Raw genomic sequence first — 144179 nt, 5'->3', positions numbered from 1 at the left:
TTGTTGATAATCTAACATTGTTTAACATCGGCTTTTTTTTAATATGTACTTTTTTGTGTTGTTATTAATTAATAGTTAACTTTTTTCCTTTCTACAAAATATTACTGTTCTTTTATGCAATTTTATTAATTATTATTTCAATTAGTTTAATAAAAAATAAATAAATTTTTAATTCTTTGAAAAAATAAGATGAAGAATTAAATAAAATTTATCGTTGTAATAAAAATGACATATTTATGAATATTTTATGTACATTATCAAGAATTTTTTTTAGATAGAAATGCTTCCAGTACCAAAATTGGTAGTATCTGTAATTGTGTTGATGAACTGTCGTAGATAAAAAAGTATCATTTCTTATAATGACTCTCCTGAAGATAAGGAAGGAATATTAATAACTAAAAACACCATCATCATTAACGCTATGTCAACAGTTATTTGAACCATCGATTTCTCCATACCTCTCTGTATTAATCTTTCACTTTAACTCATATGTTCTATTTATTTCCATCTGGTTCATTTATCATTCAGATTCTTATTTTTCATTTATATTATTTTGATAAATTTATCCTTTCTAGGATATAACTAAATTTTATATTTTTTCATTTAATTTATGAAACAACTCTTTGCTCACGATGCAACTGCCGCATGACTGTGCACCACATTCTCGTGGACTACATATGTTATGCGGCGTTGCGTCGTGAGTTTAATCTACCTAGAAACATCCGTGATATCTTGTACAATAATAACGAAATTTTGGACCGAATGTTTCTCTTTTTGCATAGTACCAGGTTACTGCAAAAAATGTAATATTATCATATATATTTTTATGCTAGAAGAGTTTTTTTAATAATTTTTAACCTTTACTTTCAATTTTGGTTTTTTGGTTCTAAGTATTTAATTTTACTGTCCGGGGAGGGAACCTTTTCCACAACCCATCGGAATTAGGTAAGTTTTATATAGTTTCTTTATTCGATTATTTTAACATTTATATTTTAAAGATTTTGTAGTTTTATTTTGCCTTCTTGATTTGTTTTAATAAATTTTTATTATACGATTAATATTACTTTTACACCTCATAAGCTTTATTATTTTGGAGTTATTTTACCCTTTTATTAATAAAATTCCGGGCGATGATAACGCCTAGGCATTTTTCGCCCACAAAAAAAAAACCTCTTTATAAAATTTAATGTTCTTAAAATTGTGTTTCTCAATCATCTCATTAAAAAAATAAAGTCACTTATTGAAAATTGAAATGAACTTAAAACAGTTAAGTGAAGTTTATAAACAACAACTGTGTTAAACATCCCAATGTGCCTTGTTATTCGATCACCATAACGTTCAACAAAACTTCAGTAAGCCTTGAAAAAATAAAAAATAAGTTTTTTCAAAAATTATTTAAACTGAGTTCTTATCAGTAGATATAACAGCTAAAACTATTGTTCTCAATAAGAAATACAAAACTGGATATGATACAATTATAGTAAACATGTTAAGATATAATAATTAACAATTAGCTAAAATAAATAGATTTGGTATGAAAGCGGTATTTTAAAAACATTGTTTTTATGATATTTTTGATTAGATATTTAAACATAACAACTCGTCATAAGTTTTTAACAACTCATTTTTTGATTATGCTTGTTGTTAGTCAGCAATTTAAAAATGTGGAATATTATTGCATATTTTTGTCTTCAATTATTTTATAATTTTACTTTTTTACAACGTCTACTAGTTTTTTTAATATATATAAGAGGGTAAGTCAATTATTATCCGCAATAAATTTTATTGCAATACAAAAAGGAAACTTACATGAACATAATTTTTCAACACAGTCCCCTTGTATTTCAATGAACTTGGTCCATCGTTGCACAAGCTTCCTGACGCTCTCATAAAAAAAGGTTTTCGATTAAACTGCGAGCCAGGAATGTACTGCTTCTTTCACTGTTTCGTCCGAGGTAAATCGACACCCCCTTAATACCTCTCTTTGGACCAAACAAGTGGTAGTCAGAAGGGGAAAGATCAGGATTATTCGGAGGATGACTTCAAAGTTGAGTTTCTGGAGCGTTTCAGCAGTGTGGGCAGTAGTATGTGGACGGGCATTGTCGTGTAACAACACAACACCTTTCGACAGCAGTCCTCGGCTTTTGCTTCGAATTGCAGGCTTCAGCTTGGCAGTAAGCATCTCACTGTACCGCGCACTATTATTGTCGTGTCCTTTTCCTCATAATGTTTCAGTACCGGGCCTTGTGAGTCCCAAAAAACCGTAAACATCAGTTTTCCTGCGGTTGGTTGGTTCTTGAACTTTTTTTTTGCAGGGCGAATTTGGATGTTTCCATTCCATACTCTACCGTTTACTCTCCGGCTCGTAATGATGGATCCATGTTTCGTCACCAGTGATGATTCTGTCTAAGAAGATGTCCCGTTTGTTACCATAGCGATCCAAATGTTTTTAGCAGATGTCTAAGCGCGTTTGTTTAAGCAACTGTGTAAGTTGTTTTGGGAACCATCTTGCACAGACTTTATGAAACCCAAGTCTGTTGTGGATGATTTCGTAGGCAGAACCGTGACTAATTTGCAGGCGATGTGTCACTTTATCAACTTATAGTTACTTATAGTAACTTTATAGTTACTCGTCTATCTAAGAAAACCATGTCACGTGCACACTCAATGTTTTCCTCATGTGTGGCGGTAAACGGTCGTCCGGCTCGTTCGTCGTGCGTAACAATTGTGCGACCATTTTTGAATGTTTCAGTCCATTCGTAGACACTCCGTTACAACAACATCCTGTCTCCGTACTGTATCGAAAGTCTTCGATGAATTTCGGCCCCTGACACACCTTCCGACCATAAAAAAGGGATCACTGAACGTTGCTCTTCTATGGTGCAAACAGAAGGCGGAGCAGCCACGGTTAACGGCAGGGCAGCGATAATGGAAGCAACCTAGCAGCATCAAACCTGCACAGACAACAACAATTAAACCACGCATGCATCATCTACGGAACACGACAGTACTACCAACATAAACAAAAATATAACTAAATGGCGGATAATAATTGACTTATCCTCGTGTTATACAGGACGTTTCATAATGATCTTAGGCGTTACAAAAATTCAGTACAAAAAAAGTATTTCACTTACCTAAATGAAAGTTATACGAGGTGATCCAGAGACTCAAACAATTTTTGTTAAAATCTATAAATGTTCAATATGTGCTCCTCTGGTGACACGGCACACATCAACACTGGTTACTGTCGTTTCCACAAAAATGAACGGCCCATACACTGCCTAACGAGAGATCGCACAAAAAACGTTTACGTCCGGAGAATCCCAAATGTGTTCCACATAAGCGTGTGGGTTTTCAGTTCCCCAAACTCGCACGTTATGACGGTTTACTTTATCGCTAATATGGAAAGTAGCTTCATCGCTGAAAATTATCTTGTTTAGAAAACCTTCATCTAACAACATCTTTTCCTGTAACTGTAAACAAAAATCGAGCCTATGTGTTTTATCTCCATCAGAAAGACGCTGGATTAATTGAAGATGGTACGGTTTGCATAATAAACGTTTACGGAGAACTCTCCACACTGTTGTTTTCGGAATTCCTAATTCTCTGCCTGCAGCCGCAGTCGATTTTGACGGGCTGCGAATGAAACTTGCACTCACAGGTTCGACATTGACTTCTGAGGTTGATGGACGACCACTTGATTTCCGCACAAGCAACCAGTTTCACTGAATTGTTTATACCATGCACGAATTGAATTTTCACTTGATGGCTCCTTATGAAATTTCAACCGAAACGCACGTTGCACAGAAATTACTAACTTTGACAAGTGAAATTCTAACACACAAAACGACTTCTCGCTTCGCGTGGCAGCCATTTTCTCTACTACGACGCCTAGCGAGCAAATGGTTTACTAACTGCCTAGTGTATGTGGATAAAAACTAGTTGAAGTACTCATTCGTACAGTACTTGTTTTATTCTTATTAGTGAAATAGTTTTTTTGATAATAAATTTTCGAAACTCCAAAGAGCATTATGAAACGCTCTGTATATTATATACAGGAAAAACCAGAAAACGTTATAAAAAGGTTTGATTGTATATAACTCGCCGAGTCTATTTAAATGGGTAATTTTAGGTTGATTTCATAAGAAAACTACCTATTGTAATGGGTACCATGATTCGACTTCCGGAAAATTTCCACATATTTTTTCGTTTCACGTCCTCAAGGCCCCAAAACCAACGTCAGTTCAAAAGTTTATATATATATATATATATATATATTTTTCACTTTCTTGGAGACATGATAACTGCCGTAATTTTGTGCTAATCGCTTTCAAATTGATAGATAAAATATAACGACCTAAAATCTCGGTCGAGTTTTTTAATGAGCAAAATCGGACCATGGAAGTGGTAATGGAAGGGCTTTTTCGAAAAACAAATATCGCTATAACTTTCTTATCAAGTAAAATATTGAATTCGTTTAAACATCCTACTATTCTTTGGATAAGGGCCTAAAACTTATTAAGTAGAGGTTTTTGGTATCACCAACCACAGACCCAGGGGGGTGGAAAAAATGGGATTTCAAAGACAAAAAATCATTCTTCCCTTAATAGGCATAGTATCGAATCGGTTTAAACTGGTCGTTAGTCCTCTTAACATTACCTAAATCTTTTGTCTGGAATAATTTTTGATATGACCAACCCTTACGGTAAGGGATGATAAAAATTTTGCTGGAATTGTAAGAAGATGGGGCCTACTTAGCACCTGCGAAATCTACGTCTGCCTTCCGGCATTTTGCAAGCCGGAAGGCAGACGTACTTAAAGTTAAATGCATGCGAATGTTAAAGGGATTTTTAACATTCACCAATTTTTCTGATATGATTATAGAACATTTGTTTTTACTTTTTTCAAGTGTTTATAAAAAAATGTGAGTTATGCATTGATAATAATGTAAGTACGCCGGCCTCCGTGGCGCAAGTGGTAGCGTCTCGATCTTTTCATCCGTAGGAGGTCGTGGGTTCGAATCCCGGTCAGGCATGGAATTTTCACACGCTACAAAATTTGTCATTACCTCATCGTGCGAAGCAATACCTAACGGTGTTTGCGGATGCTAAATTAAGTACATTTTTTATTAATCTGGGAATAGTATTTTTTATACAAGTAAATGAAAGAAAAATACTTAAAGTAAATTAGGCTGAGAATAATGGGCCTTCTCCACCACAATGTAAATGAGAGCTCCAGGAGAAATAAAGTTTAAATAAATCTAAAGATTTATTTAAACATTATTTCATGTAATGGTCTTTTCCTTTACACATACAGTAATTTATTATTAGATATAATTATAGAATAACTCAACTGATTTAAAGAATTGTTACGTTTTATTTTATTTTACATCATTTAACTGTTTGATAAATTTCATAAGCATTTGATAATTTCATAAAAATAAAATATATTTACATTATTGCGTTATATCTTAGTAACAATTTATACTGTTACAAAATTTCAGTCTAGCGATGGGTGAGGTTCAAGGAGCTGGGGTAGTAGGACCCATCTCCAAAAACATTTTTATGACAAATAACAGTTATATTTTTCAGAAATAACTAAAAAAAACTGAATTTAAATTCTAAACAAACAAAATAAAATTATGTTGTGTTTTGAAATAATAAGTCAAGTTCAATGTAACTATTTTACATAAACTTGTATCTGACTTTGCAGCTGACAAAAATAAATTCCTTGTAGTAAATAACTAATTTCAAGGAATCAAAACTATACAAGATATAAAGATAAGATCTATGTCACCAGTGCTTTTAGAATTGGGGTCATAAATCTTCTTAAATATGGGATTATTTCAGAAGATTTATGTCAGTACTATAGGTTGTATTAATTTATAAAGTGCGGTGCATTATTTAGAACACAAATTATTATTTTTAAATTCATCTATGATCTTATTTATATGAACAATTATTTAGATCTTTACAGAGTGGCTTATTTTAATAACTGTGAACAAATTAATGATTTTGTAATTGAGAAGGGAAAGACTAAGAGTTTTTAATGAAGGTAGAAAACCAATCAGCAAAGTATCGAAACAACAAAACAGCTAAATAAACTGATTTGTCTGAATCCAATCTTCAACTTTGGTAAAAGATAAAAAAACCTAAATTAGTTATTAAAAATCAGCTGGCTTTAATCGAACAAAAGGAATCCATTTTAAACGGGAAGAATATAATTTTTATCTAGCAATTAGAAGTAAAAAGCAAAAGTAATTGCACGATAAAAATAAACAAATTTTGAATTTTGAAGCAACAGTAGTATTTTCTTCAACAAAACTCTAAAAACTGATTTGATATAATTCAGGTTTTAAGTTTTTTCTACTTCTTACAAAGTATTTTTATTCTTGAAATATCCATTGCCTCTTAATCATCAAATATCTATAAATACAATTCTTATATTCACTCTCCATCATCTTCCTGGTGATGCAAGTAATCAGTTTTAGATATCCTTTTAGTGCTCTAATAACCTAGTTCTTCAGATGTGATTTTATTTACGCAAAAAAATCAGTCAAAATGGGTTAATTAACTGTATAAATAAAAACGTTTTCCTTCATTCTTTTATTCCCGTCACTAAATTAATGAAACCCTTTTCAAAAAAAGTAATTTCAGTTGTTGAGAATTTAGTGTTTCATACTTTGACGTTAGCTACATTTCTCTTGCAAGTTGGTTTTAAATAGTCTCATGCTATTAGCGAAATAATAAGTTCAATTCACCCGTAAAGACCAAACTCCATCGTTAACTTAGGCTTTCTAATCCGTTCAAAGTAAATATGTTTTTAACAAATTAAAGTTTATATTAAAATTTATTTTAAACATTCATTTAATAAATAAATTTCTGTTTTGAAGAAGAGTTTGTTTGCTTACAGATCTGCTAATTTTCCTTACAGATCCTTTTCCTTTTATTCGTCTAGTAACTTTATCTGAACAACAGAACAAACTCAACCAACGATAATGCACTAAAATATTAAAGCTTTTAATATGCTCATTTTATAGCTTTAATTATTTATCTCGCCTTGTTACCTAACTGTTGCACAAAATTATTTTCTAATTGAACTGAGATCCGTAAAATAAATTCATATTACTCAAAAATCATTTTCACTCGATAGATATAAATTATAAAAAAAATGATGTAAATATCATTAATATCAGTAATATTATTACATCATCATCATCATCATTTATTTCGTTTTATATTAACTTTTTTTAATTTAAATGATTTCTGCTGATCAAGATTAAGTTCCTTAAGGACAGAATTTATACAAAATAAATATATTGTTAAATAAATAAAAGTAAAATAAATGATGTCATGAAGAGTACTTAGAATGAAAAACATTTCTTTGTATGAACTTTCCTTCTTGGTAAGCAATTTACTTCGTCATTAATTATTTAAGTCAGAAAAACTTCTGTACTTACTTTAACAAGAAAGAATGATCGTGAAATGTAAGAATTTTTTTTCTCTTAAAGTCATATAGTTTCTTTTTAATAACTTTATTTTATTATTATTTTCTATTTTTATATAAAAGAGTATGTGAAAACGGTAATAAAATATAATTCAGATTTATTTAAAAATTTCTTTGCCATTGGAAATTAAAATTAAATCTCGTAAAATCTATACATCTGTCAATATCTGAAAATTAAATTATGATAATTGAATTTGTACTCAAAGAATTACTTTTTCTTAAATGATGGATGCTTTTTAAACAAAATAAAAAAAACAGCCATAGCTAAATAAAAAAATTGTAACATTTTTTATGACATTACATTGTTGTATAAATATGGTGTACAAACTCTGCTGTGTCTTAACTAACATTTAGGCCTCAGTCTTTAGAGTTTACAGAAAAGATGATATTTATCATCTCTTTAAATTTTCTCTCTTTATATTCATCATCCTCTCTTAATCTTTTTATTCTCTCCTTGGTCTTAACATTTTCTTCCTCTTTATATTTATTATTTTCTCTTAATTTATTTTATTCTTCCCTCGTTCTTAACATTTTCTTCTTCATATTCATCTTCTTGTTGTTTTTTTGGGATATATTTCTTCGTGGTATGTTTCTTTTTCCTGTATGATTTTTTTTTTTTTTAATTTTTGATTATTCACCAAATAATCCAATAAAAACTAAGTATTTTACACCGTAAGATCAAAATTAACATTTGTTACCAGTATGTAGGAGTTCACTAAACGGGATAGTTTAATTATTTGTTATTAACTTTTATTTATATGACATCAGAAATCTGAAACTTTTGTAAATCAGCAACTCACGAAGATACGAATAATACTGATCAAGTAGTATGAGTAATAAAGGGACTTTTACTCTATCCTAATATTTCATGTAAGATTGTTGAATTAATAATTGCATAAATATTTGATGTTAATAAAAATTAATACTTCAGAAATTGTGCAACTGTCCACTTTATTAAAGAATTGGAAGATCTTATCTCACTTTCAAATGAAATAAGTTTAAATGAAGTGCAGCAAAAAATGTGGATATGTAATTTAATATTAGGTAATTTAATACAATTTATTACAAGGAAGTTATGTGGTGTCCACATCATATTTTTTTAACAAATTTTAGGTTTTAAAAAATTGTAAAACATGTACAGATTCTAAAAACAATTTTGGAAATCTTCATAACATAAAGAATTAATTAAAAAATTTATTACTTATAATCTACTTAAATTTTTTGAATTTAGTTAGTAACTGGAATTTTAATTTTAATCTTTAATTCGTAATTTTAATTTTTAGTAACGAATTGTAATCAATATCAATCCAAAATAATTTTACTCGATTACGTACATAATTACATTTCAGTCAGTAGAGATTCTTAAACATTCTCGAAACGAACGAAACAACGGTTTTTATATTATTTTATTATTTAATAACTTTATTTATAGATGCATCAACAACTAAAGTTATTAGGGACTTTTCAATATACTGTAACTTTACAGGTAAAATGTGTATTCTTGAACAAACTAATACCAACCATTCCTGATTTACGACGACGAGTTTACCACTAGATCAACCCGGTGGATTAATTTTATTTTTGTTAAGCTAATTATTCTCAAGAAATTTTCTTAGTGATTCAAAGTACAAGGCAGTTTACAGACCTGTAGAAATGATTGGGTGTAAAAAAAGTAATAAAAATAATTTATTTAATTTCTAATAATTATTTCAGTAATTATGGCAAAAATCAGGTTTAATTAGGAATATAATTTACACACTAAATTTACTATTAACATTCAAAGATGTTGATTATTCACAGAACAGTAATAAATATTTATGATAAATCAGAACGAAAAGATAGATTTAAGAAGAATAAACAAAATATCTAAGTAAAATAATAATAATAATAATAATAATAATGTTCTATAAAGGAAATAGGAAAAGTGAGCAACTTCATACTTGCTCTGTATTTGGATTTCCAGTGCACTTTGTGTGTGTGTGCGAGCGCGTGTGTGTGTCAGAGTACTTCCTTTTTTTTTAGTTATATATAAAGAGAAACATAAACCATTAAGAGAAAGTATTCAAAAGGAGATAAATAGTGTTTATAGAGAAATATTGAATAGGTTGAATGGAAATATTGAATAAATATTGAAAAGGATAACTAAAAAAGGAAGAGAATTGTTTAAAAACTAATTAAAAACATAAGTGTTTTCAATATTAAAAACATTAGAATTTAAGAAAAAAAATAAGAAGTCATAGAAAATTCCACGTAGTAGATGGCATTAGGGTTGAAGGAAAGTGAGAAAGAGGACAAAAACGTTGCGGAAGATGAAGTAGCATGGATACTGGCAATTTGCTAAAGCCTGCTTGGATGACTAATGACTATAGTAATAATGATATTCTAAGTAATATAAGTTAAGAATTTCAAGAAATACTTTATAGCGCTGTAGTATTCATGCAAATGAAGTATATATATATTTGTACACACATATATATATATATATATATATATATATATACAAAGATGAGACTATTCTTGGTCAAATGGACCTCATTCAACATCAAATAACATAAATAAAATAGAAATGTAAATAAGATAAAAAAGTACGCATGACAAAAGGACAATATGGGACTTAAAAGAAGTAAAAAAACACTTAAATATCGAAAAATTTAATGTGGAAAGAGATAAAAAGTTAGAGTAAACTTTTATTGTGGTAGTTAATGAAAATAATTATAATTATTATTTTAATATATTACTTCACACACTTCCACTATGTATAGTTTGCAGAGGGACACAAGATTGCTGACTGTCGTAGAAAAGACCGAAATATTTAAAAAATTATATTAATCATTATTACCATTAAACTCCGGTCAACCGTTAGGTATTGCTTCAGAAGATTAGATGAATGATTTGTAGCGCGCTTGAAAATGCAGTATCTGACCGGGATTTGTACCCAGGACCTCCGGATGTGTATAAAACCCTGCTCTTGATTTAAGTTTTTTTTTTTTTTTTTTTTTGAGTGTTTATATATATATAATATTTATTTATTATAAACGATTGTGTTTGGTTTGTAATGACGCTGTATTAATATTAATTTTGATATTATTTTTCAATATTATTATTAAAAATCTATTATTGTTTAATTTTATTTTTAATAATATTATTATTTTTTTGTTATTAGGATTTTAGTTTTAGTGAGTTAGTGGGTTACACACACAACTATCTAAACATAGACGTAGACCAGCTGCCCCCTGATCTATTTTACGCCAATGAAAATACGACTTGTGACAATAACTCGTTATCTGGTAGAAAATGAGGTTCTTTAACAACTTCGGTTAGAAAGTCTAGTAAGTTATCCGGGTGTAAACTCACTCGAGATAATATTGCTAGCAATCTGAATGACTCGGATAGAGAAAGTACCGTTGATGACTTAGATTCCCATTCCGGATTTACATCATGGCAAAAGATTCCGGTACTGGGTAAGTCGACTATCAGAGTGATTGCAAACAACTTACCTATGTTGAACAGTTATGAGGACTTACCGATGGAAAAAAACCAATCATGAAATATACCGGAAAGATGTCATTAAACCACCTCCGTTTGTCCTCTACGAAATCACAGATCAGTAGCGTCTCTACGAACTGATTACTCTTTACGAACAACTACTCTATAGAAATTGTTAGTACTACCCTGTTAAGTGTGATGTCAAAAAGAAATCTATAAAAAAAAAATAGAGTAAGTCCTTAAGCACACGCTTAACGTACAGATGTTCATGATGCAGGCGTTCAGGGAAGGAAGCGAGTGTTAACCGATGATCTCGTTGAGCGAGTGGATGAGGCAATTCGAGAAAATTGTCGGTTCACAATCTCTGTATTGAGTGATTCGTTTCCTGAAATTTCAATGTCAGCTCTCTACACCATTGTGAGTGCGAGACTTCAGTACCGCAAACTGTGTGCGAGATGAGTTCCCAAGATGTTGTCCGACCATCACAAAACAATGAGAATGGACGCCTCCCTAACGTATCTCCAGCGCTACCACAATGAAGGAGAAGATTTTTTGAACAAAATTATCACAGGGGACGAGATATGGGTCCATTTCGAAACTGAAGAAACAAAAGAACAATCCAAACAATGGATGCATTCTCATTCTCCCAGTAAACTAAAGATGTTCAAGCTAATCTTCTCCAACAGAAAGTGTATGGCTACTGTGTTCTGGGACCGGAATGGAGTTCTCTTGGTGGAATTCATGGAACATGGCACGACTATCACTGCAGCTTCATACTGCGTGACTCTTCCACGTCTACGAGGGGCAATTCAGAATAAACAGAGAGGAATGTTGTCATCAGTCATTGTCTTTCTCCATGTCAATGCTCGGCCGCAAACTGCAGCTGTAACAAAGAAGCAGCGTTTTCGTTGAGAAGTGTTTGATAACCCACCATACAGCCCGGAGTTGGCTCCACCCGATTTTCACCTCTTTGCTCACATGAAACGCTGGCTAGGAGGACAACATTTTGGCACAGACATCGAGCTGCAGACCAGCGTAGAAATATGGCTAAAAACACAGCCGGCTCCGTTCTATGACGAGGGTATTGGAAAGTTGGTACCACGCTACAGCAAATGTCTAAATCGGAGTGGCGTCTATGTTTAGAAATAGCGTAACTATATAAGTACTTGTTACAAATAATAATTTTTTATTTTCACTGAGGTTTTAATTTCGTGACCGATCGGACCTTGAAAAAAAATAACCGTCGTATAATAATTGTATGACCTTTCCAATGTGTGAAGTGTGCAGGAGGACACAGGACGTTTGACTGTGGTAGCAAAGAACTAGAAAAATTCTCGCTCCTGCTGTTTGTGCACTTCAGATAATCCAAAAATTATAGAGATTGTAGGGTCTAGGGGTCGATTTCATTTAATTTAGGCAACACAAATTTCCTTTTTTTAGATCAAGAGAGAATTAGGGATCTAATCACCCAATCAGAAAGTAATCTTGGATCTTATTCCGCAGTTGTGGGACAGAATACCTGGGTGGATCCCGACAACAGATTACAGAAATCAACCTCAAAAACAGTTTTGTAGTACAACAAATTGAAAGTCTGAGAGGCTTATTTTTTTTTTAAACTCCGGGGCCACCGTTAGGTATTGCTTCAAAGAATGAGATGAATTATTTGTAGCATGTGTGAAAATTCGCTGCCTGACCGGGATTCAAACCCGGAACCTCCGGATGAAAGGCCGAGGCCCCACCACTCGCCGCCAAGGAGGCTTGCCAGAGAAGCTTACTCTGTAAGTTGACAGCCAAAATCTGTTAATGGTCAGATTTCTTTCAGTAACTACGTTAATGGTCATGCCTGCAGATAGAAGAAACTATCTTCATCTTAGGGTTTACTCTATACATAGAGTATATATATATATATATATATATAACTTATAACCATTCGAATGGAAGATGCATGAGGGCAGTCTGTTGCTTATAAGGAAAAGAATAAGATGCCATCTTATTTTAGCAGTAATCGTATTGAGGCGACCTCAATTGAAATTTTGATCTGGCTCGGGTCTGTCAAACTATCAGCGCGGCAGTTTACTGTCTTACTAGGTACATGAACTCAAATGAATTATTCTCTGAACTCTTGCAACACTGGGTCCACTTTCATTGCAGGAAGGACTTTCATCCCAAGGATGAAAGTTCAAGGATTTTATCCCCAATGAAAATGCTAAACATCTTCATTGGGGATTATGACTAACAGCAACCCGTGGAAGAGCTTTAACAGGTTGTATTATGAACATGCAAATTGATTTAATCTCCAGCTGTTAACCTGAACAGCTGTTAACCTTCCTTTTCCAGCTGAACTATTCCTTTTCTTCCAGGTTCATTCAACTACCGAGAATGGATATTCATTTTTAATTGAATCAATCATTTAAGATTTTAAGAAAAAATGACTTCTTTCTATTTCTCAGCTTTTGATTATTCTACTCATTTATCAAAAGAACTCAATTCAATTACATATAAGACAAATATCAATATGTGTTGTATAGAATTCATTTTTGAAGTGGCCTATCTCCAGGAATGAAACCATATCAAACAAAACTGAACTTGCTTGCCATCTGGTGGTAGTTTTTTGAATCTGTACAATGGACAAATGATTGTACTATACTAATAAAAGAAGCCTGTTGGAGATGTTAATGTTTATTTAGAAATTATGGAACAAAAAATTTAATTCTAAATCGTGAAAGTAAAAGTCTGAAATTATTAAAAAAAGGAGAATGAATAATACATATGAATATATATAAATATATATATATTATATTAAATTTATATATAATATATATATAAATTTTTGAATATACATATGATTCTGGAATGTTAATTACAGGAAGAATCATAGAAGGTAACTCAGATAACCTGTTAACCTTTAATTTATTTATCATTAGTTGTAATTGAGTCAAAAGATAAGCTTTTATTTTTTGTTTAGACTCTGTACATGAATTAATATTTAAATAGTTCAATAAATGTAATTCAGTTGTAATTATTTAAACATATAACTATAACGTATTTATAATTTAATAGATTCCATTCTAATAAAAATGTAAAGTATGTACTCCTAACATAAACTTTACCCAAAAATAATTTGAAATTGATTGTTAGGAATATAGGAGGACTGTTCAAAAGTTTATTTGTGAAGTTAGTTGTAAATATGAGTTTATTTCTGACATGTCATTTCATAAGTCTGTTTTTGTTGTTTCATGTGCAAATACGAGTGTTACCCAAAATTATCAGATTTTGAAAACTGCTAGCTTCACAATAAAATTAAATGTCTGAATACAACAAAAGAGCAAGTCATATTTTCACATCTAATTATACTTAAGGCAGGCAAATAGAAACTGCAAGCCTACTATTTTAAGTATTCTGTTTAGCCGAATAGTAAACCATGAATGAAAGTATGAAAAAGAGCATTCGTTAACATCTTTGTTCTTCCAGACAAACAAGTCAGGAAATTAACAACAATGCTATTGCATGGGAAGTTGATTTGAAAAAATAGGGAACAAAAATAAGTTGCTACCTGAAACCAATCCTAAGTTCATTCATAACCACATTACTTCGTTTCCTATTAAATGTAGCTACTAATCTTCTTGGGAGTATCACTATCATGATTATTGACTGGAAGTAAAGTTAATGGAGAATATATTTAAAGAAAAGTATCCGATTATAAAAATTAATATGAATTATTTTCAGAACAATTTTGATTTAAATTTTAGGCAACCTCAAATAGACACATATGTAACTTGTAAACAATAAAAAAAGAAGCCAAAATGAGAAAGCTAAAAAGAGTGGCTGATGCTGAACTAATGGCATAGGGCCAAGTGATCTTTTACTAGCACACAGCACAGCAAAGAGATGTGCCAGAAAAACGAAATGTAATCTCACTCTGTTCTGGTTTTATACAAAATTTACCTTTCTACAGATACCTGTACGAGATATGTTTTACTTGATATTATGGGTCAATGTTTTCAATATTCACAATCTTGTTTCTTAAAAGTCCATTATGTTTCTGGGAGGTTTAACAAAAAATGGCGCCAATGGTGAATGCTTTTTTTATTTTACATCTATTTTTTATTTACTTTTATTGAAATTATGTATTTGATAACATAAAAGAAATTCACTTACATTCCAATGGATGCGTTGGACAAACCGTAATTCCTTTATAAGAGTTTGTGCTATATTAGTTGAAACTGGTAGGTTTGAAACTGTACGTCATTTTTCTATATTAGAAGACATTCCTTCCATGCTTGTGATAGAGAAAAATCATTTGAAAGTAGGGTAGGATATATAATGTAAAAGAGTATATCTCAATCATTATATCAGCTGCTGAAAGTAACAGATTTATTATTGCATTGGTAGATAGTGATAATGTTGTTGATGTTGTTAAATGGTGGCCTAACTCTTATAAGAAAACAGAAAATAAAGACAACAATGAATTCTGTTTCATCTTACCTTTTATATTCAATATAAATACTCTGCAAGAACCCCTGGATAGGTATCAACCTGAAAATTTATTGGTGGTTTTTCTAACTGCACATTTGATCTAAGAAAACAGTCAAGCAGATTTAATTCAACTTCCAATTTCTAAAGCATATATTGATAAAGTTATTATCAGTTAACAAAAATTATCTGTTAACAAAAAGATGGAAGATTTAAAAAAATTCATGTGTTACATTCCAAAATAACACAGGTATTTTTATGAAGTAATTCTTAACTGGCCAACATGTGCAGAAACTAATGATGAACTGTAATCACTCCATAAAAAAGGATAGTGTGTGGGTTTATTTGTTTGTTTGTTGTATGTACTCACATTTTTATTTTAGTTGATATTGGTGCAGAACAAACCAATGGTGGTGAACCAGGAAGCTGCGCACAGTGCACAAACGATTCAATTGTTCGAACGATTTATACTTCTTGATATGAAAGATTTATCTAAATTTATATTTGTGCTTTAAGGAAACGATTATTGTTAGAACTGTGTTAAAAAATTACAAATCAAGAAACAACTGTAAACGTTCAGATTTTTAAGCTTCCGTTCTAAAAGCTTTTGTTGTTGTTAGTGCGATAAATTCATCAATTTCACTTAGTTACAATTGGCAAAAATATTTAACAAAATTATGTGCAATGAAACATAAACCATGTTAGATTTTCGGGGCATCTTTTTTCTAGTAACCATTAGCCTATTTGATATTGCTTTCTATATTGAGTTATGTATTTAATAAAATAATAATTTTTGCTTTCATTATAGACTGGCGTCATAACTAATTTTTAACCTTAAAATGAAAATTACACAGGTCAACACTGGAAAAGTAGTTTAAAAATTAATAACTGATTCTTATACATTTTTGTGTGCTGGTTTCAGAAAAAATAGTCAAAAAATTCCATCATGTACAATTTTTTCATAAATCAATTTTTTTTAATATTCTCAAAATTAATAATCAATATATTTTATGTACAAAACGTTGAATAAAAAAATCTGACATTCTTCCTTGTTCGCCTATTAAATTACATATATTTTTTATTTCATTTTTTTCACCTTTTTTCCTTGTTATTATTGAACTATTATTTATTGTAAACATTTGTTTTCAACTACAGGTTAATCATAATTAATAAATCAATATATTTAAATTAAAAAAAAAAAAATTAAAAAGTCGGATTCTCACCGACGTGCCTTCCACATGTGAGAACCAAATATTTCATTAATTAGAATTTTACTGGGCTATAACTGAGTGACCAATGAAAATAAGTACCACTTATTTTCCATATGATATATCTTGAAAACCTCTCAATGAGGACTTATTACTGCAGTTAATAAAAAGTTCAAAATCCAAACTTTTTGGATTTTTGGCTTTTTTTGGACACTTTTCGTTCAGCCGATTGCAATCAAAAGAAGAGGTGCAAAAGTAGATGTTACAACTGTCCTAAATTCAAAATTTCAACATTCTACGGCTTTTAAGTTGCGGCTTTTGAATTATGCGAGATATACGCACATACGTACGTACGTACTTACAGACGTCACGTCGAAACTAGTCAAAATGGATTCAGGGATAGTCAAAATGGATATTTCCCCGTTGAAATCTGAAAACCATAATTTTTCGCGTTTACAATACTTTCTTGTACTTCGTACAAGGAACCATTCATTCCTATTTCGCTTCACTCTACTGAAATAAAAATAAATCATTTGTAATTAGGACATTGTGGTGAAAGTTTGTGCTAGTGTTAAATATTTTTCTAAAACTTCTACAGTGTTTTAGTTTTTGAAGTTTTAGTTTTTTGAAGTTATTTTATTTTTGCTGTTCTTGTGTTTTTTTATATTTCGAAGTGGTTTCAAGGGGTTTTGTTAATTCACCTAATAACTTCTGTTACATTTGCTGGAAGTTCGTGGTGAAGAAATAGCAAAGAAATATACAGACTTAGCTAAAAAAAGTATACTTCGCCTATTTTTGGATAAAACTTGGTGACCAAGATAAAACGTGGGCGCCTCATACAGTATATTCTACTTGTGTGGAAGAGCTACGCAAATGGACAAAACGTAAGAAAAAGTATTTTCGGTTTGGAGTACCAATGATCTGGAGAGAACCGAAAAATCACATTGATGATTGCTTTTTTTGTGTTTGTAATATAGAAAACAGTTCATTCAAAAAAATAAGAAAGAAATTGTGTATTCAAATGTTATTCGTCAATACGCCCTGTACCTCTTGGTCCTGGTGCACTTGTATCTTCAGTTTCAGAAAACCTAGAAGATATATAAAAAAAAACAACTCCAAAAACAACTCCAAAACAGAGTTTTGAACAACTCCAAAACAGAGTCGCAGGATAAAGACTATGGTTATGATGATATTGATTTTATTTCTGATAGTTCAAAATCACAAATTTTTTCGCAGTGTGAACTGAATGACTTGGTCAGAGATTTAAGTCTTTCTAAAAATTAAATTAAAGTCTTTCTAAAATACATATACAATATGCCTTTTTCTCCATTATTTTTTTATTGTATTGTGAAAAATTGATAGAAAAAACAGTGGCCATATTTGAAATCAGCGCACAAAATAGCATAAAAGTATCATATTACTAACAACTTTCTAATTATTTAATTTTGTTGATCTGCATCACTATGTTATGTATTTGTTGATATGCATCACATAGCGATGCAAATATGAAGATTTTAAGCAATTAGCAACTTAAATTCTTTTAACAGAATATAAAAATACTATAACGTAAAATATACGTCTTAAAATTGAAAATAATTAGTTTTTCTCTTTCCTGAAAAATTTATTTTCGGGTCATTGAGCCCTTTCTTAAATGACTGATTCTATTGTCTTTAGAGAGTATAAATTTTCATAGTAAATCTTTCTGGTTATGTGTACCTTTTTTGAATTTAAATTAGCAAACAATGCTAAACAATGAAGGGAATTAACATACATTAAATAGTTCAGTTACTAATTTAGTACAATATGATGTTAATCATACTGTAATTAACAGAGGAAACTTCAATGATTTACTACGGCAAGAATTTGAACTAGTATGTCGTAATTATCCTAATAATTCTTGTTCTGACAATTATGAACTATATCTGTACATTATGTACCTACATGTTATAATATCAGTATTTGAATAAAATTTTATAAAAATGAATAACTGGAAATTAATAAAATTTTTGATAACAATTTTACTAAATCTTCTAATAAATTAATTTTTTTAATGCTTTTATTTAGAGTCCCATCAACAATTACAGTCATTAGCGACTAAAAAAACACTATCATGTAGTGTTACATAAAACAACAAAAATCATGAACAATAAAGAAACAGGAATAATAAAGAATAAACATAAAGTACTACAACAAACACAAATTAAAACACAAAATGAGACAAAAATCACTAAATCGTATTCTTCAACCACTGTAGGAGAGGAACCGCAACAGACGTTTTATACTTTCTGTTTAATCAAAATTTCATATCATTTAAAATTAATTTTAAAATGTACTATATACTTTGCACCACTGAATTAAAAACCAAATAAATGGCTTAATTCTGAAAAACCATCTCAAATGCAGGCATATTACAAGAAAGGAGTGATGAAATGTGTCTTCCTTAAAAACAAATAAATAATAAGTAATTATTAGGGATATAGCGTTCCACAAACACTAAGCTAACCCCAACACAAATTCTGAGAAAGGTGGTGTGAAAGAAATTGACTGTAAAGTATGAGTTACACAAAAAATTAATTTATTTAAAATTTCTTTCATCCGTTCTGGATTTTTATTTTCAGAAAAGTTCTTATATTATTTCATAATCAGGTTTCTATCATCAAAAAACCGATACTATAAATAATTGAAAATCAGCATACTACAGCTTAATAAAACATTAAAATAAATGTAAAAGAATATACTGAAAAAGTAAAATTTAAAAATTTTATAAATGAAATTATCTTTAGACATTTTTCTCTTAGAAATTACAACCGAAATTTTTCTATTGGTGATTAATTCATCAGTAATCATTAACATGTGAGAGGGAATATTTAATGGAAAATATTTATTTATTTCCATATTGGAATTTCAGGCAATGAACTAATAACAATGAACTGATAATGTGGCAAAAGAGGATTACTTCCAGCCTCCTTTCACTAACCGTGTCGTCTTTTGTCCAGAAAAAACAAAAAAAAAATGTTTCCAATGACCTTGTGCAGTTATAGTGAATAATTTTTCATTTAAGTTGAAATTTTTTGTTTGATTTTTGTGTTTTATTGTGATTGGGTTACATCCGGCTCACGATTGTTTCAAACGATTTACGAATTTTTTTTTTTTTTTTTGGGATTTAATTAATTTTATTTGCGATTTTTGGTCCTAGTCTAGGGTTGCTAGGGCTTAATTTAAGTAACCAAGTGCCCTGCACATCAATTGTTTACATTTTGTTTTTGTTGGGTTTCTTGGGATTTCTGCTATGTCGGAAAACAGCGAGAAGAGTGGAGGGTACGATAGGGATTTTCCGGCGCATTTAGACAAATCCGGTGATCAAATTGGTCCAGGACCATCGGCGAGGCAGCCTTCTGGAAAGCGTAGATTACGTCACTTTCCGTCTGTCATGTCAGCTTCCAATGGACGAATGGGAATGATGATCTCCAGGCAAGAGAAGCGCTTCGAGCTGAATTGGTCCTGAAAAATGACTGTATTTCGGACGTGCGTTCGTTCGTACGCCAGAATCCGAATACTAAAACTGAAATAAAGAATTTTTTCGAATGAACTGGGTGAGATTTCGCGGAGAATACGCAGACAGAGATGTCTGGAGTTTCGAGCCACCGGTGCGGGTGGAGATGGCCACTCAGACACGACGGAAAACTGTTAGGGACTTTATGAATGTGGCTACTCAGACTGCATGTGATAGTCCTTCTTGGCCTGTGGTTTGATCGGGTGCTGACCACCGGCGGACGGTCTAGGAAGGAGTTGCTGATGGCGATGCTGTGGAGAGTCTGTTTCTGAGGAGCTGGTAGGAAGAGATTTTGCAATCGACTGCAATCGTCTGGAACGTGAAGGTATGCTACCGGTGTGGGATAGCCCCGTCCGGGAGGGGTGGAATGCTCCGGTGTCCACCATCGATGTTCGGGCGGAGGCTCCTCTGCTGTGGCATCAGGGAGACACCAGGGAGAAATTTAAGACTGTAGTCCCGGTGAGGTATCACCTCCGGGTACCTCGCTTGTGGCGAGGCACTGAAAGACCAGAGTTTCGGTGAGTGGATCCCTTATTAAAGGCGAGGCACAGAAGACCGAGTCCCGGTTGTCGCCGGGCCTTCGTTTATTACTAAGGCAGTTTGAGGCGATGGCACCTCTTGGAGCTGTGTTTATACTTAGTTGCGGGTTCGGCTCCAGGAGGCGGGGAAAAGAAAAAAGTAATAAATTCAGTAATTATTACTTGTCGTCATGTTGTTATTTTAATATGTAAAATGTTTTAATGTGGACAATATGTAAAATTACCAGTATATTAAATAAATTTCTATATGTTTATTAAATTCTGGAGGCAATCAATCAAATTTACCGGTAATTATGCATAATCACCGGTTTAATCAAATTTACCGTAATATATATTTACGTTGCTACTGAATTTACTGAATCTATTTCAATTTGCACAAACAAATTGTACAAAGTGTATTATTAGAAATAAGAAAACCTTGTTAATAAGTAGGTTTTCTTGTGTACGTGTCGTCATGTGCCTATTCGCGTTGTGAGTTTGGAACTAAGCTAGTCTTTTCCCCTTCAATTACGAAGATCACATTACAATTTTTTCATAAATATATTTTTACTGTTTGCATATTATTTTTAATGTAGCTATTAATCTAAATTTATTTAACCACTGTTAAATATACTGAATACAAATGTAAAAAAAAATTCGTAACATTAGGGGAGTAAATAGAATAAAATTCAACAAATGCACTAAAATTAACATATCAGAATGCTTAACGATAACCGTAGTATTATAAATATCTAATGTTTATGTTTGTGTTAATGTTAGCTGATTCAGCTTTTTTTATAGAGACTGCCAATTTCAGAGAAAAAATACAGGATCATCATAAAAGAATGGTAGAGTTTAACTATAAATTAAAGAAAAAAAGATACTTTCATTAACGTGTGTTTTTTGACCCTTCTTCATCTCAGATAATTCTGTAGATAATCAATAAATTTTTGTATGTGCACCGTTCGACGATCGACAAATATCCAATCGATATAGTCTCTGCCCATATACGATGTAATACAGCTTTAACAGTTGTGATTGTTCATAGTTCTTTCCTTCAGTGATTATGATCACTCATAAATTTTTTTGCGAGTAAACAGTATTTTGAATGAACAACCCACAAGTAAGCACAAGGAGTTAAGACCGAACTTCTTGGAGAACAGGATATAGTGCTTTGTTAGTTCTATGTGCAAATTTTTCATCGAAAGCCTGGTTATCGAATACAATGAAGTGCGAGAGTACACTAAAACGTCTTGGATATAAATTCAATATACTTCGTTTTCGAGTTCATCAGGTTGAAGAAAGTAATAGTCATTTAATACGGGGGTGGTAAAAATGTAATGCACACTGGATCGTAAAGAGAGAACAAAATATCACAGAAAGTGACACAGGTGCTACCATCTTGTAGTTTTTGTCTACTGCAACAAGTTGATCCACACTCTCATTTTCTGTCACTCATCATTGTTATGCAACCAAGTAACCCTGCTACATCAATCCTTCTGAAACTGTGTGAAGTGATTGAATTTTAATAACAGAAAACTAGTGACATTCATCACAGTCTACAAACCATTTATTATGATGAAAATGTACAGAGTACGAAAGCAATAAAGGTTTTGGAACAGAAACTGGTAAAGCAAATGTTGATGAGGTACCTCGCATTGTCAATATTCTGGAATTTCAAACACGTGTACATGATTGAATGTCTGGAAGCCGGGTCGACTGTAAATTCAATGTGACACATAAAGACATTAACTCCTCCTAGGAGACATGTATTGTGTTCAACAATCCACACAGCTGATATCCGATTACCAAGATAATGCTGGGCGATACACATCGCATGCAATCATGAAGGCTCTAGTGAAGTAGAATTTGAATGTATATCATATCTTTATAGTCACCAGATTTGGCGCTCTGAGATTTTCAGTTTTTTCTGCAATTACAGAGGGATATTAAGGACATTCATTTCAACATCGATAATTAATTGAATAATGCAGTAAGGGAATCAAGAAAAAACCACCAACATTCTTCATTGACGGAATGAGAAAACTAGTTCACCGTTAGGAGAAATGTGTAGCTGTACATAGTGTCTATGTGGAAAAATACGAGGAAATATAATTTTTCGTAGCAAAAAAAGAAACCTTTATGACACATTTGTTTCATTTGACTACTATCTTTTTTATTTACGATTCATGAGTGACTATGCATTAATTTCAGCTTCCCTTCATATAACAAGATAAACATTTCCAGCAATAGTTTTTTCAGCAAAAAGAAAGAGTAATTGCAACATTTTTTATTACACCACTCTACATATTAATTTTACATAGTTCACGTGCTTTCTTAAAATTTATACGTATAGAAAACTAATCTCCAAAATCTAGAATTTTGTTTATTAGCGCATAAATTAAAGTACTAAAGAATAATTATTTTTTTTAAAAAACCGTGTTCCAGACCGTGTAATGTGATGCATGTTTATAAATTATAAGTTTCCTACTGCTCCTACTAACGCTGTGTATTATAAGATATATTGGGTCTGAAAGGTTTAAGAAGAGATATCTCTATTTTTACGATTTTATTAACGGCACTACATATCGTATGCTGAAACTTACACTACCGTTTTTTTTTTTTTAATCTCTGGGTGCGTAATCAAGCTTTTTTCCGCAGAGGTTGAGATGAATATATTGTAACGTGTGTGAAAATGCCATGTCTGACCGGGATTCGAACCCAGGACCTCCAGGTGAAAGGCCAAGACGCCACCACTCACGCCACGGAGGCTGGCGAAACTCACACTACCTGCATTACAGAAGACGATATAACATCGTCTAACGTGACGTGTACATATAGAATATCAGGATTCCCTCTGTTCCTACCTACCCGCCGAACGGCGAAAATTTTTTTTTGTCATTTTTCAGATAATTTTTTTGTCTAAAACGTTTTTTCAACATTATGGTGTAACCACGTGAAGACAGCTGGGTTGATTACAACAAAATTTATTTCAATCGGATTTATAGGAAGAAAGTTATACACGAACAAACATAACATAAAAAAAATATATACGAGTCAAATACATAACCTCCTTTTTTGAAGTCGGTTAAAAAGAAGCTTCATCATTAAAGATTACATGTATTTAAATTTTTTTTTTATTCTGATGAAATTGTAATTTCGAAATAAACTTTTTAATAACAATAATAAAATGTAATTAATTATCTGTGTCAACCGAACTCGTGTCAGGCTGGAGTCGTCTAAATAAAAGTGCTTTTTCATCAAGACAATACTCCAACTCACACTTCAGTCATTACATTGACCAAAATCAACGAATAACGGTTCGAATTGCTTCAACACTTTACATATTCACCTGATCTGGCTCCCAGTCATTACCACTTGTTTCTTAACCTAAAGAAATGGCTTGAAGGGAAGATTTTTTTTTGAGAAATAATGAAGTTATTGCCACCATAGATGATTATTTCAGAAGTTGGATAAATCGACGTACCGAACTGGTAAAAGAGCTCTTGTGGAACGCCGGCTAAGTGTATAGACGTTAGTGGTGACTATATTAAGAAATAAATCATAATATACCTAGAAAAATATAGTTTTCTTACCCAGGCCCGTTACCTTTCGCCCAAAAATAACAAATAAGAAAAATAAAATAAAATACAACAAATCCTTTGCTAAGCTCAAATTAATTTAACGGGGCTGTCCTATTAAAGAATATTTAAGGAATTATTCCCTCGGCTTAAAAATTGAATATCATGATGACTTAATAAAGTAAATGATAAGATAGAATAATTAAACTTCGGAATTGATGGTTAGCTTAAGCATAAAGTACAAATAATTAACTTCTTTTAATATCTCAAGTTACAAAAAATAATTATTAGCTGCTGTTTAGTACTTATACTTAAGGAAGTTTTTTAATTAGTAGAATTTATTAATAACGTTTACATAGATGCGTAGTTTAATTTGCTGGCATAAACTGACTTATGTTCGTCGTTATATGCTGAGAGTATTCTTAAAATGGTAAAGGTAAAGGTTCAATAAATCATCTTTTTTATGATATACTTCATTTTAAAAAATGATAATTTTCAACTGATTCACACTTAGGTATCGTCTCTGCTTCATTAATTAAAAACCCCCTTTATTGTGCTGGTTAATTTTCTTTTCTTTCTCTTACTTAAAATAACTATAAAAAGTTTATTTCAAAACGTTTAATTTAAATTTGTGTAGCTAATTATGTCATGGTAGCAAGAAAATAAAATTAATTTAAACGTAGAAAAGCAAGTTTATGAGATAAGATCTTTAATTATGTATCTATTGAGTTAAGTAATAAAGTTATCATATAACAATTTTCATTTATATGAAAATACATACGAGTAATAATATTATAATTAAAATAAAAGAAAGAATAAATAAAATAATAATAAAATGAAACTTCTTTGGAGATCTCAATGGGAGTCAAAATTCGGTTACTATACAAATACGTAAATTTTTCACTATTGAACGTCAACAGTGTATATATAGCACTGTCCTCTATTATTCTGTTGTTTTAATACCATTTTCTCAGTAAATTTTATGGTCTTAATTCGTGTAGAGCATTTCTGATACAAATGACAATAATCAAAGTTGTTTTAAATTAGTGTAGGATGTTCATACAGTTATGTCTAATGATGAATAGAGTAAACGTCTATTACAACAGCTTGTGTTCAATCAATTGTCACGTGTTTTTCCCTGATTACAATGCTGCTATGGAACATATTTTTAATTTAATGAATACGGTAAAGGAAGACCAGTTTTTAATTTCTCTTGCATTTGTAACATACATACATACATTCAATCGACATAGCCTACATTTATCACAGATTCTTCTCATTTATATTTATGTTTGACTTATTCAGTGAAATTTCTGTTTAATTTTCTACAACTGCCTTAAGAATGAAGCGACTTACACGACAGGTAGACTTATATTTCGGAATTTAATTGTTTTTTTTTTTTTTGGAAAAAGAGAATTTTAAATAATATCAATGTGATTATCACATCACCAAGTTAAATATCGTCAAAGTTGCGGTTTCACAAATTCACAAACTTGAAACTTGATTAAACTTGTTTATTTAGTACAAAGGTTTCCATTACATTTCAAAATCTAATAGCGTAGTTACTTGCTATTCTGAGTTGAATGAATGAATTGTAATTTTGCATGTTGATTCCAACTCCTACAAGTGCTCAAATCGTACGTAAACAAATCTGCTGAAGGAAATTTTAGAGCATTCCATCTCGCTTAATTACAAACTATTGTTTTTATAAAAAGATTTAGTGAGACATTACAAAATTTATCCAGTAATTATCCTTTTATTAGTTACCAGTATTTAATTATCTTTTTTTAAATTAATTTGTACTGAAGATTCATTATTAATAATTTATATGATAAATCAATCATAAAGTATTATATTATGAAGTTACTTTATTGTTAGTCCACAAAATTTATTTGTGGGTTAACAATAAAGTAAGTACCATTGATCTTTCTTAAATTACTGGACCTAAAAAACGTTTGTTTTTTTTTTAGTTTTTTTTCAGTGTGTAATTAACCAAAGTAGTTGTTTACTCAATCATTAAAAGAAAAAAAAACTCACTACTGAAAAACTAGAAAAATTTACTTTATTTTTTTTAGTATAAGTATGCAAAAGAATTTAAGAAATAAACGTGGATTTAAAGCTATACTGGAAAAATATTAGAAATAAATTTGGAAATAAATACAAGAAAAAAATATGTTAAATTGATAAAACCATAATATATCTCTTTACAAGAGTAATCTTTTTATTAAGAATTATTTTTTCATTACTGATAGCAATTTTTATAACTCAAAATTTATGCTTTTACAGTGAGTACTAAATCAGTTTATATCCTTGTTGAAGATTTCTGCCGCCTGTTGTATATTAAACGAGTTGTGACAGTTTGGTGGGCGTCCTGATCGGTCTGCATGCCTTTCTCTCTAACAAATTTCTTTTATTTCTTGGAAAATATGAAATTCAGATGGGCTAGATTCAGACTATATAACAGTCTTTAGTACCTCCCACAGAAACATTTACAGCTGTTCTTCCGTGGTTGTTTGAGAAACATATGGACGGGTTTTATTGTAGCATAGATATGCTGTTGGTTTTTGTAATTTACTATAACAGTTTTTAAGGTTTCGTTTACTTTTTTACAATTCATTTCCTTCTGTACGGTAAACATCTAGATATACCCAAGAAGCAGCTGTTTTCTTCTGTTTGTTATTTTTGGTTTCAGCAGTCTTTGAAACCACATTGTACAAATATTTTTTTTTTAAATGTTAATTGACAACAAAAACAGATCGAGAAAATTTGGAAAGTAGCATGAAACAATTTTGGATATCCTGTTTTTATCGATTGTGTGTATCAACAGCGTTTTCAATTCTTCCGTTATCAGGCAGTTGAAGATCTTAATCTCTCTTCGTCGAATACATTGTTTTTACTTAACTGAATAACCGATATTGATATTCGATATTTCCGCATATTTGTACATTCATCACACCTTGTCCACACACTTCAACGAGCTTTTAATTAACTTCATTTGAACAAGCGTTTTTTTGTTTTTTTTTTTATTTGATAAACCGAATTATTAATCCATCTCCCATTTTACAAACGACTGATGGTAGACAAAACCACTGACGATATTCCTTCAACCGTCGAATACAGTGAATACAGTCTGTCTACAGAGTATACACTTGTCATTTTTTGTGTTTCAATTATTATACAAGAAAGACAAAAAATAACACGTCTTATTTATATCAAATTCGTTTTGAAAGAGAAGCAGGCCTAACAGTAGCATCATAAGATACATACAGCATCATAATACTTACTGTCGAATTCTTGTTTATTTTCTCATTGAAAACTGGAATATTATTATTAAAAAACGTACTTGAAATCCAATGTAGAGGAGTTGTATAATTGACATAGCTTTCGCTACATCAATTAAAATGTATAATTGAACTGTATTCCCTAGTTGAGAGTAGGCATATTCCCTACTACTACTATGCGTATTCCCTTAGAGGAATACACATTAGATACTACACAAAAATGATTTACTCCATCTTTAAGCATAACGATTGTTTCTTAAACCATTCTAATACAAGTGTATTGTATACGGTAGGCGATATTTTAAGAACGTTATTAAATACATTCATCTTAATTCTTTTTCGATAAATTTATATTTTTTTCCTTTCCGTTAGTCAATGATATCCAGCATTCCTTAAAACAGTGCTAAAGTTATTGATAATACATTAACATTACTATTGCCACTTGCTAAATTTTCAAACTAAATTACGACAAAAAATTATGTTAGGGAACACGCATTCTCCGGGATTAGCAGGAGGGGGATTACTCTTAAGGGACGAACGTCATATTATCATGATTTTGCTTCCTCATTGCTTTTACAATTTTTTCGCAGTCGTGAAGTTCTTCTGTAAGTCATTTCTTGATTTTTTTCTCAATCTTTTGAATTGTCTTATACATCAGGTTCATCATTTTAATGAAATACTACTGAAAAATAGCGTTTTATGCACTCAAGACCTTGGAGAAATTTGTGTACCAGACAAGTTAAGGTGTATTCCTGGTCAGGTAATTTGAATTTTTGATATTTTCGAACAATTTGTACTGAAATTAAAATTACTCCTCTTTACATCCACAGTAATATTGGAATTTTTTTTTTTTATATTTTAAAATTTGTTTACATAATTTCCAAAAATTTAAATGTGAATGATTATATCTTCGAAAAAATGCCGTAAAATGTATACACCATGAAGATGAGTAAGAAAATCTTATACAAATGGTATTGACAGTATTATATTGCGTTGGAGTATCACTAGATATCATCACAAAACCATTTTTTATGATGCCTCCAAAACATAAATGACAAAAAATGACTTCACAGAATTTAACTCCCTTTTTCAATGTCTGTGATAAAACACTACATTAAATACTTCTGCTACACATCTTTTAAAAATATTTTCACAAAGAACTTAATATAACGTAAGATAAATTCATCTTAATCATTGAGAATGCGTTTGTTGTTTTATGTCTACTTTAATTTTTGAAAGGGTCAATTAGATTATGTATAAAATTTCCATTATTTATTATATTTTAAATAATAGAAAATTATGAATAAATATTTAATTTTACAAGTGGGTTTTAGTGGTTTTAAAAAATATTGCGTTGCTTATTAAATTTCAATGAAAAGACTTTCCACTTATGGAACTCTTTAAAAGGAAGCACGTAGCGAACAGCAATATTTTACTATTAAATGTTTAGGAATTACTAAAGTTTATTTCTTTAGGAATTATTTAAATAATTGTCTTATCTTTTTAAACAATTTTTATGATTTATCCTTTTAAAATATTGCTGATAATAAGATAATAAAATTATACGTTTCTCAATAAAATAAACTGTAATGATCTGGCTTAAACCATATGTAGTTTCCAGTAAAACCTATGTAAGCATACAATTCAGCGTATACGCTAAAAGCAAGAGAACTGTAGACACAAAATAAAAATAATTTATACCAAATAATTTAAAAAAAAGGAACTGTTAAAAGAAACTTGTAAAAAAGGAACTTAAACTCGTTTTTTTTACAGATGTATAAATATTACATACTTGACTTCACGTTGGTTTTATGATAAGGTATTATCATTCAGTCGGAACACCATAAAAAATAATTGGCTTAAGTTTTAAAATACATAATTTTAAATTAAATCTTTAATATTATGAATATCGTAAATTAATAATTTTTTACTATCTGACAATTTTGTTTGTGTATTTGTGGTTTGCCGATTTGCTGGGGCTATGAAACGCGAATGAGTGTTGTCTCAATTGAAAGTCGAGGAGCAATCAAGTGCTTTGGTTGTACGATCTACTGGCTCCCCGTCTAGTCCGGAAGTAGGGCAGTAACCACCCCGCCACGTGGATTGCTGTTGACCTCAACCTCCTCACATTTCTGTCTAACTTACGAGATGGGAAATATTTTTGTTAAATCCATAAAAAGGAAGGAATATTATTTTTAAAATATAATAATAAAGCAATCATTTTCATCATTTTCGAAAAATATAAATCTGGGAAATAAGTAATGCTTCTGAAAATTTGCAACTCCTTAAGGAAAGACACCTGTTAATAAATTAATTTTGTATAATTCAGGTATGTTATAATTACAAATAAAAATATTTTTATAATTATTTTAATATAAAGATAAATCAGAATGGCTTGAGTCGGATACTGATACATTAAGTAGTATAAAGAGATGAATAAAACATAACGTTTTAGGTGATCGAAATAAATAAACGGATGAGGAAGGAGATGAAATCAAGAATTTTATTAATTTTAATATGAGATAAGTAACACAGAAAATAATTTAATTTTTTTTTTTAGGTTGGTTGTTTCAATAGATCTAAGTTACTGTTAATTTTAAAAGGTAAAAAAATACGTAAAAGCGACTCATACCACCTCCAGTAGAATTCATCGGGTCATGTGCCGAGTACTACGACCTTTTTTCAACATCTTTATCACCTTACTAAATTTGATATATTAGCATCAACAATCTTTTGGTGAACCACAAGGCAATTTTCTGCTAACTAAATATTGTCCTGGACCGTAGAACGAGGTTCAGTAATATTCTCCGATTAGATTTCAACTACATAGAAAGTTCAGCGTGCAATCCCAAGAAATGCGGAAATTAATTCTGCTGGCTTTCAGTGGTAATGCGTAAAAATCGATTGATTTTTTAGGAAATCTGATCTGTAGTTCAATATCAGTTTGAATACTCCAACATTATTACACTTCAAATGTCCTGTTCTAATCGACTCATCACTTAAACACAGCAGCTCAACTTTACCTATGACTATCAACCCAGGAGACTGATATTATCTGGGCCTTCTTGCTTTCACACTTTTCAAACCTGGCTCTGGCCTGATGTTTGGCCATACATCTGATGTTGGCTCTGGAAGATGTTTGGTCTACTCGGCCAAACAGTTTCTTTCTAGGAAGATGTTGAAATCTTGTTTGATCTGTCTGCTTAGGCCCAGAACTCCCTCTGTGAATCCAGTTCTCAATCGACTAACTCTTTGAGATTAGCTACATATCACTTAGGAATACCGTGGTTAGATACTCCAGCTGGTCATCTAATCAGCGGTGTATAGAAGACATACATACTTCACAAATTTAGGTCTATGTCTATCCTAAGTGAACACGTCTGAAACCAAACTGATGGTAAAGAATAATACACCCTTCCTCCAAAATAAACTATAGCCTGTGAAGAAGTAATCTTTCAAACGCTTCGACAGAATAGATAACAGGCTTATCGCCTTGTATGAAGCTACATCATGGTTCGGCTTATCATTGGCCATTACCCAAAACCATTATCATCTGCGACACCTTGCGTTCCGTCGGGAGGCTTCTATTGGGAAGTATGCCATTAAAAAGATGGAAGCATAAAAAGCATTTTATTAATTATCAATTCCTACTCGGGAAATTTCTCGGGAACTTTCTTGATTACTCCTCTGTTGATTATTCGCAGAACCTCTGTTGTCGAAATCGGTTTCTTAGGAAGACTAATAAGAATTAAGTCAAGAATTCATTAGTCTCATTAGAAAGACTCAGGAATTCTATTATTTCTTTCTCACCACCCCCTCGTATGTCTAAAAGTTGAAAGACCTTCTCAAAGCTTTGAGAATTCATCAGCTTTCTCACTGTTGCTTCGAAATTACGACCCATCCAACGTTTTCGAAGGTGGAAACGATGGTGGTGGTTAATTTAAGTCCTCTGGGGCCTTCCGCAGTAATTATCCTTTTGCAAAGGGAAGAGATTCTCAAGGAAGTTCCTAACCTCAGCAGCCGTTTTAACTACGAGCAGCTCTGTTGAAAAATGTTCCTTAGGCCTTATCTAATATTGCCACCTCCTTCTTATACTTCCCTTGGTAGAAATAAGATCCACATCGTTCCTCGGGTTGGTAGTATCTCCTTATCCCCCATATCTTCCTCTCCTGCTGTCGACCGTGAAGCTGCCTCCTGCAGGATTACAGTCAAGTAATGCATCGTATTATTCGCATTATCTATATCAGCACCATTTTTCAACGGAACAGGCATATTTAGCTTGTCCTCAACCAACTCTGATAGGAGCCCCACTTAGTGCTGTTACTGTGAATAACATATTTATTTTATTTTATCGCTACCGTGTTAAACATAAGAATTACGGCTGAATGATCAGAGGTCCAATCAAAACATTTTCTAACTTCAGTGCACGTCGGTGAAGTTGTTGAGAAGAAAAATGGTGTAAATCAATATCTTGCTAATTTAAAAGGATATGTATTATAGAATTGTTTTTTGACGCTTAATAAGGCTTACTTTTAGTCAGTCTTTTTTTCGATTGTGCGGGTTAACAACTATCTTTCATTCGCGGGTACGATCGTATATCAGTTATCAGTAGTACAAGGCGATAAAACTGAGACTTCCAGTGGTGGTAATTTCTTGTCTCACAGGCAGCGTGAAAGCGTCGGACAGGGAATCCAGAAATCTTTCTCACCAAAAACTAATCAGGGATGGTTTAACGTTCGATGTGGGTGAAATATCTGAAAGCGAAACCAATTCTGAGATTGCTGATTCTCAAATTGCCCTCTGCCGTGGCAAACAATACTAGAACTGCGTACTTCAAACTCGCGATGTCCAAAAGACGCTGCAAATGATTTTGTCTCTGTCTAATTAATAGGAAAATCTCCTGATGGAGGATTACATTGTTGAAAATAGTCAGGAGAACTGTGTTAAGTCCCCACCGATTATGCTGTACAGTAAAACAAATACAATGAGGCTTTAAGAGATGCTTGAAACGGTCGTTTCCAAGAGTGACTACTGCATAAGAGTAATTAATGACAAGCAACTATGAGTTGTCTCGAAAGGTGTTCACGTTTACAAAGAGACTATTATTAAGGTTCGTGTGCAAGGAATGTATTGAACATACATGAAATGCCAGCAGTATGGACACACGAAAAATAATTTTATGCAGCTTTATAGCCGGATTTTTATTGCGGGAGGTAATTAAAATGCAAAGCATTCTCTCTGGGGCTCCCGGCTATGGACCACTCGGAGCAGAGCTTTAAAGAATTGCATTACCAGCCTTGCACCTGAATGGCATCTCTGGTATTCAACCTACGTATTGCCCGTCGGAGTATAAAATTGGTCGGATATTTGTACGTAACTGTTAAGATGTTGAAAGCAGTAGTTAATAGTTCGGATTTGTATTCAAGTCTTGTGAATTTTTAACTATCAGAGTCGTTGCCAATAATTATATTGATAACTAAAGAAATTACATTATTTTTAAATTTTTATGAGAATTTATAAAAAAAATGTAAAAAAGAATCAAGGTAACAATTTTTTGATGTAAAATAAGGATTTACTCATAAATTTACAACATAAGTCCAAATATCTTGACAAATAATTACAATCTTAAAGTTCAATCCTTTAAAGTTTAATAAACGTTTGTAATCAGTTTGTAAAAAGTTACATCATTCACTAATTATTCTCTGATAAAAGAGTGATATAAAAAAGTTGAAGAAAAATTTGATTAAATTTATTTCATATTGTCTTCCCAACTGATTAGGTACGTGAAGTATGAAACGCTGCCTCTTAATCATCAACGAATTATATTAGTAGTTCGTGAAAAGTATACCTAGCTTATCTTATATTGAGTTATTGAACTGAGTTCAGCTTAAAAAAACTGAGCTCTATATGAACTGGTTCAGTACAATGAAAAATTAAAATAAATAATAAAACATAATTGCTTATCATAATTTAGTTTGAAAGTTTAGCAAGTGGAAAAATCTTAATGTATTATCTATAAATTTAGCACTGTTTTAAGGAATGCAGGATATCATTGACTATCGGAAAGGAAACAAATATAAATTTATCGAAAAACAATTAAGATGAGTATTTAATGACGTTCTTAAAATATCGCCTGCTCTATACAATATTACACTTGTACGAGAATGGTATAAGAGACAATCGTTATGTTTAAAGATGCAATAAATCATTATTGAGTGAAGTATCTAATATGTATTCCCTGAGACACAACTGGAAAGTGGGTGACGTCAATATCAGGTTCTATCAATAGGGGGTTGTGGAATATTTTTATGCTGCTACGATAATTTCTATTACTCTTGATATTTTTTAGAAAATTATTATCAGGACTATAATTATTATTATTATTATTATTACATTTATTAATATCATAAACTACTATTTTTTTTGCTTATGTCATTTTTTGACAAGGAAACTATCGAAATTTAGTTTTATGCAGCAGTAAAAGTTCTGACCCCTGCAGGGAATCGACCCAGAAACCTTTGATTTAACAGTCAGTTATACAGAGTGTCCCGGGAGGTTTGGATAGACTTAAGGGATTGATTCAGGACATCAAAATAAACCAATAAGTTTATGTAGACGAATCCCCTACCTCGCTATTTATTCCCTCTGTCCATCATTTTGAGTTTTTTCAATAAAATCTATATCTTAAGAACGGATTAAGATATTTTAATGAAACTTGGTGTACATTTGTCTTGTAACTTTTACAAAATAAATGAATATTTTATCTAAGAAAGTTTCAAAATGGCGGCCATTTATATTTTTTAGTCGTTAATAGCTTTGTAAATATTAATTTTATCGAATTATGTTTTATTCGAAATTATGTTTATTTTAACGAACTAAAATAGATAAAAATTAGCATTAACATATGCTGTGTAAATTTTTAACATCGACATTCTAGACGGTTAAGACATATACTAGCACATTCACGCCATAACAATCCAGTACTAAAAAATGGTAGAAAACAAGTAAAATTTCTATAAGTCGTCATCATGCCCTTGTAGTTTATCATTAACAAAAATGTTTCATTGATGGTATCTGGAAATAACAGTGGATCACAAAAGGAAATTTCTCACAAAATATAAATTGATTTTAAGTTAATACCATTTAGTATCGACTAAGGCTTAAAGAAATGTTTTAAAATACATATGCTTCAATTGTCACTCTATTTTGAATTCCGTTAAAAATATTATTAGTTTTTCAAATAAAGGTTAATGTAATTAATTAATTAATTAATAAAATTTTATTGTTGATATTTTCAGTAAAAAACCCGAAAAAAGCCTGCTTAAATTAATCAGGTAAATTTAAATTCTATTTTTAAAAAAATATAAAAATTACTTTAAATAATTTTTTTGTTTTTCTCGATTTAATTTATAGTTTTGATTTATTTAACATTCAGTGAATCAATACGATCACGTCTAATTCTGTAAAAGAATGATATCTACAAGCTTAACTTAATTCTTAAAATGTTTTCTAAGAGAGCAAATTTTTTCCTGAAATTTTTTTCCATTAAATCGTAATGAATTTGTACGGTATTAGCGATGATTTAAAACTTTTATATGGCTGAATTAGTGACATATAATGCGAACATAAATCTGCTGCTATACACTAAATGATATTACTCTATCTGCAATAAACTTTATTCTGATCTTAGAAAATTTGTGTGTGTTTAGATGCCGTAAACTATCAGTAGCAGAAGCTACTGACATAAGAAATAAATCCCAAAAACAGATTTCCGTTCTCAAGAATAGTAAGCATCTCACATAAGGCTTCCAAGGGAAAAGAATAGAGAGGGTTTCCTGTTGCCTTCTTCACTGAGCTTTTGCATACCAGCATGCCTATCCTCCCAAAATTCCAGTGATATTCTGCCATAGAAGTAACACATTCACGCCATTTACCGTAGGATTTGCTGTAGAAAGAATATTATTACTCTCAGAGAAACACTAGTCAGATCCATCTGTTTTTTCAGTTGGTATACGGGCGTACATGTGTGTTAACAATTAATCAAGACTCGCTTTCTACAGCTCAAAGGTATCCATTGCTTAGGTAAAAGAATAGTACAAACAACGACTATAATAAGCAACTATACTTCGAAAAATATCTTTTTTATATAAGTCTACTTTAAAACAGAAATATCAAGGATATATATGAGTAACATACATTGATAGTAGCCAGACAAATCATTCTAACAATAAGCCGTATACTTTTGTACCAATGTAACATAAACTGAAGCTGTGACTTTATACAAACAAGTGAACGCTTTGTTTGGAAAGAAAAACATAATTTTTTTTTAAATTGCAATAAATTCTCCTCCCTGAAAAAATTATACTAAATAATATTATAGTAAAAAATAAATTTTATTTTGTGGCATTCTGTATTACTTTACAGCATTCTAAAACATAGAACATGGCATTATTTTATCAGTTAGTGCCAAAGCTAGAATTTCAATAGTTTTACAAAGAAACACTGAAAAAACCGCATATTATTAAGTCTTATCCTTCAAATTTCTTGATAGAATTTCTCACTAGAAACCACAAATCATTGTCCATCTTGTTAATAGTGAAAAGAAGCCATCTAATCAAATAACTTAAAATTATTTTGTATTACGTAATGCATTATATTACGTGATATATAAATATTTTAAGTAGGATATTAAGTTTATAATAATGATATTTATTTTATAACGAAAATCTATTGTTGTCATGATAACTGCTATTTTTTTAAATAAAAAAAAATAACTAAAACCCATTTTGCAAACTAAAAGCATATTTTTTTTTTTAAATTTAAAAAGTAAAAATGATTCTCCATATCGATCTGATGAAAATAATATTCATTATTTTATTGTATACAAATTTATAATTTTATATAAATAAATCCAATCTAAGAAATTATATATTATTTTAGAAAGAATTACAAATTCAGCACAGGATAAGTTTTGCTCAAGCCACCGGATCCCAAGGCAGGCTATAGGACAATTCAATCAAACTACTCTAACACTAAAGAAAAATTCACAGAAGTCCTCGTATCTATAAACACAAATCAAATTGGCGTTTATAAAAAAAAGTTACGAAGTAAAGGCTCAATCACAAGTAGAAGGGGTATGTGGTGATAAGGTCGATATATCTCTGTTCTCTGAGTGATTCCTAGAAAACATAAAACAACCCAAAGAAGTACATCAAGGCCGCTTTCAGACATTGGTTATTTATCTCTCCCACAACGTCTCAGAAATTATTATCTTCAGTTAGGATGGGAATATGAGATTACTGATTAGCAAAATTAGATTGATAGGCAAGCTTAAATGTTAAAACATGTTTTTGTTAAATTTTTTATGTTGTGTAAGAAAAGTATTTGTTTTTTAGAGTAATCTCGAGAATTACTGAACCAGTATAAAAATTCCTACCATTCTTTTAAAGGTTCCTCCATCAAAAATGGCAAAGGCCATATTATAACTTCTCAAATAGCATCTAAATTCACCATTTGGTGAATTTCATGATAATATAATTAATTGTATGTAGATAAAAAATAAATTTTATTATGAGAAAACTATTTATTCCACAACAGCAAAATTTTTGAATCTGATTTTACGGAAACACAAGAGTAATATCACTAAAATTGAAAATATTTTATTCCTGTAACCTCCTAGAAACCTCCATCACCAATATACTCATAAATATTTTAAATACTGGAGTATATTCTAAAATGGGTTTTACTTCCAAAACCAAGAAAATACAACTTAGAAATTAACAGAACTTTATATATTGTAATAATCATCCTTTTCTTCAAAATATACGCTACTTTAAAAAAAAAATACAATTTGACAATTACATAAAAGCAAAACAAATTCACACTTTCTTGTTACAAAGGTCGCAGTTAACAGAATTTGAAATATCATGATAGTAATTTTTTTGTTTGTTGGATAATGTGAAAAATAAAGAAAAATATAATATTATCCAAAAGGTTCAGTTTTCCTTATCTTTAGCAGCTTTCAAACTTCCTTTAATTCAAAAATAAAGATTCGGAAATTCAACCCTTTTTTTCAAAGTAATATGACCCTTGGAGAGCAGTAAAAACTTTATAATATCAATCGTTTCACCTCTGTCACCTTTTCAAGTTCAGATGTTTTTTATATGTCTTATTCCTGCTAGTATAATATAATTAGAATGATCATTGCAACCTGTGTTAATGGACAAACAAAGGTTGTTTACTTGTGATTAATGAATTGTACATTTTAGTAATAGGTAAAAATATACTTATTTTGAATCTATTCGTAATTTGAATCGATGGAAAGATTTTAAATTTTCTGATGAAAATTTTTTAAATAGTAAGTCGATTTTACTTTTAGTTGTGAATGAGCTACAAAAAATCGTTTATTTAAAATTATTATTGCTGTTATTTTTTGTATATAATTTTTATGTAATTGGAGTAATGAAAAAAATTATTCTATTAACACAAACTTTTATTATTCATTATCTAAGTTTAAATTTCATTATTCATATTAACATTCGTGATCCTAACTTTTTTCTCTTTTTTTTAACTAAAACTTACTCAATTTTATTATTTTATAACAATATAATGTAATGCAATTAAACAAAGAAAATTAGTTTCCTTCATTTTTATAATATTCAAATGCGTTAACATTTGAAGTTTAAGTGTTAGTCTAAGATAATTTCTTAATGAAATTCTACACGTAGGACTTAAGTTCATTGTTTCAAAAGGAAAAGAAGTTTAGTTGTTTGTAGAAAAGTTAAGAGACGTGCCAACTGGAGTGCGATGTGAACTTGTTATCTTCGATCAGACTATTACTAAAGAGGTTTTCTCTTTTAAATAGAGATTAACCAAATGCTTATCTCAATTTATTGAAAAATTAATGTCCCGCAGATGAAATTCTGATTATTAGCCTACTGCTGGAATGATTATTAAATAAATGCAATTCGGTTTTTCTTAAAATAGAATAAGTCAAGTGTAAATACGATTTAAATATGACTACGACTTTTTTAATGCTGATAAAAAAAATTCGTATTTTTTTTATTAAACCACTTTTTGTCGTTAAGAAAAAGAGAAAATCTATAATTTTGTAATTATTATATTTATTCTTTTTTCTGTTTCTATTACTTCTACAACTTATGACGAAAATAAAATGTCTTTATGTCCACAACTAAGAAGTTAACAAATCTTTAAGTTAACATTATTTTTTTACACACAAGTCCCAAGCATACAACCTCTAGTATTGTCTGAGTGCGTGAGTATTTACATTTGAAAGCTTTAAATATATAGTGAGGCTTAACTTTTTATTCACATTAAGGCCACCACTTAAAAGCTCTGAAGAGCATTTATTTTGATTTTCATTCTAAAACAAATAGAAAACAAAACAACTTCCAATTCCCTTTAAAACGTATTTTTACCTCGTTGGAAAAGTGTAAGATTAAATCATATTATTAATTTAAATAAAAGGGTGAAAATAAAACAGTATTATTTTCAGAAGTAACTTTGCTGAACTAAAAAATTAAATGAAAATTAAGAAAAACATTATAATTTCTTTATAAATATACATTTTTTTATACATATCTTTTTCAGCCATGTTACTATTAATTACTGCTAAATTGAATTTCATGTACTCGTAATATAATTAAAAAGTACTATGCGGGTAAGATCTAATTTCCCAAACCAAAATATGTAGGTATAATGTATAATTAACAAAAAGATTTGAAAAACACGATTATTATTAACTGCTATAAACGCTTCATATTGTAGGAAAATAATAATAATTTTGTTCAGGTTCGATACCCCTCGAGAGAAAGTGACAAACTAAATAATATTATTAACCCCGCTTAAATTACTCTCGGGCCAAGTCGGTCTCAGCTGTCGTTTCTACAATAATCTACTTACAGACAATTGAATAGCCGCGTATAAACAACCACAAAATTAACTCAGCTTCCCCACAGATTAATACTTATTCTTCTAGATAAAATAATCACGGTACAGTAGATTATATTTAATTTAAAAGTTTGTAATATAAAAATTTAAAACTCCTAATTGCTTAATCTTATCATCCGTCATTTACCCTATTGTTATAATGTAGTTTCTATCGCAATCTACTTATAGATTTAAAATTCTAGTTGATTAATCTTATTATGATTTAATTATTTCCAATTTATTTGTTTACAAAACCATCATCGTTCTGGCTTAATATATGTTAGACTAAATTTCTACATTTTATTAGTCTTATTACAGCGTTTTTTCGTTACGACCACTACCGATCACCTTTGCATAGTTTTGACTTTTTTTTCTTTTCCCAAAAGGTTCTCATATTTTTCCTCTGTTGTTGTCGCCTTTCCTCCTTCCATCTATTTAAGTTTATTATCCATCTTTTTTCTTCTGTCTGAAAAATTAGATTTTCGAATCAATTTTCTAAATTTGTCTTTACACAGATCCTTAGAAATGTTTTATGTTTTTAGATGTGTTTCTATCTCTTTAAACCACTTGGTTTTTGCGGCTCTGTTTATGTAGAAATTAAATATTTGTTTTGTTAGTCTTTGGTTGTTCATTCTGTATAAATTTTTATAAAACTAAAACTGTAATCTTCTTTTCGGATTAAGATTCCTATTTTTTCTGCACATATGTAAATTTTTAAATTCAATCTTCATATTTTGGTCCATAAATTTTCCTTAAAATTCTTTTTTCTATTTTTGCTATTTCTTGTTTTGAAAAGCATTACAGACATTCTGTCCCAAACAGTGCTTCTTGCTACAAGAAGCACTGTTATCTGCACTGTTAATATAAAGTATATTATCTCACGAATATTTTCGTGAGATAATATGTGGTTTCCAATTTTCGTACTCTATTCTTCATCCCATTTTTTTTTTCAGTTATATTTGGTATTAAGATTTCTCCCAAATATTTAAATTTTTGAAATCTATTTATTTTGTTTTCAGAAATTTTAAGGGCTTAAGTTCTGTTCTCTTTGTCATTGGACAGCCAGTTAGTTTTTTCATAAGAAATTTGAAGACCAATTTAGCTTGCACTTCCCTTAGTTTTTAAATTTTAATATTAGCCCAGTCTACATCTCTTGCGAAAACTGCAGTATCGTTTCCGAAGGCCGGAATGTTTGTATTTATGTATTTAGTTTTATTGCTGCGTTTATGAAATGCATAAATATAAAAAAAATTAGCTTTAGGCCTTTGTCTTCAAGTTTATTTTAAAGTTTACATAAATTTATTAAAAATTTATATCCTTCATTTAAAATAATTAATTTTATTAACTGCATTATTTAAATTTTAATCACGTTGGTAAAAAAATAAATATCTTTATATTGAACAATCTGTGCTTTATTATTTTTTTAAAGAAAAAAATTACATAGGGTAATCAGACTTGCAATCTCAAATATCCTACCAAATTTTATTATATAAATAATATATATTTTTTTTTTTTATAATTTATACAGTCGAAACAATGTAACTTGGAGAAAATATTTCACAAATAGAATTCCTATAAGTTCAGAAGTTTGACCATGTTACTGTTTGAGTAAGTTATAACCACATAAATGTTATAAAATATAACACGTAAGTTATTGAGATTAAAACATAAAAAATATCTATCTTTGATAAATTGACTTTTTATAGTTCTTGTTAAAAGAAATCTAGGCGTATAGTATATAATATCACATACACAATTATGTGATATATTTATGAGTTTCATTTTATTCTGGTACAGACAATGTGAACCGACAGTGCGTGACAAGTCAACATTATTTTCAAGCATTGTGCTAAAATATTGCTGACATTGGAAGTTGTTATAATATATAGTTAAAAAACCGTTGTCTCTGAGAATAGCACAGAGTTAGTTTAGCCTATTTTATCATTGTTTACGTTTTTATTTATTTATTACGTTTCATGATGTAACAAAAATCTTGTAACTTTATATCCAATTTTTTGTTAATTCTTACACATTATCATTACTAGATTAATTTTTATTTATGGTAATCTATTTAATTCTTGTACATAAAAGTGGTAAATTGATACTGATGTATGTCATTATTTTTATGGTTAAAAAATTATATTATGAATAAAACTTACAATATGTAAAATAGTATGTTATATTTGAATGAGTTAGATAAACATACATTAGTAATTGATGTTTAAAATTTAAAATGTCTAGTGACCTGAACAGAAATATTGACTGTTACTGAACGTGTTAAAGTACAAGTTTCAGTACACATGTATTATTTATCACACCTAAATGAACAAACATAGAGATTCTTGAACGTTTTCAATAAATTTTAATGTTTGATGGTTTAAAAAGTATATTTTTGCTTACTTTGCTGTACAAAAATTCAAAGCAGTGAACTGTGTTTACTCGTATCGGTTATTTTTATTTATTGATGATAATACATATATGGTGAAGTCTAAAAAAAAAGTGTTTTAATAAGTTAAAACAGTGAAATACATCATGAAATCTATGTGTTACAGCTCCTTATGTAGTTTTGTCGAGTTAACCATGCCTGTACAATTCTATTATTTTTATTCCTTCTTTATAATTTTTATTGTTGTCATTTATTTCTTTTTTCCGTTCGGAAATAAATTAACATAAATTGTATTTGATAAGGAAAAGGAAGATATCTTGATTAGGGCGTATCCTATATGGAAAGTGTCATCAGGTAATAATCAAAGAAGGTGAAGTTAAAGAAATATAAAGAAAAGGAATAGCTGAAGGAAATTAAGGAAGATGTTCAAAACCGTAAAATAAGAAGGGCGTTCAGTTGAAACTTTCCTAAGACAGCTTTAGAAATAAAACAGAAGATACAAAAAATAGATCAATTTCGACACGTTAAAAAATTCAACCTGAGCTGTATTCATTAGAGTATTAGATGAAATCTAACCGGTGATAATATGAAAATTCTGTTAATCAATCCTCTTCAGATTCTGCTAAGCACAATATAGTATGACCTACTGCTGTTTCTTAATTTTGATTTAACTGGTATTTGATAATATAAGCTTTTGGAATACTTTGCTGGTAGTTGATCGTGGTTGGAAAAGACCTTAAGGAGGGCGATGGTAGGTTTTGTAAATAAACTGATGGAAATGTCTGCCCAGGCATTTGCATCGGTGGCATTCTGACAGAGGCCAAACTGATGACTGTGTTGTGTTATCAAATTCAGAGGGTCAAAAAGATGATCTCCGCCACACCAACTCACCGTTCCTACCCCTATGGGCTAGGAACGGTGTGTTGGTGTGGCGACCGGGATCGTCACAAGGCGAATGTCTTCCCCTACGAGGGTTCAGGATGGCTACGATTGCAAAAGAACCGCGGTCGGAAAAAAAGACTGATCCACGTATGATCCAGTGAAGCCTTCTTAAATTTTGATAAGATGTATAGAGGATTCTGAAATGAAACATACTCGAAAGTATAAAATATGGCCTTCACAACCTCAAAAAACATACCCAAGTTCCCTACTGGTTTGTACTTAACAGATTCCAACATTCCAACCTCCGATTAAGTAATCGGTTGAAGCCCCTGAAAGAAGTCCCAGAGAAATTTCATAAAAGCTGTAATCGTAAAATCTGTGTTGTTGCCATTTTAATTTTAGCCTCGTCCATATCTCTTGCGAAAACTGCAGTATCGTTTACAAAGGCCGGAATGTTTGTATTTTGAATTTAGTTTTAGTGCCCGTAAAATTTAAACAGTTTTATTGCTGCGTTTATTCAATGCCTAAATATAAATAAAATTTTAGCTTTCAATTATACGCCTTTCTCTTCACAAATATTTTAAAGTTTTACATAAATTTATCAAAAATTTATATCTTTCATTTAAAATAATTAATTTCATTAACTGCATTATTTAAATTTCAGTTACGTTGGTAAAAAAATATATCTTTATATTAAACAGTCTGTTCTTTATTTTTTTTTTTTAAAGGAAAATGTTACATAGAGATATCAGACTTGAAATCGGCAATCTCAAACATCTTACCAAATTTTTTATAACTTTTTTTTTTTTTTATAATTTATATGTGAAATTTATTCATGGAGATAATATTTCGTAAATAGGATTCCTACAAGATCAGAAAATATGATATAAATATACTATATACAAATCCTATAGTATAAAATATATTAAAGAATAATGTTTGAAACCAAGTGCAAGTTTTTGCAAGTGATGAGGATTATAAGAATGAATAAGATAATTTACTTGATTGTATGTATGACGTTGAAATCATTATCACTAGTATAATGCCAATGGACACCGATAGATCAAATATGAACTTATTTTACCTGATGTTACCGATGACGGTCCGATACCTATTTATCAGGTAAAGCACAAAACAGCTCCTCCCATCATCGTTATGAGAGAACAAAGGACAGAGGAATTGGCATAGGTCAAATTGTTTCCAGATGATAGGAATGGGTTCAGAGAATACTAGTCAGTGACCCTCCATTACTTCCAGTTAAGGATATGAGTAACGAGAGATTAAAAACCAACGAGTACGTGTTTTACGCCAACTCAACTGCAGAGTTACATAAAGTTTAGCAAAATGTTTCTGTTTGTGGTCGTTTATGATAAAATGGAGGTAAATCTAATAATGTTGTTCATCAAAATGTTCATCTTGTGATGTATAACATTCAAGGGTCTCAGTCATATTGGTATAAAGCCTTCACGGATCTAATGCTAATGGTCCGAAGTTTAGTGAGGCTTCGCACTTCTATATTATACTTCATATAATGATATGCACTGGCCGGACTTTTTTTTCTTTTTTTTTGGCTATCGTGTTTTTGTAATTTTTAACAGATTTAAAACTTGTTGTATTTTCCCTCTAATTACAAATTAAAATAGTAAACCTAAACTGGATGTTCTAATTTTACATAAATGTAATTAGGCTGTAAAATCAGATCATCCAATTCAGTAAATTAGCAAGAAAGTCGAGTACGTCATAATTTTCCTTTTTTAAAAAAATAATCTAGTTCTATTTACCGTAACTAGAAACGGTATTTGGTTACTTCTAATCTATGTTAAGAGTTATAAATTCATCTCTATAGATGAATTTATGCTATCATAAGATTATTATCGAGAGATTATTTTAGTTAAACCTGTGAAAATTAAAAATCTAAAGAAATTATCTCCTGTTTAAAAATTTAATTGTCCCTGTAAATTCATTAAAATATCCATGTTTATAAATCTACTTAAATAACTGTTAAGAAGGAAATGTTGAATTGGGAGTTATATCCGAAATAATAGTTTAAATATATTAATAATAATTTCTATATTCAAGTAAATACCGATATATACAGCTTGATTTCTCAACTAATTATTAAGCAAAAATCAAAAACCCAATTTTTGTAATCAAAATTATGTAGAAAAAAATTGTTTGAAAATTATCTTTAGAAATACTCGTATATATAAAATTTGGTATAGAAATGCATACACATTTAATGATCACTATTTGCTACTCCAAATTAATGATATTCGGATATAATTTGTAAAAATGAAAATTTTCAAAACTAGAAATGACAGAAAAAATAGGACATACTCGTATATTTATATCATGTAACTTTAAAATATTAGTGAAGAATTTTGTGTATATCCGTGTTTTAGGGTATTCTTAAAGAATTACGGAAAAATATATTAGGGAAATATATTTCTTGATCTGTCATGAAAGGAATTATCTGATTCATATAGGCAATTAATTAATAATTTTGTAGATCTAACATTATATTTTACTATATAAAACTTTATTCAATGCCACTTTTTGTTCTACACTTTATGTCAAAATCGATTTAAAAATAGAAAAAATCAAGCAAAGATGAATTTAAAAGATCTATCTAAAATAAGGAATAATTAAACAAATATTATCTGTGGAGAGGGAAGAAGAAGGTAGTCTTCTTATTTATCTCTAATTTATTATTCTAAGAGTTAAAAAACATGCCCGATTATCTAACTGCATTATTTTCCTCAATTCCTGAATTCCTTTTTCTTGAAATTATGTTACTTTTCTTTAGCAAGAATGCTGATCAGTGTATTTCTGACACTATTGACACTTTTTAATATTTTTCAGTTAAGATAGCAGCAGTTCTGTGAAAAAGAATTCTTTTTCAGAAAAACTACACTACATAAAAACTACATGCACTTCTATTTGTTTAATTTCGTATACAGAAGTAATACATTTAAACCCATTTATGTTTGATAACGAATTTTGAATACCATCAACTACCTAAAAGGGATTTACGGTACCCTCGTAACACTACTGTTTCATTCATTGCATCTGTTGCCTCGAAGGGATGATATAAAAACCACTTAACAATTCTGCAATGTGGGATGAATCTAACGCGCTTTTTAGGAGCTACAGGATTAGACTGTAAATGAATGTATTGCTAGTTGTATTTAAAATTTAAATGAGGTAAAGAAAATGCAAAATACCAGTGTACGATTGTAAATATTTTGTGATTAATAAATTACTTTAAATATGAAATACATATTTTACATATATTGTTATCATGGTTTATGTTTTATAGGTTATTAAAATATTTAGCGTTGGTTAAATATACAGCTTCGCAGCAATGGTGATTCACATATAAATAAAATACAAAAAAGTACTTATTTGAATCCCACTTCGGTGGGAGACCTGTTTTTTACATGATTTTATTTTTAAATTTCATGTAAAATAATAGAGGAATCAATTTTTAAAATACTTTTATGATTTTAGAAAATTTCATCGATTTTTATATCGAGCTTTGCGTTTTTCTTTACTGTGTTTTGTACACAACATTCTTTGGTGCTCTAAATAGTGTAGAATATATTTTTAAGTTTTTTTGACATGTATTACTTCTTTGCTTTTTTAATATATCACACATATTTATTTATTAAACTCCAAAAATTATTTAAATTATAAATACATATATTTATTAATAGTACACTTTCCATAAGTTTACCATTTGTGATGGCTACTGGGAGATGGTAGCAAGCCAATCCTGATTGGAAAAAATTACCTCACGAATGCAGTAAATAAAGTTTACAAAATAAATCTTAAAAAAAATTAAGAAACAGAATTTGAGAAATTTAAGTAGGAAAATCTATGAAAGTTTAATCTATTTAAGTAGTTTATGAAAGTTTTAATAAAAAATATTCATAAAAAGGACGCTCATTAAATAACTTATTATCAATTTCAAACACATAGAAAAATTGCTTAAAAATGAAATAAGTTTATAAAATAAACGATCAAAAATTACAACCCGAAGTTTTTTAAATTTAGCCATGAATTCTATGAAAATTTTATCAAAAAGAAAAGAGAATACATTAAAAGATTGTATATACCTTTCATAATGTGTTACTTAATTCTTCATTTAATGTGTTACTATTATTTAAAACACTTTTTTACAATTTAAAAACAGCATAAAAATTAAAACAGGGCGATTCTCTAGAATACACTACTGGCCAGTAAATTTTAAAAATTAACTTCAGAATGGTGGAATGTACATACATTTTTTATACTGTAACATATTCCAGATTCTTTATGACATACAGAAGAAATTAGATATTTATTAAAACGTAATACTTTCTTTTATTGTTTGAAATAATTAAAATCGACTGTGTATTACACTTAGTTTTGTATACATTGTTTCTTGCATAAAACAAATTATGTGATTGCAATGGATGGACCAAAACTGTCCAAAAAACCTAAAATAAAAGAAAGGGATTTTGGACTTTTTCTTAACTGCAGTAATAAACCCTCATTGAGTGCTTTTCCACGATTATCATATCTGGTATTTATTTTCATTGGTTACAAAGTTATAGCCAAATAAAATTTTAATTACTGAAATATTTGGATCTTAAAAGAAGTCACATCGGTTCGAATTCGACTTCATCTCCTTTAAATATATTGATTTATTAATAATTATTAGCCTCTGATTGTAAAGAAAAGTTTTACTATAAATAATAATCAATAATAACAATAAAATCAAACATGAAAAAATATCAGATTTTATTAATGAAATCAAATTTTATATACTTTTCATTTAAAAAAAATGTGTATATGTAATTTAGTAGGCGTGAAAGGAAGTCATATGATGTCCACATCAAATTGTTTAATGTACTGATAGAAAAATAATGTAGTTATAGAGCATAACTACATAATCTTCAGCTATGAATAGTGTCTCTTTGTCGGATCATTTATTACCATTCCAGTTAAGGCATAAAGCAAAAATATTAGATATTTACAAGTGTTACAAATAGATATAAATATAATATATATATATAAATATATATATATATATATATATATATATTTTCAAGTATTACAAAATGCATTTTATGCATTAAAAACACTAACAATAATTGAATGAATTTTGAGTTCCACCTTATGCCTTCAAGGTGTTGGCATAAACATTGCAATACTGTACTACAAGTAGCATCAAACACTTTGAAGGAGTCAAAACAAGAAATAAAGCAATGTATTGCAAGTAACATTCGTCGCCTTGAAGGAATTTATATAAATTAATAATAAATTTAAATTAACCATTCCGATTACAGAGCATGTGGAGATAATGCGGTTATGGTTAGAGACGTCATAAAAAACCGTCAACTGCTGGAGTGCAGAACAGATCACATTCAGGCGAGCTCAATGGAGATCCGGGATTTGCTTATACCGCTTAGAGTGTCCATAGTATACTGTCGTTAACGACATTTGACAACTGTTACTTCTTTCTCTGATTTCGTTTCTACTCTTGGTTCACGTTTTATTGTGGGTGGCGATTAGAATGTTAAGCATCCTCTATGGGGATCTTAACTAATTTCACATAAAGGCAGGGCTCTGAAGGACTGTGTTATTATCATGTATCTGAATGTGATCTCCGGAATGCAACCTGTCTACTGGCCGTTGAATCTTAATAAGATCCCTCACTGGTTGGACTTATTCGTACGCTGTAGAATTTCACGGCTATGCACCAAATTTGACAACTTCGATTTGATATCTGACCACTCAACTGTTTTGCTCATTGTCAGTACAGTAGTAATTAAGAAAGCGTTGTGACCAATACTCCACAAAAAGAGGACAAACGGGATTCATATCATAGCTGCATTGAGGATAATTTTGTATTACATGTTCGGTTAAGATCCTCCAATTATATCAATAACGTGACGCCACAGTTGAACTCAGTCTCCCAGGAGGCTGCTTGACGATCGACACCGGAGACGTGAGAGTTGAATACAGGCCACCCGATGGAAGTTGTAAATCTAATTGCTATGAAAGGAGGTTCAGGAGAAGATGGCAACGATACAGAAGAGTCGAGGATAAGGTACCTCTAAACAGGACCGCTCGTAATTTGAAATGGCTATTACAAAAAAGTCAAAGAATTATACATTTCAAGTATTATCTTGAAAGCCTATCGCCTATTTGTAGAAACGATTACTCTTTATGGAGGGCCACGAGGAGCTTTTGTCAACCTCCATCATCACATACTCCTTTGAATTCATCTGATGGTCTTGTACTAAGAGTGGCAGGGAGAAGACCGAAATATTTGGCACTTATTTAAGCGATGTCTTTCGTTAGTTTCTTGATGAAATCGTTGGTTTCTTAAATAGCCCTATCACAATGGGTTTTCCCATTAAACCTTTCTCTACAGCTAAAGTCTTTCAAGTGATCAGTAATGGAAAAACTCACAGAAGAGTTTCTGATTTAATCCCAAACAAGATGCTCTTTATGCTACCTTCCAAAACCATCGTGTATATAATACGTCTATTTAACGGCATTCTCTGGACAACATATTTTTCCTAACGGAGTGGAAAGCTTCACTCTAGACTTTCATAAAATCTAAAGCTTCACTAGATATTCATAGTTCCGAAACCAGGCAATCCGGTACACATTGTAGTTTTATACAGGCCAATAAGAATGTTCCTATTATATCAAAAGTATTCAAAAGGATGTTCCTACGGAAGACGTGGCCTGTTTTGAAGCATAGCCGTGTAATTCCTAACTATGAGTTCGATTTCCTTCGTCTGCATTCCACTAACGAGAGCAAGCACAGAGGCTTATAAATGTAATCAGCGAAAGACTGATTACAATTTAATGGCTTCAATGCTTCATATATATAAGTAATCTGACCCACTTTGGTCAAACTCGGTCCAGTAATACTGGAGATATAAGGTGATTTAGAGGCAAACACCGAACACACACACGTAAATAGAATCATTAACGTTTACAAAATTTCCACCCAATTTTAGTTTTTTTGGTTTCCTTAGGTGTCAAAACGTCAAGATCCGGTGAAAATTTCATATGCTCAATTGGACCCGTTACAATACTTCCCCTTCTAGACCTATAGCTTTGCTATAACCACGGGAAAGTAAAATCATGCTATTAAAATACAAATTTAGGTAGCAAAAAATATTCAAAAACCAGTAAGTGTTTCGTAAAGAGCATTTAAAAACTAAATAAATAAAAACCTAAGGTCCTGTCTGAAAATATTTTATTCTTAAAACTAGAAAAAACGGCCCGTCGCATGGCTTAGAAAATGTTGCATGGTTTATCTTTCATTACACGTAATTTTGTTAAATGTTTTTGAAAATTGTAACTAAATAACGTTCATGAATTTAGTGTACTAACAACAACAAAAGGCTTCAAAATCCTAAACATTTATAACTGTTTCTTGAGTTGTGATTTTTTAACACAGCTCAAAGCCCAATGTTTTCTTTTTTTATCCCCAAAACACAAATGTAATTTAAAAATAAAACGTTCATATGAAGAAGTATAAATCGTTTGAACGAATTTATCGTTCGAGAAATATAATAAATCGTTCGAACGAAGGAATCATTCGTGCGGTGCGCGCATCCAGCCCGCGCAAGACGTGATCTGCCCTGCGCCAATAGCAGCTAAAATAAAAATGTGGGCACATACAATAAAAAACCTACACACCATCTTTTTCTATGGTAAAGATACTTCCATGCATCAGAATAATTTAATACATAATTTTTTTCTAAATGTACATTATATGTTGATTTAGTTTCTGGTTTAATTTCGTAATATACATTGAATTGATCTCTGAATTTTTTATTATTTCTTGTTCATTCGTTTCAATAAACCATTTATTTCAGTAACAGTTTAGAACAGTTTATTCTAGATGAAAAGTAATTAAATTTTTGTTGGGATCAAAATTAGAGCATAACTCAAACATATATATTTTTCGTGAGCTTAAAATTATATGTTCTAATTGTATACATATACAAAAAACGAAAAAGTAATAAAATTTTTATTTCAAAACACATACTAACAATAGTATCTTACATCGCGATTCGATGAGATAAAAGCACTAGATTAATTTTTAGTTCACCTTCACTGAACCACGAACAAATCTAATAATATAAAAAAATGATAGTAGATTCTTATGAATTAATATAAGCTTTATTTCCATATTTTTATTTTATTTAGAATTAATTTTTAATTGTATGATGTAATTGTAAAATAGTACACATTCTTTTTTACAGAAATTGTGTTAAATTTTCTGAATATTATTGTCACAAGATTTAACTGCTATCTTTGTTACTTTATTAATGCTTTTTAATGGATTTTTTAATGGATTTTCACGTTTTTCATTTTTATTTCCACTGGCACATTAAAAAAACACTGTTTATTTTTCAGTACAATCAGTTAAAAAACTCTCTAAGAGCTATGTTTGTGATTTAAAAAAAAAGTAACTAAATAGATTAAATGAAGATTAAATCCAAGCTTTAGATTAAAAAAAACAGTGTTAAAAGTACAACTGTGTGTTTGTTACTCTACATACATATTCTGAGAGAAAAAAATTCAGTTAAACTGATTATAATGAATCTTGCTTTTCACTGTTCATTCTAACCTTGGGTTTGTATTGTGCTACATTTCAGTATGAATTTTTTTTATAAGATCTGTAATCAACTGTAAACCTATAATTTACTATTGAGTATATAATCAGGATTGAAATTTACTCTAGAAATATCAAAACCTTTTAAAAATGGTATTACGTGTTTGGGACCCTTGTAGGCGAGCGGCACATCACCAAAAAAATCGCTCAGAAATATGAAAAAATCGATCAAGTTATTCTATCAATAATTTGGATCACAATTTATGTTTCTGAGGATGCTGAATCTGAAGTTTAATTTTATCTAAAATTGGAGAACATTGTCTAAAGTGCACTTTTAGTAAAAAATACGATATAAAAATTTCACTGTTTATTTTTTATTTTTTTGTTTTTTTTTTTTTTGGTTTAACTCACGGTATTTCGGCCAAATATCAATATTTGGTACCTTTGAAATTTTTGTGAATAATCTTCAAGCGATTTTTCAAAAATCAAAATCCAGTCGAAATTTTCAAAGCAATTTCCGGCTGAGTTATAATTTTTTTTTAACTTTTGGTGCGTATTCATGAGTTTGCACATTCAATACCAAACCATGACTGACAAAGTTTTCAATTTAAGTTTTTAATCTGTAAAGTATTAAAGTTTAAGATACGAAATGGTTTTTTCAGAAAGTTTCAGTTTTTAATATGCCATAGATAAAAAGTTACAGAGATTTAAAGAACACTTGATATCAGAGATTTAAATCTCTGTAAATTGCGATTGGTTAAACGCAAGCGGTATCAACTCGGGAATATCGAGCTGTTTTTGGTGCCGATTAGTGGTACAAGCATGTTAGCTCATTAAAAGAATATAATACTGGTTACTTTGTTTTAAGATTTGTTTTTATGTATTTTTAATGTTTAATAAAATTCTTTATACCGATATGTAGATTATTATATCTAAATGTAACAGATACACTAAAAGATTACTCCAAATTAATGGAAGTATTTTGTGTTATATTTATTTTTTTTAGGAGGTAGTCATGTTTCGATATCAATAAATTGCTTGAAATTTTGTTGGCCTTTCTTAGTAGATCATTTATTCCAATCAAGTATATTATAATAATATTCTCGCGCAAACTGTGCGTGCCTTGACTGGTTTGCTTGCAGGTTTTCGATTCCCATACGCACATTGCAATACTGAAAGGGTTGTTAAAGTTTTTTTATGATTCGTATTTGAAAAAAATAGAAGCTATGGAAATACGGTGCTGTAGGAAAATGTTAAAAACCAGATGGGTAAATAAGGTGCCAATTGAAGCATTGAGGCAATTGAAGGTGTTGCGGCAAATTGATGAAGAAAGAAGCATTTGGAAAAATAAAGTTAAAAGAATAGAGACTAGGCCACATAATATGGCCTGGAATAGTCGCTTTGATACTGGACGGACAAGTAGATGGAAAAAAATTGTGCAGGCAGCAACGTTTGGAATATGTAAAACAAAAGGTTTTTTTTTATTGTTCTATTGGCTACGAAGAGAAACAATATAATAGATTTATATAGTATTTATCGAATAGATATTATACTTTCGTACATATAAGTATACATTTTTTTTTTGTATTGTTGAGTTGTCCGTATATATTTCCGATATAGTTTACAATGTTTTCCGTGTTTAGCTGTCCATATAATTTACCATGATCGATAATGATCCTGGAAGAAATTTGTTTGCTCCTTGATAGTGATCAATGAAGTAATCTACTTTTATAATCAAGTATTCTTATAAAAGAAACGAATAAGTAATAATGAAATTGAACAATAAATAGATATTTATAACTTAGCAGTATGAAAAGATTTATACACATTCATATTTGGTTATGTTGAGATTAATTAATTATTTTATAATTTATCATAAAAATATGAACAGTTAACTCGTGTATCATATGTACAATAACTAATTATTAAATACAAATATTTTGTTTGTTTTATATCTCTATAGTGAAGACAATTTCAAAAAGACGACGTAAAGTCAATATGTCAAAGAGAACACGAAGCAAACGCGTGTGCATTTTGGAATCGTGTTTGTTTGATTGATCAATTTTATGTTATTTATGTGGAGAAGAAATTCTTAAGAAAAACATATAATGTACAACTGTATCAAGCAAAATAGTGAAGATATTAAAGAAAAGTGCTTAATATAGCCAATATTCAAAATTACATGAGTGTGCAAAGTTCAGAGTTATTTAAATTTCTGTAACTTTTTTCTGCGCCATATTAAGACTTGAAACTTCCTAAAAATCTTTTCCATGTCTTAAATTTGAATACTTTGTAGTTAAAGAATTTTAATTACAAACTTTATCACTCAAGTTTTGCAATTGAATTAGCAAATTCATGAATACGCACCAAAGGTTAAAAAAAAAAAAATTGTAACAGCCGGAAAATGTTTTGAAAATTTTAGTTGCATCTTGATTTTTGAAGAATTGCTTGAAAATTATATCGCAAAAATTTCAAAGATAAATACTGATTTCGCCGAGATGTCGTGAGTTAAATGCAAAAAAAAAATTAAAATTTCTATTTCTCATTTTTTATAAAAATGTACTTCAGCCAATATTCCTCCAATTTTACATCAAAGTAAACTTCAGATTTGAATTCAGTATTCTAAAAAACAAAAAGATAAAAATTAGCGATTAGAAAGATTTTGATTACTAACATGTCATTTTGGGAGTAGTTCCCGTTCGCCTGTTAAGATATATCTACTTGGTAAAACAAATATACTTCTACTGAGTTGTTCTGTTATCATTTAAACTTATCTACGTTTGTGTATTTAACAACATTTTCGAAAATTTCAATGATAATAATAATCATGATAACAAAGGTGAAAATTTCTCATAAATTTTCTCCTTCTACAACCCAAATATGAATAAGTATGAAGCCTCATTTTTCTCTTGATTCTTCCCTCAAAGGTGGTTTTCTGTAACTTTTCGCCTGCCAGCTAAATCGGTGTTAAGAATTTTAGGGCTTTGAGTAATTTAATCCTCGGTATTTATGTGGTTTAATAAGTGTTACAAAGCCACAACCACTAAACTATATAAATACCGGGGATTAACTAACTCAATTTCATAAATGACTTTTATTTCCTGTCCATTGACTGTGCACAAAACTTAACCTTGGTAATAAATCACTTATTAAAGTAAAAGATTACTGATCTTTCTTACATACATAAATAAATATGTTTTATTTTCTCAAGTAAATCCTAATTCTTCTGATTATTTAAAAATATTCTTATGAAAATTTTGATTCAGTAATTTTGTTTATATTTCAGTTTTTCTTATGACTACAACTCCAAAAGTGTATAAAATATATATTTTATTGAAATTTTTTAAACAAGGATTAAGTTTATTAATTGAATAAACAATTCATTTAATTTTCTACAGTACATGAATACGATTAGATTCAACTCTTTTTTTGGTAAACTATATTTGTTGACCCTCAAAGTCCTTACCTTTGGTCTAGTAAAATACTTAGAGTAATATTTCCTGGAAAGGTTTAGTATCACTTTCTTCTGAATCAATTCTAGATAATTGAATCGTTAAAAAGAGTTTCTGGCCCATTCTGATTCCCATAGGGGAAAACACCAACATTGTGACAACCCTGGCTACCACACTACTACCACCACCATTCCTATCTCAGATGGGAGGTCATCATTTATAACTTTTGAACTTGATAACACAACACAGTCATCAGTTTAACCTCAGGATGCCACCGATGCAAATGTATTGGCAGACATTTCCATCAGTGTATTATCAGCGTATACTGCCTTCAATCACTACCACCTATCATAACTTACAAGCTTCAACTATCAAATTAACTGAATAGCAGAAGCACAATCTCCACTGTTTTCTTTAACAAAAATGGTTTCACACAATCTTCTTGAGTTTTCTGACTCATGGGGTTTCTGTTGTAGAGTATACACTTATCCCATTATCTTAAAATAAGATGATGATGAATGTAGTAATAACCTACATCCTTTCATAGTCAGTGCTATACAGATTGCAAACAATAAAAATATTAATGAACAATTTAAGCCATTAGTAAAGTTTACCTTTTATGTATCATGAAAAGGTATAGTTCATGTATATCCTGAACTTACTTTCTATTTACTAAACAACAAAGTTAGTAGAATACTACAAGAATACATAATGAAGAAATGATGAAATCAGAAGACAAAATTTAATCAGTTAAATTTTAATCATGTTCTTTACCTTCTGAGTTGATGTATACATATGTTATTACATTGTATCACTATAAGCTATAGCTTCACATTAAGTTATTAATTTATGGCTTTTCTTACGGCTGTGATAGCTGTAATCTAAGGTACAAGAAGTAACATTTGTATTTGTTTTTTTTTTAACATAAATGATGAATCTGAAGATGAATAAAAGTGTTACTTATAGGGATAAGTATCGTCTGCATTAAGTAGGCTCAGCACACTGATATGCAACCATAAATTTAGCTCATTTAAATGGAGAAACCAATTCACATCAAATGCTTGATTATATTTTTAACACACTGTGTACAATGTACTAGTATATCTCGTCTGACCATATTTGCTCAGTTGAACGATGTACAAGTACACGTCATCCTTGTGTTTAAAATTCTATACCTTTCGTTAGGATGACTTCAGGTTGTCTTTTGTTAATCACAGATGTTTAGTGTTTCATACTGAATTTATATATCAAGTTGTTTTCAATATCTATTTAATAATGTTTTAACTGAGTTAGTTTAAGTATTTGTTAGACTTCCAACCACTACCAAGAAATAAATCTTGGAAATTATGTGGTGTTTGTGAGGCACTGTGAAGATGATATTTTTGTGGCAAAGTTTGTTTACTTTCATGTTGATTTATTTTCCATTGCTATTTTATTGACACAATTATTTTTATTATTATTGTTTAAAAATTAGGAAAATGAGTGATATTTATGATCCTATGTTAGTCAAATTGGAGTATGATATTTTAGATGATAGCTATGGAGAAAATTCTGATTCTGGCAAAGAAACTGAGGATGTGTCTGTTTTACATGAAAAAATTAGTGAATATGTTTTGATAGTGGTTTTGAACGGAAACTAGATGATGAGAATAGGGACCTGATGTATGAAAATTTGATTATTTATCTATACTCCTCTTAGTTTTGCTTCTGAAATTCCTTACACTTCTGCTGTTAATTCTATTTGTACCAAATTGCATTTAGTCAAACCTTCAATTTCATCAGCTCCTGTTATTGGCAATGTTACACTCTCAAAACATTGTAATAATTATAATTATTTTATTATAAAATAGTTTCTAGGAATAATAATACTCCTGTTTACGTCTAGTTCTCAAGTGTAAATAATCAGAGATGTGTGAAAGAGTAGTATTCACTAGAAGTAACATATCAGGCATGCTGGTTTTGTACTGTATTTTACTAAGAAAAAGTATTTTTTTCAAGTGATATAACTTTTTACTCCAAAGTGATATCTAAATGATATTATATTGAAAGAGTGTCTTTCTATGTTTCTAAAAATATGTTATATGCAGTACAAATAACTTAAAATACGTATAATAATTACAGAAATATTAAGTGCTTGCGTTACAGCTATTTTTTTATCTGTGTTTGAAAGGGAAATTTCAGCATGAACCACAAACATTGGAAAGTTACATTTGTCCTTTATTTTACATAGAAAAAATCTGCATGATTTTTTCTTTCAGGAGATAAAAATCTTATAAGAAAATTTTAGAATTATGATAAGTAGGAATTTTTTTAAACTGGTCTAAATACCCCATGGACCACCACATGCCGAAAAGCCCAGAGTTCAAAGTGTTAAGAATGGCTACTATATTTCAACAGTGATGGCACTTACATATATACCTACAATAACTGTTTTACCTGATAACTTCAATTTTAGTTCTCAGTCAAGAATGATAAAAGAAATGAAATATGCCAACATCTGCTGTTGAGTGGTAGCTTTCAGCTTTTTATTAAGGGAAGCAAAATTTCAAATCCCAATCAGGCCAGATAGTTTTCATAAATAACAAAATTTACATTTCACATTTCAACAGAGAATTTTTGAGCTTAAATGGTAAATTAGTTTTCTTAAAATAAAAAAGGTACGAAATCTCTAATGTTAATTTTATACATATTTCTTCCTGAATTAATTTTTCATTTGTTAATATCTAAATTAAAAATATAACTTTTTAAAACAACTTTTACTGTGTTTGAAAAAGCTGTGGTAGAAAAATGACTACATAGATAGAATTACTGATGTTTAGTGTAAAGTACATGAATATGAAATGTGTATTCTGTAAACAGATAGTGTTCAATAAAATGTCATATTGATGATAACCTAGGACATAAATCACTTTCATAAAATAACAGAGCCATTCTGAAAAATAATAAACATCAAATGCTAGACCTGTAAGTAAAATTATGAATCAATTGGTCTCCTTTGCCTTCATCTACAAACTAATTTACTGACTTTCATGGCAAAGTGGAACAATACCCCTCTACTTCTTTTTATGCTGAAACTTCTGGATTGAATCCCAGTCAGGCTTAGGATCTTTCACATGCTAAAAACTAGTTTATCATAAAGTGATTGTAATTGGACATAACCCTATTATTACTTAGAGTACAAATACATAATTGTATACGTTCATACAAGGCCACCAAAGTATAACTGACATTTAGCCATAAAAATGACAACTTATTTCTGTTCATCACAGGCAGTTATTATAAAGTAAAAATCACTACTCTTAAAGAAAGCTTTATTGATTTGACCTCATGTACTAAGCTCCTTTTACAAAATAGGGAAATAGATTATTCACCCTAGAATGCATAGGGGTTCTGGAGCACCCAAGAAGTTCTTTCATTCACCACTGCTAATGCTCTGTGCAAACTTGTCACATGATGCTTAAGTTTATTTTGTTGAATTATTTGTGAGCGTGGTGGTGCTGCGGAACCCATTCTGTGTCTTAATGGTTGTAAACATTTAATCATTTTACAACTGTTTTGTTGTATTTTAGTATTTATTTTGCCTTTTTTATAATGAATTCATCAAGTAGTATTAATGAATTTTATAAGGAACAATGTTCTGATGAAAATGTGAGTGATTGTGGCAATAATATTGAAGTGCATTCTGAAACCAGTGATGATGTAGGTTTGTTAGATATAACTGAAGTTCAAATCCTAGTAAAGGTAATTACTTTTATATGGATTTGAATACTAGATCGTGGATACTGGTGTTCTTTGGTGGTTGGGTTTCAATTAACCACACATCTCAGGAATAGTTGATCTGACTCTACAAGACTACACATCATTTACATTCATATACATTTCATCCTCATTCATCCTCTAAAGTAATACCTTACAGCGATCCTGGAGGCCAAACAGAAATAGAAAAAGGTATAACTAAAAGCGAAGAAAATTTTAATGATGATAGAAGTGCCTTTATCATTGGAAAGAATAGCCATAGATGGAACAAATAACCAACCACCCATAGACATACAGCTAAAAGAGATATTTTGATTCAAATTTCAGAAAATAGAAGTGAGGTCAAAAATATAAATAATATTTCAGAAGATTGGAAAATTTTATTCAGCAGGGAAATGATTGATATTATTGTACATATATAAATTTAGAAATTGATATTCAAAAAAAATGATTCAAATGATTCATATTTTTTAAACAAAACTTACAGTAATGAAATATATGCTTTGTTGAGATTGCTGTATACAGCTGGAGTTATGAAAGTAGGACATCTCAACACAACTGAAATGTAGAGCAACACACATGGAATCGCCCTTTCAAGTTTATTATGTCAGACAATAGATTCAGTTTTTGCTAAACTGTTTACGTTTCAACAGTAGATTGACTAGAGATGATAATGGTAAATTTGTACCCATTAGATCACTCTGGAATATTTTTATAAATAATTGTAAATCTAGTTATAGTCCGCATGCTTACTGTACTGTGGATGAACAACTGCTTGGTTTTAGAGATAATTGTCCACTTAGAGTATGTTGCCTCTAAACCTGACAAATATGGAATAAAAATTATATGTTTGTTTGACTCAAAAACCTATTATATGATTAACTAATTACCATGCGTAGGGAAAAAGAAGGTGAAAAGAACCACTACCAACAAAAAATGTTAAGGAAGTGACACAAACTGTACACAAAACTGGCCATAATTTGACAATGGATAATTGGTTTACGTCCATTCCACTCGCAGAAATCATGTTGAATGATTACAATGTAACAGTTGTTGGGACACTTCATCACAACAAGAAAGAAATTCGTCCTTCTTTTCTACCATAAAGAACTAAAGAGGTATGCTCATCAAGTTTTGTGAAAAACATTAGTCAGCTTTTGTCCAAAGAAGGGTAAAAGTGTCATACTTCTCTCAACCATGATGATGATAAATCATCAGTAGATGCAGTAACAAAAAAACCTAGAATTATAAATTTCTATAATGAAACTAAAACAGGAGTTGATACATTTGACCAGCTAAACAATTTATACAGTGTCAGTAGGAAAACCCAAAGATGGCCTCTATGATATTTATACGATATGCTAGATTAAGCTCTAGCATCAATGCATAAGTTCTGTATAAAAATAAATATCCTGACAAAAAGGTAGTAACAAATGAATTTTTGAAGGAACTTGGTTTGCAATTATCTAAGCCGTACATGGGAGAGCAGCTAAAAATTCTATCACAAAAGAACTATCTGAAGGCATAAAAAATGTCCTTTGTGTTGAGGTAGCATCAGTGACCAATAAAACTAAAGTAGAACATCCAAACAAGCAAGATATAGTGAATGCCACAGGAGAAAAGACAAAAAAAAATTAAAAATTTTGTAACAAACCAATTTGTAAATAAAGTAGATGTCTGCCAATCGTGTTTTGAATAATTTATATATTTTATATTGTACAATTTTTTCCAAGTGTTTGTAATTCAGTTCTAGGTAAAGTGTATCAATAATTTTTTTTTTATAAAGATATGTGTATTTTTTCTTGCAATGCTGTAGCACCCCATCTGTGAATTCAAGTATGTATCGTTTACCTGTGCATTCTAGTGTGAAGTGCTTAAAATACCATACGTAATATATTTATGAAAAGTATCCTATAATAAGTATTTCAATACATTGTCTTTTCATCCACTGGCAATTATAATACAAAAAAGCATTGTACTTCTTTTGTTACAACTTTCTGTCAATTTAATTATTAATGTATATAAAAATTTATTTAAATATTTTTTTTGTTTACTTACATTATTTTATACATATATTTATCAAAAAGTAATTTAAATTGCTCAATCTCAACTATACGAAACATTTACGTACTCACATGACAAGTTATTTAGCGCATTCTATGAGAATATCGACTAATTAGAAGATAAAACAATTCCGATAGATGGTGCCACTTATGCTATAATTGTAATAAACACACATCAGACGGCGGCGGTCCTTTAGAAATACGAACTCGAATGACAGTACAGTGTTTCTGTGAATCGCTAACAGTTGTTCTTTCAACTTCTCATGTAAAAAAATTGAAAATGAAATGATAATACAATTTTAATGTCAATATTTAAATGTAAGTAGATTTTGAGAATATATATATATATATATTCAATTCAGTTAAAATATTACACCTTAAGTTACTAACACACTTTACGCCTTGTAGTAAAAATTAATTACTGAGTTAAAAATACAAATTGTTAATTATCAGTACTTAAGTTTGTACTAAAACTGTTTTAAAAAATGTAATATGTAATTGTTTTTCGGACAAAAATAGTTTAATATGAACCTTTTTTGGAGAAATTGATCAATTTAAAATTATCAAACTCATATTAAGAATCTGTCTTTTTTTTTGTCTTTTTTATTTAATTCGCAAGGCTAGGAATATCAACTTAAATAAATAATGTTAGGTTTCTCAAATAAAAATAGTTTTTATGTTTGCAAATTTTTAATTATTATTATTTTTTATTTTTTAATTTAAAGGTAATTATCTACATTAAATTATTTGAAATTATATTTTTCTAATGTGTTTCTGAAATTTTAGGTAATCACTTTTTTATTAACTTTTCTTCATAGACTTTTTCAAGTAACTTAACAAAATATAATTCATAGATGATGAAAAGCGATTATTGTTTGCTTTTCAAGCGTTTATTTTTAATGAACCATGAAATGTACTTATGATTTAATGAACAATTTTTTTCTGTTAGCGTTTTTTAATTCTGGGATTAGATTGATCTCATATTCCACGATCAAATATTTATTTTACTAATAACAGTAATGTAAGCCCTAATTTAATAAAATTATTTAGAAATGAATTTTGTTTTGTTAATAATTATTTCTATAATTATGGAAAAATTAAAATGACTGATAATTACACTAATAATATGTCTCATGTACGTATTTAAATAAACTGAATTTATCAAAAGAAATTGTCTAAATTTTGTCTTATACTTCATAATTATATTTTTGGATAATTAAAAAGATTAAAAGAAAACTGTAATTCTTGTAATAAAGTTTTATATTAAAAGTTTATTCAGCAGGATGTAGCCTATTTATGTTGCATCCTCCTTCCTTATTTATGCAATCATTGAACATGATAATAATGAATAACAAAGAACTAATTCTTTTCATATATCATTGTTGAAGTATTTAAAATTATTACTTCTTTACAGTCTAATTTTACTAATAGACTATTAATTTTAAGTAGGCTATCGTATTCTGTTTGCAATTATTCGGACTACAAAAACGTGAATTGCAAACTGAAGATAACTTTTTACTTGTCTCATTAAAAATACGATTTTTTAATATTACAAAAAACTTCTAATTTTTTTCTAGTGTGGCCTAAATACTTGTTTTTTCTTCCTTTTTTAATAGTACTTTCCATTTTAGTATTTTCAGATAAAACGTGCGGTAAAATAAAAATTGAGGCAACATGAAATTAGCATTATATTTTAAAATCTACAAAAGTGACTACAGAATTTTTTTTCTTCTTGTTTTGTTTTGGAGTAATCAAAACAATACAAAAAAGAAATAAAACTGTATAACTAGGAAAATGTGTAATCTTATTTTATAATTATTTTTTATTAAATTTGTATTCCATTATCAATAGGTTACTTAAACAACATCGTTACTTAATACGTGACAATATATAGATAATTTTAGGTTTTATATTAATAATAAAAACAACTGTAAAAATTAAAAAAACACGACAGCCAAAAAAATAAAGAACTAAAAAACGACAATAAATCGAACTAAAAAATATGGTACGGAAATAAAGGACTAAACATCGTTATGCGGTATTTAATTAAATAAAATAATGGGTGACCAATCAATTTTTAGAGAGTTTTAATTTGTTTAAATATATTTTTCATGTAGTAGAAATAGTCGGCATTTAAGGTTGTCTAATGTAGTCTGGGGGCTCTGAATAGTAACTGTCCTACATTAAAGCGTTCTGAATAGTAATTACTATATATTATAAAGCGTCCCGGCTGCATATAAATATTTTCGTTGAAGGATAAAATGTTCTTATCGATGTAACACCTGGTGAGAAATTTATCATTAGACAACCTTAAATGCCTGCTATTTCTACAACATGAAAAATATATTTACACAAATTAAAACTATCTAAAAGTTGATTGGTCACCCATTATTTTATTTAACTAAATACTAAATAACGATGTTTAGTCCTTTATTTCCGTACCTTGCTTTCTTTTTTTTTTTTTTTAGTTAAGTTTATTGTCGTCTTTCTAGTTCAATTTATTTTTATTTTTTTGGCAGTCGTGTTTTTTAATTTTTATAATAGTGTTTATTATTTAATACTTTGTAGCCAAATGAGGCAGCTGTAAACATTTCAATTTATTTATTTGATTGGCATAGACCAATCTTAATTTACAGATTTCTCAAGCGATTTAGTTCCTCCAGAGACTTTATCATTCAGCAATTGTGCGGGGTCCAAACAACTAATAGTTAAACTCTCCAACTGTCTCACGTGACTCAGTGCTACGTACCCCAGACCCTTGGCAAATATATAAGTGCTCAGATCTACGACAGCTCTAATTGTGGTAGTCTCTTGTAGTTCATGCACCGTCACAGTTCAGAACAATATTAGTGGCAGCATACGCCGTTCCACTTTGCCCCGTTCCAGTAAAACATCAAATTCGACAATGCTATCCTCAATCTGATGCTGACAGCATTACATCTAATCGTACTATCATCAAACGCTACAAAACGGTTTTGCGAGCTTGCCGGGCTTAAGCTGGTCTTGGCGTAGCGCAGGCCGAGGCATTAATTGATAAGTATATCAATTAATTTTTATGTTTGTTTGGTTCCACCATGATTTTGTATTATAGTAGCAAATACCCAGTTTCAATTTTAAAAATCTGAATATTGGTTGCAAAGATCTAACAACATTTCCGAATAACCGTGATCTGTTAATCAACAACAGTGTACCTGAGGCATGCAGAAGTTAGATTTCAATCATCTAACAAATACTCCGTTTGAATTTTAAAAATCCCTCGATTATTTTGCAGAGATATTGTAAGAGCACCGAATTGCACCTTCCAAAACAGCGCCCCAAGGGTACCCCGTTTGTTACCAGTTAACAATCGATCTTGTGATTCGTCTAGCCTCGCACGTGGTGCTCAAATATCACCTAACCGCTCTAGTCTCCTACGCAGTCTACAAGAGAAGCCCATTATTATTAAACAGAATTTTTTTTTAAATTTATTAAATTATTTTATTTTATTTTACGTAAGTTTAACTCTATTATTTTGGTGATATTATTCATTCGATTAATTTGAATCACGCAGTGATTAAACCCACCTAACACAGTGATAGAGGCTCACAGTTCATAGTTCATTAATTCAATTCATTAAAAGTTTTTGCACCAACTGGCAAATCTCCCCTACGAGATGTATATTTATATATGTGTACGTATTTATATAATCTATGACACTCCCGATAACGTAAGGATTACAACGCGGGGTCAAATACCTAAATCGGTTCAGCCGTTGAGCTGCTTTTTATTTTTTACTTTGTTACTGCTGTCGATTGTTCTATTGTTATAATTTCATCAAGTACTGTTTTTAAGATTTGTTACATATTATGTTTCCATCCAACAAGGGCCGTCATTGGATGGTCTTCATTTTTGTCATTGTTACTAATTTCATTTACTTTGGTTTTGAAATATATTTTACGAAACCGATTGTAAATAAAGCTGATTAGTGAAAAAAAATAACTTGTCTACCGGACTGGTCTAGTGGTAAACTCGTGGCCACAAATCACTTGTTTCGCAGCCGATTTTCGAAGTCAAAGGTTCTGAGGTTCAAATCGTAAAATTTTGTTATCTTCAGCTGTATTTGAATATTGCGTAGATAGTGGATAGTGGTGTACTTTGGTGGTTGTTTTTTTTTCTTTTTCGTAGAAGGAGGAAAAGGTCTGCCAGCCGCCTCCAGGCCCGCTCTGACGGCAAGTGCGGGACTCTCACCCACTAAAAAACCTCCCCCTCTAGTCGCGCAGGGGACAGACCTAACTTCATTTATAAGTCACATGTCACCTTCATTTCATTGAGCTATAGAGTGGGGAGTTGCTTATTGTTTATTAGTTGAACAGATTGCAATGTAGACATTAGGAAAAAATGAGGATGATATGTATGAATCTAAATCAAGTGTAGTATTGTAGTCTCTTGTGGACCATTCTTGAGATATGTGGTTAATTAAAACCACCAAAGAACACCGGTATCCACGAACTAGTTTTCAAATTCGTAAAAAAGTAACTACATTTACTACTAAGATTTGAACCTGTTAACTCTGGACTTCGAAATTAGCCAATTTGCGATGACGAGTCCGATTTGCGATGACGATCTCAAATCTCGATGACGAGATTTGAGATGACTACTAGACCAACCTGGTGGGTTGATCTAGTGGTGACCTCGACATCGCATACCATAACTCGTCATTGCACACCGTAGTATAGATATATAACTGGTTTTACGAATGCTTTTTATATCATTAAATTATTTGTGACAAGTTAAAATTCCTGCTCAGTAGCCAGTGTAAACGCATAAACCTCATGTTTGTTTCTTCTTTTATTTTTAGTAATCCCGCCCAGTCAATCGACGATCACATCTCAGTACCTTCTTGTAGGAACTGAACTGTACTCGCATCAGGGTTAAGGGTATAGTCTTCTTGTACCCGAGGGCCTCTGCTCTTGGTAAATATCACTTGATTCGACTTAGCTGAATTCACCCTTACCCTCGCATAACCATTCGTCACTGAGGTCCAAAGCAAACTGCAGCTTTCTGGAGGCCAAGGGTGCGTCGTTATAAACCGCTAAGATTGCTGGGTCATCTGAAAATAAAGCAACTGTGGTATAATCTGGGCTGAGAAGGTCCGGAGTAAAGGCCACTCACAAAACGGCCCAGAACTGAACTTTTAGGAATCGCGGACTGAATTTCGAAAAAGGACAGTTCCTAATTTCACACAACTTGCGTAAATCGATCACCTAAGTAGTTTCGCAACACTAGATAATGTGTTTGGGACAGGCTCAACTTTAATTTGGAGAGTAAGCCAAAAAGCCTGACTTTTCGAAGGCTTACTGTACATCTAAGAAAGCCACTGAACAGCATCTTAAATGATGTTGTTTTTTGACATCTTACATGATATTGGATTTGCTCAAAGGTTGAGTGCCCGCGGCTAAACCCGAGTTGGTGATCCGGCATATTGTTGTTCTCCACCAAGACTGGCCAAAGCCTCTGAAGGAAGATTCTCTTAAAAATTTTAGAAAGAACTGGAACCAAACTAATGGGTTGATATTAAGCCTTTTCGATAGCAGGCTTACTAGTTTTAAGAACATGGTTAATTGTTATAACTTCCAATCCGTCGAGTACCATATTGCTCGAATGATAATTTTGAAAAGTTGGGTTATGTAGACTAGTGCTAAAGGTGGCAGCATGAATAGCATTCTACCAGCGATAGGGTCAAATCCCGGAACCTTTTTTGTATCCTTTATTCTTTTGAATTCATCCGATATCTCAACACTCAAAATCAATATTATAGTGGAAACATATCTTCTTCTCCACTCTCCTCCATCCAGTAAGACGTGAGGCTGGACAACTTTGCATTGAGCAGGCAACTAATTCAGCTTTTTGGCTGTTACTGCAAGTACAACCGCATAGACACTTTTAAGGAGGAGATGATTTTGGAAGTTTCTTTAACTCTCTTGTGGCTTTCCACAGGAATAATCGTCCCTGCCGAGAGGGTGAAAAGACGTTCAACGTAGCTCCTAAACATATCATTTTGATTTATCATAATACTCTCTTAAGCCTGCAGGTAGCCCTACTGAAAGCCATTTTATCCTCTGGGTTCCACAGGATATACTATTGTATCTCCGAATTCTCCTCTTACTCATAATAAGTTCCAAAACTTCCTTGGATAATGTTTGAATTTTTCCTTACATTTGTCTCAGCAGGTGTAGAGCGTCAAGCTGCCTTTCACTTGATTGATATGGAAGGAGGCAGTCCGAGGATTGCCACCTCTCACATCTCCTGCTCCGGTAGGATTCCCAGTCAGTCATACTGTGGCGAATAACTGGGGAGTACCTCTTCTTTGTCACTGTTGTGCTCACTGTCAATATCATGAGAGAGTGATCAGATGTGGATTCTAAGTTACTCTTCAAATCAGTAAATATATAAAGAGTCAACTTACAATCTAATGAAAAGATTTAATAGGTCAGGAATCTTAGCTGTATCTGTAGGTCAATAAGTTGTTCTACACCACAGATGGCATTGAATCGCAGCCTTATAATACATCCCTTTAATGCTCTTTCACAAGTTGTTACCAGTCAAGATCACCAGAGTGGATGCTTCGCATTCCAGTTACCTATAAAGCGAAAACCAAGTGATGTGATGTATTCAGAAAACACGTTATCTGATATTCCGTAACGAGGTGGATGTTAGCTCGCTGATCCTCAGAGGTCAGCCCATATTTGAAAGAAAGTTCCTTGAATGTGATCGGTTTTAAATGAAGATAGCTCAACATTCATTATTCCATTTTTAATCAAAAGCGCAGAACATCTATGCCCGATCATCAGGAGGATTTTTCACGTAAGCGGAGTATCCCCATACCTCAAGCAGTTCCGTTCGGTGTAATGCGTTTCTGAAATAAGAGCAATGTCAAGCAATTCTTTCATGAGCATTATCTTCAGTTCCACTCATCGGTTCATAAACCCCTTTATGTTCCACGTTGCTATCCTTAAATTATTTGTCATTAGCAGAGCTTGATGATAACTGTTGTGAGTAGGCCAATACGATTACAAATCTGTTGCATTAAAAACTTCATCTTCAGAAACAACAATAGTGTTACCTGTTACTATCTCAGCAAACGATCGAGGAGAATAAGGCGACCGGGAAAGGTCACATAGCTGATTATTATAGGAACGGGTTGTCTGCTTATCAAGAGAGGGTAAGTCGTTAGTATTTAGATCAAAGGGTCCATCCCTTGTATCTTGAGTTTTGAGAGGAAGGGTGTTCACGTTTGACGTATAAGGAGTTCTCATCCTTTCTTTCCTATCAGGAATTTTCTTGTACAGTTTACAATCCTTGTAATTTCCTCGAATATCTGAGTGATATAATATGTAGGTTATTGGTGTATTCCTGTCTTTCTTCAGACAGCCTGCCATTCTGTGCCTACCCACGCATTTTACACAGTGAAATGGCCTCATACAGCTGTTATTATGACAGTATTTTTGGTATCGCATGTACTACAAGATACCTCTATACCTGCTGGGTTCTGGAACCTAATGTTACAGTTGACTAAATATCTTATTTGGAATACTTTCTTGTTGTTACTTCCAAGTTTCAAGTTTATGAAAAAGGTCGATATTGGTTCCTTTGATAAGAGATGGTTGAGATAGAGGGCGTTAATAATGCTGAGAATACTTTGTTCCTTATCCTTTCTAGTAAAAGTATGGCCGATGAGATTCCATTCTAGGATTAGTTGAATAATCTTCAGGTAAGCGTCTATTTTCTTTGATACAACTCTTAATGCATGTTCTTAATGATACATATGCTGTAGTCCGATTTGGTAATAACCGTTTCCAGTAACTTAAATAATTTTAGCAAATCAGCATTATCATATAATATTATTGCTGACAATTTAACCTTCTCGTCTTGGCTATTCTCTTTTCAAATTTCTTCCATAGGAAGGTGTTTGAATTTATTTGATGGCATCAAGTCAAAAGTAGAAACACCATGTGATATTCTAGGCATATGCAGGTTTCGTATTGTTTAACCATGTCATTAATTAGTAACTTTATAAGCCCTTTCTCTATTTTTCTGCTTGAGGTGTCACTAAAGTTATCAATCATCTGACGCAGATGAATTTCTGACACACCGTTTTATGAGGATCTCTGATAGAAGCAACAACTTGAGCCCGGTTTCCTCTTGTTCAGAATGCCACTGTTTATAGTTGTTTCCCCTTCACCATTGTAAGCAGCCAACAGCTGTTCCATAATAATGATACATGCAATGCACGATGTAGGTTAAATATACTGAACAGTCAATAAACATATTTCTTAATATATTTATGATACATATATTATTTTTGTTAATACAAAATAGTTTTGTATTAACAAAAATATTGCTTCATGTTCCACATATCTTATAATTACTGAATACAACTTGTATTATATCAAAGTACGAATTATATATTTCTTAAAGATAGAAATTACAATAAAATTTTTGCATTATAATACCCTGTTTTAACTCGAATTATCTCTTAGTATACAATTTACACAGTTGACTATATATAAAGTTTTACAAATAAATCCACAACAATAAATTAGTCCACCTTCCTCTAAGACCAGCTGTTCCTAACTCAAGCTATTATTTAAGTTAAAACAAAATTTAATCACAAATTAAATTAAAATCTATTTAATTTATTAATTTAAACTTAAGTTATTCTCCAATTTAATTGATTTAATTTATAAGCATAAAAATTAAATCTTCGCTTAAATTGATGAAGATTTATGATTTTTTATTGTAATATAAATTTCGGTGGTAAACAAAATATGGATATCAATAATTTAATAATTATAATAACGTATTATAAAATAAATAACAGCTGCCATCGTTAGCAAAATAAGGTTATTATAAGATTATTATCATGTTTCAGATTAGAACTAATTCCCTTTAATAAAATTTCAGGTTTTTTACAGATGAATAGGATAGATGTTAAAAGTATGATTAAAATTAACATTAGTCCATGATATTTTTATCAATTAGTTTGAGTCTTAATTACTCCGTTCATTATAAGATAAAAATTTGAGGTAATCTAGTTTAATTAAGTGTTATTTTTCTGTTAAAGTATTAATCAATTTTATTTCTTTCCTATTATTTTCTATTTTTTACAAAAGGGAGACTAAAACAAAATACTTTTTATTTACCTTTTAATCTAACTTGATTTTTATATTCACGAAAAAATTCTAAAAGTATCTTCTATGAAATACCTGATAATTTTTTTTCTCATTTACTTTATCAAAAATTGGCATTTTTCACATCCAATCAAAAGTTTTGATCTAAGAGAATTAGCAATCAGAAATGATATATTTAAAACAGTAAGAATTAAAAAATTATTTCGAGAATGAAGCAATATTTTAAAATTAAATTGCGACCAAATATTACCTGCCTGCCAGTACTATAAAGATTTCCTTTTTTTTACTTTCGTATGAAACTGGCACATCGGCAAATTGTCTTTTGATCAGCTACCACATTAGTTATAAAGGCTAGATATTAAAATTTTTGTTGTTATAGAACTTACCTTTACTAAGCAGTCAATTTAGTATTTTTTTCAAATCATTTCTGGTTTTTTTTAATATCTTTTTATTCGGTTAGAGTAATGGTTATTAGTGTTTTATACTAAAGAATTATATTAATTTAAAGTTTAAAAAATACTGTTATTCAAGTTAAAAAAACCACTTTGTGTACTAATAAACTGAAATAAAAACTCTTACAAAATTAGTACAAAATTTTTGGGTTTTATTTTCTTAAAAATAAACAACTGTGTTAAAAATTAGTGAAATAAATTGGAACTACAAGAAAAAGCTTAAAACCGTTAACAAATAATTTACTTCAAATCTAAAAGTAGATTGCCGTTTCGATTGTTAAAATATCAACATCAGTAGACACTGGAAAAAAAAACACATTTGCTTTGAAATGCCTTAATTTAAAGCTATACTTGTCATCATTATTAACTGTATTTATACGCTTTTGTATACTAAATTATTTTTTTTAATGCTAACTCAAAAAGTCAGAAAGAGTTTCAAACTTAATAAAGTGATCTGTCAGATCATTTTTTGTTACACCATTATTTTGTGCCCGTAAATATCACCTGGGCTGATATTTATTAAATTAAAATATTACCTTATGTTTATATCCATGAATGTGCAATCTTTGCTAAAGAAAAAAAATCATAAAAACTAACAGTATCTACCTTTATAAAACCAGAAAAGAGAACAGTTTACGAGCAACTCAACACAATATTTCGGGCTTTAAAAAAAAGGAATTTATTATATTATCAGTGCTATTTTTAATAAATGACGGAATCTTTAAAAAAACTTTCTACTAATTTATTTAATATAGAATTTAACGATTTTCTTTAACAGAAATAATCTTACTCTGTCCATGAATTGTTATATAATACTAATTAAACAATTTTTTAAATACGTGAATTTTCTGCATCCTGTTCAACGTGTATATTAATGTATTCTTAAATATTTTTTATTAACACCTTCTGAATTAATTTGGTAGTTTTTTGTATATAGTATTTTTGCGTATTTACCTTAATATAATTTTACGCGTTTAAATGATTAATTTGGTATTTAGTTATATCTATTTTTTTATTATTTTATTTTGTAATAATTAATTGTGTATTTTGTGATGCTACTTTGAAAAAGGATTTTACAACCGCTTCGTCAATTCAAGGTAATGCTGGGACAGTTCTTTTTTTAATTGTGGAATAGCATGTCTACCTACTTCTGATATGATCTACATAATGCATTATTATGTTTACCAATCAAAATAAATTATTTATTTGTTTATTTACATTTAAAAATAAATAACATCTGTATTACATTGAAAAGAATAAAACAAGTTATATCTCTAAATTTATCAAATTCTCTTAGCATTTAATTTCACTGGATTTTAAAATTACCTTAACCGACTTCAAAAAAAGAGGTTATGTATTCGACATGTACATACTTTTTTTATGTTTGTTCGCTCGTAACTTTGTTCCTGTTAATCCGATTCAAATAAATCTTGTTGCAATCGACGCAGGTGCTTTTCGCGATGGTAACATGATGTTAAAAAAGTATTTTGACACAAAATTTCGATCTGAAAATTGACAAAAAACTTCTTTCGCCGTCCGGAGGGTTGGTAGGAACAGTGGGAATCCTGATATTTTATATGTATGCATCACCTTAGATGATGTTATAAGGTCTTATGTAGGATAGGTAATGTGAGGTTCTGAATAATATATGTAGTACCGTTAATAAAATCATCAGAAATCGAGATATCACGTCTTAAACCTTTCAGACGCAATATACATTATATATAATAACAGCATCGGTAGGGACAGTGATAATCTTATAATTCTATATACGTACATACATTACATGATCTTAGTGTCGGTTCCATTTTTTTAAACAGTTATTTTAAAATTTATTTCAATAACTGTTTGGCATAAATCATTTTTTATTTTTTACGAGAATAGAGCGTTTTGATTTAATAAATATTTCATTTAACTTCGTAGCTTGAAGAAAAAGCTTTTTAAACTTTTTCAGATGGTCATTTTCTTTAATCCTTGCTAGGATTAAAGGATTAAACTTTTTCTCTCCTGCCGGGGAGAAAAATTTTTCTCAAGTTTAAAAAATTAATGTAACTGTAAAAACGTTTGACAACCTAATTTTGTTTTTAATAGCAACTATTGTTGATTAAATTTGGAGATAAAATCACTTTTTGAAAAATATCATGATTGAATATGTTATTATATAATTATAGTGATTTTTTTTTGTTTATTACATGTCTTATTTTAAACTAATTCTCATAATTTTTTGATGATAATTACTTAAATATTGAAGTGGCCATAAGGTTTATCTTTTAGGAATACTTTTGTAAAATATTTTTTTATGTTTTTTTTATTTTCCAATTTTATTTTATTTCATTTATTCAGTTTTAGCAGTTAATATATCCAGTCAATATTTTCCAAAAACTCATAAAAAAATTAAATGTCCTTCTTCCTGCAGTTTTATAATTACAAACCGATTCCGATATGGGTTAGATATTTTTGTTATCAATCAGATGGGTGGATAAAGTGACAAATGAAGAGGTGTTGCGACAAATAGATGAAGAAAGAAGCATTTGGAAAAATATAACTAAACGAAGAGACAAACTTATAGGCCACATATTAAGGCATCCTGGAATAGTCGCTTTAATATTGGAAGGATAGGTAGAAGGAAAAAAATTGTGTAGGCAGGCCACGTTTGGAATATGTAAAACAAATTGTTAGGGATGTAGGATGTAGGGGGTATACCGAAATGAAACGACTGACACTAGATAGGGAATCTTGGAGAGCTGCATCAAACCAGTCAAATGACTGAAGACAAAAAAAAAATGTCTGTTATCAGTAAGGATCAGGCTGAAACTAGATAAAACTAATTATTTAACTGTAAACTGGTATCACTCTATTGTGAGATAGTATAATCTCAAATTAAAATATTTTTCCTACAAGAAATTAATTAGTGCCAACAGAAACACGCTAAGTAATAGTATTGTAGAATGTAAACACAATAATGCTAAATATTATTTTGTTAACAAAATAAATTTGATATGTTTGGTTCAATCCAAAAAAAAAAAGTTTGTATTGATATTTAACTTATCTCAATTTAGTAGACATGTCATAAGAGTAGGCCTTTAATTATAAAATTTTATAAAATAAAATGCATTGAATTAATATTCTGGAGTGTGGTGATGTGTTTTCTTTTACGGTTTTTTTTTATCGTAAGGTTTTTGCGAAATAAATTTATATTATATTATTTATAAAGCCTAAATAAGTAAATTACAAGTATTGCACAGTTTTTTGCGATTACCATTTGTATAATATAAACAACCTTCAGTTCATCGACGCAATATTTTGTATTTTATACATTTTATAATGCTAAATTTGACTTAAGCTTGATATGAAAAAATAAATTAATAAAATAAAAAAAGATTTTAGAGGATAGCAGAAGGTCTGTTCTACTCGTATGTCATATTATTTAAATCAATAAAAGGTTCGGTGTCAGATTTAAAATAAAATAAATACTAAACTTAAAAAAAAAATTAATTGTATGAACTTAAATTATTAAAAAACATATCTAAATTGAAAATATTTTAATTTATTGTTTATATTTTCAACAAAAAAATATTTATATAAATATATATTATCCAGTAAAATATTTTTACCCATGTCTTAGATTTTTACTTCACATAAAAATTATTCATTTAATTTCTTTTTCTATTGTAGTAAATGATGGTTAAAGAGATAAAGCCGTAAAGAGAAAAAAGACGCAAAACTTAAACCTCAACTATTTAAATAGTGTGTTTATTTTAGGAGTTATTTAAGAAGAGGGGGAACTAATCAGAGCTATTTTACCAAGTGTAGTCTCGTTTCATGAAGGTAATCGTGTAATATTTGTTATACAATCACAATTTAAAACAGTTAACTCTTTTGTTTAAATCTTAATATGTTTTATAAAAAAACATCAAATATAAAATTCTGCAAAATATAATCGGTACTACGAACCTCCTAATTTTTTTTTATAATTAAAGTATTTAATTTAATATAATTTAAATTAATTTATTAATATATCAGTTTACCGTGAGCTCGGATTTACCAAAATTTTTTACGAAGGAGATAGGTATCTTAAATGACAGGCAAAAAAATTTCACACCCATGACAACAGCTACAGTAGAACTTTGTTCTCTACGTCGTCTGGTTAGTATTTGGAATTAATAGAATGAACAGAATTTGTTTGAATATTTATACGATCAAAATAATATTTTTTAAGACATTGACCTCCTAAAATGTATATTCAGAATTGTGAATTTGTTTAAGAAAAATTATATGAGATAGGTTGAATCAGAATTGTTTCTTTTCATGTTAAAAAAACTAATTAAATGATATTCAAGAACTCACTTTGTCAAAAGATTTGCTGAAGCTTTTGTAGTAAGTTTTTAGTAAACTTAGCTGAACGACAGAGTGAATGATTGAACAGAAGTTTAACTGTACAATAAATGAAAATTTTGTTCGTATAAAACTGAAATATTTATCGCTACCATTTTTCTTAATTATACAAAGTGATTCACAAGGAATATAACAAACGTTTGGAACACGACCTACCGGTGAAAATAAAGAACAAAGTTCATATAAACATAAGTTCGGAAACGCTTCATTAGCGAGTGTCGACTGACAAAAAATTTCGCTCTAATTTCTGGCGTTCGGTAAAATTGAGCCAGACTGTAATTCTTGGGACCCAAATTAAATTATAAATTTAGTAATTTTATATGAAATATTAAATAAAAAAATAAAATATATTGATCTGAAAAACTGGAAAAAATGTTCCCAAAACTGAACATAAAAGTTTTAAAGAAAACTTGTACAAACTTTGATTCTAAGCATACAGTATGAATAAAGTCCACAAAAACTAAATACAAACCAAAGAATTTTGAGGTTTATTAAAAACAAAACATATAAATGTGAGAGATTTTAACTAGGAGGTAAATGAAACAAAATTTTCAACATTCCAAAACCAAAAAAAGTAAACATATGAGAAAAATAAACAAAATCGAAAATAAAATAAAAAATATATCGATAAAAAAATATTATACATCTTTAAAGCTAATTAAAAATTTATCTTATCTAACTTCATTTGAAATAATTTATATATAAGATGGCAATACTAGCAACCATCACTTAAGAATTTTTGTATTATATTTGAACATCCTGACCCCCAGTAGGGGAAGACACCGCCTTGTGAGAATCCTGGTCACCACACCACCTCCTTCGTTTCTAGGCTTGATGGACTTTACCGGAGGTCGTCTTTTAGAACTCTAACCTTGATTACATAACACAGTCATCAGTTTGGCTTCTGTCAGGGTGCCATTGATGAAGATGTCTCGGCAGACATTTCCATCATTGTTTTTATACAACCTACTATTACCTTCGTATGGCCCCTTCCAACCACGGACCATCTACTGCTATAACTTACGATCTCAATTATCAAATTAATCGATTCGCGGAAGCGTGATCCCGCGCCTTCCTCTAACACCAAAGGTTTCACACAAAATCTCTTCCTATATCTAACTTCAGATAGATTATGCATTCAGATCGTTACCTTATTGAGATTTTAAACACCAAAAATGCTAGCCTCATACTAACATGCCAAGTATTGATTGCAACAATGACAATTTTGTCCTACCGTTCAATTTACTCGAAGTCCTCTTGATTTACTTAAAAATCAAGAAGCAGATTCAAAATTTTAATAAGCTCTAATGATAACATACCCTACGCCCTCTGCTCTAGTCCGCTTTCTAGTCCGAAAATATAAAGGTGCTGTAATCCGAAAATATATCTATAAAATTATCTTGGTCTTGAAATTCAATTCACACCAAAGGTTTTAAGTTATTAATCTTAATTCATATAAAACTATCATTGAAATTATCTTCAGGAATAGCAGGCTTTATTTTCATTTATACTACCTCTATATTGAAATGAGGATGCTGAAATGAAATATTGAAGAAAGAAATTCAACGTTAATTATGCGGAGAAATTAATTTCAAAATGTTATAAACGTTAAAGATAGAAATAATTTTGCTTTAAAATCGGTTCAGAAGTCTTTTTTTTAATAATCGGTTATCGGTTTAAAATATAACGGTTAAAAAAAATTTTTTTACCATTTGTAAAGAGTAAAGAGGAAAGAGTTATCAACACAAAATTGAAAACACCAATAAAATTGGGTTTTATATTGGTCGGCTGTTAGAAATAAATTATTGCTATTCTTCTTTTAACTAATTTCTTTCCATGGTTTACAAATAGTATCTAAGTGTATCTCACTTCTATATTAAGACACGTCTTTTTCGTTTAAAGGAATTGACTACTGTTTACATATTTAACAACTTAAAAGTTTTTATTCATCCAAATTTATCTATTTTATCCGGTACTTTGTGAGTGGCGAAAACTCAAAGAGCAAAATTACAAAAAAAAAAATTTTCAATTTTTAAGTTCTATACGCATATATCGCAACTAAAGGCACGACCCGGCATGCTATTTTATACAGAGAGAGAGAGAGAAGGTTCTTTTGTAAAGATATCCAACTTAGAATGATTAGGAACTAATTTTAGTTCATCTTTTATCCCCCAGTACCCAATTCAGTATCTTTAGTGAAAGGCCATCTATCCCTTCACTTATATTTCCTTTTATTTTTTATAAAAAAAAGTGGAAGTAATTCCATGCTTTCAAATTTATTGATTTTATTTACACATTTTAAGATATCTGTATATAATATATTATTGCTAATAATTAATTACATAATTGTTAGGTGTTTTTTATCAACCCTTACATTAGAATCAATAACAATTAATGCAAGAATTTAACAGATGGTTAAAATGGTATAATTTTTTAAGATTTGAAAAAGCAAGTAAGAAAGAAGATCCAAAATACTTTTGAATAACTATTTTGAAAAACAGTAATTCAAAACGTGTTGGAGTTGTCAATATTATTTTGATAAATGGTATATACATTAATGACTAAATAGTTGTAGATTATTTTTGAATTAGTTTAGATTTATGTCATTTTATTTTTAGCCAATCCCTGAGAAAAATTACCTGTAGAGACGAAATAAGGACAAATCCAGTTTTAGATTTATAGATGAATATTAACTGACAAAATAACGACTTCATTATTTCTTTTAAGTTGAGTACATTTTTTTATCACTGGAAGAAGTATCATCTTTCAACTGTTAATATAAAAATATAACACGTATGTATTGCAGTAGAGGCAGTGATATCATATATTCTACAAAAACTCGATATTTTTTTATTTACTTACTTCCACAGTATTTGTATTTTTTTTCATAAGCTAGACTTGGTATATATTTGGGAGCAGGGGAGAAAATTTTAAGTATCCAAAACTAAGCAACGTAGGGATTTTTAGGAAATTCAAAATTTTTACTTAATTAAAAGATTATTTTTTTATTTTTAAATTGACTAAGATCATCAACTACTGATATTGTAATTACACAAAAAAAAGAAAAAATACTACACTATTTTAATTTTTCTTTAATATATTAATGTTTAAATATAATGATAATTTATTCAATTTAAATTATATTATCAAATATAAGAAAAATGTTATTTATAATTTTCATTTAAAAAAATAATTTTTACACGACTGCCTAAAAAAAGAGTGTAATATATTAAGGGTGTATGTATGCATTATGCTTGTTTCACCGTAGCAGCTCAACGGCTGAACCGGTTTAGATATCTACCCCACGTTGGAATCCTTACGTTACCAGGAGTGTTATAGGCTACATAAATATATATGATTTTTTAAATCTATGTAAATATATATGTTTACATAGATTTAATAAATTCGAAAAAAGATTATACTACATACAAAATTATCACTCGCTCGGTCTTTAATTATTCTGTATTAGTAATCAATTAACCTATTTTTTTTTTTTTTTTTTTTTTTTTTTTAATTTAATACTAGTAATGATCATCCTATATCAGAGAGCAATGTTAAAAATTAAAAAACGATGGCCAAAAAAAATCATTGCTGACTAACAGATTTAAAACTTGTTAAAGTAAAAATACAATTTTGTGGTGGTAATAAAGCTTGTATAAGACACATTGTAACATCTTTGTTTAATATATATGGATAAGAGTACTTAATAGACCCAAATTTTAGTTAAATACTGGAAATGGTGAAGAGAAAATACATTTAGATTTAGTAATTAAGAAATCATCGGAATAAGATAAAAATTACCTTTCTCTTTTTAAATGTATATCTTAAGAAAAGTAACAGTTAGTAATAGATTCATTTTTACATTCTGCGTAATATTACATCATTGTTTGCAGTTTAAAATATATATATATATTTTTTTTATTAACCTATTCCAAAAATATCGCAGTTACATCTACAGGAAATTTATGGCTTATTTTTTGTTTAATTTTCTTTTAGCGTGGCGTAAATTGATTGTTCCGGTATTATATAAAACAAGTAAATAAAACATAGCATAACATACACAATGCGTAGAATAACGACCAGTGTGAGAAACGCTTGATTATAGGTAGAGCACAACAGATTCGTCGCCAGGGTGTCATCAGGTCCGCCCAGGGCGGCTCCGTTACTCCCAGCTGCTGATGACGGCCTGCCGACTATCGCGACAGGTGCTACCATTTGACTTGGCCCGGGTTCAAAGTCTACTACTGACGTCACTCACATTGATTTAAGTCCACTATTTTATGGACCAAGATCTCCCTGGAAGTTATAAATATTACCAGACCACCCACGTTGTAGGAATAAAAAAGTATTATAAATACTGTATATGTGTAGAAGCAATAAAGTCGAACGTATGGGAAGGCGTGTGTGTGAGCATGTGCATTTATCAGTGTGTTCTTTGCGTTATCACATTTATCAGTCAGTATGATATTTTTGAGAAAAACTGATTAGTAGAATCACAAAATTAAACATTTCTTGTAAATATAGCTTAAGAAACTAGAATATCTTAAAGTAAGAACAATCTCTTTTCTTTTTTTTAAAAAAAAACGAAAACGATAATAACTGGCCTAATAAGAGTAATCTATCTGTACATCCATTTCTTTTAAGAAGCTACTTTTTTTAAATTATATTATTTAGAAATTATTCCTACAAATTAGAGGTTTTTTACGTTTACAAATAAATAGCTTATGTAGAAAAAATACTTGAAAGCCGTGTATTAATACATATTAGTATAATAATTAATTTATAGTTTTTAAGAAGAATTAATAGCTTTCTAAAGAGATAAGCTTATTTGCTTTAAATTTAAATTTATTCTCCTCGATAAAGGAAAAGAACAATAAGTTCTAAAACAGAAAAAATAATAAGAAATACACAGTTGAAATGCATTTTCATGTACGTTCTCTTGTAATCAGGAATAATAAAAGTAAATTAAACTGAAGCTTATTTTTTTATTAGCTAACAACGAGTAACATCATTATTACGCAAAATTCTTACAGATGATTCAAAAGTTTTTTATTTGACGGCAAGATCAGAATAGTAAACTATACAAAGGAGGTTTATTTATTTATTATTATTTATTTTCTATAAAAATTTAACGTTTAACTACGCCATATTTAATATATTTGAAGTAGAGTTATTAATTTATGTAACAGAACAGAAGCCTTGAATATAATTACATAATTTATTGGTCGAAAAAAATTGTCTTAAATGTATTAACCTAAAATTACTAAAATTAAAACTTCATTTTATATTATATTTTTCAGCATCGTTATATGAACTTTTGACATATCAATCTTTTAAAAAATAATTACTAATACTGGTAATGATAGATAAATACGTAGTCAATTACAGTAAATTTTATCAGTAATAACAAGTAGCTATTAACAAGTAATTTAAATAAATTATTTATTTATGAAATTTAGTTGAATATTAATAAAGTATCATCGTAGCTAAATTTTAAATAATCATAATTTAAATGTGAAATTGTTTTTTTTTTAAATTATTCATAAATGAAAAAGAAGTATATATATTTTAGTAAACGTAATTCTTACCGTCTTTGTTATTTTAAATATGTTTGCCTTATTCTGTTAACAAAAGCATAATTATTCTATTGACAAAAATAGAATTTAAAGCAACTTTTCATCACATAAAGATAACTGTATAACACATCAGATTCATCACACATTAACGTGTAAATGTTTAGAAGTTAATAAAATAGGTTTTAAGAAGAAAAAAATGACGACGTCAAAAAGCCACCCTAAAAAGCAAAAAAATCTTGCTAAATTATTCGCAACTTTCCCATTAAGTCGGTCAAGTCATGATTACCAAAATAAGATATAAGGATCAAAATTCCCAAATTTAAAAAACATTCTTGATTTTAGAGGCTTTCTTACTCTGCGGGGTGAATTTAGGAAAATTTATTTATAAAGAATTAATAACCAAAACAAAAAATAATAATTTAAAAGTTAATGAAAGTAATGAAAAAATGTCTTCTCATTTTGGGTCCGGAATGTAATAAAAATGCCAAAGCTAATTTAATTTTAATAGCCCTTTAAGTGATGAAGAAAAAATAAAAAAATATTTGATAATAAAAATTAAAAAATTATAATTAAAAATAAAAAAAAGAATATATATTTTGAGTGGTGGAGAATAATTTTTTTAAAAAATGAAAAAATTATTCGTAAATAAGTTAAGCTTAAAACATTTGCTTAAGTTAAGTTTTCTGTAAATCTATCACCTCCTTCAGTAGAAGGTGTTATGTTAACTAAAATAAGAAAAGAGAACTTTCAAAAAAATTTTCTGCATTTTAGTCCGGGGTCTATATTTTAAAAAACTTCTAGACGTTTCTTGATAACTCTACATATGAGGTACAAGCGTTCAAAGAATTTTTGAAAAATATTTAAACCAAAGAGAGATAAGCAAAAATAAAAATTCATTTTAATAGGTAGGGGTTGATTTTTTAAAAATTGTTTTTGGATTATTTACATAAATACAGTGTAGATAACATGTTTCCTTTAATACAGTTTTCTGTAAATGCATCTGAAGAAAATTGAAATTAGTTTTTTTTTGCAACATACTAACTAAAGAAATTTTGAAAAATATTAATACTTTAAATGCCCCACACATAGAAACAGTTGAGTCAAATTTGAAGAAAGCCAGCTGGGTCAATCCTGAAATATAAGGATGACAAAAGCAATTCGAAACATACAAGTGTTTTTTGTTTGGTCTAGATGAACTAGTTAGACCCTAAAAAATAAATATTTGCAAAAAAGTCTGATACCCCATTTTTAACGTGATTTGACTTTCCCCTTTAATAAAGTTACTGTAGCTATATTCACCGGAAAAATAAAGTATATTTTCTTTATCCTAATGTCGGTTTTCAGATTTCAACGGAAATATCCATTTTGATCATCCCTCAATCTATTCTGACTAGTTTCGGCGTGACGTCTGTACGTAGTACGTACGTATGTACGTATCCTCGCATAACTCAAAAACAATTAGCCGTAGGATGTTGAAATTTTTTGATTTAGGACTGTAACATCTAGTTTTGCACCATTTCTTTTGATTGCAATCGACTGAAGTGTCAAAAAAGCCCAATATCTAAAAAAAAAAAAAATAGATTTAGAACTTTTTCTTAACTACAGTAATAAGCTCTCATTAAGAGCTTTTCAACGATATATCATAAGTGTCACTTATTTTCATTGGTTCCAGAATTATAGTCAAATAAATGTTTAATTAATGAAATATCTGAATCTTACAAGCGAAGGCACATCGGTTCAAATAGTCTTCATCTCCTTCTTTTTTTAATTTATATTTTTTTCTTTTAATTTAAATATATTGATATATTCATAATTATTAACCAGTAATTGTAAAAAAAGTTTTACAATGAATAATTATTTAATAATAAAAAAATATGAAAAAAACCAGAAGTTATTAATGAAATAAGATTTTATGTACTTTTAAAAATGTGTGTATGTAATTTAATAGGGTAATGCCTATTATTACATATGTGTATATGTAATAGATTTGGTGAAACATCTGATTATTTAATATTATTTGAAAATTATAATTTAGAAGCGTCTTAGTTTATATTTTCTATTTTAATTTCTGTTTAATTTTATTTTATTATTCGAGAAATTCTGTTTAATTTTATTTACATTTAAGTTAACTACAGATATACTAAGGCCCGATCTTTAATAAATTGCAAAAAATTCTTATCTTTTAGTTCATTACTCTTCTGATATATCGGACAATAATCTCCTTAAGTCGAAGTTGATCATCATTTCGTTTATTTGTTTTTTGTTGCCAATCATTTAATTGTTCTTAGGTTTGTTATAATTATTCTCATTTTAATTCTCTAGTTTTTAAATTTTCTCTCTATATATTCATTATTACCTCTTAATTTTTTTAATTTTTCCTTGGTCTCAAAGTTTTCTTCTCTTTATATTTATCATCTTCTCTTAATGTTTTTATTCTTTCTTTGCAACATTTTCTTCCTTTTTATTCTTACTTTGATTTTAAGATTTTCTTCCTCTTCATATTCATCTTCTTGTCGTTTTTTTGAGATATATTTCTTCATGTTATCTTTCTTTTTCCTGTATGATGGTTTCTTTTTCATTTTTGATTATTCGCCCCAAATAATCCAATAATAAAAACTGAATATTTTACACCGCAAGGTCGAAATTAACATTTTTAACTAGTTTACAGGAGTTCACTAAACAGAAGAATTAAATTATTATTAACTTTTATTTATACGACACACCAAGAATCTGAAGATCTTGTTAATCAGCAACTAACGAAGATACGAATAATACTGATCTAGTAACACGAGTAAAAAAGGGACTTTTACTCTATCCTAACATTTCACGTAAAATGTTGAATTAATAATTGTATAAATATTTGATGTTAATAAAAACTAATATTTCAGAAATTGTGTAACTGTCCACTTTCTTAAAGAATTTGAGGATCCGTATCTCACTTTCAAATGAAATAAGCTTAAATGAAGTGCAGCAGAAAATGTGAATATGTAATTTAACTGTCTAACAAGGAAGTCATGTAGTGTCCACATCAGTTTTTTTTTTTTAATTCAGTTTCAGTATTTTCTTACCTTATTTTATTTTAAATCCTTTAGTACTACTTTTATTTAAAAAAGGTTTTTCCTATAAAGAAGAAACTCTCCACGTATGACAAATAAAGTAATTTAAAGGAATCCAATAAAAAGGAATCTACGCTTTGATAAAAATATAAAAAAGAGCAGAGAGAGACGAGTACGGTGCTTAATTTTTTTTGTTTTCTTATAAATATTTTTTCCCAATTATTTTCGTAAATTAAGTTTGATGAAATTATTTTAAATCAGAATGACAGTATGCATGTTTCGCTACAACAGTGTACAATTATTCTGTTATCAATGTTGAAAAAAAAAATTAATAACTTAAATTCGTCGAATTTTTTTATTTATTTAAAAGCTCTTTCACTTATTTGGAAATAAATTGTAACGGAAATTTCTCTACAAATAAAAATATAATAATCGAATTGGTGCACTTGGTGAAGAATAAGCTTTGAAAATACTAAAAAAAAGTAAGATTCTGGACCTCCTGATTTGATTTGATTTTTACAAATGAATACTAAACAATATATTTTTAAAAATAACACTTACAGAATTTTTCATACTCACTTGTTTTTAAATTTTAAATGACTGTTTTATTTTTTAATTAATTAATTTTTTTGTTAAATTCATTACGCTTCAGTTAATATTATATATGTATATATACTACAAGTACACATAATGTCCAATCAAATTTATTGTAGGGCACTGGATGCGGAGGAAAGCTGAAGGTTACTATCGTGTCCTTACACGTCACTTAGAGAAATATAAAATCTTCAGTCAACAAAAGTTGTTTATATCCATCTGAATAACTAACGTAATGAAAGCTCAGTATTAGACAAATTTTCATAGAGCACTTTTGTAGTTAATGTTCGTAAATAAAAATATACTTTGATATATATATATATATATATATATATATAAGATAAATATTCTGTCAGAACTATTGAAAAAAGTAAAATAATTCACTGAAATAAATTTTTATTAAATTTTTAATTTTAAATATTTACTCAAATACGTTTCAGTTTATTCAAGAAAGAATTATTGATTTGGCAGGGAAGTTGCGAGACTTTATTTGTAGCCTCAAGATATCTTTACGTACTTGGATTTGCAGAGTTTTCATCCTTGCCACTTCTAAAACTTCTATTTCTGTTCAACAAAGAATTATTTAATACACTAATGCATTTGGACTACTCTTCTGAAATTCTTTAGTGACCATCTAGTTATGCTTTAATTGGTTATTTTAATTTTGTTTTTTTATTTTATTTGTTATTTTTTTGTATTTATATGTAAAGAATAATTTTAAAACTAAATTTTTTGTACTTCAGCTGCAATTTCAACTTAAGATTGGTTTTAGAAGAAAAATTTAAACTTCAATGTTTTTGGAAAGCGTGATCTTTTTTACGTGGGTTAACTTTCAATAGTAAACAGCGTTTGATACCCATGAACAGGCTTAGCTGATGTGTACAGAATTACTTTATGAAAATGCATAGTGACTTTTTTTTAAGAAATACATATATAAATTTTAACAAATATTTTGATTAATTAACCAGTTTAAAAAAAGGAGATTATGTATTAGACCAGTATATTTTTTTAATGTTTGTTCGCTCGTAAAGTTTTTCCTATTAATCAGATTGAAATCAACGTATCTGCTTTCTGCGGCGGTACGATGATGTTGAAAAATTTTTAAGCACAAAAAATCGGTCTGAAAATTGACAAAATATTTTTTTTTTGCCGTCTGTCGGGCAGGTAGGGACACTGGGAATCCTGATATTCTACATGTATGCGTCACATTAGATGATGTTATATGGTCGTCTGTAGGGCAGGTAATGTAAGTTTCTGTACAAAATATATAGCACCGTTAATAAAATTATCAAAAATCGCGATATCTCGTCTTAAACTTTTCAGGCCCAATATACATTGTATGTAATATTCAGCATCGTTAGGGACAATGGGAATCTTATCATTCTATATATGTGCATCACATTGCATGATCTTCATGTAGAATCAATTTAATTATTATTATTATCATTACTTTAACAAATTAAGATGTTCTAAATGATGTGGTACGTGAGAAATTTACTTTGGAACACTCTAAGTGTAGCCTAAAAATTTGATGGCATAAATAATCTACATTATTAATATACATCTTAATTTTTGAATGTTTTTTTTTTTTTTTAAATAATGTCAGAATGATTTTGAAACAGAAATGATTTATTTTTTTAACCTCCGGCACCACCGTTAGGATTGCTTCAGAAGATGAGATGAATGATATGTAGCTTGTGAAAATGCCATGCCTAACCGGAATTCGAACCAGGGAACGCCAGATGAAAGACCGAGATGCTACTACTACACCACAGAGGCTGTGGTGTATATTATATTATATTATTTACTGTCTATTTTTAACCACTTCAAAAAACAAAAGGAGATTCTCGATTAAACCTACGGGTTTTTTTATCTATCTTTTAAGATTTACTCTTCACCAAGTAAACAGATTACTAAGATTTTACTTTTTTTTGTAAAAGAAAGATTCTGTTGAAGTCTTACATTTAAGTAAAAGTTTGTTTTTATAAAAAATTACGTTTTCTACATAGAAAATATTAACATATTTTTTTCATTCTCCTATCGATATCATTGCTTATTATTATGATATTATTGTGGTTAGCCTGATTTTATTCATGTATTTAAATCGTTTTCACCCAATATTACAAGATCGTTAAGTCTAAAATGCAGTGATTCAAAAAATTTTAAAAGCTGAAAAATTATAATAAAAGAACAATAAATATTTCAGCATTCCAGATATCATTCTGAGACAACTTTGCACATTGTTTGTATCCATTCCATTTCTTAAATTTTTCATAATGCAAGTCTTTTACAGTTACATTCTTGCAAAAGATTATTTTCAAATAGAATCGTATATTTTAACCTTATAGATTCTTTAAATTAAAAACGAAATTAATCAAAACACTAATATTAAAATTAATATTTTGTAATTCTTATTTAAATTTCAACTTACTGGAATTGACGCCAAAGTTCTTACAAAGATTTTGATAATTTTTTACAACGTTTATTTTTGTAATTTGTATATTAATAGATCATATTCTAGAAAAGAGCTTACTTACTCTTAAATACTATTAGCAAGGCAATCTATTTTTATATTCTACAAAAAAATGTTTATAATTAATACTACCTAATTAAAAAAAGTTGGCTCTCACTATTATATATCATATTTTCATTTCAAGATACTTCATTTTTAATTAAAATTAATTACCTTTATTTAAGCAGTTAACATTTCATTTAAATTATTTTTTTTTACAAATAGTTTCATAAATAATAATTTCTAATTAGTTTAGGTTTTCTTTTTTGAGCGACTATATGTAACGTGTTTACCTATTGAAGAAGATACATCGATACACATAACAAAAAAAAAATCAGTCTTTAAATTAAATCAGATGTTGATAATTAACATTTTAATAATTTTCAGAATCGAATTGCATCAATTCATTAATTTTAATACAGATACATATTGTAATTTACTGAATTTAAAATATAGATTTACATTAAAAATGGAGATTTTCTACGTTTACACATAAATAGCTTATGTAGAAAAAATACTTGAAAGCCGTGTATTAATACATATTAGTATAATAATTAATTTATAGTTTTTAAGAAGAATTAATAGCTTTCTAAAGAGATAAGCTTATTTGCTTTAAATTTAAATTTATTCTCCTCGATAAAGGAAAAGAACAATAAGTTCTAAAACAGAAAAAAATAATAAGAAATTTATTAATTCCATTAATAAATGTAGGGCATCAATCTGTTGCTGTTTTTATCCAAATTTACGTTCTACTTTCTTTAAACTGAAATATAAAGTTAATATTTTTGTAAAAATGAGTATAGTATTAACGGCTGATTATAAAATATATTTATACAATATAATCTATTTAGAAATATGAAATTTATTTTCAAATTTTATAAATTTTATATATATATATATATATATATATAATTATTATGAATTCATAAAAGGTATCCATATTCATTCTATAATAATCTAATAATGGTTTAAACTGCCTCTGGATTCCATACATTAGTTCCAACTGAAAATAAATAAGAATTAAACGCAATAGAAGTAAGAATAATGAAATACATACTGAGATACACAATTGTACTTACAAACATGCTGTAAAAATATAGGTTAAGTACAATACACCCGAAGTTGTAGAATATTTTTGCAAAGTAAAATTACAAAGAATGGATGAAAGACAGTGTAGATAAAGTATCATAATGAGGGAGAGTTTTTATTCAAAAGCTTTGGTAGATCAAATATAAATGTAAGAATTAGAAATGTCCTTAAAAATGTTTGTGTGCTCAGATAACATATTATCATAGTGAAACATGGACAACAGGAAAAAATAAAAAAGTAAATTCGGCTGTTATGTTGGAATTTTTGAAATTATATGGTTTGATAAAATATGGATTGAAGGAGTTTTAAGACTTTCATACGTTTCAAGAGAGGAATAACTTTTTGGTATAATCTTCTAACAAGAGATAAATATTTAAAAAAAGGATGACTGCAAAAAAAAGAAAAAATTGCTCTTTACTATAGGATAATTACAGAGCGTGCGGATGACAATTTTGTATACAGACGATCCGGAAAGTCTGGAAACGACTTAATTATAGAAAACCGAGTATGACTACGCTACCAGAATAAATGTAGTTCATTGCTATTTAAAAAAAACCACTCTCAATTGCGTTTGAAATTATTGTTGGCCATTTTGGATCCGCCATATTCAATTAAACTTTATTTTTTTAAATGCCATGATGGTCATGATACACATGATTTCAGTGTAGATTTGAACGGGAAAAACTTTACTGAAAACCCCGCATCCATAGCTTCATCCGTGTTTTAGATGTTGACCAATAGATTTTCTAGATTGGGGTAAAATGGCTGTCCCCAACCACCATTCAAGATAAATATTTTCCATAGAAAGAATAATAATTAAACATCATGTAACATTACAATTTCATATTGGAAACTATTCTCCAATCTGTTTTCCAAAATGTCTTTTCCTTAGTTAGTTTTGTTAAAAATTTCGTTACGTAATATCGTTCTAATAAATATTTAAATTTTATTTAAATATATATAAACTATGACACTCCCGGTAATGTAAGGATTCCAACGCGGAGTCCTAATCTAAATCGGTTCAGCCATTAAGCTGCAACGGTATAACAAGCATTTATACATACGCCCAACAAATACATTACACTCCTTTTTGGACAGTTTTGTAATAAATTATTAAAGTATAAACCACAGTAAGTATTCTTTAAAAGTAAATTAAAAATATTTTAATTTTCCAAAGGTTGAAATTTATTGTATTAAAAACGGCTATTTTAATGTTTACAAACTCATACTTTTTTTGTTAAGTTTTTTTATAATAAAAGTTGGTTTTTTTGTTTTTCCTAAACTTTATTAAATCAATTTTTTCAGAATAAATTTTCTACACGTTTTGATAATAAATTTTACGCATTTATTAGTCATTTTACAAAGCTATTGTTCTTCAAACTTAAGAAAAATATTTATTGTGACCGAAAGTTTCTGATTTACGTTGGATATCATGAAAACTACAGGAATTATTGTTCTTGGACCAGTTTTATTCGATTTTCAGGTCAAAAAACATAAGAAACCATCGAGATTTACCTCTCATACACTGAATTTCACCGGGAGAACTGAAATCCGCACGAAATTTCTAGGTAGCCATAATTCTATAACAAAACGCTTTTGGTATGTATGAACCTTTTTCCTTATTTCAAGTTCTAGAAACAGTTTTCGGATTATTTTCCTTTCCTTTGGAATCATGAATCACCTGCATAAAAAAATATATACATATTTTTATATAGCCTAAGACACTCCCGGTAATGTAAAGACTCCAACAAGGGACATGCATTTAAATCGGTTCAGCCGTTGAGCTGCTACGGAGGAACAAACTTACATACATACATCCTAAATACATTACACTCCTTTTTGAGCAGTGGTGTAAAGAGACGAATTAGGTTTTTAGACCATACATTTTTAGCAATAATAAAGGCCATATATATAAAAACAATCTGATCAATTTATCTGGTAACAGAAGGATGTATAAAAATAAAAACTGTAAAGGAAGATAGAGATTGGAATATCTAACAGATTATTGAAGTTGTAGGATGAAGCAATTTCTTTGAGGTCAAAAAATTAGTTAATCGAATGAAGATTAAAATAAAAATAAAACTGACGCAATCTAAAGTAGTATATATATATATATATATATATATATATATATATGTGTGTGTGTGTGCAATATTGTATTACAGGATATATTAACAAAGAAATCATATGAAATATGATAGTGTATCTTATACGTCGTTAACATTTAAATAACATGTTTTCACTTTTTATATTCAGAAGTACAGGAAGTTTTAATATTCGGATAAATGGATGTAAAGAAAGAATAATATAATATAATAATACGATAGGAAACAAAATTTCTGGTTTAAATTGCAAGGCAGCTCCCATAAGATAACGAGGTGACCAATTTCGAAGGTTCTGTTTTGTATTATGAAAGATGTTCTTTGGAAAAGTTTTTTATTTATCATAAATGAAAAATTTTGTAATAAAAATTTGATTTGTCCAAACGGATGATTAAAAAATGCTCATATTTTTCATTAATAGAATGTGTTTTAATTATTTTTCAACATTTTACTATCAGCAAACCCGTTTGTAATTATAATTCTGCCTCATTTTTTTATTTATTTTTTTTTTATATTCGTATCAGCAATTTGTCACTGGCGACTTATCAGTGTTATGAAACTGCACCGGTAGACATATAGTCTTGAACAAACTCAGCCCGACCATTCCTGAGATTAGAGTTAATTGAAACCCAACCATCAAAGAACACCGATATCCACGATCTTGTATGAAATCCGAATAAAATCAACTACCTTTATTAGGTTTTAATCCTAAGAACTCTCGACTTCAAAATCAGCTGATTTACGACGAGGAGTTTACCACTAGACCAACTCGGCGGTTTTTTTTTTAACTAACAAAGTAACAATGTGGAATATTTTTCCGTTTTTTTTTTAAATATGCTTCCGGATACTTTCGATATAAAATTAAGAGGGTCAGACCTACAGCAATAGAATTGAAAATGTAGAAAATCGGATCAAGGATAAGGAAAACATATCCTCATTTTTCTATCTCTGCTAGATAAAATCTTTTAAACGTAAATTTTTATCAAAGTTTTAAGTATTGTTAAGAAAAAAAAATTAAGTGTTCTGTTGTTTTCTTTATGCAATTTATATTTGTATATGTACAGAATATAATACATTTATGCAATCTTCTTTTATGTATTTCAATTTGAAGTTATGGATTACTATTTTGCTAAGTAACCATTCTATATCAATATACATACACAAGAGGATATGCAAAGTTTTTCAATTTCACCCAAATAAAACTCATAATTCTATCGCCTAATTAACATTTACTAACGTGAAAATGTGTAATCTTCATAATTAATTTCAAGTAGAAACCTGCTTAGAATTACTGTCTACATTATGAAAAAGTATTAATACGTCATAAAGAAAATAATTATAATTATTGAAAATAATTATAATGGACGGATAAGAGAAAAATTAAAAACGCATTGTCTATCATGTTTATTATAATAAATAATAATGAATTTTATACTTTATTAAGTGTTTAAAACGCCAAAAATTTTAGAAACGTTTTTTCCTTGAACTAAAATCACCCAATTACGAAAAAGATCCTGAAAATATCCTTAACAAATATTCTGATTGGTTTTAATATAGAGATCTAAAAATATGGATTTTAAAAGAATATGAATTGTTTAAATTGGATCAAAATTTCTTAGTATTTAAAACGACGTAATCTGAATCAGGTCATAAGATTAAAAAAAAAAAATATTGAATATTCAAAAAAGTAATTGGCTAATTTATCTTATATGTTGCATAAAAAACTTCACCTTTTGATTTTTTCTTAATTATAATATCTAATATATAAGTTATTGCTGTATATAAATATTTAATCAGAAATTATTAAAATTTATTGCTGGGATTGCAGTCGGGAAATAAAGTGGAGAATTGAGAGAGCCAGATCAGTATTCGGACTTAAGGATGTGATCGTATCACCAGACCTTTCATTGGGCCTGAGAACCAGAATTCGTAGCTTCTAGATGTCCCTGTCATGTTAAATGGAGTCCTGGACACTCACTGAGGCATCTAATAAATAGGTTTTAGCGTTCGAGCTGTGGTCCAATAGCCGTCTTCTAAAAACGCGTCGGATGAACAGAATATGAAATGAAACGATATAAAGTCGGATAAAAAAGGAAGAGTCAAAACGCAGATATTTTCTTATTTTGGCTAGATCATGAAATATCCAGATAAATACTCGTTACATCTAGTTATCCAGTTAAAGGTAATAGATAATCGTGTTAAGGCAAGCGGAGGACATCATGGCTAAAAATTATGCGACAGTAGTTTGGAATACCGAATACATCTCTTCTCAGGACAGCGGTAAATAAACTTACCATCGCCAATATGATCCTAACTAACCTGTCGTAGAGCAGCGTTTAAGGCACAACAAAAAGAAGATAGACATATATATATTAAAAAATAAACAATTTTTTTTAGTTCTACTTTAAACCTTGAGTTTAGAATTTGGTGCTAAATGACTCAAAAAACACCTATCGGTGCTTGCTATACATTTATTTTTAGCTAATTTAAAATATCGAAATTTAAAGAAGAGTTATTCCTTTATTAATTTTTAATTTGTTTTTTGTTGATTTTTTAAGTTTATTTTATTTTCTATATTTTTATTCATTTTATTTAATTTAGACTATAAAGGATTAACAAATTATTGTCTATTTAAAGAATAAAAAGAATGTCCATAATTAAAGGTAAAAAATCTGTTTTTGGTTAAAAAGTAAGAAAAAGAATGAAAAAAGACGACGTAAAATGATAACTGTCAGCCTGAGCCATACCTCTCTGGAATGGGGAAATGAGTATAATAGTTTTATCATATTAAATCATTTTTATTTAAAATTTTTTTTGTAAAGAATGAAGTGAGAGTATATATCATTACGCATTAACACCTAAATACGAAAAATCTTAGGAAAAATCTTCAATTCGTTTATATAGACAAAGTTTACAAATTCGTTAAAAAAAATCATCTTTTTAAATTATGTTTAAATGCTTACAATGGAACCATCAGAGAATTATTCTCTACAAAACAAAGATTTATCGAAATTAGTCTATTAGGGGAAGATTAAGTCAAAAAAATTCAAATAAAAATGTAATCCGGTTGAATTAAAAATCAGTTAGAATTGCTTCAAAGTATAAAAATTATGTTTATTAAATTTAAATGGGATCAAATTTATAATTCCGTGGTGTGATAGCGTGTCATTGCTTTGCTGTGTTAATATTTGATAGTTTGTTATTTCAGAAATTACAATTAATTTTTATAATTATTCGAGTGAGAAATTATTTAATTAAATTTCATTATAATAGTTCTAGAAACCATAAAACTAAACTTGAGCATTAACTAGTCATTGTTTCTTTTATTTGTGTCTCCAACATTTATAAATTTTAAATTCAGACTGGTTGAACCGTCTTAACATGATTTCAGGGATTGTCTCTTTCAAATTTCTGTTATATTTAACTAGCATTTAACCACTCTCTAAACAAAACCTCGTTCCAGAAACAAAAACCTCACTATTTACTAATCAATGGAAAAAGTTTAAAATTTTGAGTGAGAAATGTCATTATGTGTAACAAAGGAAAAAGAGTTTACTTGTTTTTCCGTTAGTTAGACCCTGCTTCGAGCAATTAAAATATATCTACTGTTAGATATAATGAATTGTAACATTTTTGAGAATGGTTAGTGTTATTCATTCTCAAAATTGATAAAATTCAATTTAAGCCTCTTCATATTAAATGTGTTATACTCCATGTGAAATGCAACCAAGAGTACTAAATTCCCTTTACCGTGTAAAAATAAATTTCCTGCAATTGTATTTCTGAAGTTCTAACTACTCGTATAAAGGTCTAATAAACGCTAGAACCACTACCGCGTTCTAAATTACCTTCATCTAGATACATCAACAGTTCCTTCATATGTAGTGTTGGTGAAAAAACAATCCAAATGAAAAAAATCAGTGCTCCTGTAACAATAGACACTTAAAGTAATTTAATATTCTTTCAGATAATTAAAAAAATTCTGATTAAACAGAACAAACATTTGTGTTTCTTAATCTACTTTCGACCTTTCTTGTAAAAAAAAAAATTTAAATGGGTCAGCTATCAATCGAAATTGTAGAATTGAAACGGCTTAGCATAAACTATCAAAGAATTAATTATAATTTTAAGTACACAAAAAATATATATTTGCATTGCTTTCCGAAACTCATTTTACTGACGGGAATTTCACTAATTGTTCAGGCTATGACATCAAACACGTAGCCGAATCGACTCACATGACAGGACAGCGGTAATTGTAAAAATTAATAAAAAACAATACGAACTCACAAAATTACAAAAAAAATATTTTTTTTTAACCTCCGGGACCACCGTTATTGCTGCAGAGGATGAGATTGAATGATTTTGTAGCGTGTGAAAATGGCCATGCCTGACCGGGATTCGAACACGGGAGCTCCGGATGAAAGGCCGAAACGCTATCACTCGCGCCACGGAGGCCGGAAAAAATAAATATTTAAAATCGATTAACATTACTATAAAAAATGATAACACTTCAACAACACATTTGTGTTACTTAACCCATTCACATTAAGCGTTACAACGTATCAGAAAAACGTTTTACTGTCTGTTTGGTATGCTTAGAAACAGTTTGATTGGTCGTAGTAATTATAATGCAAAAAGTCTTTCTGGAATTAAAATTAGCAAATCAAAACAAACGTAGCCTCCTACATATTACCAAAAAAATAAAACAATTCAATTTTGCCACCTATTAACACAAGTATACGCCTATTATTATTTAGACAGAAGCTAGTTACCAGATTTTCTTGAATCTTTTGTTGCAAAATGTGTTCCGCAAATGAATTTTACATACCTTCAAATTTGGTTCATGTAACAAGTTAAGTTTCCATCACTCGCCCGTAATAGTTATTTTTAAACGTATGTATAGTATTTACAGAAAATCTTTCACACTAATACTGGCTAGGGAAATTTTCAGGTTAATAAGTCAACTGCAGGGTAAATTTATCTTTAAAAAAAACCGAAAATTAAATGGAGAATGCAGTCAAACATTTATTTCAAATAATTGTTAAAGAAATGGTTTTGACTTAAAATTTCAGCATTTCGTTTTCAAAATAACTTCTTTTCCTGAAAAATATGGAGAGCATCCTGACCCCTGTAGGGGGGAGACACCCGCCTTGTGACGATCCCGGTCGCCACACCATTCTCTCCGTTCTTTTAGCCCTGATGGGCTTTCCCGGAGGTCGTCTTTTAGACCTTCTAAACTTGATAACACAACACACTCATCAGGTTGGTCTCTGTCAGGATGTCACCGAAGCAAATGTCTCGGCAGATATATCCATCAGTGTACTTGCACAACCTACTATTAACTTCTCTCTTCCAACCAAAACCAGCTACCATAACTTACAACTCTCAACTATCAAATTACCCGATTTGCGGTAACGCGATCCCCGCACCTTCCTCTAACCGAAAGTTTCACACAAAAACTCTTCGTATATCTAGCTTTAATTAGACTACGCACTCAAATCATTACTTGAGTCTTTAAACACTAAAAATACTAATAAACCTCATACGAATATAACAACATAATCACAACAACGACAACTTTGTCTTACAATTCGATTTGCTCAAAGTTCTCTTGATTTACTTAAAAATCACGAAACAGATTCACAAATTTAATAAGCCTCTAATGAAAACATACCCTATCTCTCTCTGCTCTGGTCTGCATTCTAGAGCGAAGTCAATACCTACACCCACCCATACCGCAGCTTCATCACAGAGTTTTCTACACATCTATATCTTCCAAACAGTGAATGTCTCACCTAAGTGGGGCTCGATGAAAAAACGCCTACCCTGGCGAAGTAAGCACCCAGGTGGGCCCCTAACCTCCCGGGTTGTTATTCTATCTGTACATCTATAACAGCATCGGACCCCATCAGCCATCCTCCGCAGGCCTAAGAATCTAAGGAAACCAGCAACTATGTTCCATTCCATTTTGGTTTTCCAGTTAACTTTCGGATCAAAACCAGAATTGATCCTCGCAAAGCAAGTAGTGAATAAGTAAAAGTGCGCCAAAATAGATTAAAAGAGGATTTTATAGAACTAAAATATTCGTATTCTAAATAGAAATTAAGCCACCTTTCTCTTTTGCACATTCAGATTATTGATTGTGAAAAGCAATAAAATACTTTACATACATAATTAAACATTTATTTACTAAGAACATTAAAAGAAAATAAATAAAAAAAAAAATATATATATATATATATATATATATATACTAACTTTGTGATCAGCATTTTTTATCATATGGCAATAATATTTTATCAAATATGAAGTAAGACGATGATAAGAATTATAGATGTTAAAAAATAAAACATACACTTATAAATATGTATGATTTACAGAGACTGAAGTCTACCTTTTTAGCTCTAACTCTCTTTATGATTTACAGAGTTAAATTCTACATTAATCACATAAAATTTACGAAGTTGCAGGTATTCGATACTTGACGGGCCATTTCATGTTTTTTTTTTTTATGAATCCACAAGGATAAGAGAATATAAGTTTACGGAGTAGTATAAAAGTTACTATAGAATTTTACATGCATGCCTGCTTGTGTGTATAATAAATGAATCATTGAAAGAAATAAGTCATAAACACTCTGAAAGGTTTCGACGTTACTTCAATATCTATCGAAATAATGAGATGTCATCAAGCATGCCACTAAAGTTTGGGTGAAAATATTTTAAGAAATTGATCCTGCGTTGCACAAAAAACTTCCAAGTAAACAAAGATGTGTAAGTACTCATAAAAACATAGAAGCCATAATAACTGCAATGCAAAGGGAAGCCCAAACGTTCTGCCCATTCAGTCACTCGATTTGTCAAACACTCATATTCGAAGGGCTCTTCATGAAGATTTATACGTTCAATTATATAAAATTAGTGGTCTAGATATTATGATGCTGATAGATTTGATTGTGACCTTTATTACCTTTTTTGAATCTTATAAATATTAACGAAGATGTTAGATGTTATTAACAAGCTCCTAATGAGAGACATTTTTACTTACCTAAACATAAGAATAAAAAAAACGCCCGTTTTCGCCTGCCTATTAATATTAGTAAAACACATTTTTCACAGTACTGAAGTCACCTATGGTGTAATATACCATCCTCAGGAATAATCAGACCATATTTCTTTGAGACCAAAGGTGGAAGATCGTCAGGTCAAGAGAGATAAGTTTTAATGATTAAAATTTTTTTTTTCCTCAAATAGTGAAAAGATTCTGAAATCGATACAAAAACGTGATTACAACCTGTACTCGAAGTTATTCTTAAATGTTATGGATATAATTATAATTTTTTTAAATCTGCTTTATTTACATATTTGATTTAAATTTTTTTTTTTAATTTTATTACTGAATTATTAATCAAAAAATTGTAATTAATACTACGAAAGTATAAAAACAATTTTAACTTATATTGAATTTTGCTTAGACAAAATATACTTTCAGTACTTTAAATGTATACTTATTACTTAAAAATATGGTTGAGAAATTTCATTTTTGTTTCACTCTTAACCGCCCTCAACTTCAGTCATAATGGCTTTTATCAAATTGCTTTATTTCAGTAAAACGTTTAATAAGTATATAGGAAAATAAATTATTTCTAAACCAATCAGTTTAGTAAAGATTTTTAACTGATAAAATTAATGAAATAAATAATAAAACAAATTTTTTTTAGCCATATAATTATATTTTCAGGTGGAAGATATTCAAAATAATAAAAATTCCATTCGTTGTGTATCAACCTAGTATAATAGAATGAAAAATTCATGAATAAAAGAATTTCTTACAAAAAAATATTGAGTTTATTTTTCATTTACATATTTTTTAAATGCTTATTTGTATTGGTAAACGTATTTATATGAAAAAATATACTCAAACGAAATTCGTATTACTGAACTAATTTAAACGAAAAAAGTGCAACGACCTTTTCTTGTTAAGCAGCTTTATTTCCGTACAAAAAGGAAACCAAATATTATTTTAAAAATTTAATAATAATTTTATTTCCTGTTGAATTCTATCTGATAGACTGCGTAACCTGTATTTTATTCATCACCATCTATTTATGTGTATTACTGATATTTTTTATTAGTGTGATTACAATCACATAAAATTTTATTTCTTTTCTTTCTATTAAAATTAAAACTAAAATTTAAAAAAAAACTTCATATCTTATTTTATTAACAGAATTTATTTATCTATTTTTTTAATTGTATTCAGCCTATATAAATTACATGTAATTACAAATGCAAATACTTGTGGTTGTTATATCCGTTTACAAAAGGATCACGCGAGAACCAACCGACCGTAGCTTTCATATTTTCAGGATACATTTATGTTATCCCAGGGAAGCCATATATCTAAGCTCTAACATCCTTGGGTGGTGAAGTAGTGAATTTTTCCTCTTGTAAGACGACTTAATACAGTTATTGATTTCGTTTTTCGATATAAAAATAATAGACTACGGGTTTATAACATGTCCGATCTTCAGCTTGACCCCTTCCCTCGTTATAGATTATTTAGGATAATGGAAATGGGAATCAAAAGGATTATGTTCTTCTACAGCAGGAGTGGATCTACAGCAGGAGCGGATCAGAGCTTTTATGTCTGGAAACGAAGCAAAGACAGCTTTTCAGGCTTCAATTGTTATTTATGTAAGTATTATTGTCATCACCAACGATGAGGATAACGAACACATGGGGGTTCAGCTGGCTAGACGGGAAGAAATTATATGCATAATTTTATAGGATATGACTATATATATATACATATATCTATACTTATTAAAAATACATCTAGTGATTACTAAAATTACTCCTTAAAATAATTACTAAAGATAATAATTTTCTTAAGAAAAAAATTGTTATAACAAAATAGAGAAACCAATAAAGAAGAAAAAATAGTAATTTAATGTTTAAAAAAAATCTTAATTTTTAATATATATAACTGAAATATATAATTGTAATAAAATATTCGTTGTTTTCTAAAATAAAACATTTAAATAAATAAGCAAATTCGACTTCAGAAAAACTCCAGCAAAATAAAAAATGATTATATGTAATTATTTTATAAAATCTATTTTATCTTTATTGATTCGGAACCAAAAAAAAAAACTATCACATTATTCTTTATATATAATTAATTTTTGCAATCAGTAATTTACTAACTCTTAATCGGAAACAAAATTCAAAAATTTAAAATAGCAGAATAGAATTATTACTCGTTTTGGGGTTTTTTAAATCATATTTTATTTTTTTAAACTTACCTTTATGTAGTATATACTTTTATGCAGATCTGTATAGTAAATCGTGGATACCGGTGCTCTTTGGTGGGTTTTTTTTTTTAGTTCATCAGTTTCCCTCCCTCCTGTAGCCGGACCCGCAACCAAGCATAAACACAGCTCCAGGGAGTGCCATCGCCTCAAACTGCCTCGACTAGGCAGTTCTCGACTAGAACTGACGTTTCATCCAGACAGCCAGGAGTCTGTCTTTAATTAGTCGCCATTCCTGTAATGAGGGGACCTCGTAGAGATCCTGCCACCAGGACTCCGGCCTTGACGCCACGCCTCAAATGAGTAACCGGAAAGGGATCCCTCACCGGGACAATCCTCTTCAAAGTCCAATCGGAACACTAAGGGAGTCCCTGTCCAATCACTAGTAGCGGGACACCTAAGCAGCCAACCCCTTCTGGACAGGGCTGTCCTAACCAGGTTTTCCCCAAAACACAGGAAAATCACCTAATTATTTGGTCTTTGTCCTGCAGCCACGTCCTCCAATAATTATAAAATTTGACTGGTTTGTTTGGCATTTCTCCCGCCACCACACCATTCGGTTGCCCTAAAGCATAAGACCGAATGTCCGTGCCATAAACGGCTACTGCGCCTCGAAATAGTTCTCGACCAGTGTTCTAAATAGTTCCTAGAGCTTAACAGCGTTCCTAACAGCGTGAGCGGACTAAGCACGGTGCCATATACCACCGGCTTACGTATCCCAACCGCTGACATGTCATGTATTTACTAAGATGAGTAGACGCACCCCGTCAACTACTAAAAATATATATGACAACCGTAAACTAAAGTTTATTTTGTATGGACAGCAATTCGCTGCTACGCCTAGATCGCTGAATGCCTGCAAGTACGTGTCCACTATATTAAAGCGCTTGGTGCCCTAACTGGCTGATGGTCAGCCATATATTTCAAGGTTAGCTTCCTACAGCAGTGCGTTAGGAGTCTTTCCTTTAAGTAACCTACCGGTTGAAAATAGCAACTGCATCAAGGAACTCCCACACGGTCCGACAATGCGGATTTTGCCACATTGACTCGCCGCTTGTGAGTGGCTAATTTTCCCCCTTGACCTCTAAGTTCCAGGGTAGCCGGTCTCTAGTCCTCCCAAGAGCAACATCTATAGCAACGCTCCTCGGCTGACCTTCTTAAAACCTCGCCCAATGCGGATGCGGCCGTCCTTCAGCAATTTATCCGCGAGCAAAGGTGGAACCGCCAACCTCCTTTAGTGGTTGGTTTCAATTAACCACAAATCTAAACAAGGCTAAACTTCATTTACAATCATCCTCATTCATCCTCTGAAGTAATACCTTTCGGTAGTTACAGAGGCTAAACAGGAAAATAAAAAACAAAAACGTTTGTGTGTGTGTGTGTGTGTGTGTGTGTGTATATATGTATGTACATTGTATTTTAATGCAAAATATGCGTAGGCAATTAATTTCTACAGACAAACTCCAGGTATATGAAAAGAATTCTGTAAACCATAAATGGCGAGAAACAAGAAACGTTTTGAAAAATATAATAAATGAAAGGTTACAGAGAAAATGTTAATTATCACTAACACATGAATATTACGCATGTACGTTATCATTTACTTTTACTACAATTTTTCCAACTTCTTTTCGTTAAATTTCGTGTGAAAATCTTTGAATATCAGAATGACTTCAGAGTATAGACCGTTACGATAAAATTATCCATTGTTAATTACTGATAACTAATTAACAAAAGAAATTGGTTCAACAAAAAATTTCTATTTTTTTATGATATGTGAATCTTCTTACGCAAGCCAATCTCGTAGGCGGAGTAATAGCTTCTCAATCTATTATCTGAAGGTTCTGGGTTTGAGTCCCAGTCAGGCATGGAATTTTTTCATAAGCTATAAAAAGGTAGCACTTTATTATCATCCATCGCAGTTGTTTCAGAGTGTAAACCAGAATAAAACGGAATATAAAGGAGTTCATCGCTTAAGGGCTTTCTATTCTTCAAAGAGTGTATCACGCAGTTTTTCCGGGACTTTCAAAAGTTATTCTACTCGTTAAAATAATGGAAGAAATTCATATAAACATATGTTCTAAAATTCTTCGTTTGAAAGTTAGGCTAGTCAAAGTTTTCACTCGGATTTCAGCCACCCCGGTGAAATGAGGTCGCACTGGAATTTTTATTACGTTAATTAAGATACTAAATTAGTGATTTATTATGATACTTGACCTGAAAATCGAATAAAATAGGTCCCAGAACCATATTTGAGAAATCTGGGGTTAAAACCAATAAATTGGGGTAAAAAACGCTGTTTTTTACGTTTGACGTACAATAACTTTATTTGGGTAATAAACACAAAAAATCGTTTAGAAAATTTAATTCTGAACAAAATGGTATAAGACAAGTTGAGTAAAACAAAGAAAAGTTAGAGAAAAATGAATTTTATTTAGAAACAGTACAATAGACCAAAGTGCATTATAGGTTCTGTACCAGTTTATAATAAATGTTAAAAAATGAGTCCATCATTTTCAACACATTTACTGGCACGCTTCGGTAGTGCTTTTGTTGCTCTTTTTAGTTTTTCAGGGCTGTCCTTAAGTTGCTCAGTCGCATCCATAATGCGAAAATACATTCCTCAAGGGAATGTATTTTTATTTTGTATATAGCATTTTCCATTCATCCCCAGACAAAATTCCAAAAGTGTTAGATCAGGCGATCTTGGTGGCCAGGATTGTAGACCTTCATGATTTATCTATTTCTCAGCGAAATGACGATTTAGTGAATGAAAACGGCCCAAGAGAATTGGGGAGGTCCAAGGGAAGTGCGAAGGCCCTCTTCCATCGTGCTGGTAATGTACTTTGTGTCTCAGTGCTACAGGAACATATTCAAACAGCTGCGGTAATTTTTCTTGAAGAAAGTGCAAACAGACCTTATCATTTTAGCACCCAGGTAATATGAACCGTGCGAACAGTTGATTATGAATAAGGCCAAGCCATACATTGACGTTAAATCTGTGTTGAAACGTTCCACAGTTTCATGAGGATTTCGTTTTACCCATGAATTCTCATTGCGTAAGTTGTTGACGCCATCTCGAGTGAAATTTGTCTCGTGGTTAAAACAACATACTTGTAGAGTTGTCAATTTATATTCCACCAGGTGCAGAACTAAGGTGTAGCGGACCATCTCCTTGCTATAGTTGTTGAACTGGGTGTTTATGATAAGGACTAACTTGATGAGGATTAACTTGTTTTCAGTATCCTCCATACCATTGAATGCGAAACTCTGATCCGCTTAGAACTGCGCTGAACTTCATCGATAATAATTTCATCAATAACAGAGTTGTGTTGGACAGATCGTTCGTCGCTGTTACGAATACTAGATAGTGAACTTGTTTCCCAAAGATTGCAAAAAGTCGCGCTAGTTCTTTTGGGATCTGGAATCCTGGCATTCGGAAAACGTAATTCATGTTCTACTGCAGTAGCTGTATCATTACCATTACACACCCAAAATGAACACCATATCAGCGTATTCAAGACAGCACAGTTCAAAGTACTCGATATACTTAATGTACCTTACAGAATGACTTAAACATTATTACTGAATTTCGTATTGTTGATTAGCTGTTGTTATTTTATTGGCAACTATGAAATAAAAATTTTTCAAGAAATAATGTACGAGGGTTATTTATTTTCAAGGTCCGATCGGTAACGAAATTAAAATCAAAGTGAAAATAATTTTTTTTTCATTTGTAACAAGTACTTACATAATTACGCTATTTCTCTACATAGCTGCCATTCCGATTTATACATTTGTCGTAGCGTGGTACCAACTTTCCAATACCCTCATCATAGAACGCGGAGCCGCCTGTGTTTTCAGCCATGTTTCTACGCTGGTCTGCAGCTCGATGTCTGTGCCAAAATGTTGTCCTCCTAGCCAACGTTTCATGTGAGCAAAGAGGTGAAAATCGGAGGGAGCTAAGTCCGGGCTTTATGGTGGGTGATCAAACACTTCCCAACGAAAACGCTGCAGGAGCTTCTTTGTTACAGCTGCAGTGTGCGGCCGAGCATTGTCATGAAAAAGATAATGCCTGATGACAACATTCCTCTCCACTTATTCTGAATTGCCCTTCGTAGACGTTGAAGAGTCACGCAGTATGAGGCTGCAGTGATGGTCGTCCCACGTTCCATGAATTCCACCAAGAGAACTCCATTCCGGTCCCAGAACACAGTAGCCGTACACTTTCTGTTGGAGAAGGTTCGCTTGAACTTCTTTGGTTTACTGGGAGAATGAGAATGCATCCACTATTTGGATTATTCTTTTGTTTCTTCAGTTTCGAAATAGAATCGTGTCTTGTCCCCTGTGACAAGTTTGTTCAATAAAGCTTCTCCTTCATTGTGGAAGCGCTGGAGAAACGTTAGGGAGGCATCCATTCTCATTGTTTTGTGATGGTCGGACAGAATCTTAGGAACCCATCTCGCACACAGTTTGCGGTACTGAAGCCTCTCACTCACAATGGTCTAGAAAGCTGACATTGAAATTTCAGGAAACTAATAACTCAATGCAGAAATTGTGAACGGACGATTTTCTCGAATTGGTTCATCCAATCGCTCAACGAGATCATCGGTTGACACTCGCTTCCTTCCCTGACCGCCTGCATCATGAACATCTGTATGTCCTGCTTTAAAGTTCCTGCACCATTGTCGCACTTTGCTGTCACTCATTGAAGTTTCACCGTACACATTACTTATTCGTCGTTGAATTTGAGCTGCATTACACCCCTCAGCCTGAAGAAATCGAATTACCGCACGCACTTAAACACTTGGCGGGAGATGCTATTGTTGTAGACATGTTTACGTGTTCAGAACTAAACAAAGTGATGTGGTGTGAATGAAGGCCATACTAGAGACGCTGCGCAACACATCTACGCAAAGGTTCATCCAATTTTTGCGCGGGTTTTTATTTCGAAACCGATCGGACCTTGAAAAAATAATCCCTCGTATTTCTGTAATTGATTTTACAATTGTGTAATTTCCAGTTTTTTGTTGTTTTTTTGCAAAGTATTGTTTTACAAATTTTTCACAACATCAAAAAAGAATTTAGTTTTTGGTTATATTAAATAAGTACTTTCCTAACAAATGTAGTAAGGTACTATTTCTAAATAAAATTCAATTTTTTCTACCTTTTCTTTGTTTTATTCAATTCACCTTATACAGTTTTCTTCAGAATTAAATTCCCTACAAGTTTTGTTTAAAGATTTTTTTTGTTTTATTACAAAGTTATTGTACGTCAAACATAAAAACAGGGTTTTCACCCCAATTTACTGGTTTTAACTCCAGATTTCTCAAATACTACTGCATATACAGAACCGTTCTGTGACCTATTTTATTCGTTTTTTCAGGTCAAACGGCATAAGTAATCACTAATTTAGTTCCTTGATTAACGTCGTAAAAATTTCAATACAGCCTAAATTTACCGGGGTGTCTGACATCCGAGCGAAATCTTTCACTATCCGTAACTCTCAAACGAAGCATTATAGGACATATGTTTGTGAGAATTTTTCCATTATTTTCACGAGTAGAATAGGTTATGAAAGTCCCAGAAAAACTTCTTGATACACTCTGTATATGGACATTCAACATATCTTTTCATTGTTCCGAGAGAACAGATTGTAGATATTTGGGTCCAAAAGAAATATATTATTACGGACGACAAGAAATAGGATGGTATTTATTCTTGAATAAGATGTTTACGTATAACAAAATCGTTAGGTTTAATATATACATACATTTCGAATTGAGAATATTTTCTCTATTTTGAAATAGATTAAAAAATGTTACTCAATAGAGTGATATAGCACATATACAATTTTTACAGCTATTTTCTTCACTTTGAAACTTAGGCATTTACAATAGAGAATCGTGTAATCTAATTTAAAGACAGGTACTTGGTGAAAGGAAATTAGAAAAATAAATAAGAAAGAGGAAATGACTTTCCTCTTATCCAAAAAATCTTATAAACATAAAAATATGCTATGAAATTATTATTTCTTAATTACCGTGTAAACTATTAAAAAATATTTTTATTTGTTAAGTTGTTTCGAGAGAACAATCATTGTTTGAATTTATATTCGTCACAAGAACAAAATCCGCTACATAAATGGCTTTCTAACCCATGACCTTCATCCTTTAAAACTGTTATGTTCGTTTTGCAAACTGCTATTCTGGATTTAATTAATTTGATGTTACTTTTTTTAAAAACAAAAAAACTTCCTCAATTTGTAATATTTTAGTTTACTATTTATAAGTACAAAAAAATTATTACCTTATTTTTTATAACTATAAAAAATATAAATGATATCAGTACATGCAATATAAAGATATCAAATAAAAATTTATTGGATAATGTTAATAATAAAATAGTGTACTAATTAATTTGATAATTAATCCTTATAAAATGATTATATCATCAGATAAATGTAATATAGGTCATATGAATGAATTTTATTTTTTTAATCTATAATAAGAAATAAAATTAGAATATTATAAAAAGTAATTTTAAACTATAATTTGTCCCTGTTATTTTAATCTTGCTTTTTTAATTCAATATTCATTTGAACTTATTTATAAATTTAATTTTAAAAAGTCTTTAAAATTAACAAACTTAATATTTATTTACTTTCATAATTATTATTCCACAGTGAAATCAAACAGAAAGCTAAGTGTACTGCTAATGTTTATTTGTTTATTATCAGATATAAGATTGATATAAGACTATGGTTAACCTCCTGACAAGGCTTAATCTTTATTAATTGTATCGTTTATACTAACTATTCCACTCTTTATTATTGATGTGTAGTATGTACAACACTTAAAGGAAAAGAGGAAGTACAGACAGTTTATGAGAGTAGTAGCATTCATCAAATGGCTAGTCCATGTGGTGAGTAAAGTGTTGAATATCACACCTAATTACATGACTACAAACATATTTATGACATCATATTCAGCTCAGTTAAGACTTCAAAAAAACCAGTTCATTCCTCATTTTTACTAGCAGGCTTTGCACCGGACACTTCCCATTCATGAGAATCAAATGCTGTATTCAGCAATGTTTCCTGTTTCCTTTCAGGTTATGTATCCTTAGTTCCTTAATAGGACTGTTAAATAAATAATACCACTTTGCCTATCTCCATGGTGTAGGGGTTCTTGGCACTTCATCTGGATGTCCCATGTTCAGATCCCAGTCAAGCATGGCATTTTTCATATGCGAAAAAATTCCGTTTCCATATTCCTCAGACAGGTTCCAGATTATGTGGAGAAATTATTAAGGAAAAAACATACATAATGCTTATTATGAATATTGAAAATTTATTCCTAAAATTTTACAATCATGTAATAAAACTACAAAATATTAAGATATATGTAGTTTTTATTCTTCTGTCAAATAACTTATTACAAATATAATTTTAAATGAAACAGTAGTAAGAAACTTAAAATTATTGTGAATTAAGTTTTTGAAAATATTTTCTATTTCTTATCTTGAATTTTCTAAATGTTCTTTATAAAAAGTAACATCATTCTCTCTGTTATCAACACCCACAAACAACACACATAAAAATGTAGAGAGAGGGTGTGAAAGAGAGAGAGGAATAGATCGACTTGGAAATATGAATGTTTATTCACAATTATTTACATGGGGAAATAATATATAGAAATTTAACATATTTTATATATATATATATATATATATATATATATATATATATATATATATATATATATAAATAACCTTACTTGATCTCATTTTCATATATGTATAATGCAATATATTACTTGTGTTTTAAAACCAAACAAGAAACTTCAGCCTTTAGTTACTAGGCTTCTCTGATGAGAAAGACTTTACTGTTAAAACTTATTGATCGTATGGTTTCTTAACTAACACAATATTACATAACACATCATAGCCATAATATTCATTTTAAATAATTTGCAACAGTAGAAAAGAATAGTTATTACTTTTTTTATAATTTTTTAATATTCTATCATCTGTAACACACACACACACACACACACACACACACACACACACACACATACACACTTACACATACAAGAGAGAGAGAGAGACACTTACACTCCCATGTGCATACATACACTCAGATATAAGTGTTTTACATAAAACACATCAATAATAAAGAGTGGAATAGTTAGTATAAAGGATTCAATTAATAAAGATTAAGCCTTGTCAGGAGGTTAACCATAGTCTTATATCTGATAATAAACAAATAAACGTCAGTAGTACACTTAGTTTTCTGTTTGATTTCACTGTGGAATAATAATTATGAAAGTAAATAAATATTAAGTTTGTTGCATAATTTTAAAGACTTTTTAAATTTAATTTATAAAAAAGTTCAAATGAATATTGAATTAAAATAATCAAAATTAATCATAGGTTTAATCACAGGGACGAATTATAGTTTAAACTTTCTTTTTATAATATTCTAATTTTATTATATATATATATTAAAATAAATAATGTAATTATAGATTAATTTAGTTGTTTAACATTTTTATAAACCGCAACTATATATTATTGCTACAAGTTTCAAATATTCCTAAATTTAATATTTAATTTTATTTTTAATTACACTTTTTAATAATTGTTGTCTATCTAATAATTTTTTTTTCAGAATGAATACGTTTTTATCAAATAGAAAGTATTGCGAATATATTCACTTAGAAAACTGAACATAATGAATTCTGTCAGAGAAGTTAGATCAACTCAAAATCTGTGTAGCTGAAAAAAATTTTACAAGTGTAATTTAAAATGATACCTTTCAGATTAACTCCAAAAAGAACTTCTATTTTATTATCATTTGCTTTTGTTTTCATCATAATAATTTCAGCTATTAATAATTCAATTATTCAAGACAGTTCCTGGTTGACAGAATTAGTATCTGAAGTTGGTGATAAAGAAGGTGATGGAGTTGAATCAAGAATACTGCACCAAGTTGTACAAATAATGCCAGAAGGTATAGCAGTTTTTTTTTTAGTAAATGTCTATAAGTTCCAAAAATATGATTCCTTTCTATTTCCAAGAATTTGTATTTACTAGAAGCTTTCATAACAGTCATCAGCTTTCGTAACAGTCATCTTTGAATTCTAACAGTGGATAATTTATTTTTACTTCTTGTAAGTAAATGCTAAGAAAGCTTTTGTTTAGATTTGAAGTTTTTTAAAAGTATATTTTACAATTTACTTGTTTAGATTTCTCTTATAATTTCTGCTATTTAATTTTCATAAGGTATTATTTGTATGTGAGAACTTTTATGACTTTAACTAATAAAGAACTGAATTTTACATGACTGATATTGTACAGATTATTTACAGTGATATCTGTAGAATCACAGATAATAGAATTAAATATCATCTGCGTTTTATTTGCCATCACATGCTAATGTGTACTATTGTATTTGTCTTAGAAAAGAAGGCGATGGAAGATCATCTTTATATTCACTCTACATTTAGCTATGGGTTAATTGTTATCTAGTTAGTCACTGATAGAAGTAAATAATGTCTTATATACAGTTGCATAAATATACTGAAATGTCCTTATAACCTAATACTTCCTTGCGGTTTTTATATTGTCTCTATTCTCAGATCCTTCTCTCTTGGAGAATCTCTTATAAAGTACAGGAATAAAGTTGAATGTAATGCCTAAAAAAAACCCACAACCTTCAGGTGAAACAAGATGTTATCAATGTGCAATGAAGTTTGGCGATTAGTCTTAATGATTTAAATCAATGGTCCTAGATTCAAGAGCCAGTAAATGTCAATTTTTTATAACATTAAACTACTTAGGATTGGCTATCCAGTTTCAGTTTGGTTTTTTAATGTTATTTATAAATATCATAGAAATATTTATTGCTTATTGCACCTTCTCATGCAACAAAAATTCATTTCTCATCAATGACTGTAATTGAAATTTTTTTAGAAATAATTGAATAATTTGGGAAAAAATTAAGAAGATAAAATTTTACTTTGTGTTTTATAAATTGAACAGATAATAAGTTAAATTTAATAAAAAACAAAAATATGCAGCTCCAAGGGACAAAATATAATTATTTTTTTAAAACAAATTCTAAAAATTGTGTCTTGTTTTTTAAACTTATGGAAATCTGTTTCCAAGATGATGTTTTTGATGTTATGTTGAATCTAAAGTCAGTTTACTTATGGGTTGAATTACAATGATAATCATGAGATTTCTGAGATTAATAAACACCATCCATACTTAGTCAAGTATGTGTGTTGTTTAACTAGATTCTCATTTATTCACGAAATCAAGGACTCATTGATTACTAAATATAGAATAAAATATTTTTTTCAATCCAGTTGTTAACAAAATGTTAAAATATAATTCAATTATACATATTTTTATTATTATGTAACAGTTTTTGTAATGGTTTGTTATTATTCTCAACAGTATCCATTGCTGAACATAATGTCCTTTATTAGATACTGTACCTTACCACCAGGTTAACCATCAATAATCAGTTTCTCTGACATTATTTTTATTTGTATACCTTAAAACTGATATTCTAATTAAAGCAGAGACTAGATCTGAATACTTATACTAATTAAATATAATGCCCTAGTACAGGAGCAGTCACCAAGTAAGATATAACTGACAATTTAAAGTAAAAATTTAATTAGCATTCAATAATTCATTTTATTTCAATCCTCTGAAAACTTTCAAATTTATTAGTTTGATCTAATGTAATATTTAAATAAAATTTGATCCATTTATTTACTCATACCTTTGATGAATTATCAGTTACAGAACTCATCTTTTTACATGATTTGGGGATAAAGTGATTAATAAATATTAAACCCTTGGTGAGGATTGAAGCTAGAATTAATTAAATATGAAAACGGTTGAGCATTACACTAAATACCCATGCTTTATTATTTGTATCATAGAATTTATGGATAGATTCCTATATTCTCAAATCTGTTTTTTAAAGTGATTAATAAATATTAAACCCTTGGTGAGGATTGAAGCTAGAATTAATTAAATATGAAAACGGTTGAGCATTACACTAAATACCCATGCTTTATTATTTGTATCATAGAATTTATGGATAGATTCCTATATTCTCAAATCTGTTTTCCTTACAATTTTAAAAATTGAATATTTCTATAAAACTTGCACAATTTATGGAAAGTAAATAATTGTATTCATACAGACCCAAAAAGATTAAATTAGATTTAATTTCAATCTACCCTATGATTTTCTTATTTCCTAATCTCTTTTACTTAACTTGAAAAATATTTTTAATAGAATGAATAATAATTGAAAGATGCACTATGACATTTAGGTCAAAAAAATGTTAAACAAAGATCTTAATATTCAAATAACAAAGAAAAGCCAATCATTAAAAAAAAAGAATTAAAAAGGCAACTCTCCAATAACATAAAGAATGATTCTAATATTTAATTTCTTGAGCATTATAACCACCCAACCTAACCAAAAAGTAAGTTTTCCTCTTTTGTTATGTTATTTCTAACATTTAATTAATTTAAATATAATGATATAAATTATACAATTAAATAATAATATTTTAATAGCTTATATACATTTACATGGATTTATTTATTAATTGTGTTATTTTTATTTTTGCACAGATAAACCAATGCTGAAAATAGTTCACCTGGATTTGAAGGGAGCCCCTCCAAAACTTAGCTACCTTCGTCACTTATTGCCATTATTAGCTAAAGCAGGGTGCAATGCTTTACTGGTTGAATATGAAGACATGTTCCCATACCATGGTATTCTAAAAAACATTTCAGCAAAAAATGCTTACAGTCAGCAACAAGTAAGTTCTGTATATATTATATACAGCATTAAGCCTAAGCTTAGCCTAAATGCTAGTTTGATCTAATCGTGAAAATTTCAGTACCTATAAAATTCCAGGGCAGTAATATTGTGGCTGAGATGTCCTCAGCCAAGAATTATTGGCTACCCATTTGAGCTCCTTCCAAATTAAAAGCATACTTTAATTGACTAATGATGCATTGTCATGATGAAATCGTGACCATAAAAATTATATACTTCCTGTTCTTCCTGTCCTTCACGTTCTGAAAAACCAGAATCTCAGTACATACTTGGCAAGAAGATCTAAAATGGTAGTGTAAAAAAAATAACATAATAAATTTATTGTACTAAGATGTATTTTTAATTATTTGTACATTTCTTAATCTGAAGACTAGACTAGCTACATAAGTAGAGGCATTTGTATTGCAAAAATTAATTCAATTAAAGTAATAACTTATTATTTTTTTACAAACTCTCACTATCAGCGCATAACCTGTTAATCTGATTACAAAGAAGTTTTTACTCTTTCTAAGTGAACATTTTTTCATCTCCTAATATTTTTTTTCTTAAAAGTGAGTCCACAAAATAATTAAGGCAGTGGTCATTAAAGATTCCAGGAATGTGAAGAATATTTCTCAGGTCTAGCCAGCCCTTCTTATTCCAAACAAAAGTTAAGTAAACTGTAAATTTGTTCTTCTTAAATATTTTTTTATGAATTTTTCTCTATTCCTGCTGTTTAAAAGTTCAGCATTTAATCTGCTGAGTGAACGACATTAACTTTTTTTGTATACATGGAAGAGTACATTTCTGAGTCCAAAAATAATTACTAAAAATAAAACTAAGCACATAACTGAAGCTTCATTGAAATTTGGATTGTTCCTAAAATCAATTAAGACTTGTCTTAAAGTATTCCATAGATTATTTATAGAAATAAATAAAATTTGAGTATAATGTCTGCTGTAACAAATAAAGTAGATACAATAGACTACTAATTTATGGTTGGTTGATCTATACCTGCTTTCTATAACAGCCAAGTGCAACAAACCCCTTAATTTATTAAAAAAATAAATGACTTTTTGTTTTCTGTGTATTGTTACACAGACTTAATCAGGTCTTTTAATCAAAAACATGTACCTTCCTTTGGGCTGAATAATCTTTGATTGCAGAACTGCTTTAACATCTCGCTTCTCTTTATTCTATATCCCAATTCAAAAGTTTTACAAGAACCTGGTTTTAAAGATCAACAATAAGGATCTTTCAAATCTATTTTGATATGTTGTCCAACCTGCTCAGTAAACCTTTTTTCAATATTTTCCTTAATATTTTAATCAAAGATTTCCATTACTGTATTTTTGCATTGTTACAGAGTTTTAAGTTACCATTTTACTAGTTTATATTCATTAAATTATTAAATTTCATTGAATAAATTGTTGGGTTAAAATAATTAAAACATATTTAAAGGCATTTTAAGTTCTTAATGACATAAGAATAAAAAAGGACATCAATAAATTCATCAAGGAAAGCAATTATTTAAGAAGAAAGATATTAAATTTTTAATTTAAGAAAATCCAGTATGAAATTAAACGAAATAGCCACAAAATGTAAATTATCACATTTAACTGTAATGTAATGAGAAATAAGGATTAGAATTTGAAAAAAAATAAATGCAACACAAATGTTGTCAAAAATAATTAGAACTTGTGAACGTCTGTCTAATATGGAAATAGAAACAAATTAACTACCAAATGTGATAAGTATTTATAACTATGACAAATAATGCAAAGTATTGTAAATATTTCAGATGTTAAAATAGTACAAAAGATGAAACTTCTCCTCTTTAAGGTGTACTTCTGATCTTCAAAAAGTTTTCTAAACAATTTAGCAGTCAGATTACCCAACATTAAATTAGAAATTTCAGATTATTAATGTTAAAATATTGCAATATTAGTAGGTCAGATTACACTTATAAAAATGCTGTATGAAGCTGCTGATGCAATTATTTCAACCACTGAAGACTACCCTGATATGTTACCTAAAGTAATAGAAGAACTCAAATACTCAGTTCATTTCAAAAGTCAATATTGATCAAAGTGGCATATGCGGGAAATATGTGCCAGCCTGAATGTAGATAGCCAAAGAAGAACAAAGAATGGGTAGTTTCAATTCTACAACTATATAACTCTGTTTTTATGCAATCTAGAATTCAATTGTTCAAATAAATTCTGTAATTTCATCTAAAAAGTTCAATGAAGGAGGATCTTTCTGCAGTTGTATCTTTCACAATATTGTTGTGCAAAGCTAAGGATTTAATTTACAACTTTCCAGGAACCAGATTGTTTAAGGAGGGATTTTCTATATACACTCTCTGTTGACAGTATGAGTCTGTTTGACAGACTGATAGAAAATAAAGGAAATACTAACAGTTTCAATAGGTAGTGAAATTTTTAAAAATGTCCTTTTCAGATTTTTTTTAGGGCTACCCTAAATTTAGATGGTTTACCAAGCAATGAATAAAACATTCTTATTACAATACTTTGATTTTAAAATGATAAACTTTCATTCAAAATATTGTCTTAACATTTTATTTGTAAATAAATTTTTCAGTATGTCATAGGGAGTTAAAAATACGATTATTGGGAACTTATTAACCTATCTTTTAGAATAAATAAAACCAAAGCCATTTTTTTAATAATCTGGTAGTATGATGATTTTTTATGCTAAATGATCATTTTTGTTCAATGTCTGAGGAAAATTAAAAAAAAAAACTTAATTTTTGATCCCTTTTTCTAGATCACTATCAAATATTAATTTTAATTAGGTCAATGAATCAAATGTTGATTATCTTAGTATTACTGAGAAATGTCTTCTTTTTTATAGTATAAATAAATATATGTACATTTTATTGATGCACAGGCTTCTAATAGTTGTTAAAGTATCTTCATGCAGGGAGGATATTATATCTTATTAAAGACTATAAAATGGCAATTTTTTTTATTATTCAAATAAATAAATTGCATGTAGAGTGCCGTTAAGATGTATATTTTCATGGAATTGTGTAATGAAAAATATAGAATTTTCTTTTAAGTATCCTCAATCCTTAAAATCCTAACACACATCATACTTGCTAAGAAGATGATTACTACATTATTTTAATTTCTTTCCTTACACATCGTATCTTACTTATAATCGAATCAATTATAAATTGAAGTGGTTTGTCAGTAATATATCAGTCAATGGCAATTATTTGAAACAGCAAAGTTTTCAAATGACAAATCAAACAAAATTTGATAAATACAGATTTTAAATTGCTTTCTGACATTTTCGGTCAATTTTTAAAGTTGTTTAATCATGGTTGCCACAAGAAAAAGTAAAATGTTAGGAAGTGCATTATAAAACTCAGTATTTGTTAAATTTAGTTTTACTTATTTTTAAAAAGGTTCAGAGTTTTAAAAAATGTTTATTAATTATATTTACTTATTTGTTAAATATTTTGATTATCATTTATTTTCAATTACTATTGTTATTATTAATTATATGTATTTACAGGTGATGAACTTTCTTTCATGGTGTCATGACTTGGGTATGGAAGTGATACCATTGGTTCAAACATTTGGACACCTGGAATTTGTACTAAAACTAGAAGAATTTCGATATTTACGAGAAGTTGATGAATTCCCTCAAGAGATTTGTCCTTCAAATTCAAATTCTTTAAGTGTAATACAAGAAATGTTGCGACAAGTTCTTTCTATTCATAGGACAGCTAAATATATACATATTGGTTGTGATGAAGTATACCATTTAGCAATGTGCAATCTGTGTGTTAAAAGGCAGATAGATTCCAGGTTTGTAATTCAAATACTTAGTTGATTATAGATTGTAATTTTTATTATTATTTTTTGGTTTTATTAATGGATTTGAAATAAATGAATACATGAAACCAAATAATTTCCTATAAAATATAAAAAAATATAGTTATTAAACATTTTTAGGTAGCTTAAAGAGAACAATACAATGGTAAAATATTCAGTTTTACAAAAAAGTAATTGCCATGAAAATTTTTTTACGGAAACTAAAAGAAAAATTTTAAAAAGTTGAAGTATTATTAAATTTTGACATACTATTGTGGTGCACGGATGTGAAATAACATTTTTAAATGTGTCTGTAGCAATAATCTTGAGATATTTTGCAATTCAACTCTGGGATATTGAAATATTGTAACTAGTATATAATAAACTACTGAATCTGTTTTGACCTCTCCTGTGCTACTTCATTTAAAATGTATAGCTATACTAACTAGTAGTAGTACTAACCTCCCACATTAGGAAGAACAAAATTTGTATAGCGTATTACTTTATATTTGTATTTTATTTGTATTACTTTATATTTACAATATAAAGTAAAACTTTATATTGTAGATGATGTAGCATAGGAGAGGTCAAAACAGATTACAAGTAACATGTGTAATGCAATTATTATATGGTAGAAAACAGTTCCTTTCTCATTCAGAAGCACATAAATCAATTGACGATTTATTCACCAAATGGGTGATGAAAATGTATATCAAAAGATTAATAAAATTCATCATCTTTCTGACTGACAATGATAAATAGGCCAGACAAAGTAGCCTAAGTATATGGTTTAATCATACAAGTTTGTGAATTCTGTGTCACTTCATTATATTTTATGCTATCAAAAACAATATGAGAAGCAATGGTCTTAATTTACTCATTAATTTTCTTCAGCAGTTCTTATTACAATATTAAGTCATAATCAATCCTAAAATTGTGAAGTTTTCTGTAAACTAATTAAATAATTTTTTTAATTCTACTACAACACACATTTTTACAAGGAAAGTTATGAAAAGCTTTGTCTTTGAGCTAACTCAGAATGAGAGTTAAGTTTTAAGAATTAAGTTTCTTCAGAAAATGCAATTGCAAGTGATGGGTTTGTGGTGGCACTGGTGTTTAAATTAAAGAATGTTGATTGTGATATGGGAAGATGTGTAAGAATGTTTTTTTTTTGCAGTTAAAATTTAATTATTTTTAAAGCAAAGTAATTTCAATCCTAACTTATTAGAATAATTAACATTTCTTTACTGAAGGGATCTGCTGAACATAAATACTGATCATGCTTAAACTAAGTGTTGGCTGATAACTGGTAGTTTAGACATTGTACACTGTACTGACAATTTGAAATTGTGTTCTCATAGAGGAATCTGGTTAAAAATGAATGATGAATTAATTAAAAACATACACTATATTCTGTAAATTGTGAATTTTTTTATTAAGGAAAATTTGTAAAGAATTATACATTTCAACCTTTTTTTTTTTAGGGAAATCTTTGTTTCACATGTAAAAAGTGTTGCTGAATTCCTGAAATTATCTTATCCTGGAATAACTCCTCTAATTTGGGATGATATGATGAGATCTTGGAGTCCTCAGTTTCTTAGTTCAACACCATTAGGAAATTTAGTTGAACCAGTAGTATGGGTGTATACTGATAATATTGAAAGACTTGTGCCACATTATATTTGGTACTGGTATACAAGAACATTTACTAATATTTGGATAGCTGGTGCATTTAAAGGTGCTACTACATCAACATCTGTTCTTCCTGATATGCGTAATCACTTTGAAAACCAAAAATCTTGGTTAAGATTCATTTCAAAATCAACAAAAAGTGCTCGAGGTTATGTGTTGACCGGTTGGTCTCGTTATGATCATTTTGCTTCACTTTGTGAATTACTGCCACCATCAGTTCCTTCTCTGTTATTAAATTTAATTTTTATATCATCAAAAAAATCTGAGGCAGATGAAAAAATTTTTAAGAAGTGGAGAGAACTAATGAAATGTTCTCCATCAGTAGATTTAACTTTTGATTCAGAAACTCCTGAATCAAGAGCATTGGCGATGTGTTCATTTGGAGGAATGGATGCATATGCTTTAATGAATAATTATTTAACTTTAAAAAATCGTGTCGACTGGTTGCATACATATCTAACTGAAAGAGATGGTTGGATGACACCGTATAATGTAAAATATAATTTCACAAGTCCCATGAGAATTTTGGACAGTTTTAAAAGTAAAAATGGAGAAAATATTTTAAAAGAAGTTGAAATCATTAGAAATGAAACAGTAAAAATTCTTTCTAATTATTATGATATTTTTACAGTTCAAGAATGGATTGAACAAAGATTGGAACCTTTACAGACTAAGATGAATGCTCTTACAACACAAATAGAGATTCTAAATAACATCAGAACATGGCCTAGACGACCATTAACTTTAAGATAACTAATTAATTCCGTTCCTTTTTATACAACCTTCATCATCAGTATTACAGTTAGCAAATACACATTCCATTATACCTTTATCACAGCATAATTCTTTTTTTGTTATTTGATACTTAGGAATACGATATAAATAAACATTGCAAACGTTTTTTTATGAGATAATTTTTATACTTACCATACTTTGGTTAAGCAAACATTGCTAAAAACACAAGTTATAAAATTAAAGTTGTGAGCTGTTATCATGATCTCCCTGGATAATTAACAAATAAAAGAAATTCTTACACTGAAATAATATTATTTGCCATTGACATTATAATTTCACACAATAAAAGTTAAAAATGTAATTTTCAAAACAAAAGCAAAATAGAATTCAATTTTTTTTGTATTTTCTAAAAAAAAATTAAATAATAAAAAACTACAAAAATGATACACTTTAAAACTCATACCTATGAACTTACGAATATCCCTTTTATTGTTTTGTAAAGTTTATATTAAAAATATGGCCTAAAGTTTTATAGCTCACATTGTTTAATAATAGTGTAATAAATAATACATTAATTTATTAATTATTATGGAGTTATTTATTTATGTCATAAGATTATCATTAAACCAATAATATTTTTAATCCATATTTGTATTAGTATGGTTTAAATATAGATACAGAAAATTTTACAAGCTCTTGGGTGATTTCCAGCATGTCCTCATCCTTACTACCTTCTTTTTTAGTTGTAATATCCTGTGTAGAAAAATATTGGAAAAAAAATCAATATTTTAAAGAAAAAAAGATGATCTAAAAGGATGAAAAAGATATCTGTAAGTCACACCATGAAGGAGAATTCCTGACCAAAAACACCATCATCCTTTCTCAAATAAACTGGAAACACTGTGCATAATTTATTTTTATTACGTGAGCTTTACATAATCATTATTTTATGGTACGTTTATTCTCATACTTTCATATTACATCTAGTAGTTGCCATAACAAAAAAATTATGGGTGACTAGTCCTTTCTAAAAACAGTATATTCATTTTAAGAAGTATTCTATACTACACTCTAACTAGGTAATGCAGAAAGTATTTACAACAATAAATGATGCCTACTTATATTTACCCCGGGCATACTGATACAAAAACTCTTATAGAAAACAACTTTAATTAGTGCTACTTCTACCTCAGCTGGATTATATGTATCACAGCCACAAAAAATGGTTCCTTCTTTTTTGTCATGAAATAATGCATTGTATGTATTTCCTGACAAGTAAGAGTAATTATTTATTTACTAATTTTTAATTTAACTACTTATTTGTTCCACATTGTTATTAAATGAAGAGTGTAAGCAAAAACAACTAATGTCATTAGGTGCATGAAAATAGAAAAAAAATGTATAAAAATGTTTAATTATAAGAATTAAAATTATAGAAAAAATGTTGATCATACATATTAATTTTAAACTATTAATATTATTTCAAATTCTATAAAAGTAGGTAGAAAAATAGCAAATATCTATCAAAGATACTCATCTCTAATTTATATTGCAACATGAAGTTTAACATTCAGTTGCTTCTATCATATTTATCAATTTCTTGTGCTTCTTAGGAAAAAATTAATCAGCGTATTTTAAAAATGAACTTTTTAAACTTATGCATCTAAGATAGATTAGATATAAGGAATACTGAAAATTCTTACAGCAAATGTGCTACCTTTTATAAAATATCTTTAAAGGATACAAGATTAGTAAATTTAGTAATGAAAGCAATTTTAGACAATAAGATCTGTATGGGAAGGTGGAGATTGGAATATTTTTCTTATTTACATTCTTTTCCCACTAAGTTTATTTTTTTTAGGTGGGAAGGATTTGACTGATTTATAATTCAAAGCTTACTTTATGGTGTTTTTTGATAATTAGACACTAGTAGTTTAAGATGTAGAATGGGCTGAAATTAAAAAATAAGCCAAGAATACAAGGAAATATAGAAAAGTACCAAGTCAATAAAGTAGATGACAAAAAATAATAAAACAAATTTTCCGATCTCCATGGTAGAGCGGTTCAGCTTTTTATGGTCCTGAAGCCTTTAAAATCTTAGAGCTTTTCAAATCACTTCAGCCATTTATCATACTCTACAAAATCCATTTTCATATACAAGCTTTGCTGAAAGATTCTGTTGTGAATTAATTCATCAAGCAAAAAAAAGTGATTCTCTTTATTTATAATTTGCCGGAAATTGCAAATTAATTTTTGAGGATGTCGTTTCAGTTAGATTTAGTTCACTGATAAAATAAATGGGGTAATAACTAGAAATTCGCCTACTAAATAGAGGCAATATTATGCAATACATTGTTTTTTATAGAAAGGATTACATTAATTTGTTGTTTTACACTATTTGTCACTTTCTTAGAAATAAGATGTAAAAAAAAAAAAACATCTGAGGTATAAGCAGCACTAGTCAGAGGAGTTGTTTGTTCTAAGTGTAATGATATTTACTGTACACTTAACTACTATAATAAATAGATTGAAGGTATATAACCTGCATTTTGGGAACTGAATTGCAGCAGTATATCCATCTCAATGAATAAGGTACAGTAAACCACATCACTAATCACTTCCCTAGTTAAGTTGCTGGAATGCTTTTTATTCTTAACAGCTAAATCATTTTCAGAGCTTGTTTCTCATGAAAGATCACCTACAATTGTAAGATTATACTACATGATTTATGTACGCTTATAATAATGAATTTTGATTTTTAAGTTATTTTTAAATAATTTTAAATTTTCATAAAACCAATAATTAGTGAAGAAAATATAAAAAGTAACTACATTTTAAGTAGCTGTAAAATATGTTGTTGATTCCACTGAAAGAGAAAACTTGTGATAATTGAGTCTGGATTATGCCAAGTTCAATGTTGACAATTTGCCAATAAAGCCTTCCGTTTTTAGGTTGACATCTTCTGTTTCTAAACTCGACTACATCACCTCCCATTCTTGTTTATTTATATCTTTTTTAGAACTAAATTAAAGTTCTTTACCAATCTAATACAAACAATCAACACGGAAGAAAATGTAATGATTAATATTGTTTATATGTGCTATATACAAAATTGTACACTTACCAAACTACACTAATGATGATCTTTAATTTTGAGATTCATAAAATTATACTTAAATAATTTAATAAAAGTGACTTTTTAAAAATGATTTAACATAAAATAAAGACAAAATATGAAACTACAATATAACAAACGTTAGCTTCTGTACTAAGCTGAAGTAACTACAAAGCTTAATTTCTTGCTAAGCCATAAAGTGAATATAAGTTTTGTAGTTTGTTATCTAATAAGAAGGTAAGATATAGCTGTCTCCAACCTCCACCAGTGAAATAATGGGTAAAATTCTGTATTTATTTTGAATATCATTGCTTTTTATAAAATATTAACCAAATTAATGAATTTGTTTGAAATTGGGTAAGATGTAAACTATCCTTATGGATACCTCATCATTTTTTTATCACCCACACCTTTTCCTTTTTTTTAAAAAAAAGAAAATTAAATAATTAAAAAAACCCACATAAATTTGTCAAGTTATTAGAGGTAATTGCTTTATAATATATGTAATTACTATAAACCGACAAAGTTGCCTCATGGTAAGACCTATTTTCCTTGCTGTTACTCCTGTTTACCATGACACAATAACAAAATTGTTTGTTAAATAATAAACTATATCCAACACACAAAATCATTTTCTTACATATTCAACCTGAATCATTGACCCTTCACGCTTTCCTAAAAATGACAAACCCAAAATTTCTATATGCTTCATTATAAAATATCAAAATACCCCTCCCACAAATGTGTTTAATAAATGAACAGTTCATTAAAAAAGCCGGCCTCCGTGGTGCGAATGGTAGCATCTCAGGCTTTCATTCCGAGGTTCCAGGTTCGAATCTTGGTCAGGCATGTCATTTTCACATACCACAAAAATTATCATTTCATCTAATCCTCTGAAGCAATACATAATGGTGACTCGAAGGTTGAAAAAAGTCATTAGAAAAAGCTTAAATATTAACTCATACAGCATAAATCCCTTCAACAGAATAAAACATCAAATACCCTGAAAATCAATTTTTTTTTGACCATTTTTAACAACTCAGCAGGAAATCATCATTCAACATAACAAAACCAAATACTAAAATGGCAACCAAGCCTACCTTAAAATCTAAAGTAAAACATAACAATGAGCCTCAGAAATTTTGAAAGTACTAAACAAAATTACTTTGCTCTCCAAAACAATTACTACATACAACCTAATGGTCTTCTTATAAACGATTATAGCTACAATGGTCTATAACAACTTCTTGTACCTATGTAACACAAGACTATGTGAACAACTGCTAACAAAGAAACACAAAAAGCACTACAAATTACATTTTTAATAAAAACACAGTAAATAAATATTTTTTTTTTATTTACCACTCCAAACTGTAACCAACAAAAAAACATTTCAAAATTTGTAGAAATCGAAGAAAACAGACTCTCACATTCACAACTCCTCAAACCATCCAACCTCACATAAAATAATGATTTTCAAAATGTGACCCACAGAATACTCAATATATCCACTCCACATGAAGATCAAGTAGAAAAACTGAACATAAAAAGTTTCTAGCACACACAGATTTATACAGCATAACACTTATTAAGTCATTACTATATGAGATAACTAAAAATAAAAATAAATCAATAAAATAAAAATTAATTACCATTACCTTCAAAAACTCAAAAAAAGAAAAAAGTAGGACACAAAAAAAATCTTCAAAAATGTAGCCCTCAGAACAATAAAAAAATACAAATTATTACACAGAGAATAAAATTACCAAACATACTGGCCTGAACTATATAAGCAAGACTGTACCAATTACATAATGTTCTTCATTAGTCAATATAATCCAGTTTTAAATAGAAATAATGAAACGTTAAAAATTCTCCACAGAAACATGGAGTCAACATTTACTAACCATCTGGATACAAATCACACATCAACAAATGCTGATATTTTACTTATACACAAAAAAGAACCACAATTTAATAAAACCACATCTTGATTACTGTAAAATTTTTAAATGCACAAAAACACTCTTATATACTAAACAGATAGACCCAACTCAGACCCATAGCACCTTACAATACGTTCTAAATACATGCATGCCTAATTAAAAAGAAAATACCAGCAATAAAAATCAGTTGATACCAGTGTGAGTTAAGCAGGAGCAGCATTAGATGCCAAAGATGGTCATAAAAATGACTGAAAATATTTTAAAGTATGTTATTAAAAATATTTTATAGTAGAAATTTTGTTTGGAACTGTAGAAGTTAAGTTGTAATTTCAAAATGTTATATTTTTAAAGTAATAATATTACTGAACATAATGTACATGGTAAATTTATATTTAATGTAAACTTATTATTCTGTCTTATAAATTAAAATTTATATGGATTATTAAAAAAATTTTTAAATATATTATCAACATTAAGCATTAAAAAAATAACTATTTCAATATTTATGTAATAAATCATACTACAATATGATGTAATACTGCAGTGATTTACATATTTGTATCAATGTAGTGTCAATTTAATAAGCAATGTGAGACTACCCAATAACAATTTTTACTAGTATTAGAATGTGGTATTGAAAATTACACATTTTTTTTTTTATAATTGATTTATGTACTACTGCTGTTGTTTATGTTTTGCATATATTTCTGTTTTTATGTTGCTTTATGTAAAAAGTATTTATGATTGATGATCCATGTTTGTTAAACAAATTTATATCAGTAGGTAAATAAATAAAATATCATATTAATTAAATAACGTAAATGAATAACATTCATATACTTCTGTAATTCGTAAAACGTAAATAAAGTGGAATGCGATGAAATCTCATTAGTTTTAATTCACACATGTCAAAATTTCATCACATTTCAAAACTTATGGTAATGCATAATTTTGTTACTTAGACCGAAGAGAATATCCTATTTTATAAGTTATTTTTTTTATTAGTTACTTTCTCTTCAATATTATGTCGCTGAACATTAAACACTTTTGTAAACATTAAGCATTTAGTTAAATTTCAGTTATTTCTCCAACTAATAATAAATACAAATATTTAATTTTCATTAAGAATTATTCGCCAATCATATTGATTTTAGTTATGTAAGAATTAAAATTAATACTGATAAATACAAACTTATCCTACTAGTAACTCAACTTCAAACTAAATCTAGAACCCTGGTTTCTTTGACAACTCATTCTATTTCTAAAATACAAAAATTCATTTATCATTTATTATTTCCAATCTATTATTACTTATCTAATGTTTATTCGATTTTAAAAGTTAATTATTTTGTATAGTTTTTTATTCACAATGAGGGACTATTTTGTAATTACCTTAATATACAACATTTTCACACACACACACACAATATATAACATATATTGTATATGTTACGTAGTGCATATATATATATATATATATATACACACACATTTCTATACAAGTATAGAAATAGCTTCATATTACAAAATTGAGGTGTACTATGAGGTAGGTGGATCTTTATTTGCACTGTATAGATAGTTATAAAATTACTGTTTTATGATGTGTTTGAAATTTTTCTTCACTTCCTTACGGGCACTGTATTGAATCAATTTTTTTTTAAATAGGAAGTTTAACATTTGATATATGATTTTAATGTATCATTTTATGAGAAAAATGATGCAAAAACCGTTTTTCGATAAATGCCTTTGTTTTTGAGTTACAAGCAATCAAAGTTGCCTTCAATCAAAATAACATTAAATCTTTCATCATTTTATTTACTACTCAACAGTATAATTAAGATTCAATAAAACTTATTATACTAAATCACACAATTAATTGAGACTGTCCTTTAAATGGAGATGACTTGAAGTATTATTCTTTTTTAAAAAATTGCAATTCACAATTGGCCATGGGAAAAGGAAATGAAGTTTACATTTCATATTGCATATTGTTTAACAATGCCATGTGTTTTTATTTTTATCATTAAATATATTATGTCATTCTTTTTAATAGGTAAATATTTATAAATCAGTTGACAGATTTTGACAATTAATTTTGATTAACAAATGCGACTGATTATAACCTCCTTGGTCGATATTGTTATACTCTGTATTATAAAAAAAAACATGTTGTGGAAATAATATCAATAACTTAGGTGGTGATGTGATGAACAGCCAATTACCGAATAGAATGTTTTTATTGTGAATAAAAGTTATAAACTCCTGTAAGAAAGTTATGCTGTATGCTAGTCCTTAGACTCAATTAAACATGTCATTGAGTATATATGAGATAGTTTTGCAAGCCATAAGAAAATCAAATTTTTAAAGATATTTAAATTTGTAGTTCTAAAAAGAAAAAAATATAACTTTTTATTTATGTACAGTAATAAAATTTTAATGCCAAAAAAGAAAACAAAGAAACAGCTACAATAATGATCATATGACTTTATTTTAATTATACTGGAATAAAAAAGTTGTGTAGTATTTTTTCTCTACAGAAATGTAGTGTTATGAAGAAATAATTTTGATGTTTTATTGTTTTAATTAAATTCAACATCAGCAACTGTTAGATATAAAAAAATGTCTACAAGCAAACATACTAAAATAAAACTGAAATCTTGCCAGCTTATGATTAATGTCAGAGGAGAATTGCTTTCTTTACATCTTGCAAAAACAAACCTCAATTCTAAATGTCATAATTAAGAACTTTTTAAGTAAATGTTTTAACATTTTAATGATGTCATTTGAAGAAAGATAATGCATGATCTTATTACAATAGTATTATTTTAAACTGTATCTTTTACAATTTACTTACTTCAAAAAAGCCGTAATAAGTAATCAAGAATGGCAACAAAAAATTTATTGGTAACATAAAGGAAGTATAAAAGAAATAATAATTTTGTTAAAAAAAATATATAGAAAATTAGCTATCAAAAACCAAACAATATTATAATCAAATTAGAAGAAAGAATAATTGGTTTCAAGGCTTGAGTAAATATATCTGGTCCTCTTGCTTGTGTGTACTAGTTTCAAACATTTTTGATTCCACATCAGTATATTGTATAGTACTTAGTTCAATGTGATGTAGAATGATGTGAATAGTACAAACTACCTAAGTGTTAGTGAGAATAAACTTTAGATACAAACAACCTATTAAATCTAGAAGGATATAACTTGGTCTATATCATTTATAATGAACTTACTGAATACTGCATTGATAATCCATGTTATCAAACATGAAAAAAATATCATTTTTTGAGTCATGTAACAAGAAGTAGTATAACTTTCAAATAGTAATTCAGGTTTTAATACTGTTGTAATGCAATACTGTAGCAATATATATATATATATATTTTATTTAGGAGTCACAAAATTCTAGTGGCTTTTCTGTTTCACCATTGTGTGCAGTGTATTGCATGTATTGCTGAAACTGAGAAACCACTAGAAAATTCATTGGATGTGCCCCAGTGCTGTCATCAGCCAAAAACAAATAGCTGCTTAAGAGAAAAGCAAAACTCTAAAGTAGAAAGCCAGACCAGTAAAGCTGTACCAGATTACTGTGATGTAACCACTAAAATTACACTGATAATTTAAGAAATGGGTTATGTAATTAACAGTGTAATAGTGTTTGTGGAAACAAATCAGAAAGTTACACAAGATTGTGTACAGTCTGTTTTACAAGATTTTATCACAATCTTGATACATCTGTCTTTAACATGTTTAAAATGTTAAAGAAGGTTTAGTACAAAAAAAATTATAAAGAAGATTACGGTTTATGCTCCACCATAAAAAAAAGGTTCAAGAAGATCGCATTTGTGCTCAACAACAAGAAAGTGTTAAAGAAGATCACGTTTGTGCTCAGCCACAACAAACTGTTAAAGAAGACTGCATAAATCAAGTATTTCCTGGAACTGTTAGACCATTCGTAAGTATAAAATAAAACAATGTTTTTTTTTTTTCAATTATTAAATTCTTTATTGTATAATTAGTAGTTTCATCCAGTTTGTTTTGACTGGTGAATTTTTTGAGCCTTTTTTTCCTACACATTATTTCATTATCTCATAAATGTTGAAAGTGACAATATAATTGTGTAACTTTGTCAAAAATGTAAATTACTAATTATTATAATTACTAGTAATTAATATAAATATTAAAATAATAAAAAATAAATTAAGTTTACTCAAAATAAAGGTAATAATCCTCTTGAATAACAGTATTTTTAAATCAAGTCAATTAAAGAATTCTGTTCTTTTTGAATCATGTTTGCTTCTTGACACAATACTTTTATAATATTTTAAAATACATTTAAATATATGTTAATCATTCTTGTAATTAGATTAGATCAGTCATTTTGATGTAATAATATCAAACATTACTCAGAAAAAACCAGGAAACGTTATCCATTATTTTAGAATAGTTCAAATTACATATTGTGTTAGAATGCAAAATGCTTCTATTGTGTTCTAAACAAGGAAACTGAAATAAAACTATATTTATAGTACTTGTAGAGTGAGTTTTGTTCTTAATCTAATTTTTTTACTTGTTTTGTGAAAATTTATACTAAAAACATTTAAAGAAGAATTTTAATTTATTCTCTGAAAGGTTTGGCTTGAAATGTTAGAGGTGAAATTCCCTTAAGGATATTATTTTTCTTTAAAAAAAATGCAATTTTTTAACAATTTAAAGAAACTAATAAAGGTTATAAAGGTTACTAATAAAGGTAGTATTTTTAAATTACATCTAGTATTAGATCTGACAAAATTGTCTGTTCCTTGACAATTTTAAAGATTTGTGTGTGTGCCTGTCTTACCTTGCCATGTGTGAAAATTGTGCAAGAAATTGTCATTTACCTTCCCCTCTAAAGGTGTTACTATTTATACATTTAATGACTGAATCATCTGGGAAAGTGGATCAGCAACAGCTTCTTGAATTTCTTTTAATTTATTAATCTGACTACTAATTAACCTTTCTGCAAACACACCACTGGAGCCAGATAACTAAAAAGAGGGTTTTCGATAATAATTAATATACTAATACTGAAATAGAGTGTTTGCAGATACAACAGAGTTCACAAAGAATATCTACTGCAATTTTTTTGTTAGGGTTTTCCAAACGAATTTCAAAATGTCTAAGTTAGTCCAGTGAGGAAACTTCCTGTGTATAGGACTGTTACCTCTGCTCAAATATGATCAGATTTTAAGGCTTCCTAAGAAAATTTTAAAAGAGTAAGTGGGCAACTTACCCTTATTTAGACCCATAATGTTCACCCACCGGCTTGATCCAGTAGTGAATACGTCTCCCCAAATCAGCTGATTTGGAAGTCGAGAGTTCCAGTGATCAAGTCATAGTAAAGTCAGTTATTTTTACATGAATTTGAATACTAGATCGTGGATACCGGAGTTCTTTGGTGGTTGGGTTTCAATTAACCACAAATCTCAGGAATGGTTGAACTGAGACTGCACAAGACTACACTTCATTTACACTCATACATATCATTCTCTTTCTTCCTCTGAAGTATTAGCTGAAAGATAATTACCAGAGGCTAAACAGAAAAGAGAAAGACCCATAATGGTCATGGTTAAATTATGAACAATTGCCCATTTAATGGTCACAAAAATTTATATATTTAAAACAATCAATGTATTCAAGAAAATTATTTTTTGTTCTATGTTGGAAAAATTTAACTAAACACTTTGCCTGTGGACCATGTAGCAATTGCTGCTTGATTGTAATGTTGATTGTAAAAAGACCTACGTGGTCTTTTTTTGTAAAACAGTGCTTGTGTAAAATTCCACTTGCCTTACATAGTTGTATTTTGTTTGATTTTACGCCTCATTTAGTGTTTGATTTGTATACATTTCACATCGTTCTGGTGTTCACCAATTTTTTATCAGACCAGGCAGTCGATTTGTAAGAGTATAAATACAAGGTAGGTTTTATCATTTTATAAAATTATTTTTATTTTATTATTTATATATTTATTTTCTTATTGCAGTATCAATTCATAAGTTCTAGAAGATATTGTTTTATATGACTTAAATTGTTTTTTACACTGTACGCATAAAAAGGTACTCAGTCTGTTGTCGACTTTATTTTTAAATTTTCTAACTAAAAATATTTTAAAACTGTGTTTAAATTTTATTAATAATATTCTTCACTTTTACATTTAGTTTTGAGTTATTTATAATAAATTCACTATGATGGACAGAAAGTTTTGTATTTTATTATAATACTGAAAAATAATTGCCTTTGAGTATTTTATAAAAAATGTTTAGATTTTAACTTTCATATGCTTTATTATATAAAATGTAATATTTTTTAATACTATTTTGTAAATAAATAGACCAGTTGTAAATTATACTATTAATTGCAAATAAAAAAAAAAAATTAGTAAATTTATTTTAATGAATGTTATCGTATTTTTAATGCTTTATGAACAGCAAAAAATATTCATAAAATATGCTATACATCACTTTATTACCTTATTTTCACAGTATATTAATATAGACGAATTTAGGTACATGTGATGTATGATTGTCTACACTGCAGGAGTAAAATCACTTCATGTAGTGGACCATGCAACAGCTGTGTGGTGAAGGTTTCCCAAGTGTTCCATCTTTATAATCACTTTTAGCAAGAAATCAAGTTGATGTATAATCAAAAATACTGATTTAAAAGAAAAAGAAAAAAAATTCCTGCCGTTTGATTGAGAATTTGATTACAAGTCCTGCAGTTACGCTTACCATATTTTTTTGGGTCTACCCAGGACATATTTTTAAAATAACTTAAAAAGTCTTAACAGTTTACTGAAACATTAAACTTTATTGATTCAGTTGTATTTTTCACTAGACATGACTTTTTTCAGAATTTTTTTTTAATTACATCATAAAATTAACCAGAAAGTTCTGAATTAATTTTAACATTTAGGAGATGTTTAACAGTAGATACTGAAAGTCTACCCCTTTCTGCAGACCAAATGTTCCTCGTAATTGAAAAAAAACTCGCAACTGGAGCAGAAGTCCCAGGCAAAGACATCACAAATTCAACTATTTTAGAAATATTGCAGTATGAAATATCAGTCTTTTGAGACACATTAAAAATGGCTTTCTACTTCTCTTCAATAGTACCTGGTACTTTTTCAGAACTTGAACCACAACCTACCAGCCTGGTTTTGAACAACCATTACAACCTGGTTTTGAATTACCTTGTTCAACAATTTATGTTCATCAAATAGGACATCAATATTTATGGGATCTTTTATAATTTCATTATAAAAGTGTGCCTGTGGCACTCTCTTCTAAATCACACCAGGCAATTTCGGTTTAAATTTATTTAATTTAATTTCAATGTAAATTTATCCACTTAAACTTAGTAACTTTATAAAAACTGGTTCTCCACAACTCTTAAGCATTGGATACAAGAATTATGAAAATTGTCTTGGCTTAAGAAGAATTTTTGTTCCTGAACATCATTATTTTCTTTTAGAGTGCATAGCAGCTCTTTGACACTCAAGATGGTATAAATTTGTGGGTGTTTCTTTGTCAAATTAATTCAGAATATATCTGAAATTCTTCTGTTGCTGTGATAGAATTAGCTACCAATTTCAGAACTACATTATTAAATAACTGTAGAGTACCATATAAAAATTTCATAAACAGTTCACTTTCTAGATTTTCAAAAAAATAAAATAATAATTTTGGGCATTTGTCACAAGGTAAGAAGTATGATTTTAGGCCATCAAAAATGGACAGAATTCTTTCTATTGCAGGTAACAAACTAAGCAACCTTGTTCTGCTACAATACTTTTTTGTAATCTGTTTCCTCAAATTCACAGAACTCTTTAAGTTTTGCTACTCTTTTCTTTATATATGTGAAAATGTTTATAAATTTTTATAAAAATAACTTCTATGTTCAGGGATAAAGAATAATCTGCTGTTTGTACTGAATTATGTATAATGTGGGTTGAACAACCAATTCCTAAAATAGATCTATCTAAATCATTTTGAACTTTTCTAAACAAATTTTCATTCCCCTTTCTCTTCACACCACCAAAATTACTGTTAATGTTATCAGCAGTATAACAAACCAACTTTTCTTCACACACTACAAAAAATACCTAGTCAAAATTTGAACAGCTTCACCTGACACCATCAAAATTTAAAAATTTGACTTGAATTCCCTCCTCCAGACTGAAATATCGTACAACACTCTGAACAAGTTTTACTTCAATTCTATTTGAGCTATCCATCGTTACTGTTACATAACTTTTCTCCAAAGAATGCAACATAATACCAAATATAAATGGCGAAGTAACGTTAACAATAACTGCCTCGATTCTGGTTCTAGTAGATGAAAATTTTAGGTCATAAAAACTTATTAATCAGTTTAGATGTGCAGCCTACTGTTTTGAAACTGAGTTCATGTCTAGCAGTGTGGTATGAAAATGAAGCTTCTTTAACAGCACACTTCAGATTACAGTTATTGTTATTCCCATCTTTGGCTTTAAAAAAATTTTTTATGTTTGCTGTAGCAGTAGCATTAATAGCACTCCTATGTTCAGCTGTTTTCACATGGTCTTCAGTACCACCCTTTCCTTTATGTGCAACAGAAAATTCTTCAGTGCATAGTGTGCAATAAACACATTCATTGTTACTTTCATTACACAATTTCAAAAATTTGTATTCCTGTTGCAGGTTAACATTAAACACGCATTTTCTTTTGCCCATTGCTAAACAATGAGACAAAAAACTAATAGAGATAAAATGATCCAAAATGTGTAGATGAGTTACTTCACACATGAAAAAACATAAATACATAGCCCTTGTTGTATTGTCTAATGACTATGTAAAAAGTTCTGGCGAGACCAATAGCTACGCCTCTTTCAAAATTGATATCAGCGCTGGCTCCAAGGTCAGCTGAGAGATGCAGGGCTGTAAGTGAATGTTTAAAAACATGATGTCGAATATATAGGTCTAAAATTTAAAAAAATTCCTTGCCAGTCATAAAATTCTCAAACCCGGACATTTTTACAACCCTGGACAGCACTAAAAAACCAGGACTGTCTGGACTAATCCCGGACGTATGGTGAGCCAACCCGCAGTCAATGGGTTAAGTTACATTTAAATGTTGTAAGCTGCTATCTTTGCTAAATTGTTATTGCTAAATGGTAGGTTATGAGTGTTGTCTTTAATATATTAAAGTTTTTTTTTATTTTAGTTTTAAAATACCTTCCAACCATGTGCAGGCAATGTACATATTAGTTAACATGTTTCACATCAGAAATTAGTACAATATGCATTGCAGTATTACCATCATATATAAAGCACTTAAGGTATAATATGTACCAGTTAATGTTATTGTTGCTGAGAACAATGATGTTCACTACTATTTTTATGAACAAAGTGAAAAAGTCATACATAGAGCTGCATGTAGTTTCCAGTTCAGTAAGCCTGGCATATTGACACGCTATAATTTGAGTATATTCAGTCTTTAAAAATAATGAAAAACCATCTCGGTCTTAATTTAATTTGTCTGATTTAGGATTTTATGCTGCTGAGACTGGCTACATATTTTTGAATGACTTAAGTCTCATTAGATAGCCTGTTATAGTTTTATTTCACTAATTATCAATCATATGGCTGCACAGTTTTCTTTCTATATCTAAATCTTTTAAAAGTAAGCTACCTTTGTTGAAATTTTTTTTAGTATGAACATTTCTTAATAATCAAGGAAAGTTTTGAAGATTACAGATTTTTCCTGTTTGTCATCAAACATTATTATAAACACAAGTAAATACATATTATCTCACCAAAAAATTAATGAAATGTATATACACAAAATGGAATTTTAGGTAGCGATTCCTCAAAGTTATTTCAACCAAGATTTAAGCAATGACCTTGAAACACTGCAAGCATTCTATATGATAACTTACAAAGACTAAAAATTTTGCCCCAGACAATTATATACTTTAATTTTCTAACTCTTTATTGAAGAAACCCATCTCAGGGTGTGGTAAAAGGAAATAATTCCAACTTCTGTATGAATTATCATAAATATATCTAAAGCTTAATATATTATACTAGATCTGTTTTTTGATTCAAGAGAATTGGCTATAATTATGCTAGCTATATTGTACCAATTTATCAAAGAAATCAGTGAAAATATCAAATCTTTCCTATATATTTTTATCTAAAAAGAGTATTGAAGGCACTCCTTTAACCCTATTTTTTATAGAATACAAGAGATTTTTGTTCTCAACTTGTCAATAAACAAGGGTTAATTTGTTTGACATTCAAATTAGATATAAGGAATGCTATTTAATGGATAATATTTTTAAGAGTAATGTAAAAATATTTTGAAAATTTGCAAAAATTTATAAATAAAAAAAAAATGATAAAAATAGTCAAGAAAAGCAACAAAACTGTTTTTTTTAAATATTTTTATATAACTTTATACATCGCCTGAAACTGAGTTGTTAGCTATGATAACTCAAGTACACAAATCATTCTCCTACCATAAAGTATGCAAGATTTTCCTACTTCCTTTGCTCAATTCTTAATTCATGTGATAAAGACAAATTAAATCCCTTCAGGATAGTATACTACATAATGCTTGCATAATAATACAATTATTTTACCATTCATATCCTACACGCAAACCACATTCCTTCCAAGTACATGGAGTTTTGTCTTATTCAATGTCTACATATAAGTATTTAGTCACACAGTTGGTTTGTTCCTCATTAATACTACCACCACAAATCCATTTTGCAAGAAATAAAATGAACATATTAAATGAATTATGTAGTAGGTAGCTAAAGATAGTTCACTGCTTATATCCACTTGTATTTTATGCAGATAAAATAATTATTCTATGTGTAACTATATTAATGAATCAACACATATGATAACATTGTGTATGTTATCTGTGCATCTTAGAATGGACTAGGAGACAGGTATAATTCAATTTATCTGTAGTACTAATGCCTTTCCTTTTGTACTTATGTTTTTAAAAATAATTTGTAATAGATTATTTTATATTTTGTTTGTTGAAATCTATTAGCATGAAATTACAAAATAGTTCATGCTGATTAAAAACAATGTAAGATATCTTGCTCCCTTTTATTAAACCAACCATTTTTTTTTCCACCCTTCATTCTGATTCTACCTAAATACAAAATCATATAGGATAAAAGTACAACTAACTGGTCAGAATAAAATAATGTGTTTTTATTTCATTATAAATCTTTGATTTTTTTTTGAGACAAATGTTCCTTTGAAACATTAAATAGATGCATTGAATATCTGTAATTGAGTTGCAAGAAAGAAATTCAACAGTAATTAACTCCTCAATATTGCATTTTATTCTAACTGGTACTATACAAAAGCTACCAATGGATAATAATAAAATGAATTTTTTAGCATCTGAAAAAATGCCATTCTTGACCAAGGTGCAAACCCAGAACTGCCAGTTAAAAATAGATGCTACAACTCTTCCATGGGGATCACAATTCTTCCATTAATTTTTTATGTTTAAATTTTATTAAGTAGTTTTTCTTTATGAAAAATAATAATGTGTGGTCGCTGTGCCATATACATCTTCACACCCCTTAAAAAATCAAAATTCAAAAAATTTGAAAATGGTGTTAAGATATTTATCTGAAGAGTATCTGCAATCCTCAATCTAATTGATTACCTCATTTAGTAGTGTAGTAGGAAATGGGGAAAATTTGCAATCATTGATCAATTTTTTTTTTACCTTTCTTCACTCTTTTCAAGATCAAATTACAAAAAATCCTTTCTTAGTGTGAACTTACATCATAAGAAGAACATATATACAAATTTTCATCAATTTATATTAAGCAGTTTTTGCTAGGCATTAATGAATCAGTCAGTTAGGACAAGTTGCTTTATAGGTCAGAAGATCTTACCATAGATTTGTAATAGGAATATTTTTTCCTACATGTTTCGCCATATCAATCAGTTCAGGCCTGAACTTAAACTAGAAAACACAGCAATTTTGCCTGCATGTTTCTTGTAAATATATTCTTTAATATGTAATACTGCGGTGTGATATTTGTTTTTTGTATGTAAGCCTGACGAAATATAATGTGAATAATTTTCATTCCCTAATGATGCTAATATATTGAATAATAATAATTATACGATAATAAAAATTACATATGTATGTGTTTAATAAATATATATACATACATATGCCATATAATAAAAACTAATGTTTGATAAAAAATGTTATATATATATATATATATATGTATGCACATTTTTTTTCAAGCTTTTTATTATATATTTCGGCATGTTTTTATAAGCCTCATGTATCCTACTTTTATTTCATAAACATATGTCATCTTTTTATGTAAAACTTGAATAAGTCAAGTCTTAGTAAACATTTATTTAAATCAAGTATTACAGCTTCATTTATTCAAGAATTAATTTGAAGGATTTCAAATTTGAAGAACTTTTGAAGTTACCAAGCTGCTTTTAATCTGCTAATAATAAATCTAAGTAACTAAAATATCTTATGATTCTCGTGTATGATTAATTAATATGTAGCAACAAAATTTTGTATATGTACCCCTTGTCTTAGCAGTAGGTTCACTTTATGAAGGAATATTTTGCAAAGATGGTGAAAACAGATCAGAGAAAAAAAGAGAGATATTCTCACCCAACATAATAATTTAACCTATAGAACACACAGAAACATAATAAACAACAATAATATGATTTCAGTTTATCATTACTAGTCAATTTTGATACATTAGTTAATACTAACAATTCAAATACATTCATACAACCTACATCCTACCTACATTTGCCATACCTACATTCATAAATCATCTAATTCAGACACATAAAAATGAAAATCGAAGTAGCTAAATAGCTTTAAATCAACGTAAATGTTAAAGATAATAAAAACTATACGATAGTTTTTATTATCTGTATTTATTATCTATAGTTTTTTTATTTTACTATTGCCACCTCGGCAAAAAAATCAATAAATTTTCCGGTGAAAATTGATTGATTAGACACATAATGTTGCTAAAAATAAAGAGTGACTTGCTAAGATGGTATTCCCTTGTAAAATTTGATTACAACAGCTGTACAAAAAAAATAATAATGTTCCAGAATTTTCCTCATTTCAGAATTGTTGGTGAACTTTTTCAGCATCTATATGGAGCTTAAAATTTAATCCTTTCAGGAGTAATATATGAAGTGAAAATTATAAATACTCCACAATTTTACTTATATTCTTATCCAACTATTTATATATTTTCTTATGAAAAGAAAACAACACAAAAAATTTCTTGAAATATTTGTTAAACTTTCAGCCATGTAATTAAAAAATAACAAACTGCACTGTATCAAAAAAAAAGCTAAAAAATTAGCTAATTATCTTGCCAGAAGCTTACAAACAAGCTTTTACATGGAAATATGAAAATGCAAATTTATAATGTATGAAAACTGCCATACCTGATCGGGATTCATACCTGGGATCTCCAGATGATACTACCACAGTAATTGCCAATTTATTTTACATTTTATATATTGCAAATCTATTTTCATAGATTGTTATTCTACTTTTAAAACTGCTGAGATTAAAACTGTGTATGCCTATTTATGATCCTTAATTTTCTTACAATTAATTATTTGTTTTGTTTAATTTAATCTTTTTTGTATGTTTATTATTATAAAATTCATGTAAATTCATGTGGTTAGCCCAAGGCTGCATAAAATAATGATACAATTATTATTTTGAGTAATCATTATTATTAATTAATTATATTTTATTACATACAATTAATTGTTATTTTAAATAATAATTGTATTATTATTAATAATAATACATTTGTTCTTTTTTTTGTTACATTCTTAACCATGAAATGGTGAAAAATAAAAATATTAGGATTCTGTTACAAATAAATTACCTGCTACACATAAATAGATATAGAAAAACATATTCCATTGTTTGTTACCACACTAGGATTATTAATTGAGTAGTGAGGTAGTTTTCATTGTCTTCTTCAAAGAGGAAAATTTACAAAGCAGAAATACTGGTTATATTCATCTCTTCAAATGATACCTTAATTCTATTTACCATAGGGACTGACATAATGAACAAAATATTACTCTTAAGAATTTAAAGAGCAATTACTCTCAGAAAACCTAACTGACTGGTGTGTGTCTCTTATGCCTCCAGTATTTTATGTGGTTCACAGCTATAACAAAGACTGGGATAGATAATGTAAAGCAGTGCATTTTTATATTATTTTTGTTATGAAATAATGTATTATTTAGGAATTGTTTTGTGTTTGCATAATGAAATGCATTTTACGAGGATAGAACAGGTTTCTCTTGCTTTCAGAAATGGATTTTTATATAATCAAAATATACACTCTCCTTTATAATCAATCAGCTGTTAAGTATAGTATGGATTTTCCAACTACTAACTTTTAACTTATATATCAAACCAAATTTTATAAATATAATTTTTTTAAACTTAACTTACAACATTTTCAGCTGTTCTTGAAGCCATCTTCAAGAAATGGTGTCATTTTTCCTTATGTTATTGTTTTCACTGTTGTCAGCTGATGTTACTGCTTGCAGTTTCTTTATGTTCAGCACACATGTGATTTAAATGTGATAAACAAATGTGCTTGAATTGAACAGTGTCTGTTCATTTTGTATATATATCATGATTGTGAGTCTTTATAAAGTTGATAAGGCAAAGAGTAAACTGAAATTTAAAAAAGCGTAATTTTTATTTGTATTTGGATAAATATATACATTTATTCTTTAATATAATCCTTTATTACTTCTATGCACTCAGTCCATTTTTCAACAAGCCTCTGACTTCCTTCTGAGAAGAAATTTTTCGGTCTAGTGTGTATTCAGTTTTTTTGTATTACCGTTCATGATCTCATCATGAAGATGATTCACAAAATTGATTCCTCACACTTCTTTTAATTGGATCAAAAAGGTCAAAATCACTTAAGGTTAAGACTATATGAGAGTAGTCCAGTAGATTAAAATTGAGATATTGAAAGCAAAAGAATTTGCCATTTTTAAATGTAACCTTGGTTTTTATGGAAAAAAAATATTAAGGTGACGTCAATTGAAACAGACAATATCAAAAATGAAATGGATTTAAAATGTGTTGCTCTCAAAATTACTTATAATATATATTTATATATATATACACTTAATATGCACTTATAATAAAACTACCATGTTAAGGTATGAAGTATTTTACCTTATCATAAATCTTATTACTTGGAGAAATAAACTAAAGTTACAGTATCACACATAGGAACAGATATAGTATTTCTGAAGAAAGAAAAAAGATCTGAAATATTATTCCAGTGTTGTTTATTTGAGGGTTGTGGATTTTTTCAATTCTATCATTTCTGATGAAATTTTATCCACCAATTTATTTAAATATGTAAAACCTTACTTAATCTATATCTTCTGCAAGTTTTACTTAAAAACTTCAGAAAAGTTAAAAGTAACAAACATAGAGTCAAATAAAGTATGACATTAGGTTACATTTATACTTGAAAATAAATGTAATTTAAGAAAATTTAAAAGGAAATATCATTATGAAGTAGGGAACTATTCTGTTATTTCAACATTTTAAAGTTACTGTGCATCTTTGAAGATGAGAGTTGAAATGAGATGACCAGTTACTTTGAACTGACCCTAAAGCAATGAGACATAATATAAAGAATCAATAATTTTCATTGCTCTTATAAAAACTTATATCCTTTCAGAAAAAAAAAAAACTAGTTGAATTTTGACTAATGAACACTGGTTAATAATGTAATAATGAACAATAGCTGTTAGGCTGATTTACCTCTATTTATAATTTAGCTTTACAATAATTTTCTGCTCATTCATCAATAAGAACTTACATATTGCAAAGAAGGAAAAATATGATAGTGCTTTTATGCCTTCTTTCCAAAGACAATTGTTGAAATTTGTTTTAAGTCTATTTCATATAAAACTGTATGGTAAACTGCATTATAGAAGAATGTCAAAATTTTAATATTTATTAATAGCATGTTCATCTGAAAAATACTTATAAGTATCAAATTACTTGTATAGTGTAAGTTATGAGAACAGTGAAGTACTTTTTCTCCCAACTGGAACCTCTATATTTTCTTGTAAAGCAATTAAATGTTTTAAGTAAAATAGTTAATTAATTGTTCAACTTGTTTTTATCATTTCTAGTTAATAAACATTTTTTTAGCCCTCATATTGGAAAAAGAATATGGCCATGTTTTTTTTGTTTTTAAAATAGGTCAATTTATTTTAAAAGTTTGGCTTTTAATCATAATTAAACAAAGTAAATCAAATCTACCTTTGCCATAAGAGATTTTATAATTCTTCGGATAATTTTTGATGTCAAAAGAGAATATCAAAAAGCACCTATAAGCTAACCATATGTATAAATGGCCTACAGCCATCCCAGATTTAGATTTTGTTTTTCCAGTCTATGATGTCACTTAATACAACCATTCTATAAATTTAAAAGAACCATTATAATGCTAATGCTGTTTTGTATTGTAAAGTATCATATAAGTATTTATACACTAGTTATTAACTCTCATAATTATAATAAACTCTTTGTATTTACTTACTTTAAAGGGTGTTCTGGAAGAATAGAGTTAAATGCTCTATAAAGAGTAGGTTAATATTATTTTAACAATCATATTTGTATTAATCGCTTTTCTGCTTTCTTTTTCCTGTTTAGCCTCCGGTAACTACCGTTTAGATAATTCTTCAGAGGATGAATGAGGATGATATGTATGAGTGTAAATGAAGTGTAGTCTTGTACATTCTCAGTTCGACCATTCCTTAGATGTGTGGTTAATTGAAACCCAACCACCAAAGAACACCGGTATCCACGATCTAGTATTCAAATCCGTGTAAAAATAACTGGCTTTACTAGGACTTGACAAATCGCTTTTCTGCTGGATAGGCCAAAAGTCACTATTCATCATAAATGAATGTCATTATTTGAATACAAAAGAAAATCAAATTGAATTCATAACTAACACTTTATTGAAACTACATGATTATTTATTACATCATTTCTTGAATTGTTTTCATTCTTTGTCAACACATTTCTGCAGATGACCTGGGATGCTTAAACATACTTCTTTGCACAGTTGTGTACTGGAATCTATTTCTTCAAAACTGTTTTGAATGGCATCTTTCAAATCCTCAATTGTTTGTGGTTTCGTAGCATAGATTTTATCTTTAATAATTCCCCTAAAGAAAAAGTCCATGGGTGTAAGATTTGAGATCTAGGTGGCATTTCTAATGCCCTTCACCTTTCAATAAGTTTCCCACCAAATAATTCAGCAACGTAGATTTGCACATCTGTTATAAATGGGGTTGGGGCTCCATCATGTTGAAAGTAAATTAAGTTGAAGTTGTTGTAGTTCATTTATAGCCCCGGAATGGCATAGGTTGCCTACATTTCCAGGTACTTCTCTCCAGTTACTATTTCATCAAAAAACCAAGGCTCAATTACTCCATGACATGAGATACCACTCCAAATGGTAACACCAGCTTGATTTAGCTGCCTCTCAAAAACAATTTTATGGTTGCCTGAATACAGAAAGATAAAGTTGTGTATGTTGACTTGGCCTGTTAATTTGAAATTTGCCTCATCATTCCAAATTACCCTAGAAAAGAACTCAGTATCACATTCTTCTACTTTATTTAACATTCTCGCAAAATTGAAGTCTATGATCAGGATCGTCTTCCAATTGGCCACGTATGAGAAGTATGTAATGTTTGAATTTAGCCTTATGAAAAATTTTCCAAACAGAAGTTCTACAAATATTCTGTTCAAGAAATAGCCTATAAGTAGACGACTGTTTAGGACTCTGGATAACCACTTGTAAAATGTTAAGCTTAGTTTCATCACTTAATGATGGCCTATCTAACCTAGGGCAGTTCGCTGCAGGTGCATTTCTCTCAATTTTTTTTTTTTAAATTGTAGATAGCTTTCCTTGTTGGTGGAACAGTGTTGAAGTAATTATTCCACTCATTTATTATTAAATTATAACAACTTTTGTACCAGGCTTTTAAAGCCAAAATCTCTTTCTTCATTAATAAACATCACCTCAAGATTAGAATCAACAATGTCCAATAAACAGATTAACAGCAGTATACAACAAATGTTTGATTGAACAACAGTGCACTCTAGAGTTTGTATCAATAACTATCTGATGAAAACAAAAGGTGGTAATTTAAAATCGATAGGAAGATCACAAGAAAGATTTTCTTAATGTTTACAATGGGTAGCGACTTCTGGCTCACTCGGTATATGTGTGGCAGCACATAAAAACTTAAAAAGTAAACAAGAAAAAGCCATAAGAAGAAATTGCTATTTTTCAAGTTTATTTCCCAAAAATAAATTCAATATAAATTTCTGAGACTTTGTATATTTATCTTCAGCTTTCTTTTTTTTTTTGTGAACAATTAGTGTAATTAAATTTTTATTTTCTTTATTCCTTTAATATTATATTTTCTTTTTATAATCTGGTACTTACACTTTGATAAATTATCATTATAAAACACATAAAATATGAGTACCATTCTTTCTTTAAGTTGAAATCTGTAAATTTTTCAAGAAAATATAAAAAAATGGGATGCAAGTTCTAAATATGGTATTAACAAAAAAAATCTTCATGAATGGCATGAAAATGAACTATAATTGCTGTTATGATATTGCACAAAAGATATCTGAGATAAACAAACCATAAACTTTTTCCTTCTACTAACAAAAACTGTAATTCATAAATTTTACATTCGCTACACTTGTAGTAATCAAAATTTGTGTTAATACCATTCTGATATGTAATTCACAATTATAATTTATTTAAAAAATAATAATAACCTACATCATTCAGTCTCAAATTATGTGTGTACTTATTACAGTGGTGTGGTTTTTTGGATTTGTCCTTAATGGAATAACTTTCATTATTAAAAAGGCAAGGTAAAATTAAATTAATAACAACACTTTTAATGTACTGAAACTATAAATCCTAGTAAAGGCAGGTTATTTTTATACAGATTTCAATACTAGATTGTGGATACCAGTGTTCTTTAGTGGTTGGGTTTCAATTAACCACATATTTCAGAAATGGTCGACCTGAGACTGTACTTCATTTACATTCATACATACCACCTTCATTCATCCTCTGAAGAAATACCTTATTGTGGTTCCAGAGGCTAAACAGAAAAAAAATTAAAATATATTGAAACCACTCCATTTCTGTCTCAGTTGGCTTGCATTTCCATTACATTGGACAATATTTTCTAATATGATATTTTTAAAATAAGTACTTCAAAGTTTCTGTTGATATTAATCATCCCACACTGTTTCAATTCCTATTCTGCCATATATTCCAGTTTCCATCTTAAAGGAGTTTTGTATTTAGTTTTTTCATCATGATTACTAAAATAATTTCTATTTTAAAATTTTTTTAGTTGCTAATTTCATAAGAAGTAAAATTGAGATAAAACTAAGTGAGACATTTATACATTTTTTTTATTATTTATACATTGAAAATGTATTGTTATTTCCAAACTATATAAATTTATAAGAGTAAAGTAATTGTCACTTTTAAGATAGTTAGCAGCTCCTTTTTATTTATTCTTTTAACTGGATATTTATCATTTTTTCATTAACAGTGAATAGCTTCTTTTTAACTTCAGTTAAAGTCATTTGATATTTTCAGTAAAAGTAATCTAGGAGTCTAGGATTTTCAGTAATCTAGTAGTACAGCTTTACTCCGTACTGTAGAGTAGGCATACAGAATATAAATGGCAATAATGGGTCTGTTTTGCTAAACATTTATACAAATACTCAATTGTTAATCAGTAATACAAATCACAAATCTACCAACATTGACAATAAACTTGATATTCTACATATGCACAATGGTCTGCATTGTTATGTATAAAAATATAATTATTTTACATAAAATTAGACACAAATCTGAACTCAATTTATTGAAAAGATAGTCATTGTAATGGTCTATTTTAAATGGGACTCAATGTGAATACTCCAGGGTTTTATGGATTGAATATAATTAATTCTAAATCTTTACAAATTATTTGAATCTCCTTGGCTGCTACAAAGTAATAGTAACATGAAAACTTAATTGGGATTTAATTTTGACTATTTAAGGGAATAATTTAAAATTAGTTAAAAAGAATCAGAAATTGTTTGGCTGAGCAAATCATTATTCACATTTGTTACAAAATTCAAAAGATGTATTGTCTTTACAGCTAACTAATCTGACTTGACTACTGAAGATTAGGAGGAATGAAGCATCTTATGAACAACAAATACCCACTTGGAGCTAAGGAACACCTTTTTTGTTATAATATGAACTAAGGATTATACTATAACATCAGGATTATAACATTATGATACATCAGAGTTACTAACTACTCAGTATGAGTAGATTATGTTTAATATGAGTCCATTAAAAGTGGATAGGTAGAAAAGAATTCAATATTTGAAGAAGATGCCACCAAACAACCTCTGACAAAGAAGTCAGCTGTGTGAAATAATATCAAAAGTACAGGATAAACTAGAAATTCAACTAGCTTTCTCATTAGCATCTAATTTTAAATAAATTTTTTGATGACAATTTCTGTTACCATAGAAGTGGAGAAACCATGCTGACTTCATGGAAATATTTTGTTTTGTTTAAAGAATGAGTTCTGTCTTTTTATAGATAACTCTTTCAAAACATTTACATAATGTAGCAGTTAAGGAGTGAAAAGGTAGCCATGAGATTAAATTTAACTTATTTTAAGTAGTTAGGAAAGTAGTAATTTACTTGCCAAGAAATAAATTAATTAAGTGATTAAGATAGGTAACAAGATTTGAGTAAGTTCCTTGTAATAAAGTTTAAGAAATTAACAGGGATTTGCTAACCAAAGGAGAAAAAGATTTGAGTTAAATTATTTTAATGATCTATTTAATTATATTTTAATACTAGAATCATGTAAATAAACTTATTTAGAAATTAATGTGATAAAATTATCAGAATTTAAATTATTTAGGTTGTTAGTAAGAATCTTCTTTTTTTTCAGTGAGTCAGATAAATGCCATTTATGCATGTCCCATAAATGGAGTACTGTTGGACTCGCACAGATTCCGCTAGATGTTACTACTGAGTGTTTGTATACCTGTACCCTACTGACTAAAACTCCTCTTTCACTGATCATCCTCCCAAGACAACTGGTGCTCGCCATTAGACACTGCACAGTCATCTCAGAGTGTCATAACAGCAGTCTCTACCCCCTCCAAGGGGCTTCTCATTAGGGTCTCCCCAGCTTCATTGAGACACACCGACCTGCTCTTCTGGACTGCCGACACACTCCTCAGCTGGAGAGCTACCCTCCCTGGCCCAGACATGCATTGTGCATGTTCTTCGTTTTCTGCAACCTTCTCACACCTCAAGAGCCATTATTGGGAAGCTTCAACCCCTCCACTCTTGCATGTGGGTGGACCAAAACACCCTATGCATAGAGGCTATCTCCCTGGCCCTACTTGTCGCCACGCTTTGACCCCAGACTTCCTGATTTTTGAAGTTTTACGCAATTTTTTTTTCCTATAAGTATATAATAACATCTCATCCTAGCCATTCCTTGTCCCCAGCTTAACACCCAATACACTGTTCTCCATTCACACCATATTATGCAGTTCCTTATCTTTCCTGGATGAATGAGAAATACCATTTTAACCTAGCCTTACAACTAGAAATACATACATAAAATGACGTAAATAACTTGTCACAATGTTTCATGTTACACTTCTCTATGCAGTAAGTGACAGTTCCTAACCTAACATTATATTATAGCAACAATAATAATACAATAAAATTCATACCAATACTACTGC

The 144179-nt window shown here is 29.3% G+C and overlaps 1 protein-coding gene across 2 annotated transcripts; it reads left to right on the top strand.

Moving 5' to 3' along the window:
* Positions 1 to 60920: 60920 nt before the first annotated feature.
* Positions 60921 to 123170, top strand: LOC142333461 (hexosaminidase D-like). 2 transcript variants are annotated; one of them, XM_075380658.1, is made up of 6 exons: positions 60933 to 61047; positions 68324 to 68479; positions 107666 to 108007; positions 110661 to 110851; positions 114397 to 114692; positions 116183 to 123170. In XM_075380658.1, exons 3-6 carry the CDS (start codon positions 107803 to 107805, stop codon positions 117141 to 117143), a joined length of 1653 nt encoding a protein of 550 aa, XP_075236773.1. In that variant the 5' UTR covers positions 60933 to 61047; positions 68324 to 68479; positions 107666 to 107802; the 3' UTR covers positions 117144 to 123170. The 2 variants fall into 2 exon arrangements, with proteins under 2 accessions (XP_075236763.1, XP_075236773.1); XM_075380648.1 differs by lacking the exon at positions 68324 to 68479 and having other exon boundaries at positions 60921 to 61047.
* The last annotated feature ends 21009 nt before the right edge of the window (positions 123171 to 144179 follow it).

The sequence above is a fragment of the Lycorma delicatula genome, chromosome 1, assembly GCF_047948215.1.
Source record: "Lycorma delicatula isolate Av1 chromosome 1, ASM4794821v1, whole genome shotgun sequence".
In the NCBI taxonomy this organism is placed as follows: domain Eukaryota; kingdom Metazoa; phylum Arthropoda; class Insecta; order Hemiptera; family Fulgoridae; genus Lycorma; species Lycorma delicatula.
The sequence above is the reverse complement of the archived record's forward strand: the minus strand, read 5'-3'. Positions and strand labels throughout refer to the sequence as shown.

Coding starts and splice junctions, on each gene's coding strand:
- LOC142333461 (XM_075380648.1), top strand. CDS start 107,803: ATGATACCTTTCAGATTAACTCCAAAAAGAACTTCTATTTTATTATCA. Junction 110,852..114,396: donor ATGCTTACAGTCAGCAACAA/GTAAGTTCTGTA, acceptor ATGTATTTACAG/GTGATGAACTTTCTTTCATG. Junction 114,693..116,182: donor AAAAGGCAGATAGATTCCAG/GTTTGTAATTCA, acceptor TTTTTTTTTTAG/GGAAATCTTTGTTTCACATG.